This window comes from Artibeus jamaicensis, unplaced genomic scaffold, assembly GCF_021234435.1.
Source record: "Artibeus jamaicensis isolate MK-2021 breed Jamaican fruit bat unplaced genomic scaffold, CSHL_Jam_final contig_3276, whole genome shotgun sequence".
Classification (NCBI taxonomy): domain Eukaryota; kingdom Metazoa; phylum Chordata; class Mammalia; order Chiroptera; family Phyllostomidae; genus Artibeus; species Artibeus jamaicensis.
In genome coordinates, this window is record NW_026521774.1 from 36848 (window position 1) to 161814 (window position 124967).

Consider the following 124967-nt stretch of genomic DNA (forward strand, 5'->3'; position numbering starts at 1 on the left):
GGTTCCCCCTTTGGTCTCTACTAGGATATCCGGGCCATCCCCGTTCCCATGGACACGTCCACAGCTCTGAGGCGACTGCACAAGGAACTGACGGACATCAACAATGACCCCCCGCCCATGTGCTCTACGGGGCCAGTTGACGATTACATGTTCACATGGAAATGGACTATCAGGGGTCCCGCGGACAACCCCTACAAGGGAGGAGTGTTCTGCCTAAACATACAATTCCCACCTCACTACCCCTTCATGCCCCAGCAGATTTACTTCACCACTCCAATCTGCCACCCCAATATCAACCAGAGAGGCTACATCTGTCTCGATATTTTCAGGTCCCAGTGGTCTCCCATAATGACCGTATCCAAAGTCCTGTTGTCCATCAGCTCCATGCTCTGTGACCCCAACTCCAATGATGCCTTTGTTCCCTCCATTGCCAGGATGTACTTAAAGGACAAGGACACCTGTGTTAGCATGGCCCGATCTTGGACCAAGAAGTATGCCATGTGAGTGAGAGGTAAATGAAAACCCATTTCCTTAATAAAACACCTGCCTGTTAGAACAGGTGTCTTTTGACTGTTTTCTGGGAGGTGCCATTTTCCCATCTTTCTGGGCACACAGTGAACACCTGCAGCATCAGGATGTGTGGCGCAAGGGCAGAGGCATGGGTTGGGCCAAGGTCAGGGCATGGGGAGGCATAGAGTTCGGACACCTGCCACATGAGACTGTGTCTGGAGGCGGTGTGGGGGGCATTGGGTCCCCTTCCTTGTACATTGTAAACTCTCCAATTTCTTGCATGGAATTGTTTCAAGCTGAATTGACTGAGGCCATACCTCTTTTTTTTTTTTTTTTTTTGCTTACATGGGAGCATTTATTGCTCAAAGTATCAGTAATCACAGTATCAAGTAAAAGCCCTCCTTCTTTAAATTATGTTCAAATGCAATTCCATTCCTTTATGGGTTTTTTTGTTTGTTTATTTTTAAAGCTATACAGCTTGAAGCTGTGATTATTTGTAAAGAAGTACAATTTTTGATATTTTTAACTGCTATGATGTAGACAATCCAATCTGCTTCTACTTTTCTTAACATTTAAGTTCTGAGCTTAATAAACTATCACTTTCAATATTCCTACCATGTCACTTTAGAATGATATTCCTTCCTTCAGAGATGTGAGATCAAAGGGATATTATTACAATGGGAAATTACCTGATGGATATGGTATTTTCAAAGTAGAAACACAATGAAGAGAACAAGCCTCAAACTCCTACTTTAGTTTAAACTTGCATTTTCATGAATGTTTGTTATGTGTGGCATGAGCAATATGTAACCTAGTTTTGGTCAAACTTATAATTGTCATATCCTTCATTTTTGCTTCATCAACCTCATCAGTTATGCTCTATATAGAAAGTTGTGTACTAATTACAAATGGCCCTTAGCACTTGAAAACATTTTGATTAATCAGTCACAGTGAGCATACCAGGGTATTGGAATCACTGTGAAGCATGCAATTTAACTTTTAAGACTGATATTTTAAAACCAATCCATTAATATATGCATTAAAGGAAGCCCACAGTAATTCATGGTATGTCACAGGTAAATTGGATGTCCAGAAATATCTCTCCACAATGAAAGGATGGGTAAACAATAATATAAACTCTCCAAGAGAGGTAGGGTAGGTTTTTGGTTGTCCTTATGCACTTCATTAATTTGAAAGAAGTAATTGTGATTCATCCACAATGGAACAGATATAAAGACAATAGATTAAAATTTGTTGTAAAATTCACACAGAATTCATCAACCATTTCACATGAACACCAACACAAAGATCAGAACATGACATAAGTGACTATTGGAATGTAAGGAATGTAAGTTAACCATCACTCATCTTTAAAATGTAGCTAAAATCAAGTTAATGTAAAATGTGAACACCCTGTTATCAATAAATATGGTGCCCAAGTGGTGACAGAAAGGTGACAGGTTTAGTAATACTAACATCTTGCATTACTATAGTACTTTACAGTTAGAAAAACACATTCTTGCCCTGGCTGGTGTGGCTCAGTGGCTTACATGCCATGAGCTTAATAAAGTCCTGCAAATCAAAGGGTCATTGGTCTAATTCCCCACTCCGTGGCATATGGCTGGGCTGTGGGCCAAGTCCCCAGTGTGGGGTGCCCAAAAGGCAAACACACGTTGATGTTTCTGTCCCTCTCTTTCTCCCAACTTGCCCCATTCTCTAAAAATAAATTAAATCTTTAAAACAATAAAAGTTACATTCTCGTGTACCACCTCCCTGGCATTTGTTCTTCACATTCTTTTGGGCTTGTCAGCTGGCATTAACATTTTCATTTTATGCAAAGAATATAAAGCTCACAAGGGTTAAGTCCTTTGCTGAAGATCAAATAATGTGAGAAGTCTGTAAAGCAATATCAACATTTTGAAATTAAGAAGTACAAGTCCTTTTGAACCTGCGTGGTTTTGCCAACCAATGTCACCCCTATAAATTCGATTTTAAAATACTAATTAAACCAGATGAGATATGCTTAAAAAGAACTAAAGTTAAGGGCAAGAGATGATAGCCAAGAAGATGGAAGATGAGTCTACTCTCTCTTGGTCCCCAACTTGGATAATGGGCTGATCTTCTGAGAAATAAGCTGAGCATTCAACAAGATAATAGCTGATGTGAAATTTGGGAGCCAAGGGGTACAGAAGACATTTCAAAAGGGTGGTAAAGAGGTTTTACAGTTTAATAGGGAAGTACCTTGTATTGAAATGACATATGTGTGGAGCCCACAGCTGTGGAGAGCCTGGTCAGGTAAGGCTGTTCTGTGGCTCCCTTCTCTCCCATGGCAGGGAACCCCCAGAGCCAAGTGGCAAACACCAGCCAGGAGAGTGCCAGTGGGAGAGAGGGCCTGTACCTGCTCCTGGGTTAGGTGGAGAAAGGCTGCCACCACCAGCCTGACTGTGAGAGACTCTAGGCTTTTTGGAGAGCTGGTGTGTGGGGAAAGAGGGACAGTGACTCAGCACTGTTATGACAGTGCCCAGGGAGACTTTATCAAAGGGGAGCTGAGGGGTACTGGGCAGGGACCCTATGTGCAGCTGCCTGCCAGGAAGGGGAAAGAATTGATGGTGAAGTTTCCTCCTACTCGGTGCAGCGGAGCAGAGAGTTCAGAAAGGTGCACAGCCAGAGGATTTCTTGGCCCCAGCCAAGCACCGCTGGCTGGCTGTAGGATGGCTACACAGGGCAGAAAGTTAGGGACTCTTGTCTGCTGGAAAGTGGGGGCTGGGAACTGGAAGTCTGGGAGTTGAGTGCTTGAGATTATTTCCAGCCAGACAGAGATGCTTTTCCCAGGGGAGATCAAGCCTTGGGGAAGGAATGGTTGCACCCAGCCCCCACCTCCTGCAGGATTGCAAGCAGGGGAGGCTGGAGAACCCCCTACAGGCTGCATATTCATGAGAGAAAGAAAAAGAAATTCCAGAAGAGCCCATTTTTAACTTCTCTCAGGGAGACAAAATACATGGGTTCCTAGGGCCCTATTCCACTGAGGCCAGCAAGGCAGGGAGATCAGAAAGTGATGCAGCAGGGGAGAATCAGGACCCCACCTAGGCTCAGTTTGCAAACAGAGCTTCCATCAGCACCAAGCAGAAGAGAGTGGACCCTCTCACAACACAGACTGGCCGGTCCCTTGAAACAAAGAGCTAATTCATCAGGAACTATTTGTGATTGAAAATCAGCTGCAGCAGAACAAGACAGGTGATGCTGGGGATGCTGGGGTAGTGGGCGCGCGCGCGCACACACACACACACACACACACACACACACACACACACACACACACGAGTTTTCCCAGAAGACTGAACAGCACCTCCCAGAGAAGGCTCAGGGGTCCCACCTTCCTGGCCTCAATAGAGGCCCCCTGTAGAGGCAGGTGAAGGTAATATAGGCCTAGCTGCCCAAAGTCTGATTGCCCACCTGGGACCTTGACCAGATACAAACCAGAGGCAGATCTAGAAGGAGAAGTAGAAGGTGAGCACCAAACGCTGCTGAGAAGAATTTCAGCTCATTCCTCTTCAGAATTTAAGATATTTTTTTCTTTTACACAACCTTTTGAGAATTCTTTTGCCTCAACTGTATTCCAACTAATTCACTATTCTTTGTCTTTTATTTCTTATTCATTTATTTAGATTTGTATGCTATTTTAATTTAATTTAATTTAATTTTTATTTCAAAGCTCACATTGTACTCTTTCCTTGTTTCACTCCATTTTGCCTTCTTCATGCCATTTATTTTTTTGTGTTGTAAACCGTATTTTCCACCATGCTCTACTTTGTTTTTATTCCTTACTCTTACTATGTCTCCTGCCTCTATTTTCTCAAAGTGATTCTTCCTTCATTTAGTCAACTCTCATTCTTTGTCTCCTTCTTATAATATTCTTATTTTCTTTTCACCTTTATTAATTGTGGCCTCTTTGGCAGGGATATTACAGTTGTTGCTGTTCTTCTTTAACTGTATTCCTATGTGTTAACTTTTTTAATTTTCACATCTCATAGGTAACTCTCCCCCTGTCTTAGTCCATTTGGCCTTACGTCTGCCCTTGCTTATTTGATTTTGGAATTTTATTTTTCCCCTTCTTATTCTGGATTCTATTCCTTAATTTCATTATTTCTCCTCTGAAAATTATGTTTACTTACTGTAGACATCTCACATTCTTTCTTCTCTTTTGTATAACATTCTATTCTCTGTCCACTTTAGCTAATCTTTACTCAGCTGTCATTGTTATTCACCCTATTGTAGTTTTTCTGTGATTTTGTTCCATTTGGTTCTCTGATTTTTAAATTTTATTTCAAACCTCATATAATACTTTTTACTTTTCTCACTCCATTCTGCCATTGCCCTTCCTTTCTTTTGCTTACATTTTAACTTTTGTTTTCTCCCTGTCTTCACCTTGTTTCTATTCCCCCCTTAAAATAAGTTTTCTCTCCTTAAGTCTCATATTCCATTTTTCCTACATTATAATGTCTTTAATCTCTTTGCACATTTATTCATCTTTGCTGAACTGCTGTTGATGTTGCTCATGTGGTAAGGGGGAATGTTTGCTGGTGTGGGATTGGTTTTCTGGGGAGTACTGCTTTGTTATCAAGTACCTGTACAACAGCATACAAGATATGGCAGGGGTTGTGACTCTCAGTCAGCCATCCTGAGGGGAGAACATAACACAATTGATGGCTTACTGATGAATAAGCCATCAATAGCCAAAGCCCAAATACACCAAGAGAGCCCAGGTGAAGTGAATAAAGGGCAATCCTGGAGCATACAGATGAGGAGATGAAAGAAATTGCACGACTGAGTGCAATCCCACAGAACTCCTATCACAGAAGGCCACCCTGCAAAGACAGGCAGGTAAAGCAGAGCAACATGAGATGCAGAAACAACCCAGAAGAGTCACTTAAAAGGGGGAGACAAAGAAATAAGCCTGAATTGAAAGGAAAGGAGGAATACTAAGAAAAAGAGCTAGATGAAATTGAGGCAAGCAATCTAGCAGGGATAGAATTAAAGAAATGGTTGACGGGCCTGCGAACCAGACAATCATGGTTCGATTCCCAGTCAGGGCACATACTGGGGTTGCAGGCCGGTTCCCTGCAGGCCAATTACCAGCAGGGGACGCATGAAAGGCAACCATACATTGATGTTTCTCTCCCTCTCTCCTTCCCTTCCCCTCTAAAGATAAATAAATAAAATCTTTAAAAAAAAAAAAAGAAATGATTGTAAGGAAGCTCAAGAAACTCAGTGAGAACTACAAGGAATTTTATTGAACTGTAAGGAAGTTGGAGGGAACTACTGCAGCATGAAAAAAGGACTATAAATAAGAATCAGGAAGAAGTGATAAATTCAATATCTGGAATTAAAAATACACTAGAGAGAATTAAAAGCCAGCTAGTTGAAGCAGAGGACCAAAATCAGCAAGGTGGAAGACAAGGTAGAAAGAAATATGCAGTCAGAGAAACAAAATGAAAAAAGACTCAGAATAATGAGAGCAGTTTAAGAGAGTGCCAGGATAGCATGAAATGCAACATTTGCATCACAGGGATATCAAGAGAAGAAAAGGAGCAAAGGATAGCAAACCTGTTTAGAAACAGACAGTAACATACAAGGGAGCTCCAATAAGGCTAGCAGCTGACTTCTCAATGAAAACGCTCCAAGCCAGAAGGGAATGGCAAGAGATATTCCAAGTAATGAAACGCAAAGTCCTGCAACACAGACCACTCTACCCAGCAAGGCTCTCAATTAAAAGGGAAGGTAAAATAAGGAGTTTTCCAGACAAAATAAGGCTAAAAGAACACACCTCCACCAAACCAGCTCTTCAAGAGATGCTAGAGGTACTGCTACAAAAAGGAGAAGAAACACAGCAGGAAGGGGGGTGCAACACAGGTACCATAAAACATGTCAAAAAATAAGGACCCATTAATAATATCCTTAGCATACATGGATTAAATGCACCAATCAAAAGTCATAGAGTAGCTGAATGGATAAGAAAAAATGACTCACACATATACTGCCTACAAGAGACCCACCTCAGAACAAAAGACCTAAGCAGACTGAGAGTGAAGGGCTGTAAAAATAATATTCCAAGCAAATGGACACACACAAAAAAACTGGGGGAGCAATACTTACATCTGATTTAAAAAAAAAAAAGACTTCAGAACAAAAGCCATAAAAAGGGACAAAGAAGGTGACTTCATAATACTCAAGGGAGTAATCCACAGGATGATATAACTCTTGTAAACATATATGCACCCAACAGCAGAGCAACTAAATATACAAAAAAAAATCTTTGAAGTCTTCAAGGAAAATATTGACAGCAACAGAGTCATCACAGGGGATTTTGACACCCACTGTCAACAATGGGTAGATCTTTCAAGCAAAGAGTCAGCAAGGATACTGTGGCATTGAACAACACTAGAACAAAGGCACTTAATTGAATATGTAGAACTTTCACTCCAAAGAAACAAAATACACTTTATTTTCAGATATACATGGAACATGTTCAGAGAGAGACCACAAGGTGGAAAACAAAATAAGCCTCTACAAATTACAGAAAATTGAAATTATATCAAGCCTGTGTTCAGATCACAAAGGATTGAAACTAGAAACCACTCTCAAGGAAAAAACTACAAAACTTTCAATTACATGTAGACTGAATAGCATGTTACTAATTAATGAATGGATAAACAATGAGATCAAGGAAGACATCACAAATTATTTGGAAATAAACTCACAGGCAGTCCTGAGAGGGAAGTTCATAACCATACAGGACTACCTAAAAACATAGAAACATTTCAAACAACCTAACCCTACACCTACAAGAACTGGAGGAACAACAGCGGAAACAGCCACAAGCAAGGAGAAGGAAGGAAATAACCAAGATCACAGCAGAATTAAATGGCATAGAGACTAAAGAACAATTCAAAGAATCAACAAATCCAGAAGCTGGTTCTTTGAAAACATAAGCAAAACTGAGAAATCTTTAACCAGACTTATCAAGAAAAAAAAGAAAGGACCCAAGTAAATAAACTCAGAAATGAAATAGGAGAAATTACAACTGGTGCCACAGAATACAAAGGATCACAAGAAATGACTACAAACAACTAGAAGAAGTAGGAGAACTGCCCCAATCTTGCAAAGGAAATAGACTTCCAGGAAGTCCAGGAAGCTAAGGGTCTCAAAGTAGCTGGACCCAAGGAAGCACACCAAAAGGCACGTCATAATTGCATCACCCAAGATGAAAGATAAGGAGAGAAATCTTAAAAGCAGCAAGAGAAAAGGAGAGACTTACCTACAAAGGAGTGTCCATCAGACTATCAGCTGATTTCTCAAAAGAAACCTTACAGGCAAGAAGAGGCTCAAAAGAAGTACTCAAAGTTATGAAAGGCAAGGAGCCTGATCCTAGATGACTCCATCCAGCAAAGCTATCATTTAGAATGGAAGAGCAGATCAAGTGCTTCCCAGATAAGGTCAAGTTCAAGGAGTTCATCATCACCAAGCACTTACTATATGAAATGTTAAAGGGGCTCATCTAAAACAAAAAAGGTCAACAATACGAACAGTAAACTGACAAAAAAGTCACAACCATCAACAACCAAACCTAAAAAAACCAAAACAGAAACAGAAACACACTAAGCAAACAACTGCAACAGAAATAGAATCAGAAAAATGGAGGTTATCAGTGGGGAGGGGGGAGGGGGGTAATGGTGGAAAACTTGAGAAGGATAAGTAGCATGAATGGTACATAAAAAATAGACGGCTGAAGGTTAAAAATAGTATAAGAAATGCAGAAGCCGAAGAATTTATTGCACTACCCATGGGCATGACCTGAGGGGCAAGTGGGATGCAGGTGGGAGGGGGAGTGCAGAGCTGAGGGGAATAAAGTGGGAGAATGGGACAACTGTAATAGCATAATCAATAAAATGCAATTTATTTTATTTATTTTAAGGATCTTATTTATTTGTCTATAATAAATAAGGAAAGGGAAGTGGAGAGGAAGAGAATCATTAATGTGTGGTTGCCTCTCATGTGTCCCCTGCTGGGAACTTGCTTGCAACCCTGGCATGTGCCCTGACTGGGAACCGGAACAGCAGTCCTCTGGTTTGCAGGCCCATGCTCAATCCACTGAGGTATGCCAGCCAGGGCCAATACAATATATGTGGAAAAGAAGGAAACCAGAGGCCAGTATCTCTGATGACTATAGATTTTCAAATCCTCGGCAAAATATTGGCAATCCAGATTCAGGGATACATTAAAAAGATCATACACCATGATGAAGTGGGATTCCTCCCAGGGATGCAAGGATGGTACAATATTCACAAATCAAGAAGTGCCATACATCACATGAACAAAATGAGAGAAAACAAATCACACAATCATATGAAAAATGTGGAAAAAGCATTTGATATGGTACAGCACCCAATTATGAAAAAAACTTGCAGCAAAGTGGGAATAGAGGGAAGATACATCAACATAATAAAAGCCATAGACAAGAACCCTACAGCCAACATCATATTCAACAGGCAAAGACTGAAAGGTTTACCTTAAGATTAGAGACAAGACAAGGATCTCACCTCTTCTATTCAACTTGGTACTGGATGTCCTTGACACAGCAGTCAGACAAATAGAAAGAAATAGCAGGCATCCAAATTGGAAAGAGGGGAGTAAAACTAACACTATAAGCAGATGAAATATGTGTATTGAGGCCACACCTCTGTGCTTCCCTCTGGCCCATGTCTCTGGGCTCAGCCACAGCTCCTCCTGCCCACTCCCCACAGGAATGCCTGCCCAATCCCTCTGCTCCTCCTGGATGCAGAGAGGGCCAGGCACAACATGATTCATCCCCACCTGGAGCTCCCTGATGTAGGGCTCTGACCAGGGCTCATCTCAGCTTTTGTCCCTTCTTTCCACCCTGATTGGCTCCCACTTGCCCATCTTTAACCCTTTCTTTCAATCATTGGATCTCTAACATGTGCTTGTGTGTTCAGCAAACAATCCTTTGTTGAATAATAGTGGTTCAAATTGTTGTAGCTTCAAGGGGATCTCTCATGCTGTCATTCTCTGATGTCATGTCTGTATTTTTTCTTTCTTTTTTTTTAGTATTTATTCACTTTATTTAATAAACACTTTTGAGCCCACACTTCCTCACAGTTACTTTGCTGAATTTTAAAGCAATAAATACCCTTAACATTTGTATTAAATCGTTCTTCTTGTCAACATAGAAACCCAAACAGCAAACTCAAGTTACTCCGTGTCTATGGAATTGTAAACCAATAGAAAGTGGGTAACTGTGCCAGCATTTGTTTTGGGGAAATGAGTTAACATTATATATTCAATGTGATTTTCATGGCAAGGTAATTATAATGTGATGAGTTTATCTAGAAATAATCAACTACTTTTGTCCAACCATCTAATATTCTGATTGTATTGATAGTTATTTGTATTTTTTCTTTCACTTATCGTTTTCTTCCCCTCTTCCTCATCTATTGAAATCATTAGCCTATTACAGAGCAAATGCCACTGATTTCCAGTGGGATTTTTAAATTTATGAAATACAGCTTTTCTTCTTTTGCTTGTCTAATGCTTGCATTGCAGGCAAAAGAGGTTTTTGTGGTAACCCCATAAACAATAGCAGGTTTTTAAACTATGCTAGAAATATGCAAGATTAATTGGAGGACCTAAGCTGATTTGTCATAATTCTGGTGGTTTGCTATTAAGTAAACACTAAGTGAATAAAGTCGTATCACCCATAGTAATTACTTTCATTTGTCTTCTGCACTAAATAAATACAAGCACACTAAAGTCTTTAATTTTTGAAGAGGGTTTTGAGTTAAATGAGTTTTATTCTAGCACTTAATCTGCTTCTAAAAATTATGATGAATAAATATGGAACACGTAATCCTGTGGTAAGTGTTTGATTAATTTGTACAAATTAAATGCTTTCTTTAAATAGGGCTGTAAGGACTATACCAGTTCAATCTACAGCTACTCTTACATTTAGCTGAATTTGGCACTGTTAATAAATTTTAGTGCAAATAAATAAACAAGATATTTTCAAATTCATTTTTGTCCAAAGCCAACACTGTTGCTGTTTATTCATATGTCATGTAAATATAAAATGATGTGTCCAGAAATTGGGTGACGTGAAGATCAGGTGTTTTCGGGTGAAGCACAGCATAGACCATATATCCAATAATACAGGTGGGTGCTAGAAATATTGGAAGAATTGCTTTGTAAAGTGTAAGGTTGTCTACCGACTATGCTGTACACATGAAACTAAAACAAAACAATACTGAATCTAAAATGTAATTTAAAAATAAAATTTTGAAAAGATCAGGTAATTTTTTCTTACATTTTGCATTCTCTTTTTCAAGCATTTTTATTGATTGTGCGATTACTCTTTTGCCAATTTTCCCCCTTTATCCTCTCTTTAACTCACCAGTTTTCTCCACTTAGTTCATGTCCCTGGGCTATCCATGGTCTATAAATAAAAGTTCTTTGAGCTCTCTGTTTCCCTTACCATTTTTATCTCTCCCTGTCTATTTTATGCCTACTAATTGATTTTGCTTCTTCTTCCTTGTACCTTTTCCCCGCTATTTCTCCCTTGCCCTCCCCACTGAAATCCCTCCATGGGATCTACATTTCTGTGATTCTGTTCCTGTTCTAGTTGTTTGCTTAGTTTTTTTTTTCATTGTTTTTCTTTTAGGTTCATTTATTGATAATTGTAAGTTTGTTGTCATTTAACTGTTCATATTTTTGATCTTCTCTTTTTTAGATAAGTCCCTTTAGTATTTCATATAATAAGGGCTTGAGGATGATGAACTCCTTAAATTTGACTTTACCTGAGAAGCACTTGATCTGCTCTTCCATTCTAAATGATAGCTTTGCTGGGTAGAGTCATCTTAGATGTAGGTCCTTGCCTTTCATGACTTGGAATACTTCTATCCAGGCCCCTTCTTGCCCATAAGGCTTCTTTCGAGAAATCAGCTGATAGTCGTATGGGCACTTCTTTGTGGGTAATGTTAGGGCTGGAATTAGATAAAAGTAGCCAAAACGAACCCGAGGCAGGCTCCAGACTGTCTCAGCAAGGAAGATAGAAAGTACAAAGAGTGCTGAACAAGATAAACAGCCTTGTGCATGACCTTGTCCTTGCAGAAAAGTATCCATTGTTGCAAGCAGAGAACATAGCCATGTGTGTTCTCTCGAGATAGCCAATTGCTAACAGCTACGTCTGCTTCTGTATTTGCTTGCTTGCTCACCCCAATAAAAACCCCAGGCTGTAAGCGCCAGGGGCGACCCTCATCTGCAGCCATTTTGGCACCGTGTCTCTGGACACCCAGAGAGTTCGCCCCTGTGCAGGTAAAACTCTGAAACTTTGGCCAATAAAGTTCCATCTTAAACTCCTGAAATCTTCTGACATTTTTGCTCACATTGGGGTATGTTACAGTAACTCTCTCCTTTTCTCTTGCTGCTTTTAAGATTCTCTGTTTGTCTGTAGTCTTGGGTAACTTAATGATGATGTGCCTTAGTGAGTTCCTCTTTGGGTTCAATTTCTATGGGACCCTCTGAGCTTCCTGGATATCCTGGAAGTCCATTTTCTTCACCAGATTGGGGAAGTTTTCCTTGATTATTTGTTCAAATAAGTTTTTTATTTGTTGCTGTAGTTCTTCTCCTTGACACCCTTATAATTCAGGCGTTGGAATATTTCAGGGTGCCCCAGAGGTTTGTAAGAATCTCCTCACTTTCTTGAATTCTCATGTTCTTCATTTGGTTCCCGTTGGATGATTATTTTTTCCTTTTCTTCCAGATCATTGTGTTGGGTCCTGGGTTTCTTCCTGTCACTGTCGGCTCCCTCATAATTCTGCTTTATTTCATTTTGGGTATCTTTCATTTGCTTTTTCATTTTCCACCAAGCTCAATCAGATCAGTGACCATTTGGAATGCCAGGGCTTTAAATTCTCCATCAGATAGGTTGGCTATGTCCTCATCTCTTAGCTCTCTTTCTGAGGTTTAGCTCTGTTCTTTAATTTGGGCCATTTTCCTTTGTCTTGCCAAACCAGAGAAGTTGTAAGGGGGTGGAGCCTTAGGTATTCACCAGGGCAGGGCAACCCTCTTTGCTGCACTGTGGCGCTGCCCGTTGGGGAGGGGCCAGAGAGGGAATAGTGCAGCTCACCCGCCCCGCCGGTCCCTTGCACACTTTCCAGTGTACTCTACTGTGAGACTGGGAGTTTCTCTCACCCGTGGCAACTGCCCTAGTCCACTGTCAACTCTGAGTCTCAGTTTCCCCTTAAGTCAGCCTTGCCCACCCTGTCAGCTGCCTCTTCCTGGCTTTTCTTAGCCAGTCATCTCATGCAGTTCACCACCTTGCCTTACCAGTCTGGTTGTCCTGATTGATATTTTCTTTAATTCCTTGGTAGTCAGAGTTCCATGCAGTGTGATTTTATGGCGCTTCTGATCATTTATTGATTTCAGATTGGTTGTTTTCCTCCTTTCAGTTGTGTGAGTAAGCAGTGGGTTTCTACCTACACCTCCTCTAGACCAGAACTCTGAGATTAGGTAATTTCTGTAAAATAAATAAGTACCTGTTATTTTTTATTTTGGTATGTATTCAGAAAGACATTCATTTTTTCCTACAGTATATTTTAAGCTAAATAAAGCTATACATTTATATGTAAATAACCTACCTTTGGTTAATAAAATTGAGGTAACTTACATGCATTCATTTGCCGTAGCTCTCGTTACGCCCAGGATAAAGTTGACGTAAGGTATTTTGTTTTTATATTCCCTAAATTTAGTCACCATATCTAAAAGCCTCTGCACTGGGCTGGTGGAAAATCTAATGATTCAAACAGTGTGAAACCCTTTCATGCTCTTTCCCCCCAAACTTTAGATGTAGTGAATCACTGTAGAGCTGGCACTGATTTATTCCACAGGACAAAATGGTATGCACACCTGCAGCACATTGCTTAGTGTGCAGCAACTGCATTGTAAGATTCTATGACGTACATATGAGTCCTAGAGTGATATTCTCCTCCCTTTGTCTTCTAAGGCCCAGATGCACTTAACTCAATTTTACAGCTATCCTCTTAAAAGAATATTAAAGCAAAGGAATCCTTAAATAGAACGAGAGAGTGATGCAGTTCACAAATAGAGTCAACCCTCTTAGTTGTCAATAATGTTTCCTCATGAATGAATTTCTGAGTTGCAGCCAAATTTAGAACCAAAACAATGTTGGCCCACGTGACCTACCTGAGAAGCCTCATTTCTTTAAGAAGAATAAACATAATGTTGATGATTCCTATGTGCTAAAATGATGCCTTTAGTTGACATAACAACCTGAGGCAGATCTTTAGTGAACTTTGTCAGCTCATATTCATTTATTTAAAACAATTCACTGAATTGAATTGAAATAGCCTTTTGAAGCAGCTGAGCTGAAGATTTCTGCAGGGTTACTGCACTATCATCCTTGCAGGGTGGCTGGGATTCCTGTTTCTGATGAAAATTCATGCTTATTTAAGTAGCATAAAATATACTCCTTCAGACCCTTTGGCCTTGGTCAGGAATGTATAACCACAGAAAAATTATCAGACAGGAGACTGATAACTAGGCACAGGTTGAAAAGCCAATCAAACTCAGTCCACTTCAGCTCCTGGGAAGAGCCTGCTGATTGCCTTTGCAGTGAGGAGATCACAGACGTGGCTTCCACAGACCTCACAGACTCGCATTATAATCCCACAGCCAAAATAATTAGCCAAGAGAGCCCCTGGATTTAATTTGAGCAATCTTTTGAGCAGGAAAGATATTCTCAAGTAAGTACTGAGGAGAGTAGTTGAGTGGTAAAGTTAGCAGTCTGAATTCTATTCTGATCAGTACAATACATCACTTAGAGTTGTAGAATTTTCTCTAATACTAAATGGTATTTCTAAAAACTTTTATTTATCAGGGGGAGAGAGACAGACAGAGATCAATTTCTTGTTCCACTTTTCATACATTCTTTGGTTGCTTCTTGTGTGTGCCCTGACCAGGGATTGAGCCTGTAACCTTGTTGTACTGGGACTGAGCTACCCAGGCAGGCCCTAATGGTGGGTTTGTTTCTTTTTCTTCTCTTTCTTTTCTTGGTCTTTTTTTGTCTTCTACTCTTTTTTTCCCAGGGCAATCCATAATAGAGTGAACTGTATTGCATACATGTTAGTAACCATTCTTTTTTTTTTTTTTTTGAAGATTTTTATTCATTTATTTTTAGAGAGGGGAAGGGAGGGAGAGAGACAGAGAAACATCAGTGTGTGCTTGCCTCTCATGTGGCCCCCAATGGGGTAAGGGCCTACAACCCAGGCATGTGCCTTGACTGGGAATTGAACCTGCAACCCTTTGGTTCGCAGCCTGTGCTCAATCCACTGAGCTATTCCAGCCAGGGAAGCCATTCTTTCACATTTTGTAACAAACCGTGTATATTTTTACTGGGGAAACACCTTAATAAAACCTTTGGGGAAACTCATTAAAAATTTACTGAGCTCTAAATTAAATGACATTGGTTGGCATTTCTTGACGCATATTAATTAAAAGTTCAGTATATTACATTTGTACTTAGAATATTTTTTTTACATCAGTGTGTGGTTACTCCTCACATGTTTCCTACTGGGGACCTGGCCAGGAACCCAGGCATGTGCTCTGACTCGGAATCAAACCAGAAACCCATCGGTTCATAGTCCGGTGCTCAGTCCACTGAGCCACACCAGCCAGTGCTGTCCTTGAAATATTATAAGACATTAGACATCATTACAGCTTATAAACTTTACAGGTTAATTCTTTAAAAATACCAGTGTTTGTATAATCAGATATAAAGTAAATATCAAAGTGCTACAGAATTATCTCTGCATAATTTGTACAAATTACTGTTATACGAACTTGATCATCTTTACCTAATGTTTGAGACTTATCTGATTCATCAGATATTTTCTGAACACTTTGTCAAAGCAATGTAAATATAAAAATCACTATCACAAAGTAGAATGAGTACGCTAAACTCCACACAAACAGTACACAGGCACGTACTATTAAGATACAGAAAATAAATAAATCATACCCAGTTAGGGGGAAAATTTTGTGGTAGAAGTTTTACTTTTGGTGAAATTTTCAAGAGGCATTGGTAATGGACATGTAGAAATAGAGAGGGGCATTTCATACAAAGGAGAACGTCTGCCAGACTAAAATCACCATGAATGCTCAGCAACATAATGGACTCAAGGCTTGTATGGACTTAAGAGATTTAATCAAGATAATTATATAATCCCTATTGTTTAAAGTGCATCAGAACTACTTAGTGCTACATTTCAAATGCCAGAATTTGACGTTTATTTTGATTGGGAAAAACATGGGAAGCCCTTAAACTGTTCACATTGTTTATGAAAGTAGAGAGATATTTCCAAAGTGTATTTGAAACAATTAACATACAAGTAATGAGTAAAGTCGATTACGAAAGAGGGATTCCAAATGAGGAGCTAGGAGGCAAGTTGAAGAAGCAATAGTGCGCTCAAGAGGTATAGAGACATTTAAAGGTTGTACAAACTATAGGGTCTGACAACTGATTTTCTGTAGTACATGACTTTTAAAAGAGAGAAATAAAATTGTTTTGAGGTTTTACATTAAAATGACTAAGAAATTGATGGTTCCATGAAAAAAAAAAAAAGGAAGAAATAAGAAGTATAAAAAGAAAGGGCCCTTCCTGGTGTGGCTCAGTGGCTTGAGCTTTGGTCTGCAAACCCAAGGTTCATGGGTTCAATTTCCAGTCAGGGCACATGCCTGGGTCGTAGGCCAGGTCCCCAGTAGGACCACACACTAAAGACAACCACACACTGATGTTCCTCTCCCCCTCTTTCTTTCTTCCCCTCTCTCTAAAAATAAATAAAACCCTTAAAAAAGAAAGGAAGCTAGAGGTGACACTTTGAGGAGGAACATTCAAGAGTCATTTCTGCTTTCAACAAGTACTGTGCTCACATATATACTGTAGATCTGGTAGCAAAATTATTCTAAACAACTAATCATCCCAAGACAGCACATTTAAGGAAGGGAGCAAAAAATAAAAAGGAAGAAGAAGAAGAGAAAAAAATTACAGTTAAATATTTCTGTAGTTGAATAATGTATCAAAAACCGCCAGTAGGTTTTTCTGAAAGTCATGGCTGAGAAAATGCATTTGTTTAGGAAGTTCAAGTTCTCCACTGAAGCTCTATGCTGATTTCCAGGAAATGCATGGTACCTTTTGACAGAGTTGATTTTCATGCAAGGCCTAGAGAGATTTCTACTTTAACAGTATAGAATGAAATTGCTCAAGCCTTTATTACCTGAAAAAAACTGTGATCCATGTTGGCAAGTCACTAAGAGTTAGAAGGCACAGAATTAGAAAGGAGGTCAACAACCATTTAATGTTGTTTCAATTTATAGTAAGAGGACATACTGATTATATCGTGAGCTACTTTCAGTGCCAAGTGGTTTGTAGGGCAAACTTCTGCATTTATATGTCTCTCACTCTGTGCCATTTATAATACCTGACCTTAGGCAATTTTTAAAAAAATATTCAATTTATTTATTTATTTTTAGAGAGAGGAGAAGGGAAGGAGAAAGAGGGAGAGAAACGTCAATGTGTAGTTGCTTCTCATGTACTCCCTACTGGGAACCTGGCCCACAACCCAGGCATGTGCCCTGACTGGGAATTTAAACAGTGACCCCTTTGTTCACAGACTGGCCCTCAATCCACTGAGCCACACCAGCCAGGGCAGGCAATTTTTAATTACCTTCCTTAAACCTCAGTTTCTTCACCCGCAGAATGAGAATAATAGTGGTAATGATCTTCTAGGCAGAATTTTGGCAATTTAATGAGACAATATATGTAAAGCAAGCATAGTAATGCTCCAGGCACGTTTGCATCCAGCTGCGAATACAGGTTTTAGTGTTTATCTTCTGTCCTGAGAAAGAATGAGTCAATTTGCTTCAATTTCACACGACGCAGAAAAACCCATCAGGTGACACTCCCGTAACAGTTTGTGCTCTCACTCATGCTGAAGTGGTTCTTTGTTCTACATAAATCAGTGAAAACCAGCAACATTTATTGAACACTCACGGCATGCCATGAACTGCTTTAAGAATTATACTATTTCTTACCCTGGCTGGTGTGGCTCAGTGGATTGAGCACTGGCCTGTGAACCAAGGGGTCACTGGTTCAATTACCAGTCAGAGCACATGCTGGGTTGTGGGCCAGGTCTCCAGTAGGGGGTGCTCGAGAGGCAACTTCACATTGATCTTTTTCTCCCTCTCTTTCTCCTTCCCTTCCCCTTTCTCTAAGAAACTTTTTTTAAAAATCATTTCACAACCTCTCTCCTTGGCCAGTGTGGTTCACTGGGTTGGGCATCCAATTCCGGTCAGGGTGTGTGTCTGGTTTGTGAGTTTGTTCCCCAGTTGGTCGTGTGCAACAGATTGATGTTTCTCTCTCACATGGATATTTCTCCCTCTCTATTTCCTCTCCTCTTCTCCCCCTTCTCTTTCTAAAAAAAAAGAATTTTACCATTTTTTTTAGCAACCATGTGAGGAAATGTTGGTATATGAAATAAACAGAAGTACCAAGGAGTTAAATAATTTCTCTGCAGTTGCACAGTAAGAAATAGACCCAGAATTTGAATCCTCGCAGTGTGGTTTGCTCCAGAGTCCTTTTATTTTCATTTTTCCTTTACAATTTTTCTGTTTATTAATTTTAGAGAGAAGGGGAGTAGGGAGAAAGAGAGGGGGAGGGAGGGAGAAGGAGAGGGGGAGGGACTTTGATGTGAACAAGAAACATCAATGGGCTGTTTTCTGTAGGGGCCCTGACCAAGGACCAAACAAACCCTCAGTGCAGGTACATGCCATGACCTGGAATCAAACTGTTGACCCTTTGCTTTGTGGGACAAAGCCCAATCAACAGAGCCACACTGGCCAGGGCTAAATAATATACCTTGGTTGTTAACTGTGTTCAAAAGGAAGTACAGTATTTGAAAGTTGTAGTTACTTGAGTCCCCAAGAGCAACTTGCTACAAATCAATTTGAACACTGGGTGGCAGTCCTCAATAACAACACAAATAAGGGCTCCGATCACATGGGAAGGACTGATTCAAAACAATGCACGAAGCATTCCAGGTATTGTCAATTTTAACAGCTAAAAAGTCAGCAAAAAAGAACTCTGCACAATGACTGTGACAAAATCAGAATAATAGCTTGCTTGTTATCATCAGGAGCATGTGAAACTTATGCTTCTGTTAATAGGACATACTGTGCACCCATATCGGTTTTAGAAGTTTCGAAGCTATAGCTAGCATGATGATTGTTTGAGCAGCATTTGCCCCAGGAGAAATTTTAAATTTGCTTGATTTCATCTCCTGAGAGCATCCCCAGAGATTTCTTAATGGTCTTCTAACTTCTACAACCAAGGTCCCTCAAATGGAAAAAAAATACATTAGTATATTTGATCTTTGTGTCTGGAAGGAATGCTTCCATTGGATCTTCTCAGATATTTCTGTACTTGTTCATTGTAGAGTGCTAGAGCATGGAATAAAATTGATCTGAATTTGGATCACTAACAAGCTGGGAAAACATAACCAAGTTACCTAATCCCTCTGGTCCTCTTGAAACGAGACTCTTGCGTAGACTTGATACCAGTTGGAAATGAAATTATGCATGCATCATTATTCAGATGCTATTGGTCTGCACACCATTTGCAGACCATGAGCATTAGTGTTATTATCAATATTACCATTGACAGGTTAACAAATATTAGGTATTCCTCTCTGTGGAATATTATGTTAAAGGATCTTTTAAATAAACAGCTTGCCAAAGGTATTTAGTATTGGCATGCATTCTTAATTAACTTATATTAGAACAAATGGAAGTATCCATTAACTTTAGAGATAATAACTACAAAAACAAGACATTGGTAATAAGAAAGAAATCACATATATTTCTGTCTACCACCATATATTGCTAATTGAACTTCCCGAATCTCCTCTCTGCTGTGGCCTGATGAAATACTGTGGTATTTCTGAAGAGTGCACTCTTTTCTTAGATGACCTTGGTTTCAACTAGTTTTGTTACAATTTGTGTTATTTGGGAAGGCAGTTAGTTGATATGCATGTCCTGTATTGCTTATCAGTGGGGTCTTCTGGCTTGCAGAAGGGAAATGTGATCATTTCTTACCTGGGCTCACACACAGCCCAATTCTTCAACCAGGCTGGAGACTATTGGGGTCAGGGCTTGTCCAGGCCAAACACTCAACTCTCCCCAGCTTGTGTCCACAGACTCTGTGGGTACTCACAGCCCCTGTGTGTTTGCCACTTCATCCTTATTCCCTTCTCTGCAACTTCAAGCAACCAGATCTCTCTCTCTCTCTCTCTCTCTCTCTCTCTCTCTCTCTCTCTCTCTCTCTCTCTCTTTCTCTCTTTTGGGCCTGTTCAATCTTTGTTTGGCAGATGAAGAAACAGTTGACTTGGCTCTCTCCCAGGAACCCTGCTTCACACCCCAGGTTTTTCTCCCCTGTGTAGGGGTAGGTGGAATCCACTCCCTCCTACCTCGCTGCCATCTTCTCTTCTCTAGATTTCTAAATTAGAGAATTTGCTTATGGCCCATCAATTTTACTCTTGAGTATATATCCAAAGTCATTGTAAACAAGCATTCAAGCAAAGATCTATACTGACATGTTTATAATAGCATTATTTGTTAAAGTTAAAAGGTGAAAACAATCGACATGTCCATCAACTTTTCATGGAATGTCATTTTCCAGTACAAAACAATGAAGTAATGATACATGCTGCCCCCTGGATGAATCTTGAAACATTATGCAGGTGCAGAGTGAAAGAAGCTGCACAGAAAAAAAAGCCAAATGTTGTATTGGTAGGATGTGTAGAAAATATGTTCACAAGGCAAATTCGTAGGGACAGAATGTAGATTAGAGATATTGCCACAGTACGTTTCCAAGCCCACACAGGTTGTTGCTGTATGTCATTTCCTCGAAGCTGTAGAAGCTTCTCCTTGGCTCTTGGCTTGAAGCCACTCTCAGGTCCCAGGGTCTATTCCATGTAAGCCTCTTAAAATGGTCATTTTTTCAAACTCAATATCGGAGATAAACTCTACAATAATTCTATTGCAAAAGCAGAATATTATGTCACTTAAGTCATCACAAAAGTGCCAGGTCATCTCCCTGCCTGGTATGTTTCAGTTGGTTGGAGTGTCATCCTGAACCCCCTAAGGGTTGCAGGTTCAATTCCCAGTCAGGGCACACACCTCTTCCCCCATTGCATTCCCAGTAGTCTGGTGTGTGTGCAAGGCACCCAGTGGATGTGTTTCTTGCACATTGATCTATTTTTTCTTCCCTTCCTCTCTCCCTCCCCTCCTCTCTAAAAAGCAATGACAAAAATGCCCTCTGGTGAGCATAAAAAATAGTGATGCTCCCCCACCTCCTTTTGCCATATTCTGAAGGCTGAGATCAGTAACAGGTCCTGACCACATGCAGAAGCAGAGGATGGTGCACAGGTGTCTCTGCTAAGAGACAGGAATAATGGAGCCGTTTTCTAGGCTGTTCACCTAAAAATGGTGACTGTCTTTAAGTAATTTTCGTGATGAATTTTGAAGCTCTGAGACCAATGTCTTCTATTTCTTCCAAAAAATAAAATGTGTGTGTGTGTGTCCTTCATCATCTCCAAGCCCTTCTTATATGAAATGTTAAAGGAACTTATCTAAGAAAAAGGAGTTAAAAATATGAACAGTGACAGGACAGTAAACTCACAGTTATTAGCAACCACCCTTAAAACAAAAGCAAACTAAGTGGACAGCTAGATCAGGAGCAGAACCACATACATGGAGATCACAGGGAAGGTTAGCAACAAGGGAGTGGGAGGAGGTACAGAGAATAAGTAACATAGACAGTGGGGAGAAAATAGATGGGGGGGGCAAGAGTAGTGTGGAAAATGTAGAATCTAAAGAACTTATGACACATGGGCATGAACTAAAGGAGGATAATGTGGGGAGAGGGAGTGTGCAGAGTGGAGGAGAATCAAGTGGGGGATGAGACAACTGTAATGGCATAATAAAAATATATTTAAAAAAGAGAAAGTACTGACATAGCAACACAATTGAACTCCTTAAAGACTGAATGTTTTAAAGTGAAGCCACAGCAATCAGACAGGAAGTAAATATAAAAGACATTGTGAAAGAGGAAGTAAAACTGTCATGATTTTCAGAGGACTTGAAATTGTGTATAGAGAATGCTGAAGATTCCACAAAAACATTACTAGAACTGAAAAATGAATGCAGTCAAGTAGCGGGATACAGAATAAATATCTAAAGATCATTTGCACTTTTATACACCAATGATGGACTATTAGATAGGGAAACTAAGGAAACAATCCCATTTACAAGTGCATCAAAAATACCCAGGATGTAAAAGGCTTGCACTCAGAATAGTGTAAGGTGCTGAAGAAAGGAACTGGGGAAGATACAAATAAGTGGAAGCACACGCCGTATTCATGGAAGGAAAAAATTAACATCATTAAAATGTTCGCACTACCCAAGGCGAACATTTTAATGATGTATCCAGAATGTGGGTACACTCTTATTTCTCATTGCAATGTTAAGTTCTGCATGTGGTGCCTTAATAGTAAAGCATTACATCAGAACTTGCTTTGGGAACTCTGAACTTTGAAATATGATGTCAATATGTATGAAAAATATTTTTTCTATGCAAAAATACGTTTAAAAAGTAATAGTGGCTGTGGCTTGTGTGGCTCAGCGGATTGAGCACCGGACTGCAAAGGGAGCAAAGGGTCTCCAAGTTCCATTCCCAGCCAGTTCACATGCCTGGTTTGTGAGCCAGGTCCCCAGTAGGGGGCGCTCCAGAGGCGATCACACATTGATGTTTCTCTCCCTCTGTTCCTCCATCTCTTCCCCTCTCTAAAAATAAATAAATCTTAAAACAAAACAAAACAAAAAATACTCGTGTTTCCTATGCAAAAATACGTTTAAAAAGTAAGAGTGGTGGCAACAGGGCAGACAGGGGTAGGAATGAACTGTCCTGACCAGGGTGGCTCAGTGGGGCTGGGTGTCCTCCCACAAAGCGAAGTGTCACTGGTTCGATTCCTGGTCAGGGCACACGTGAGAGGCAACCACACACATTGATGTTTCTCTCTTCTCTTTCTCATCTCCTTCCCCTCTCCCCAATATTAAATAAGTAAAATCTTAAAAAAAACCTTATTCCTGACTCATTAAGATTAGAAATGGCTTTGATGGATGAATGCACTGCTTTTTCACATTTATTCTTGAGGAATAAAAACACTTGACTGTGTTTTTAATCATGCGTGACCTCGGTCATTGAAATGTGGTGAAAACTGCCAAGTTGAAAGTCATTCACCATCCCCAAATAAACTCTTCACTTGACCCGTGGAAATCACCCCGGGTGTCACTCAGCAGGAGATCCATATCGTATGGCTGCCATATGGACCATCTGTGCGAGACGCGTCGCTGTCCTGGGGTAATGAATGGTGAAGCCATCGCAGTGGGAGATTGGTTTTGTGTTTTCGTTCCCAGCCTGGTCTTCCTCTCTTCATTAATTAGCAACATTGAACATTCTGTGCACATCTGTGGCAACGCGAGTCGTTTTTCTCCTTGAACCACTCTGACTAGTTTAGAACATAGGAGCATGTCTCCTCTTAGGAATGGAATGTACTAGCTTTTCTACGCACGAAATAGGAAAAAGAAAATGCCATCTGTTTGTTTCTAAACGCTAGCGGCCTTGCTGCCATATTAGTAGCATGTGTACTAGTAAGGATTAAAGTTGTTATCAAAACCTTAATCTGAAAAAAAATTAAAGGTCGAGGTTTCTCAGTGAATTTGTGGTTGCTTAACACCATTTGCAGAGCTAGTTAGAACCGTCCATAAAAGAAAAGAAAAGACAAAGAACTGATAGGTGCAGACAACAGTGGGATGATGGGCAGACTCAGGGGAAAGGGGCGAGTGGAGGTAGAAGAGCATATGGGGGGGGGGTCATGAAAATATACAATACAAATAAATGACTCCCCCAAATTAAAAATGCCTAGAAATGAAAAAAAATGAGATATTGTTGTTTTCTATTTTCCACGTAACAATGCTATAATCTTTCCCCAAACTGTGGAAATCCTTTGCATGAAATAATTACTTTTATTGAGCACAAAATGTTTTAGTATTTTTTTTCTCAAAAGTCATCACTTGATTTTGGTTATGTAATATATTGCAGTTTAACCCTTTGTTCATCATCTGGCCGGCTGGTTGGTTTGGTTTCAGAAACTGTTACCATCTTTAGGGAAGATCATTGATTTTGCTGTCTCTGAACGATTTATGTTACATATAGAATCAATTGACGCAGGCCCTGGCTGATACTCTGCTGCTTAGAGAAACAAGAAACAAATGAATTTTTTTTTCTGTTTTAAAAGAGATCTGATTTTTAGCTCTTAAATCGGTGTCTTTTAAATTCCCCAAAATGATTAAAATTTTTGTCTTTTAAAAGTAGAATTGCCAATACCTGGACCCAACGTTTAAAGAACAGTGCATTCTTCAAAATGCATTGCTGGGTGTTAACTGTTACACAGTTCTGAACACTGTCAACAATATCAGGAGACTATTTCGAGAGATAAATGGAAAGTTCTGAATTTAACATGAGTGTACATTTTGATTTAGAAAAATAAAAGCAGATTTCCCAAAGTAAAACAAAACAAAACAAAACAAAACAAAACAAAACAAAAATCTATCGATGAATGACTAACTGGTTCAACAAATCAATCTCTCTCCCTCTCTCTTTCTCTAAAATTAATATACAGTCTTAAAACATAAATAAAATGATTTGATGCAGATAAAATAATAGCTAAAGTTATTACGGAAGAGTTTCTCATTTTTCTGTCTATGAACACATAGGTTCTATATCATAGTCTGTTTAACTACCCCAGAATTGGATACAACTAAACCATTTTCTAAGGCTAACTCTTACTGAGCACTGAAAAAAGAACTATTTATAAGCCAGTGTTCACATATTCACATCATTTCCCATTGGACCTCATTGGTGAGTGAGATCAAATGGCAACACCTCTTTGGGTCACATCATTTTTAAGTATTCTTTGCTCATAATAAGTATGTAAGCTGTGAGATGGGAACAAGTGATGGAGAGGTTAGGAAGGACTTTAGTAGCCTTGAAAGAAACAAATAGAACTTACCAGAATCAAATCATTTTTCATTTGGTGAAAAATGTTGCATTCAGAGGGATCAGACTTTTTTTCGTTATTATAATCCAAAGTCTATGACAGATAGAGCAAACAGACTTTGAATTTGGTTAGCAGTTCCCAACTACTGTTTCCTCACCCACATGCATGTTCGTGAGAGACATCGTGTACATCAGTGTGATGTGACAAAGTAATTCCACTGTGTTAAAATAATGCATTGCTTGATTCACAGCATAAATCAAAAGTTGACACTCTTGCCCTGGCTGGCGTAGCTCAGTGGATTGAGCGCAGGCTGCAAACCCAAGTGTCACTGATTCCATTCCCAGTGAGGGCCCATGTCTGGGTTGCAGACCAAGTCCCCACTTGGGGGCACATGAGAGGCAACCACACATTGATGTTTCTCTTCTTCCCTTCCTCTCTCTCTAAAATATAAATAAAAAATAGAAAATTTTAAAAAGTTAGTTGACATTTTATTTTATAATATGCTCACAGGTTGAACAAAAAAGATTGCTGTGGAATGAAGAACATTCAAATGAAATCAAAGAATGACTAGGGTCAAATAGGAAGAAATCCACTTTTTAAAAAGTAGTCCATATAAATGCTGCCATTTATTGTTCATTTTGTCAAAATGACGGATTGCAGTCATCATTTCTGAATTCAGATGGTAGCTCAGAAGTAAGTATAATCTTAACTGCATTTATCAAAGGTTAAACTTCTTTGTTGCTAAGAAAATATTCGATTCTATCACTTCAGAGTGTTACCTGAGTTGTTTCATAGTAGAGTCATTTAAAAAACAGATTTCATCAGTTCAATAATTAAAGTATGACATTTGTGCATGGTGTTTACTGTATTATGTATTAAATGCCATCTGAAAATGTACTCCTTTGAGTTGCACAGAGACCATGACATCAAAAGAAAATATCAAAAGAAAATGAAATCTTACCGCGTTATTTGCCTGTCTCATGAGTAATAGTTGTACAACTTGGATATCGCAAATGTTGTTTATTGTTTCCTGTTAGAAGCCAGCTTCAGACAGAGAATGAACTATTTAACTACACCTACAAAGTAGTATGCAAATGATGTCAGTACGAATATCAGTATTGACCGTGCAAAGTCAGTTAGTGTTGACAGGAATTGTGAGGTCAGACGTGGAAAAAAGTGATGGAGAGAAGATTAGGCAGGGCTTTAATATCCTTCCTTACATGTGGGGAGTCAGAAGTGTCTAACACTGAAAATAACGAGGGGTGAATATTTATTAAGAATCACAAAAGTAACTAATAGGAGAAACACAAATATCACAACTATTGAGAGATGATGAACAACAATGAAAAAAAAGAGAGATGAGGGTAGTGGTAACGATCTAAATCTCTATTTTTCATGGTGTGGAATCAAACAGATAGTGTCACAGAACAATGATGAGCACACATGTAGAATGTGGAGGCAACCCCCAAAAGAAATGAAAACAACACTGATTAAAAATGATTGCCTTTGTGGAGTGAGAATGGAGGCGTAAACTGACTTTCCACGCCAGCCATACTTGTGCTACATGTAATTCCACAATGTGCAGTTCTTACTTTCACAAAAATGAAAATAAAATGGATTGAGAATTAAAATAGAAATGATAATAATCATAGCTGACATTTGTTGTGCATGACCTATAAGACAGATGCTTATATATATATATATATATATATATATATATATATATATATTTATAATTTGATATTCTCATTAACTTATAAGTTTCTATCATTATTTGTATTGATGGGTTATAGAAATGAAGCTTAGAGAATATAGCTAAGAAGCACCACAGCCAGATCTCAAACCACTCAAGCTACTAACTGCTCCAAAATATGACTATCACCATGTGTTTTCCAGTACCAGATTTGCCCCATGTGGTAGAATTTTGCCCCCTGCCTTGATCTCTATCCCTTTATGTTACTCTCATAGTTATGATATATTTCATGCACAAGAGACTTTGAAGATGTTGTTGCAATCACTCATCAGTTGATCTTAAAAAAAAATAGAAAGTAGTCTTGGTTGCAAGCCTCTGGTTTTCATTACTTAGAATATTTCTTGCCTACACTTCTGGCTGGTAGTGTTGCCATTCAGAAGTCAGCTGCTGGTCTTATTGAGGTTCCCTAGTATGTTACTTTCTGTTTCTGCCTTGCTGCCTTGAAGATTCTTTCTCTTTGGTGTTGGCCATTTTAATTATTATGTATTCTGGGCTGGGCTCCTTATGGTTCGCCTTCATTGGGACCCTCTGTGTTTCCAGCAATGTGTTTTCTTTTCTTTTTTTTCTCTCTCATCAAATTATGGAAGTTTTCCAGCATGATTTTCGGAAAAAGATTTACTATCCCTTGCTCTACTCCTTCTCCTCCTGGTATCCCTATTATATAAACATTATTACATTCCATGCTGTCCTGTAATTCCCTTAACTCCTGTTCATTTTTCTGGGCCTCTATTCCATTTCTTGCTCTTTCTGGGTGTTTTCTGAACCTTGTCTGTAGCTCACTATGATTCAGTGCTTATCCAACTGGCTTCTGATTCCTTTTACTGTGTTCTTCAAACCAGAACCTGTATTCTTCATTTCCTCTTGGTCCTTGTTCATAGTTTGTATTTTTCTTTTCATGTTGATATTATGTGCAGTGAGTTCATTGTAGTTTCCCTGTAGTTTTAGGTAGTTTTCTGTGAGCTCATTGAGCTTCCTGATAATCACTGCTTTGCATTCAATAGGTGGGTGTTGACTTGCCACTGTTTGATGTAGCATTCTTTCTGAAGCTTCCTCCTTTCCTTATATTTTGGTATTGTTGCTTTGTCTTCCCATTGCTTGTGAGACTCTTCTTGTTAACCTCTGCTTCTTAAATTGATCTGTTCTCACTTCCCTGTGTTTGTGGTGTGAAATTCTGTAGTATAAAACCTGTAAGATTCAGTGGTGCAGACCTCTTGATCTCCTGAGCTCACTGGTGTTGGGCCATCATTTGGGTTGTCTCTCTGTATGTCTTTGGGTTTTGATTGTTGTTGGGTCTTTTTTTGGTGGATCCTTCCCTCCAGTTGGCTAACTGAGTGAGTGTCACTCCATCCACCGTTACTTAGAAATATTCTAAGTAATGAAAACCAGAGGCTTGCAGCCAAGACTACTTTCTATTTTTTTAAGATCAACTGATGAGTGAATGCAACAACATCTTCAAAGTCTCTTGTACATGAAATATATCATAACTATGAGAGTAACATTCTGATGTGCAGGTGTGGACAGGTTGCACTGAAGCTGATTCTTCTGTGTGTATGAGGTTTTGTGGCTTCCCTCTCACTCTTGTTCAGTTGTTTGTTCTGGGTACTTTGTCCACCATTTAATTGTATCTCCAGATCGATCCTGGGTGGAGGTTAGCGTGGCTTCCACTCCCTCCTTCCCCTTCTACCATTGGTATCTGTTGGTGGTTCCTTTGCTGCTGGGTTTCCTCTCTCAGCAGGTATACTGGTGCTCACAGCTCCCACCTGCTCTTTTTTGTGAACAGTTGGAAGGGGGAGGCAAAATGGTTTAAGAGAGCAGGAGTGTATTCTATGGTATTTAAAGTACCATCCTCTAGAGAAGAGATAGGAGGTCCTTTGTATATGTATAGTGTTAACCATGAAGTTTCAGCCAACTTGCCACTTTTTAGAAAGGGTGGAAAAAAGGTTAGACTCTTGTTAGGGGTGGGGAAGGATTGTGAGTTGGATCTAGAAAGCAGTGAGCTTGTGGGAGGTCAGATTATGAGGTAAAGTGAGAGCAAGGAGAGAGTATAGGTGTAGTTTGTGAGAGAATAGAGTTAACCACAACAGTAATAAAGTTCAGGAAACAGTGAGGCGTGCTAAGATCTGGGATGGTTGCTGTGTAGAATTTACAATTGTATGGAAGAGCAATTGTTAACAGTAGTAGTAGAGCACATATCATATGACAGAATCTCTGTGATCTGGGTAAGAATAGGGACTAAAGGAACTGGGCTAGTGTGCTATTGGAACACAAGTGAAATGGAAGACAGAAATTTAAAACTACTGTATGAAGGACAGAACAACTGAAACAAGTCCAAAAACACAATTTAAGAAGCCAAGTGAAGACTATACAGAACAAAAGATAACTACCAAAATACTAGTAAACTAAGAGATGTAAGAATAATGAAAAGAATAATGCAAATATACAATAACTTGCAAAGTGAAATTTGTCTCACTGTCTCAACTCTTAGGATGACTCCTCTATGGGTCCAACTGTGGTTTTTCACAGCTCCAGGTTTTATTGTCTTCCTTGTGGTAATTTACAAGGAAAAAAAGGAAGGAGGGAAGGAGGAATAAAAGGAAGGAAAGGAAGAAAGAATTAAAAAAAGAAAGAAAGGAAGGAGTTCAAAGAAAGGAGAAACAAAGTACTTAAAAAAATACAGGAGTCTCCTGCTGGCTTCAAACTGCCCAGACCAGTTCTGCTGGTTGTCCTGGCTGCAGCAGGCTGAGCTGCAATTGGTTTTGTTTTTTTCCCCCCTTCCTTAGCCACACTCTTCACTCTTCCAGTTTTCCCAGCCTCCAGCCCAGTTCCTCAGGTTGCTGCCAGGCACCCAGGGTCCTTGTGTGCCCAGCCTGCACCTTCAGTGCAGCAAGTGGTGCTGTCTTTGAGGTGCACCTGTTGTGGGCAATTCACACACCACCTTCTTGCTCTTTCTTGTTCTAGATGCTAGGGACTCTCAGAGTCCCCTCAGGCTAGTTCACTCCTCCTCAACAAACAGTGAAGTCTGTCTGGGGATTGCTGACTCCCTGAGCCCCACAGTTCTCTTCAGAGGGGATGCCTTCCCCTTTATCTCAGAAAACTAGTCAGCCCTGCGTGGCAGGGTGCCACCATGGCTGCTGCTGTGCATGCAGGTGAGTGCCTCTTCTGGGGCTTCACCCAGGGTGCAGGGATTGGGTTTCAGGTGCCTCTGGGTGGCAGGGTCAGGTGCAGTTTAAGCCACACCTGTGGGCATGAGCACTTGGCCCACAGTACTGGGGCAGGAGGGGCAGCCACTAGTTCTGCAGCTGCAGGTCCTCACCCTCACCTGGGCTTTGGGTGTGATCTCAGGACCTTCTGTGCCATGTGCAGGAGCACCACTTAGCTGGATGGGGTTAGGATCCAGGAATCTGGGGACAGCTGCTGCAGGAAAATCCCCCAAACAGCCCCCAAGTGCCTCTTGCCTCTTTTTTTTTTTTTTTTTTTTTTTGCTTTTGAAAAATTTCTCCTGATCAAGCCTGCCTCTCCAAACAAGTACCTGGCCTCTCTCCCAGCCCAGCTCTCCAACCAGGCCTGGATGTATTCTGGGAAGGGTCCCTCATGACCTAACACTTCCCAACAGACGTCCAAAGTCTCAGCAGGTGGGCACCACCTCTGAGTGCCTGCCACTTCATCCTCATTCCCTCCCTGCAAATTCAAGTAACCAGGGCCCAAGGAGGCTACTTGGGAAGGCAGGTGGGAAGGCCCACTGCTCCTCACACCTTGAATGGCAGGGGCGGGAGCCTTTGGCCTGGCTCTCTGGAGAAAATCGTGGCAGATCCAGCAGGCAACAAGTCTGAGACTGCAGCTGACCTGGTTCCCACACTTGTCCCAGAGACCTTATTGTCCTGGAGTACTATCATTACCTCCTGAGTTTTCACTGTCTTCTACAAATTTCTGTCTGCAATCTTCACATATACCATTGGCTGTTCACTCAGTTCTTCAGAAGATTGGTTAGGTGTGCCAACCATGCACAGAGGAAGGTGGATGTATTTGTTCATATATTTTTTTCCTTGCTTTTGTGTGTGTGTGTGTGTGCTGCAAACAGCCTGAGAACCCATCACCAAAGGAATGGATCCTGAAATTGTGGTACATTTACACAATGGACTATGGTATAGCAGACAGAAAGACAGAATCCTTTGTGACAGCATGCTTAGAAGTGGAAAGCATTATGCTGAAATAACCCAGGCAATAAAAGAGAAACAGCATGTGGCGTCATCTTTATGTGGAACCACTCTGTTACTCTTGACTTTTTGTCTGTGCCTCCACTGGGCACTCAAACAAATCACCAGCCTTCTCTCAGCCTGTTCAGCTAGAACACAGAATTCTGCTTACCTTTCGCAACAGCATGGATGGACTTGGACAGCCTTATCCTAAGTGAAATAAGCCAATCAGAGAAAGACAAGTAGCATATGATCTCAGCCATAGGTGGAGTGTAATGAACAAAACAGACAGAAGAGAACCAGATGCATGGATATAGAGAACAGACTGACAGCTGTCAGAGGGGACGGGATTTGGGGGCTGGGTGAAACAGGTGAAGGGACTGAAGCAAAAGCAAAAACAAAAAAAACAAAAAACTCACTAACAGACAGAGACAAGAGTAAGGTAACTGCCAGAGGAAAAGTGGGGTGTGGAAGAAAAAGAGGGTAAAGGGGGATAAACGGTGATGGAAGGAGAATTGACTTGGGGTGGAGAAGAGAAAATATAATATACAGATGATATTTTACAAGAACTGCACACCTCCAGGCTATGTAACTTTATTAACCAATGTCAGCACAATAAATTAGGTAGAAGTATATTTGAAAATAAAATTTAAAAGTCATAAAATTTATAGCATGTATATTCATATTTCTGTGTGCACATGTTTCTAACACTTTAAGGAGAGTTTTCAAATATCAAAAATAAAGAGCTTCTGGGTGTAATTCTTATAATTTTAGTAAGGTTAAAACGACGACAACAACAACAAAACCCTTATTCTTCCAGCTTTCTATATGTGGAGCTTTCTAGCTAAGTGACTTTTGCCAGACAAATTGAGGGTATGTTCCTCTACTCAGTGCTTATTCAAATTGTGCTTTAATTAACTGGGTCTTAAGATCAAAAAATGTAGCTGTTTACAAAAATTGTGTTTGAACTTGAGGGTTATGGAATTAAAGTCACTAAATGTAAAGAATACACAGAGGCTATTAAGTTAATCATTACACAGTTACTAAACCTTCACAGAAAGATAAAATAAAATTCATATTTAGTGAATAATCTGCAAAAGTGTCTTTGCACAACGAAGTAAGACTGCCTCATCAATTTAGTTATGTCTATGAAGGATGCGTGAGCTGTAAAAATAAGGCAGTGTAGGTAGTACTGCCTCCCTTTCTTTTTTGTTTTTTCTTTTGGTTATTTTCATTTACAGAGTAAAGAGGTAGTTATTTCTGAAAATGAACCCTAAGGAAATGAGCTGTGATGACAGGTGTAGTAAGACAGTGACCATGTCTTATGGTATTGACTATGTATGTCTTTAGTCACTAGTAACTAAGAAAATGTCTCATGAACCACATAATGTATCTCTGTGCCTCTGAATATGAAGTGGTCTGCTCTTTCACACCATATTGATTTCTCTACATTGGAACCCTCTGCCACTAGGAATTTTACAACTCCAGAACTTCCCACAAAATGGCACAAACGCTCACAATTTAATCGACTGTGGCATGTAAGCCTTTCCTGGGTGAGCTACAGTGTTTTAAAACAAGGGTTGCCAAAGGGTCAGATATCAAATATTTTAGATTTGTTCAAATACCCTTGTAAAACCAGCAGTAGCCAGTTGAAGTCCTGGTTTGCCAACTCCAGTTGAAGAATACAGTAGACACTTTGCATGCTCCAGGTCATTTAGAAGGGAATGCTTTTCATCAGGTCACCGCCTGACCCTGCCTTTCTCCACTTGGTAAGGAGGTAAAAAAAAGCTCCTCAAGCAAGCTAGATCCTTTAAATGTCTTATTTCACACAATATTATCTAGTACACTGAGGACAACCAAAAGAATAGATAGACCAAGTTCTGTCAACCATATTGCTCTCAATCCAAGATTTACCTCTCACATGAAACAAGTGACAAAGAAGTGTGATGGGGCACAGAACTCTCTTTGTAAACGGTTAAAAACGTTGCAGCAGCTGGGTCCTGGTACAATCTGATCACTAGGATCAATTCTAAGTCGAATTATAACTCTGACACATATCCTCACTTTTATGCAAAGAGCTGGGCCCCAAGTTTCATTTGATAGCTAAGGGAGGTACTCATAAAAGCTTGTGGTGGGGGTGGAAGTGGGATGTTTTGATCCTGCTAATGTTGGCACAGTATTTAGTCAGATATCACACACACTTCCTCTTCTGTCTGGACTGTTGATTATCGTAGAAGTTTATACTTTACTTACTTACAATCTTGGCTCTTTTCCCTAGTAGGTAATTTTGCATTTTTAAACAATTTTAGATTGTAAGTGTGAGAGGAACATTGAAATAAAAAATGTAGCTTTTAGGCACTAAAATAAGGAAGGAATGAAATCACCATGTTCGGAAATTTGCCCATTCTAAATGCAGAGCCCTGTTACAGATGTTTTTTTTTTTCCTTAGACATCTATCTACCATAAACTAAAGCAGTATGACATTTTGAGACATGTGAATATTGAGCCTATTTGTCCACTGACTTGCCTACAAACTCCAGTTTCTTCACAAGTGGCATCTTCATATACATAAGCTTCTCCTACTTTGACACTCGTCACTCATCTCAATCGTCAAGTGTTAAAAATATTATCAAAAAGGCAATAAGAATCAAACATACTATGCTTGTTTCGTATCCCAGACTGGTCTTAATTTTACATGGCATTAAAACAAACCAATAAACTAAACTAATCATTTTTATATGGCTTGTTCTTCTGTTAGTGGACTAGAGAGTTTGAATTAGTTTCGATTTTCACATAGGGAGCCAGTGTTAGAACAAATCTAAATTTAATTGTAATGAGGTGCAAGACCCACAGATAAGGCAATGAGCACACAATGTGATAACACTGAAGCCATAAGGGGAATGAGTAGACATATTGCAATGAAGGGGAAAATAAGGCAGATAGGCAATACAACTGTAGAAATGTATACATGAAAACGACACAAGACTGCTAAGCACTCTCGTGTATCACGCAGTTCAATAGTTCTAAGAAAATGCAGAAGTAGAAAATTTTCATCAGAAAGCCTATTCTAACTGCTATGGGAAAATTATATACAAAGAATGTCTCAATACATGAAGCACTCATCACTACGGCAGCTGAATCAATGCCCAGAAGAGATCATGTGGAAAGGGTCTTTGGAACTGCCTTTGGTTTCATTTCCTCCCTTGGTCTCATCCTGCGAGCAGATTCCTGGAGCTCCTTTGCAGGAAGGGTTCCAGTCTTTCTGAGAAGCAACAGTAGCACAGGGCTGTATCCCAGGTGTTGCTAAAGCTACATCTGCAGCTTTCACAGGGCCCTGCTCTTTCAAGGCTTCCACTTTCTGACTGAGATCATTTCTTTCCACTTGAAGTGCTCTAAACAGCTTCTCTAACCGTTCCAGCTTCATTTGGGAAGATTTGTACTCTTTATCACAAATAGTTTTCTTAAAAAAAAAAAAAAAGACAATGTTAGTAACCTCTGCATATGTAAATACAAATTAGATTACCATTTGCAAAATTAAGTAATCGGAGCAACCCTGGAAACTACTTATTTTCATCTTTTGGACCTTACTGAACACTGATATGTATAACTACTCTGAAAAAGTACAAACATTAGGTAACCCAAATATACTTCCTGACTGCATCAAGCAGTAAGAAAACCCAGCATCTTAACCTAAGATGCCAGAAACAAGAATAATTTTCCTTCTGTTCCACCATTCTAGAGCCTTCATGTTTTATTTCTGAAATGTTATGAACTAGCTCTACCAAGTTTATGGAAGTTTGAAATGTACTAATTGCACCTGGGACACATTTCAGCTTTATTTATAAGTCTGACAAAAACGTAGTTTGCTGTCTTTTGGAAAGAATAAATCAGGGCAAAAAAGCAACTGAGTCACAAAACTTGGTGTTCTCCCCACAGGAAATTTGAAAAAAGTTGTCTGTATTGAAGAGGAGAGACTCTAAAGTTGTGGCTTTTGAGCCAGCAACATAAGCTTTACACAAATACTTGTTAGAAATGCAAATTCTTTGGCCACACCCTAGATTTAATGAATCAAAAAATGTGGGGGGAGCAGCATACCAGGTGTCACAAACCTTTAGTAGGCATACATTCACTTACTATAGCAGAAAGCAAAACCTACATACTTTAGAGCTATGTGTAACACAAACCTGAGCTAATTAGTTGGCTACATACCACACTCAACACAACCTAACTCACTGCAGAAAACTAATCAAACTTTAATAATCACACCTGCAGTTACTTTAGGAAATACCCAGACGTTCCAGCCTGCCTTAAAACTGAAATAAATAAGCATTCACCATTAACGTAAAACCTTCTCACCTCTTCAGCCATTTGCAGAAGTACTTTATTATTACTTTCCCACTTGGTACGCCATATTATCATTTCTCTTTCCAGTTTCTTAATTTTCTTTGTCATCTGTGAATCAACACAATGCAAATTTAAATTCTAAGTAGAATTTCCTGACCTACAACAGACACATTTTATAATGTTCCTTTTTCCTCTCTCATCACTGCACTTGTCTCACCAGCTGATAATATGAATGTCTCTATAATTTTTTATCTTCTCAGTATTAGAGGAAGATGCAAAATGGTAACTTTAGATACTCTCAAGTCTCTGAGTTAAGGTCAGAATACAATTCGTTCCAACTTATGTAGCAAGATACAAGACCTCCTGCCTCCTAGGTTGTATGGGGGAAAGAAAGTCCACATTTTTGAATTTTCTCAAAACTCAAGATGTGATACAGCACATTAAACTAATTTATCAGATTCTTGGAACAACAGAGACTCTCAGGCCACAAAGGGATTAAGAGTCTAAAACCACAACAGTAGCAGAACTAGAAGTGGAAGAAGTTAGGTGACCCAGGAAGAGGGCATTAAAATGATTAAATCCTTAGGTTTCATCACCCTCACAAGTCACAAGATTTTTACTTGAGATTTTGCCAAAGATAAAGTGGGTCTAAACATTAGGGGAATGTTGTTAAGTCAATTGCTACAATATCCCCTTTTTCAGAAATTCCAAATAAGAATATGCTATGCCTACCAAACACCCATCATTCCAATATTCCTTTACTGTTGGTCTGCACATCAGCTCTGCTTCAAGTAGGCACACTAATTAAGCCACGCAGCATTAGAGGAAACAAGGATAAGACAGAGCCAGTGCCCTATGTCATGTGCTATTAACCACAAAACTGCACCACAAGGCAGTGTGACAGAGGCCATGGGAAAAGCATATAGAAGATCTGAGCTGCATGCTGACGTACAGGGATCTGTATAGCCAGTAGCGCGTGCAGGCGCGCGCGCGCGCACACACACACACAGACACACACACACACACACACACACACACACACGCACGCACGCACGCACGCACGCACAGTGTTCCAGGCCAGAGGATTCTCCACAATAGAGAAATGGCCGTCCCCTCTCTTGAAATGGTCTGTATCAAAAGCATGCATGTGCTACAGTCCAGCTAACACATTTGCTTCAACTGGAGCCTCAGCTGCAAAAACAGGAGGGCAAAACTAATTTTCTCAAGACTCACTGAATTCTCCACGTTAGTAGTTCTAAAAACATCTGAAGATGCTAACTGGAGCACTTAACATGGACAAGGTCTGTTTGAAATACTGCAGATACTTTCATTATTCTCGTTTTTAACAATGGAAGACCAGTGAGGTTAAACAACTTGTCAGTGATCTACAATAGATAACGCAAGGGTACTTGTTAACACGATAAACCTGACTACTGAAAACCACGTTTTGACTACCATTCAAGATGTGATAATAATGATGACTAATATCTACCGACTATTTATAAAATGCCAGACCCCATTGTTACCTACCCTGTACTGACCACCCTTTCTTAAAACCCAATTTTAAGGGGCAAATGCCAAAGTAAATAGCTTGCCCCAAGGAAGTCACACAGATGTTAGTTCCAGAGTCCATGCTCCACACGAAGGTGCTGCTCCCTATTTATTTCAGGACAGAGGCAGGTAACAGTAATCACTAGACTTGACCTTTACCCCATATTCTGAACTGGAATGACCCAAAAGAGATTTCTATGCCGAATTTTATTTTATGTTATTTTTAAGATTTTATTTATTTATTTTTAGAGAGGAGGAAGGGAAGGAGAAAGAGAGAGAGAGAAACATCACCGTGTGGTTGTCTCTCAGGCAGCCCCTACTGCGGACCTGGCCCACAACCCAGGCATGTGCCGAAGACCCAGAATCAAACCCATGACCCTTTGGTTCACAGGCTGGCACTCAATCTACTGAGCCACGCCAGCCAGGTCTCTATGATAAATTTTAATACCAATTTTTAAATTTTATAACGATGTTATAAAAATTAAACGTAGTAAGGTCAAATTGGCTCACTGGATTGAGTTTGGGCCTGAGAACCAAGGGTCACTGGTTTGATACCCAATCAGCACACGTGCCTGGTAGGGGGCACTTGGCAGACAAACACACATTGATGTTTTTCTCTCTCTCTTTCTCCTTCCCCTCCCCTCTCTCTGAAAGTATATAAATAAATTCTTAGAGAATAATAATATTTTAGACATTAGCTAATATCCTCAGAAATAACCTATTTGAACCAAAATATATTACTTTCCTTGGTCTGGATCTCTAAAAGTTCATTTACACAACACTTTTTGAGAAAAAACAAGGAGGGATTATCTGAAGTGAGTTTTAAAAAAGGACAAATACCATATGATCTGACCTTTAACAGGAAGCTAAACAACAAAACAAACAAGCAAGCAGAATAAAAACAAAGACACTGAAATAGACAACAGGGGGACAGTGACCGGAGGGGAGAGGGGAGAGAATTTCAGGGGAAAAGGGGAAGGATTTACAGGAACTAGTATAAAGCAGACACATGGACAACAACTAAGGGGGTGGAAATGGGAGGGAGGTGGGGAGGGCTGGGGGGGTGGGCTGGGATGGGAGTGAAAGACAGAAAACTAAATTAAATACTTTATTTATTGTTTAAATAAATACAATTTAAATATTGTTCAAATACTTGAACAATAATTAAATAATTTATTGAGCATTTTTTAAAATGCTCAATAAAAAAGTAGCTACTTCTCACAACATACTGCCCTTATTAGGAGAAGGAGAATTCTCTTTAATAATGACAGATTTTTGAGAGTATAGAGACTACTATCAACTTGGGGTAAATTCTGGACACAATGCCTGAATATGGCAATGGAGGATTAGAAAAAATAAAATTAAGATTATATCAGATCACTGTAAGCTCATCCAAACAGGAATTATGCTTAAGGCAATCACACACAACTTTAGAAGCAATATCCCACTATAGATATATAAAATACCTTTTCCATTTCCTGCCTGAAGTTTGTAAAGAGGTCATTGCTCTTTGCCATCGTAGTCTGGAATTCTTCAAACTTATCTATATAAATAGAAAGCTACAAAAGAAAGTATCAAGTATTCTGAGTCCCAGATAAGTGATTTGAAAGTCCCAAAGGCTACAGAAAGAACATAACATGGCTAAACATCAGTGAGTTGTTATGAGCGATGAAAGTAAGAACAAACACATACTAAATATTGGAACAACCACAGGATGGCTGAAGTTCTTATAAACCACTGAAGCACACTGAAAATTTATGACATTTTGTTGGTTTAATCTGTGCAAATCCTTAAACTGTAGAAATATTCACTAGCTCTGTTCAATCAATTACAATAAAAAGTGTTATAATGTACAGTAGTACTATGGCTATACATTTCATATAACCATAATGTTTTATGCACCAGTCCTCTCCTTACATTTGAAAAGCTGTTCCTGCAAAAGAGTCATTCTTTTAAGTGTACTATCTGAATAGTCCTTAGCTTAATGTGAAGGCTATTTCTTTCCTGCACATGGGAGGGAGGTAAAACAGAAGCCAAGAAATGGTTTGGCTGGAGAAGAAATAAGTTAGTGGGAGTTAGTGGGAGTACAGCTGAGACAAAGAAAAGCTAAGAAAGGTAGAAACGCCAATTTTTTAAACCCCTACTGTTATGAAATTTTTATGCCGGCTGGGAGAATAATGCTAACTGAGTGTAGAATGGAGTCATTTTTTTTGTTGGGGGGGGGACCTCAGTAGCTGCCAGAACAGAAAGCATGTGGGTGACCCTGAACTATGCCTACATTTTAGGCATAACATTTAGGCTTGGCTAACTTATTTTACTTAGATCAGGATGGAATGCTTTAGAGATAACCAAATATAATAATATCACAGTGAGGATGAGAAACCACAGGCCCAGAGAAGTACTGCACTTCATGAGGGACAGGCTCCAGGACCCCGAGCGGAGGCCTTGAAACCACAGGGAGTACTGGAAATATATATTACTATATTTTCTCCTGTATATGATATGTAAGATAAAGCTTAATTTATAAACTAGACACAGCAAGAGACTAAAAACAATAGCTAATATAATAATAAAACAGTTATAAGAATGCACGGTAACAAAAGTTATATGAATGTAGTCCATCTCTTTCTCCCCCTGGTAAATGAGTATCAAGTAGATAAACAGGTAGCATTATAGTGTGGAGACACAGAGCAAAGCGATGAGTCACGTCCCAGTCAGGACAGAACATCTGGTGCAAGATTTCATCATGCAATTCAGAATGGCATGCAATTTAAGATTTATATTACTTTTTATTTCTAGAATTGTTTGCTTAATGTGTCTGGTCTGTGGTAGCTGAAACCCATGATGGGAGCCCACAGCTAAGGGTGAGTGTTGCCAAGTGGTTTGCCAAAGATAAGTGGAAGAGAATAAAAGAGAATCAGCATCCAAGAAACAGCCCTTCCAGTTTGGCTTTTAATTGGTGCTGCATGAGAAATATCCAACAACTCATGAACAGGGTGGGGAGGAGGTAGAAGGTGATGAGAGAACAAACCCACCATTTATCAGGTGGGATGGGCCATATGGGGAGCACTGAGAAGCAAGCTCTGCTGTAGGTGGGAGGGAGAAGCTGACTGAAAGCAATGTTACCAGTGAGAAGCTAGATAAGGAAACTGGCAGACAGCCAAAACACATCCTCAGAAAGGTGCGGGCGAGGGTAAGAAGGAATGGAAACTTAGGGGCAAACTAAGACGAATGCAGAGGATTTGTGAGCGGCCTGTTGGAGGGGCACACACTGACCGTGCCCCTGAGGCAGCTGGCCTGAAGTGGGGAACAGCAGCGGTGCTCAGGCCCAGTGAGGGAGTTCTGGTGCTTGAGGGTCTGAGGGAGGTTGCAAGTTAGGACAGTTTGGGCATGGCCCGTTTTTACTGAAGATGGCACATCTAGGTAGACAGCCCCATCTGCGAGGTCAGGGCCGGCCCACACTGGGTAGTCAGTCAGTGGCGACTGCCATGAGTCCTGGGCTTATGTGGCTGGGTCACCAACAGTGGCTTCAGACACACCAAGATGACGAGACTGTCAACACATGGTAAAGAGCGCAGAATGAGAATGCCTCTTGGGAAGGACAGCCACATTTAGAGCGTGGGAAAAGGAAGAGGTAAAACAGCAAGTAAAACAAACTAATGATTACATAACACTTGGAGCGACAGGTCAGTGACTGACAACAGCACAACAGAAGCAGAGGTGGCCTCGTCAGCTTGCTAAAAAAGGATCTCCAGTGACTTACTACTGGAACAAGTATCAATCACTCCCTCCCATGTTAGAGAACAGCTTTCAAACCCATACACACACTTTTTACACCGTCCCCACATTTGATTCTCTTTTCCATGTTTATAAACAACTCAGTGTACAAAGCTAATTAAGTAAGGGGTTTAAATTTTATAGAAGCATAGTGACAAGATCACAACGTATGATGAAAAGTTCAGAAAACTTCTATTTGACTACTATTCAGTTTCCACAGTAAGTTACGCTAGTAGCTTTATAGAGTGCCACTACATTGTAAAACATTTGCAGAGACAAACAGCATGCAGAAGGTTTGCTCATGAATTTGTACACCAGTCTTAAAAGTATTAGTGTACGTTAGAACTAATTAACGGAGGGAGTTCTTACACTTACATTATATAGTAAACATTATATAGTAAACACATTATATAGTAAACATTATATTTTAAACAGGAGGTGCTTTTTAACAGGACACAATCTAATTAACCAAAAGGGAATAAAGTATACATATAGATACCTAACTGCTTCTTTCTATACAAACCAGGGAGGCATCAGTAATGTTTCACATATGAAAAACACACAATTTCCTCTATTTTTACTTAGCATTTGTACATCTGCTTCCTTTGTTTCAAATAAGACAGACTACAATGGGACAGAAGAGGACTCATTGACAAACAGGGAAAACCCCAATTCTTTTTAAAAAGTACTCACACATACAACATTAGCTGGTAGTGAACCTGTGTGAACTTGCAGTTTTTTAAACTACATGTAGAACAAAACGTGTATTTTTCTGCCTGCTTTCCTTTCCTTAAAGAACAAAATCAGAAAGATCCTGGAACAGTACCTAACATAGGAAGGCCACAGTGAAAGTAGGCTGAGCAGTTAACCTGATTATCCTTGGACTGAGGGGTTTCTTGGGGCATGGGATTTACAAGACTAAAATTGAGAAAAGCCCTACTCCGATGGACTCCCATAAGTTAGTCACCCTAAGTGAACAGAAAAATTCCAAGAGGGCAAGAAATCTATCTACCCTTCTGTTCTACCTGGCTCTTCCTGAGAGCAACAATATTCATAAATTGCCCTATTTCTGTGTTGTCAAGTTACCTGCTGCTTTAATTGTACTTCCTGGTGTTTCATTTCTTCATATTTGTACCTTGATTCTGTTGCTTCTTTTAACAACTAGAAAACAGAAACATTCTGGCAAAACGCTAATAGTAATGTCTAAAATGTCAAATGAACAGATAGTCAACATTAGTATTTACTGTCATTATTTTGGAAAGAATCACAGGTCAGTGGGTAAAACAGTCTATTACATCATTTTTCAATTATCTCTATGTTTGCTGTGTACCACTTTTAACACCTAGGAATGTAGGAATAATCTTTGAGCAGCTTAAGGGGAAGAGAATCCTGAAGGCCTAATGAGGTGCATAAAACTCAGGGTCGAATTGAGGTCTTTTAGGTGAAAATAATTAGACCAAATGGAAGCAAAAAACAGGACTAGGAATATTGACATTATCCGAAAGGCTCAGAAGGCTGTCTGCTCCATGAGAGGCAAGGTGAGGTAGAATAACTATAGGGCCAAGAAAGAGAGAAAGATGGAAGGAAGGAAGGAAGGAAGGGAGGGAGGGAGGGAGGGAGGGAGGGAGGGAGGAGGGAGGAGGGAGGGAAGGAAGGAACAGATATCAGATTTCTATTTTTTCAAATATGGGGGGGAGAAGGGTGTCACCCTCTAGTCAACAAAGGGTGTGGCAAAATCAGTTTACACATGTTTGTATGAAAAGGAGTGCAATAGTAGATAGCAATACAATCTTGTATTTTGTTCCATGTCCTCACAAGTGCTAATCTAGTTTTGCCCCATGCTATGTACATGGGTTTTAAAGAAAATTATACAGTGAAGTTGAATGGTAACAGTTACGAAATTCAGTCATTAAATTACTGGGGCAAAATGTTATACATAGTGCAATGAAGCCTTAAAAGGTCCCTAAACCAACCACAAAGTATACAAATGTAATACATGTATATATGTTCATTTATGTACACACAACACACACACACACACACAATTTATACTCCACAGTGGAAATGGCAATTGTTTCTACAGGTGTGCACTGGATGCTACTGTTGGCTTACACTAAAGGTTCATGCTGTGAAAATGCATCTCTCTAAACTACAGGCGTGCATTTAGTGTGAGTTGTTCACACTTAGGAACTGAGTATGTCACGCCATGCTTACCTCAGGGCCTAAACTGGTAGCGTGTCAGAGCCTTGAATGACACACTAAGTGGACCAGTCCATACTATTATAATCATTTAGCACTTCACTTAAGTTAAGCGTATATAGTTTAGTTTGCATATGTTAAATGTGGGATCTCACTATGTTCACAATTGATAAAGTTGGTGTGAAATAAAATTGCCTCTGGCTCCCAAGGCCCAACTTGCCAAATGACTGCAATTTTCAACTTAATGATCATTCCCTAAAAATCAAGAAAATAACACACACACACACACACACACACACACACACACTAAAACATGTGTAGGTCTTTCTACTAATTTGGTCTAAAAATTCCACTATGCATTTTTATATGAAAATATTATCAGAAATAACAGGCTGAATGTACTCTAAGGTTTTCAATCCAGCCAGTGAAAAAGCAAACTGCATGACTCAGGTGTATGTAAAATAATTAGTTTGAATGTTTTAAAAGGCTTTGGCTACAGTTTTGGCAATAACGTCCTTTAAGAGATTGAACTTACAAACTCTCTTTCTCTTTGATGTTTTTCATCAGCTTCTCTTATGAGCTGTGTTATTTGCTGAAGCTTGACATCCACAAGATGTTGTTGCAGTTCCTTGCGTTTGAACACTTTATCAATATGCTACAGGAAAGATAAAATTTCTTTCATCATTTAATGAAAAAATAACACACTGGTGAAGAGAAATAATACAAGTTACAATTACTTGCTTCTGTGTTCTTTCTGCTAAAAAAGATCACAGCTAATAACATCAAATCTTTGTGTCCCTATGCTTGCAGAAACATCTATGTACGGCATCTTGCAACCATCCTGCACCTGCGGGAATCATCCCTCCACTCTACTATCTGCAGCCAATGTTGTTGGAGGTGGTCTGTCCCCATCAACAGCTTTGCATTTCCCATTTCTGCTCCACATTAAAAGTTAGGCCCAAGCTATCAAGAAAAAGATGATGATCAAACTATTAATATTAAACTCACTCATCCTATACATACATTCCTGAGCATTTCCCCCCTAATTAATGCTCCCCAAATTTCTTTGTGTGGGCAGCAGCATGGTGTAATGGTGGAAATGAAATAGTCTAGGGTCAGATGCTCATTCAGTGATTATGGCCTTGGACAAACTCTGCACCTTAATGAAACTGTTTTCTTAGTAAATCTATAAAGGTTGATAGCCACATCAAACCTTACAGAGTTTTTGTAAAAATCAATGCAATGGTTAAAATATTTAAGGAGCTTGGAGCCCTAGCACATACTACATACATACCTGGTAAGAGGAGACATCATTATTATTTCCCAACTAAATTGCTAAGTGCTAGTCATGTACAATGAAGTCATCAGAACATCCTTCTCAGACGGAGAAATACTAACTTTTTCAGTTACAATATCCCATGTGATAGGAAGAAATGCTGGTTCATAACAGGTAACCTAATTAACTTTTGAGAACTGCAGTGGATGTGTCTTTGATCGAAAATAGTTGACTGGATTATAAAATGCCCCCTGCTAGGACCTGGCCTGAACCCCAGGCATGTGCCCTGACTGGGAATCAAACTGCTGACCTTTTGGTTCACAGGCCAGCACTCAATCCACTGACCTACACCAGCCAGGGCAGATTATCAAATTATATCTTGACCAAAAAACACAGAAAATGCTGTAACTCTTAAAATGTACAAGGCTTACAAGTGATACAACATGAAAGTATACCTTGCAAATTTCCTATGTTAATAGAGAAGTAGACTGTCATTCTTAAAAACAGTTTAAGATTTCATTTAACAAAATGAGAACTCCATGAATCTACTAGTAGGAAAATCATTCTATAAGCCTTTACATTACAAAGACTTGACATAATATCTAATAAAATGCATAAAACTTGTTTGGATCTGATTCCAACAATCTTAAAGGGGTGGATGGGGCAGAGAAATTTAAACAATGACATGGCATTTGATTAGGTGGTTATTATTAAATTAGTAGCTGTAACAATGTTACTGTGCTTCTGCTTCAAAAACAGTCTTGTCATTTCAGGATACACATTCAAATAGTGTTGAGTGATGTGTCAGACTTGTTTAAAACAGACAAAACAACAGCTGCTCGACACAAAAGTGAATAACTTTTGTCTTTTAACACCTTACTTATGTATGTTTAGACAGAGGGGAAGGGGGAGAGAACAAGAGGGAGAGAAACATCAATGTGTGGTTGCCTCTTGCACGCCCCCAACTGGGGACCGGGCCTGCAACCCAGGCATGTGCCCTGACTGGGAATGGAGCCAAGACCCTTTGCTTCGCAGGCTGGCGCTCAGTCCACACCTGCCAGGGCCAAAAGTGGGTAACTTTTGAAGCTATGTGGTTGGAAAATACTGACAAATCTTAAATATGTTTTCAAAGAGTGTGTAAAAGTATAAATTGAGACAATATTAAATTTGAATTGCAACTGGTACAGTTTTGCTGGTAGTAAAATACACAAAATTGGCCATTTTAACCCATGTTAATTGGTGACAATCTTTTTAAATTATTAATTTTAATCTGTTTATGTAAGGAGCTCAACATACATAAATAACAGAAACAACATTTTGCTACCTTAAAAGCGTAATAATGGCAGGAGAGGCATCCTTTCAAAAAGCCAAAGCCTCTTACCCTACATATTTGACCTCTAAAAGTGAGGAAACTAACATGAGCACTTCAGTCACCTATTTGCTTCTAACCTAGACCCTATCTAACTGTCAGAGTAGCTTGTAAAATAAAACACAATAATCAGGTTCTGCAAGCACAGATCATTCCTGTAACACTTTTTAACTTCACTGTATGTGTGTCTACTGGGGGGTGGGGGAGAGAGAGAGGGAGGGAGAGAGAGAGATCACTAAGAGGAGTGGGTAATACATTAACAGAAGGTCCGTTTTTTTTTTCTCCCAAATAATACAATGCTATGGTAGAATGCAATGCTATTTACACATGGAACAGATTGTATGGAGGTCTGAGATAGGTTATTTGGGGGCCTGATATTCATTGTTAGGCTGCATATGGGAAAAACAGTGTCTATGCTAAAGTCACCACCTTCTAGTACCACATGGCACACAAGTAGTACTTAAAATATCTCCTAGAAACAATTTCAGATATCCAAAGCCACTGATACCTGGGCTGTTGCCCAGTGATGATACGATTAGTCCTTGGGTTCACAGAGTGCCAATCCCTTCCTTAAAATGCCCAATTATACACATACAAAAGTTCTAAAACATTGTTCTGTGACAAAAGTTTTAAATTAGCAATGAATGGTAAAACATTTTGGTGACAACAAGATGCTGTCTAAATAAACAAAACATTTTTACCTTCTCCCTCAGTGTGTACTGTTCAATGAGCTTCTTCAGCTTCCCTCCCAGTTCAGTGTTTTCCTGGCGCAGTTTGGCATTTTGTATGTCATGCTGTTCCAGCTGTGCTTGGATTTCATTTAAAGTTAACTGGAAATGTGAAGTTGCTTTTTCACGACTTTCTTCTTCTTCTCGTGCCTGCTCCATATTTTCTTCCTTATTATCCAAAATAATTTCTGTTAATTGCATTAAACCTACAGATAAAATGCTCATACAAAACATGCTGCTGCTATGTGGGTTCAATAGTCATGCTGAAAATGCTGCTTGTGAGCTACAGTTTCTTCTCCTGATGTATGACCAGAAAGCTCTTACTTTTAGAAGCAGGCAGATCATCCTAATTAAGTTGTCAGAGATACAAGTTTCCATGATATAAAGTAAGTGTTATCTGATGGCCTGTCTATTCACAGAAGTAAAGTACAAGTAGGAGCTTCTCTACACAATCGGCTTTTTCCACATTACTTTCCCAGATGTCCTCCTCAGGGTTTAGGCAAGCCATCATCCTTGTTACATAAGGCTGAAGAGGTATTTCACACCTAGCAACTTAGTTTTTAATGACACAGCTCTTCAAAGGGCACAGGACAAATTAAATACTCATTTTAAAAAGCTTACTTTCATTTCTTCCTAAGATACAAGCATCGAACAGAATGCTACCTAAGCCATTACCAATCCAGTCAAAATGTTGACTTATATGTGCATAAGGAGGGGAGGGAAGAAAATCAACCATCTATTTGTATGATATCAAAATCCAAGGTTTCATAAGCAAGAAAAAATAAACCTCTTACACCAGTTGAATATTCATTTCAGAAATGGTCTCATACTCCAGGCCTTGGGAGTTTTCTGCGGCAGGGTAATCTGAGCTCTTGCTTAATTGAAATCATCCTCCAACTGTATCTCTTCCCCATTGATAAAAGCACATGTGCTCCCACCATAGGGATTCTTTGTATCCTCCATGCTCTTTATCCCTCTTTCCTCACTGATACAAATTTCGATGCCTGCTGCCTCTTCCTTTATAATTAGCCAAGGTATAAGTTAAAATTATTTAGCACCTGAATAGCTGAAAGAGGTCTGAGAGCAGTTATGGAAATTATTAGCCTATTAGCAGCCATGCCTCTCCTTCTCAAAGTAATTCTGACTCAAGTCTATTGCTACTAATTTCTTTGTTTCACCTAGGCATTTAATTCCTTACTCAAGAAGGATATGGTAATCAACTACATTAATGATTAGCAGGGCATCTGAAAACCCTGAGGTTCCTAAACTGGAGGACTCTGGACTTAAACATTTCCTGAGCAGGGGAGGAGATTTCCTGTAATCAAATGAGATACATTCAAAGGTTCTTCCTTGAACCACAAACCAAAAGCTGGATGAAAAAAGTGAGTCTTTGATTTACAATGACCTCACCACACAGCACTAGAACCAGCGAAATAGAAAAGGAAGGCAGTTTATTTTCGAGGACCGCCAGAAGTTCTCTACTCAGGAACCTCATGTACCAGAGCAAGCACACGAGAAATCAACCACGAGCCATAAAAATGGATATATATGGATACACACACACACACACACACACACACACACACACACATACATACATACATACATACATATATATATATATATATATATATATATATAGAGAGAGAGAGAGAGAGAGAGAGAGAGAGAGAGATGTAGATAGGTATAATATACATAGAGATATATGTGTATATATCCCACTACATCAACAGAAGCAAGGATTTACTTCAAATGGATAGTCAGTTGAGTATAAAATCAGCCTAGGTATATACACCTCCTGAAAGCAGAGCAATGAACCAATAACCTTTAATGTCTTGTTGTAACGCTGAAGTTCTCTGCAAAGAGATTCTAGTTTGCTTCTTGCCGAAACAGCCTTGCTATGTTCACTCTGCAAGTGAACTTTCTCTTTCACGATCTGAGCTTGCTTCTTCTGCAGAATCTTCATTTGCGTCTGAACATTCCAGCTCTCCTCCAGCTAAAATAACAAGCACACTTTATATTTACAAAGTACACTATGAACCTTTGAGTTACGAACGAAAAAATTACAGTTGTGGAATCTTTTGTACTTCAGTTGTGAAAAGAAAATATGCAAGTGATTGAGTGTACAAAGAAAAGCAGTATCAATCTACTCTATTTTTATTAAAAACCAATCTGGAAGCAACCTAAGTGCCTATCAGTAAATGAATGGATCTAAAAACTATGGTACATTTACACAATAGAATTCAATGCAGCAGAAAGAAAGAAGGAGCTCCCACCCTTTGTGACAGCATGGATGGAACTGGAGAGCATTATGATAAGTGATATAAGCCAGGCAGTGAAAGACAAATACCATATGATCTCACCTTTAAGTGGAACCTAGTCAACAACAACAACAACAAGAAAAAAGGACACAAGCAAGTAAAAGAGAACCAGGGATGGTGAAATGAACAACAATCCGACAATAACCAGAGGGGAGGAGGTGGGAGGGGACAATGGAGGGAAAAAGGGAGAAGGGTTTTTAGGAACACGTATAAAGGACACAGGGACAAAACCAAGGTGTGGGGGCGGTGGAATCAGGGGAGGGAGCTGGGGTTGATGAGGTGGGGGTGGGGGGTGTTGGGGGAACAAAAGGCACACAACTGTACTTGAACAACAATAAAATTAAGTTTAATTTAAAAATATGAACCTTTTAAATAGACTTCATATGAATCAACATTCTGGGGTGGTGCAGAGTAGGTCGTAGATGTGCCTCCATGCTCCTGGCCCCAAACCGAATTTACAACTACATTTTGGAGCAATAGACATGAACAATCAAGTGAGGGCTAGCTGCACAGAAATGCAGTCAAAACCATGTGGGGACTGGTAGGAAAGCTGAGAATGGGAGGTGGGTAGGAAAGGCTGACAGCCCCAGCCCCGACCCATATGTGCAGCTGAGAAGCCTGAGGGATATCAAGGCTGTGAAACAACCTTCCCTCTGGGGTCAGAAGCATGGGGTCTCAACCCCACACAGATATCACCAACCCAGTGCAACAGAGATGGGAATAGGAAATTGGCGTAGCATCTGGAGGTGAAAATCAGTGGGGTTCACTTCACCTGGGAAACTCAGACCACAAACTTCTAGGGATGAACTCCCCTCTTGCTATAGAAGCAGCCTCAGGGCAGCTCACGGGGTTCCAATACCCCATGTGAGCTCAGCCCAAGCTACCCTTGGAAAGGTACCTGCATCAGGTACGCCTACAGGCTCGTAGGCAAGAACCCCAGGGGAGGCTGTTTGGGTCAGCCCTCCAAGTCATGGATATGTCCACTGGTCTCAGTTCCCTGGGGGGAAGGAAGAGAGGCTCAGAGCAGACCCTCAAAAGCTACAGTGAGGCACCAGGATGAAGAACTTAGCCCCCTCCTGTGAGCTGGGTCAGCATCATCCCCAATGGGAGACTCTTTTGATCTATTATCCCTGAGTCCAGGGTGGCTGAGCTTTCTCCTGCAGAGTGACAGAAGGCTGCACCAAACCCGAACCTGCAGCAAGGTCATCCAGGGGAAACTAGAGTTGGAGACTCTGGCAAAGACTATGTGGTTTGGCTTTGAAGCAGGGGCCACCTTCCCCTCACTGAGTGCCTGGCTCTGTGCTCACAAACTAAGGGACCCACAAGCCCTGTTCCTGACCCCAGTTGCCCTGCACTACCGAGCTCATGAACCGTGCCACAACCAGTGGATTGTGGCCAGCATGGGCCCACCCCAGAGTCCTTTTTTTAGAAGACTGTGTAAAAAGACCAGGCAACCTTGGGAGGCAGGTGGAGTAGCACAGCAGTGGACACAGACCTCAGGGAGCCTCAGTCCTTTTATGGATCTGCCCTGACCTCTAAGTGGGAAGAAGCTGACTCTTTTACTCAGATTTGCCCCTCACATGCACACACAGGTCCCCTAGACACAGACACAAACAGTGAAAAGCATGGCAGCTATGGACAGGAAGCTGAAGGCCACTAACACATGTGTCACATTGCCCTGCAACTGAACGAACCTCAGCAAAGTAGACCCAGAATCAAAACAACCAGTGGTGGGCTCCACCCAACACCAAAGCTCGACCCAATTAGCCACACAAGTGGCACATCCAAAGAGGGAATTCCTGCTGGCACCAGACCCTGCTGGGAAACAACACTGCCTTCGGGGACAGCCTTTCTTTGCATGGTGACTCATACACGGTGATTCAGGTATATACCCTTGCAGCCACCCAGCCTGAGGATTACCTGCACCCAAGAAAGGGCCAAGAGCATTCAAGACTCAATTACAACAGGGCAGAGCACATAACCCATAAGAAGCATTCCTGGAGCCCCTAGCTCAGGTGATCTAGAAGACTGTGCTACTGAGTCCAACAAGACACCTTCAAAATAAAGCCAACATCACAATTCTGGGAGTCAAGGCAGATACATCTAATATACAGAGACAAAATGGGGAGCAAAGAAAAATGCCACAAACAAACAAACAAACAAAACAAACAGGAACCCTCAGGAAAAAATGAAATGAAATCAGAATAAACCGAAACATCAGCTGCAGAGTTTCAAAGAGTGGTTATAAGGATGCTCAGCGTCCTAAATGGCAGGTGCATGATCTTGGCCACTAAACAAATAGGTAGTAAACATTAAAAAGCACATAGAAACCATTAGAAAAAAATCCAGTCAGAAAAGGACACAATATCTGAAATGAAGAATATACTAGAAGGAATCAACAGCAGGTTACATGAAGCAGAGGGCTGGATTGGATAATTAGAGGATGAGATAGCAGCACTCAAGCAGAACATGAACAAAAGAAGAGAAGTAAGAGAAATGATGGAAGTCTAAGGGATCTCTGGGACAACATCAATTGTAACAACCTCTTCACCACAGGGCTGCCAGAAGGACAAGACAGTGAGCAAGGAATAGAGAACCTGTTGAAGAAATAATGGCAGGAAACTTCCCTAACCTGATGAAGGAAGAAGTCACACAAGTTCAGGAAGCACATATAGCCACAGTCAAGATGAACCCAAACAGACCCACAAGAAGGCACATCATAAATAAAACAGTAATAATTAAAGGCAGAGAGAATTTTAAAGGCAGCAAGAGAGACACAGTTAGTTACTTACAAGGGAGTCCTATTAAGACCATCAGCTGATTTCTCAGCAGGAACACTGCAGGCCAGAATGGATGGGCATGAAATATTCAAAGTGATAAAAAGTAAGGATCTATAACCAAGACTACCCTACCCATCAAGGCTATCATTTAAAATTAAAGAAAAAATAAAAAAGCTTCATTAACCACCGACGAGCATTGCAAGAAATGTTAAGGGGAAGGCACTTAGAAGAAGAAATAGAGAAAGAACAAAGTATAAAGAATTGGTAATAAATAAGTACATATCAATAATAAACTCCAATGTAAATGCATTAAATGCTCCAATAAAAAGACATAGGGCAGTTCAATGAATAGGAAAACATGACCCATATATATATGCTGTCTCCAAGAGACCCACCTCAGCACAACAAAAATTACAAAGGCTGAAACTGAAGAGAGGAGAAAATATAGTCTGCACAAATAAAATAAAAAAGCTGGGGTAGCAGTATTTATCAAAGGCCATAATAAGAGACACAGAAGGTCACAAAGTAGCAGTAAAGGGACTGATCCAACAAGAGGACATAACTCTTGTAAAGATACTTAAACCCAACATAGGAGCACCCAACTTTATAAAGAAAATTTTAGAGTTTAGGGAGAAATCGACATCAATACAGCCATGGTCAGGGATTTTCACACCTCACTGGCATCAGTGGATAGATCTTCCAGGCATAAAGTCCACAAGATAAACAACACACTAGATAGAATGCATTTAATTACTATTTGCCAATCATTTCATCCCAAAGCAGCACAATATACATTGTTTTCAAGTACAAGCAGAACACTCTCAATGCTGGACCACATGTTAGGGCACAAAATAGGTCTTTAAAGTCCAGAAGACTGAACTCATATCAAGCATTTTCTTGGATCCCAATCCAAGCATAAAAGTGGCTATCGACTACAATGAAAAAAAATTCAAATGCATACAGGGTTAATAGGGTGTTATTAAACAATGAAGGGCTTAGCAGTAAGATCAAGAAAGAGGTCAAATGATACCCTGAAATGAATGGAAATGAACACACAACAACCAGAAACCTATTGGAGATAGCAAGACCAGTGCTGGGAGGGAAGTTCACAGACATCAAGAAGACAGAAAAATCCCAAATGAACAATCTAACCCTATCCCAAAAGAATTAGAAAGAGGAAAACAAAGCACTGAGTAAATAGAAGGAAGGCTATAATAAAGGTAAGGATGGAAATGAACAAAACAAGAGTCTAAAATAACAATACGAAAGATTAATAAAACCAAGAGCTGGTTCTATGAAAAGATAAAATATATCGATGATTCTTTAAGCAGACTAATCGAGAGAGAGAGAGAACACAAGCTAGAGAAGACACAAATAAATAAAATAAAAAGTAAAATAGAAGTGACAATCAACATCACATAAATGGAAAAACTGTAAGCAAATATTCTGAAAAACTAAAAGCCAGCAACCTGGACCACCTGGGATAAATGGGTACACTGCTAGAAACATACACTCTTCTGAATGTGAATCAAGAAGAATCACACTTCCTGAATAGAGGAATAAAAACTAAGGGAACTGAAACAATAAAAAACAAACAAACAAACAAAAAACTCAGAGCAAACAAAAGTCCTGGGCCAAACTTCATCACCGGTGAATTTTACCAAACATTCGAAGAAGAATGAAACTTACCCATCAGGAAAGACTTCCAAGCTCTTTTTACAAGGCCCTCATTATCCTGTTTCCAAAAGCAGATAAACACACTAGAAAAAACCATGAGCCTTTACCCCTTATCAACATATACATGCTACATACCCATCAGTACATTAAATGATCATATACCATGATCAATGGACTGGGATTTACCTGGGGATGCAAGGTTGGTACAATATTCACAAGTCAATAAATGTGATACATCTCAAAAACAAGTTAGAAAATAAAAATCACAGCATACATATCAATAGAGGGGGAAAAAAAAGCATTTGATGAATTCCAGCACCCATTCATGAAGAAAACTCTCAGCAAAGTAAAAACAGAAAAATCTTACCTCAACATAATAAAGGCCATATATGACAAACCCTGAGGCTATATCATATTAACTCGGCAAAAGCCCCTAAGATGAGCAACAAGGCAGGGATGTCTGCTTTCACCTCTCTTATTCAACAAAACACTGGAAGTCGTCTTGAGATAAGAAGAAATAAAAGGCACCCAAATTGGAAAAGAGGAACTGAAACTGTCATTACCCCCAGATGACATGATATTGTACACAGAAAACCCTAAAGACCCCAACAAAAGCTACTAGATCTAATGAGTGAATTTGGCAAAGTTAAGAGATCACAAAATTAACATTCAGATATCAGCGACATTTTATACACCAGTAACGAATTATCAGAAAGAAAAACTAATAAAACAATCCCATTTAGAGCATTTCTCAAAATAATAAAAGCCACATATGAGAGACCTACAGCCAATATCATACTCAATGGGAAAAAACTAAAAGCTTTTCCACTAAGATCAGGAACAAGACAAGGATGTCCACTTTCACCACTTCCATTCAATATAGTATTGGAAGTTTTAGCCACAGCGATCAGGCAAGAAAAGGAAATAAAAGGCATCCAAATAGGAAAGGAGGAAGCAAAACTGTCACTGTTTGCAGATGACATGATAGTGTACATGGAAAATCCTATAGACTCTACCCAAAAACTGCTCAAACTAATTAATGAATTTGGCAAAACAGCCAGTTACAAAGTCAATATCCAGAAACCCAAGGCATTTTTGTATACCAACAATGAATCAGCAAAAGCAGAAATCAAGGAAAAAAAAATCCCATTCGATATAGCAAAAAAGAAAAATAAAATATCTGGGAATAAACCTAACCAAGGAGGTAAAAAAACCTGTATGCAGAAAACTACACAGCCCTGAAGAAAGAAATCAAGGAAGACACAAACAAATGGAAACATATACCTCGTTCATGGATTGGAAGAATTCACATCATCAAAATGTCCATACTACCCAAAGCAATATACACATTCAATGCAATACCTATTAAAGTACCAATGGCATATTTCACAGACACAGAACAAACACTGCAAAAATTTATATGGAACCATAAACGACCCCGAATAACAGCTGCACTTTTGAGAAAGAAGAATGAAGTAGGAGGGATCACAATACCTGATATCAAACTGTATTACAAGGCCACTGTAATCAAAACAGCCTGGTACTGACATAAAAACAGGCACACAGACCAATGGAACAGAACAGACAGCCCAGAAATCAACTCAACTCTCTACAGTCAATTAATATTCAACAAAGGGGGCAGTAACATGAAATGGTGTAAAGATAGCCTCTCCAACAAATGGTGCTAGAAGAACTGGACAGCTACGTGCAAAAAAGTGAAACTTGAGCACCAACTTACACCATACACCAAAAGAAATTCAAGACGGATAAAACACTTAAATATAAGCTGTGACACCATTAAAGTCCTAGAAGAGAACATCGGCAAGAAAATCTCAGATATTTCGCGCAGCAACTTTTTTACTGATATGTCCCCCAGAGCAAGGAATATAAAGGAAAGAATGAACAAATGGGATCTCATCAAAATTAAAAGCTTCTGCGTGGCTAAAGAAAACAGTATTAAATTAGCAAGACAACCAACTGTATGGGAAAACATATTTGCCAATGACACCTCAGACAAAGGTTTAATCTCCAAAATATACAAAGAACTTACACGACTCCACTCTGAGAAGACACCCAACCCAATTAAAAAATGGGAAAAGGACTTGAACAGACACTTCTCCAAGGAGGACATACAGAACATCCAGAGTCACATGAAGAGATGCTCAATATCATTAGCTATCAGAGAGATGCAAAGTAAAACCACAATGAGATACCACTTTACACCAGTCAGGATGGCTATCATAAACAAAGCAACAAACAACAAATGTTGGAGAGGGTGTGGGGAAAAGGGGTCCTTAGTTCACTGTTGGTGGGACTGCAGACTGGTACAACCATTATGGAAAACAGTATGGAATTTTCTCAGAAAAATAAAAATCAACCTGCCTTTTGACCCAGCAATTCCACTGCTAGGGTTATATCCCAAGAATCCTAAAACATCAATATCAAAGAACCTATGCACCACAATGTTCATAGCAGCACAATTTACAATAGCCAAGAGCTGGAAGCAACCTAGGTGCCCATCAGTAAATGAATGGATCAAAAAATTGTGGTACATATACACAATGGAATTCTATGCAGCAGAGAGAAAGAAGGAGCTACTACCTTTTGCAACAACATGGATGGAACTGGAAAGCATTATGGTGAGTGAAATGGGCCAGGTGCTGAAAGACAAATACCATATGATCTCACCTTTAACAGGAAGCTAAACAACAAAACAAACAAGCAAGCAGGAAAAAAAAAAAAAACCAAAGACACTGAAATAGAGAACAAGGGGACAGTGACCAGAGGGGAGAAGGAAGGGAAGTTAAGGGGGGAAAAGGGGGAGGGATTTGGAGGAACAAATAGGAAGGACACAGGGACAAGAACTAAGGGGGGGTGGAAATGGGAGGGAGGTGGGGAGCAAGGGGTGGGGGAGGCTGTGATGGGAGAATTAGACAAAAAAAACTGTACTTGAAAAATAACTCAATAAAATTAATTAAAAATTTTTTCTTGTAGTAAATACCCAAGTCTTAAAAATTGTTTCATATAGTTTTCCTCAGCCCAGGCTATTGGCAAAATGTAAAATACAACTTAATAAAAATGATAAATTTAAGAAAAAGAAACAATCCCATTTAAATTGGAAACAACCACAACAACAACAAACAAGGTATCTAGAAATAAATTTAACCTACAAGGTACAAGACCTGTACTCAGAAAACTACAGAACACTGAAGACAGAAATTAAGGAAGAGAAACAAGTAAGTGGAAGTGTAAATGTGGGTTGGAAGAATTAACATCATTGAAATGCCCATACTGTTCTGGCTGGCGTGGCTCAGTGGACTGAGTGCCGACCTGAGAATCAAAGGGTCACTTGTTCAATTCCTAGTCTAGGGCACATGCCTGGGTTGTGGGCCAGGTCCCCAGTAGGGGGTGTGTGAGAGGCAGCCACACATTGATGTTTCTCTCCTCTTTCTCCCTCCCTTCTGCTGTCTAAAAATAAATAAATCTTTAGAAATAAAATAAAATAATAGAATAGAATAGAATATCCATACTAACCAAAGCAATCTGTAGAGTCAGTGACATTCCTATGAAAACGCCAATGACATATTTCACACATCTAGAATAAATATTCCAAAATCTGATGTGGGGCAAAAACAAAACACACACACACGACCACACACACACATACAGATTAGCTTCAGGAATCTTCAGAAAGAAAAACAAAGTTGCAGAAATCACACTGTGCTTTAAGGCCACTGTATTCAAAAAAGTTTGGCACTGGTATAAGGACAAGCATGTAGATCAAGGGAACATGACAAAGATCCCAGAAATACACCCACCTTTATGGTTAATTTATTTCACAGAGGAGGCAAGAGTATATAATAAAATAAAGAAACTCTTTTCAAGAAGTGGTGTTGGGAAAAAAGCACAGATGCAAGCAATAAAGAGTAGAAGTACACCACCAACTTGCATCACACACAAGAATAAATTCAAAGTGCATGACAGACTCAAACATTAAGTCCCCAAATCATAAAAATCCTAGGAGTAAACAGAGTAAAATATGAGACATCTTGTACAGCAATTATTTCTTGTGAAGGTAATGTGTGTCTCCTAGCACAAGCGAGAAAAAGGGAAAAAGTAAACAAGTGGGACTACTTCAAAGTGACAAGCTTCTGCACAGCTAAAGAAACCATCATGGCAATGAATAGGGAGCCCACTGAATGGGAGAACATATTTGCCCGTGATACAGTGGATGACAGTTTCATCTCCAAAGTGTATAAAAGAACTGATACAACTCGACAACAGGAAGACAAATAATCCTAAACAGAGGACATACAGATGACCAACAGACATATGGAAAAGGCTCAACATCATTAGTTATCAGAGGAATGCAAATTAAAACAATGAGATATCACCAGGCATCTGTCAGAATGGCTGCCATCAACAAACAACATGTGCTGGTGAAGTTGTAGAAAATGGGGGAGGGACCCTGGTCGTGGAAATGCAGGATGGTGCAGCACCTGTGGAAAGGAGTGGTGGACTTTCCTGAAACAGCCAAAAATGGAACTGCCTTTTGACCCAGTGACCACACTCCTGGGAGTGTACGGAAAGAACCCTGAAACATCACTCTGAAAGCATACGATGGCTTATTTACAACAGTCAAGAGCTTGAGCCAGGGCTGGTGCCCTCTGCAGACAAGTGGGTAAGAACAGCTGTGGTACATCTGCACAATGAAATAGTACTCATCCATAAGAAAGGAAAGAATTCTTACCTTTGGTGGCAGCATAGGGGACCTGGAGAACATCATGCCAAGTGAAATAGGCCAGTTGGTGGGGGACAAATAACATTTGTTCTCACTTGCATGTGGAATGTGGAGAACCAAATGAACTGAGGAACAGCATGGGCGCCCACTGACATACCGACAGCTGTCAGAAAAGAGGGGACTGGGTGAAAGAAGGTGAAGGGAGTAGCCAGAGAACATGTATGCCTGACCCAGGGACACAGAGAGCAGTGTGGTACTGACAGAGGTAAGGGGGTGGGCAATGGGTTGGAAAATGGGGACATCTGTAATAGTGTGAACAGTCATGTTTAAAAAAAAATAAAGATACCAGAATACACCCAAAGGTGGCAGAAGAGTGAATGCAGGACATGCTAACCTCCTCCCAGGACCAATCTGGAATTACAACTAAATTCCGGAAAAATCACCTGGAACAAACAAATGAACAGCAGCAAGAGAGAAGCCTTATACTGAAGGACAGACAGAAGAACCAGCTTGAGCACGAGGTGGCTGGTAGGCAGTGCAGTGGCGACACAGGAAGGCTGCCTGGGAGCCCACAGGTAGCAGCACTGGAGGAACAGTTAAGCAGCTGGGTGGACCCCCCCCCCAGAAGCATGGGGTCTATATGATAAGCTGGAATCCCCAGCCTAGAGCACCTGAGCCCAAAGAGTACCAGCAGTGAAAAGAGGCAGGGTTGCTCTGTGCCAGAGACAGATGGCTGGAGCCATTTAAAGGGCCAACACACAAATTTTCATGTGCAGCCATTTACCTGGTGCTCCTCTGGCAAAGGGTTGGCGCAGAGTGGGATAGAGATGGCTGAGGAGAGACTAGGGATGTAAGTTCTGGGGAGAAAACTGAGAGAGTAAACTCTGGGACCCCAGTGCTAAGCCATTCCCCGTAGGGCAGCAGCCATCCTGCTCAGGCAGACCCCTCCCCTCTGAGTGGCAGCACCCTGCAGGGAAACTGTAGCCCCGATGCCAGGAGGGTCCAGGCCCTGGCTCTCTGGTGCTGAAGCCTGACCGCTGAGTGCAGAGTGACCACTCAAGGAGAGTGGAGACAGCCACAGACAGTAGATCCCTGGAAGTCTCGAACAGGGTGCCTAAAGTCAGACAGGGTCATCATCTGACATCAGCAGGGGTGAATCCAGAAAGGATAAACAGTGGTAAATACTAGATGCCATCAAGACGAAAGCTACTGTGGTCTTCTCCATGGCTTGTTATACTTTCTTTCCTGCATAGCTTTTTAACATTCATTTCTTGTCCAGCAAGGTTGTGTATGTTCAGTCACCAGATTTTATATTATAGTGCATTTCTAAATCACATACTCTGCCCTTCCTATCTCTTACTCCATTTTACCTTTCTCTTTCCTCACATTACTTTTGTTTTCTCTCTCACTGCAACTTGTTTCCATTTGCACTCTTACTATTTTGCCCCGTTCCGGTCTCTTGAAACCATTTTTTTTTTTTTTTTTGTCAATGGTCATCCCACATCCTTTCTCCCCGCTCTTAAAATACCCACGTTCTCTCTCCACCTTTTGCATGTGGGTTGGGGATAGGGTAGTTGTTTTTGCATTTTTTAAATCTGACCCCTAGATCTTCACTAATTTTGTGTTCCAAATATCAAATTTTACCAATCCCCTTTCCACTCTGTATTTCACCTCCAAATGCAGTTGTGCCCTGCCTTCACCTGTTCTTTTTCCTTTCTTTCCCATCTTATTTTTCTCTTTCATCCTGCCTATTTTTTTTCTTTTTGCTCCCTTTCTCTTTCTTTTTAAAATTTTTGTCTCAAATTTAATTTTTCCAGTCTTACCCTGGGTTTTTTGTTGTTTTTTTTTTTTTGCCTCTCGGTTAGTATTCCCTCTCCCTCTGTCATGCTAAAATCACTTCCCTTTCCTCTAGATATCCCTTAAGCTTTTCCTCCCTTCTTTTTTCACTCTTATTCTATCCCCCCAGTATTAATTTTAGCTCACTGGTAGTTGATAGTGCCATGGTGTATGACTCTCTCCAATTCTGCTCCTTTTTCTTTTTCATTTATTTACTTTCCCCTCCTTCCTTTTTTCTTTCTCTCTCACTTCATTTTATTTTATTTTAAATTCTGTTTAAACCTAATACTATACACTTCCCTTCTCATGCTCCCTTCCACACTCTCAGTTTCCTTTTATTTATTCCCCCCACGATGTAAATTTTACTTTCTCTCTTGGCATGGCTCTGACTCATAACTCTTGCTAGCCCTCCCCCCTCTACCCTCTGATGTTCATTTTCCTTTCGGTACATCATCTCATATTTGTTCTCCTTTCTTATCATAGTTTAACTCTTTATCCCTTATTAATACTGGCTGATATCCTGTTGATAGTGGGATTGTGGGGAGGGGGCATTACATTTGTGGGTGAGGGTTTGTTTCCTGGGTTATGCGGGTTTTTTCTGGCAGCACCTGGGCAACATCACACAAGACTGGTGGGCAGAGTGACCCTCAGTCAACCAGCTGGACAGTAGCATCCACATAAAAATGACCCAACACAAATCAAACCCAGTAACATCCAGAGAACCAACATGAATGGCATAAAGAGCATCCCAAGAGCATCTAGTGCAACTGATCAAAGAGAATGAACCACTGAACCTCACGGTCCTCCTATCATAGAAGTTCACACCACAAACTCAGGAAGTCAAAACACCTCGATTTGAGAAGCAGAGCCAAACAAGAAGAGTCCCACAAAAAATGGGAAGATGAAGAAACAACCCCCAGTTGAAATAGAAGGAGAAATCCTCAGAAAGAATGCTAAATGAAATAGAGGCAAGATAACTCTCGGATAGTGAGTTCAAAACAATGGTTATAGGGAAGCTCAATGAGCTCAGTGAAAATTACCAGAAACTACAGGGAAACTACAAGGAACATACGGTGAACCACATCACCACAAAAAAAGGACACAGACACTATTAACAAGAGCCAGGAGGGAATGAAGAATACAATTTCTGAATTGTAGAACACAGCAGAAGGAACCAGAAGCAGGGTAGATGAAGCAGAGGGTCGAATCAGCAAAGCGGAGGACAAGGTAGACAACACACCCCAAAAGAGCAAGGGAAGGAAAAAAGGCTCAAAAGGAAAAAGAGATGCTAAGGTAATTGCAAACAATATGCAAATGCAATAATATCTATAAAATAGGGACACCAGAAGGAGAAGAAGGGGAGGAAGGAATAGAAAACCTGTTTGAAAAAGTAATGATGGGAAACTTCCCTAAACTGATGAGAGAAAACATCACACAAGTCCAGGTAGCAAAGAGAGTCCAAACTGAGAGGAACCCAAAGATGCCCACTCCAAGACACATGAGAATTTAAAAGGCAAATATCTAAAGCCAAGAGAGAAAGGTAAAGGCAGTAAAACAGAAACAGCCGGTAACATACAAGGGAGCACCTATAAGGCTAGTAGCTGACTTTCTTTACAAGCCAGAAGGGAATGGCTAGAAATATTCCAGGTAACGAGGAACAAAGGGCTGCAACCAGGACTACTCTCTCCAGCAAGGCTCTCAGTTAAAATGGAAGGCCAAATAAGGAGTTTCCCAGACAAAGGGAACATCAAAGAACACACTTCCACCAAACCAGCAATGCAAGAGATTCTAAAGGGTCTGCATTAAAAAAAAAGGTTAAAAAGAAGTTGACAAAAAGAGAAACCCAAATACAAAGGATGAAAAATGTACATGACCCAATCAATGACAACCTTAAATGTAAATGGATGAAATGCTCCAATCAAAAGACATAGGGTCGCTGAATGTGTAAGAAATCATGATGTGCGCACATGCTGCCTACAAGAGACCCACCTCAGAACAAAAGACCTACACAGACTGAAAGTGAAGGGCTGGAAAATAACAGGAGGTGTGTGACCCATGATGGGGGCATAGGTAGAAATGCTTTGCTTCCTCACAACCAAAAGCAGGATAACAACCAATTTAATAGCAATAAACAGCCAGAACTGCCAGAAAATCAAACTGCAGGGAACTTTGACAATCAAGGAATAAAAGAAACATTCATCCAGACTGGTCAGAGGGGTGGAGACCAGCAGCTGTTCAGTGGAAAGGACCTGTGCAGCAAGGCAGCGGACTGTGTGCAAAAGGAGTGGCCTGCTGACAAGAACCAAACACTCAAAACCTGCAGCTGTAATATCCTGAGCGGAGGGGATTGCAAAAGCAAGGAGAAACTCCCAGTTTCACAGGAGAGTTCACTGGAAAGTGGTACTGGCACAAAGTGAGTGGGGCATTTATGCCTCTCTGACCCCTGCCTGCAAAGTGCCACAATGCTGCAAAGAGGGTTGCCCCAACCTGGCTGGCACTGAAGGCCCTGCCCCTTAGAACAAAAAAGGTGCACCGAGATAGAGGAATATGTCCCAAATGAAAGAACAGGACACAGCTTTAGAAAAAGCTAAGCAACATGAAGATAGACAGCCTATTAGATGCACAGTTCAAAACCCTGGTAAGCAGGATGCTTACAGAATTGATTGAGCTCAGTTACAAAATGAAGGAGGAAACGAAAGCTATACACAGTGAAATAAAGGAAAATATACAGGTGACCATCTGGGAAGAGAAGGAAACTGGGACTCAAATCAATGACATGGAGCAAAAGGAAGAGATAAACATCCAACACAAACAGAATGAAGAAACAAGAATTCAAAAAAATACAGGGAGGCTTAGGAACCTCTGGAACAGCTTTAAGCACTCCTACATCTGAATCACAGGGGTGCCAGAAGAAGGGGAGCAGCAAGAAATGGAAAACTTATTTGAGCAAATAATGAAGGAGAACTTGCGCAATCTGGAGAAGAAAACAGACTTCCGTGAATCCCAGAGAGTCCCAAAGAATTTGGGCTGAAGGAGGAAGACACCATGGTACATCACAATTAAGATACCCAAGATTAAAGGTAAGGAGAGAATCTTAAAAGCAGAAAGGGGAAAGAAGAGAGTTACCTACAAAGGAGCTCCTGTAAGATATTCTGCTGTTTTCTCAAAAGAAATCGTACAGGCAAGAAAGGGCTGTAAAGAAGTATTTGAAGTTGTGAAAGGCAAGGACCTACATCCAAGATTACTATACCCAGCAAAGTTATCATTTAGAATGGAAGGGCAGGTCAAGTGCTTCCCACATAAGGTCACATTAAAGGAGTTCAACATCACCGAGCTCTCATCATATGAAATGTTAGAGGGACTCACCTAAGAAACAGAAGAAGGTCAAAAACTATGAGCAATAAAATGACAACAAATTCATAACTACCAACAAGTAAACACCCCCCCCACCAAAAGAAAAGAAGAAGAAAAAAGAAACTAAGTAAGCAGCTAGAACATGAACAGAATCAAAGAAATGGAGATCACATGGAGGAGGGTTATCAGTGTGGAGGGGGAGGACGTGAATGGGTGTAGGGAAGGTACAGTGAAGAAGAAGCATAATTGCTGGGCATCAAATAGACAGGGAGAGGTTAAAAATATCATAGAAAATAGAGACACCAAAGAACTTACATGTATAAGCCATGGACATGAAGTAAAGAGGGTGGGATGCTGGTGGAAGAGGAGGTGCAGGGCAGAGGGGAGATGAGGGAGAGAAAAACATTGGGAAACTGTGATATCGTAATGAATAATGTACTTAAAAATATTACTAGCAAATGAACAGGAGGGGGGAAAAAGCCAGGGAGCAATACAGATACCAGACAAAACAGACTTCAAACCAAAGGCTATTAAAAGAGACACAGAGGATGTCTCACAATACTCAAGGGAGGAATCCATTAAGAAGACATAAATATTGTAAATATACACGTACCCAACACAGGAGCACCGAAGTATATGGAAATTCTTGGAGTACTTCAAGAAAGATGTAGACAGCAACACAGTTATAGTAGGGGATTTTAACACCTCACTGTCAACAATGCAAAGATCTTCCAAACAAAATAGCAAAAGGATACTGTGGAACTGAACGTCACATTAGATCAAGAGGACTAAACTGGTATGCATAGATCTCTTCATCCCAAAGAGGCAAAATACAAATTATTTTCAAGTGCACACTTGGAACATTTTCAAAGACAGATGGCATGAGAGGACACAAAACAAGCCTCAACAAATTTGAGAAAACTGAAAACGTACCAAGCATTTTCTCAGACCACATGGGCTTTAAACTACAAACCAACCTCAAGGGAAAAAGCTCAAAAGCATTCAAACTCATGGAGATTAAACAGCATCCTATTAAACAATAAATATGCTAAGAAGGAGATGAAGGAAGAAATCCAAAAGTTTCCAGAAACAAGTGACAGTGAAAATACAACAGTCCCAAGATTATGGGACACAGCCAATGTATGGCTGACAGGGAAGTTCATACTGACACGGGCCTACTCAAAACAACAGAAACATTTCAAATAAACGACCTCACCCTACACCTACAAGTATTGGAGGAACAACCACCAAAAGAAGCCCAGAGGAAGCAGAAGGAAGGAAATAATATCAGAGCAGAATTAAATGACATAGAGACTAAAAGAAGAATTCAAAGGATCAATAAATCCAGGAGCTGGTTCTTTGAAAAGATAAACAATATTGACAAGCCTTTAGCCAGACTCACTTATCAACAAAAAAAGAGAGAGGACTCAAATAAGTGAAATTAGAAATGAAAGGGAGGAAATTACAACTGATACCACAGAGATACAAAGGATTGTGAGAAATAATATGAACAAGAATATGCCAAGACACTCAACATGCTAGGTGAAATGAACAAATTACTAGAAATACATAACCTTCCAAAACTGAATCAGGAAGACACAGAAAGCCTGAACAGACCAGTAACAGCTGGTGAAATTGGAGCAGTGATCAAAAACCTCCCCACACAAAAATGCCCTGGACCAGGTGGTTTCACAGGAGGTTTCACAAAGCATTAAAGGAACAGCTAACCCCTACATTTCCCAAACCATTCAAAAAAGTCCAAGAAGAGGGGAGATTCCCAAACCCTTCTTATGAAATCAGCACCACCCTAATTTCAAAACCAGACAGAGACACGACAAAGAAAAAAAAAAAAACAAAACCATGAACAATATCACTGACAAACACAGATGCTAAAATACTCAACAAAATATTGGCAAATTGTACCCAGCGGTACATTAAACACATCATACACCGTGATCAAGTGGGATTCATGCCAGGGATGCCAAGGATGGGACAACATTCGCAAATCAATAAATGTAACTCATTACACATACAAAAGGAACGACCAAAATCACATGGTCATATCGACAGATGTGGAATAAGCATTTGATAAGGTACCCCACCCATCTATGATAAATACACTCAGCAAAGTGGGAGTAAAAGGGGCTCATCTCAACTTAAGAAAGGCCATATATGAGAAACCTACAGCCAACATCATACTCAATGGGAAAAAAAACAAAAATCTTTCCCACTAAGGACAGGAACGAGACAAGGATGTCCCTTTTCACCACTTCTATTCAACATAGTATTGGAGGCCCTAGCCACAGCAATCAGACAAGAAAAAGAAATCAAAGGCCTCCAAATTGGAAAGGAGAGAGCAAAACTGTCATTGTTTGCAGATGACATGATGGTGTACACAGAAAATCCTATAGACCTCACCAGAAAAAAAAGTACTGAACTGAATAAGTGAATTTGGCAAAGCAATGGGCAACAAAGTCCATATTCAGAAATCAAAGGCATTTTTGTTTACCAACGATGCCATATCAGAAAGAGGAACCAGAAAAATACTCAACTTAATATAGCAACGAGAAGGATAAAGACAGAGACACGGAATAAACCTAACCAAGGAGGAATAAACCTAACCAAGGAGGTAAGATACCTGTACTCAGGAAACTACACAACACTGAAGAAATAAATCAAGGAAGACACAAACAAATGGAAGCAGGTACCATGCTCATGGATTGGAAGAATTGGCAGCATTGAAATGGCCATTCCACCCAAAGCAACTTATAGATTCAACACAATCCCTATCGAAAAACCCATGACCTATTTCACAGATACGCAACAAACATATCAAAATGTATATGGAACCATAAACAACCCCAAATAGCTGCAGCAATTCTGAGAAAGAAGAACAAAGTAGGATGAATCACAATACCTGATATCAAACTGGATTACAAGGCCGTTCTAATCAAAACAGCCTGGTACTGGGATGAGAACAGACACATAGGCCAGTGGAACAGAACAGAGAGCCCAGGAATAAACCCAAGTCTCTATGGTCAATTAATAGCTGACAAAGGAGGCAGGAGTATAAAATGGAGTAATAATAGCCCCTTTAACAAATGGTGTGGGGAGATCGGGACAGCTACATGCAAAAAGACAAAACTCACCCACCAGCTTACACCCCCCCCCAAAAAAAAACAAAAACAAAAGCAAGCAAACAAACAAACAAAAAACAACACCAAAACAAAACAAAAAAAACCCAAAAACTCAGGATGGAAAAGACTTAAATATAAGTTGTGACACCATGAAAGTCGCAGAGGAGAACACAGGCAGGAAAATCTCGGACATTCCGCACGGCAGTATTTTCACCAATATGTCCCCTAGAGCAACAGGGAAAGAATAAACAAATGGGACCTCAACAAATTAAAAAGCTTCTGTGTGGCTAAAGAAAACATCAGCCAAATGAAAAGGGAACCAACTGTATGGGAAAACATATGTGCCAGTGACCTGCCAGACAAGGGTTTGCTCTTTGAAATGTATGAAGAACTCACCCGACTCCACACCAGGAAGACAAACAACCTGATTAAAAAGTGGGCAAAGGCCCTGAACAGACACTTCTCCCAGTAGGACATACAGAGGACACAGAGACATGTGAAAAGATGCTCAGCATCACTAGCCATCAGAGATGCAAATTAAAACCACAGTGAGATACCACCTCACACAGGTCAGAATGGCCATCATAAACAAAGCAACAAACAACAAGTGTTGGAAAGGGTGTGGAGAAAAGGGAACCCTAGTACACTGTTGGCGGGAATGCAGACTGGTGCAGCCACTGTGGAAAACAGTTATGGAATTTCCTCAGAAAACTACAAATGGAACTGTCTTTTGACCCAGCAATTCCACTGCTGGCATTATTCCCTAAGAATCCCAAAACAACCATTCAAAAGAATCTACGAACCCCAATGTTCATAGCAGCACAATTTTACAATAGCTAAGTGCTGGAAGCCACCTAGGTGCCCATCAGTAAATGAATGGATCAAAAACTCTGGGACATTTACACAATGAAACTCTACGCAGCAGAAAGAAAAAAGGAGCTCCTACCCTTCACAACAGCCGGGATGGAACTGGAGAGCATCATGCTAAGTGAAATAAGCCAGGAGATCCGGGACAAATACCATCTGATCTCGCCTGTAAGTGGAACCTAATCAACAACACAATCAAGCAGGCAAAGTAGAATCAGAGAGATGGAAATAAAGAACAAACTGACAGTGACCAGAGGGCAGGAGGGAGGGGCATAACAGGGGAAAGAAAGAGAAGGGTCAAGTCAAGCAACATGTGTAAAGGACTCACACACAAAGACAAGGGGGGATGCTGCATTTGGGAGGTGGGAATGGGTAGTGTTGGGGAGAGTAACTGGGAGAATAAGGAGACAACTATAATTGAACATCAATACAATTTTTTTTTCAATACAAAAAAGATGTATACGTTTATATTTGGACAGCCATTTTAGATAGTAAATGGTAGAGGTCAACAGTTGCATTGTGTTCAGAATGGTAATGAAAACCTTTGTAAGCACGAATCGTAAACAATTTATTAACTTAGTGCCAAATAGACCTTTCCACATAATACCTAGGTAAGAGCTAAGTTAAGACATTTAATACCTCATAGAAGAATACCTGACTAATAAAAAACTACAGCTGAAAACAGGTTTTTTTCCCTCCATAAGTTATGTGTGTGATTCTTAAGATCTCTTTGTAACCTTTCGTAAAGTTATTTATCACTAATTATGGATTTAGCACTGTATCCATGTACTCTAGCAAAAGGAGGAAAAAGTGTCTGTGAGACTAAAGAAGTAACAGCACTTTATTATTATTTTCTCTTTGATATTACAGCACTATTTAAAGTTCCATAGATGCCTTCCACTCAGTTTATTTTTGCAGTCTATATTCCCTTTTCTGGTTGTATCACAATATGGTAGAGAGAGAAACATAGCAAAGGGTGTTAACAATAGAACTGCAGTCCTATCTATTTCGCTGTTAACAGTGAAATCCTATTCTACTATAATCATAAAATAGTCCACACTTGCCTGGAGGTAGTATTATTTTCGTCTTATAAAAAACTACTCTAATATTATTATGCTCCTAATAATAGGAGTAAATTTTCATGTGCTGGCATGCTTACCAGTTAATAGTGTTACAGATGTTCAGCACCCACTGAGGGAATTATGGGGGTATTGCATTCCATATGCCATCTATCTGCTGAAAGAATATGATGTTCAGCAAAACTACCTGCTGAGTAACATACAATTTCTGTTCAAGCTACAGATCTATAATTACTGTGTGTTTTTTTTATTTTTCTATAATTTCCTAAGAGGCATTATCAGGAATTCCCATTATCAGATGGGAAGAAGCCTGTTTATTAAAATATCTAGTACCAGACTGAAAATTACAGTCTGGTGGTAGGGAAAAAAGATACAATCTAGTTTTACTTTTTTACAATAACACACAAAAAAACACAAAAACAAATAAGCAGCACTCAAAAATCTTTATGAGTGAGGAAGCCAATTTTGTAGTTAGAGCAAATGATTTTACTTTACACTAACAGATGAAATAGTAGTCTTGCTGAGAATTCCGTGAGGCTTTCATGAAGAACAAATGCTGACATGTCAAAACTGTTCAAGAGCAACAGTGAAATATCTGGGAAACCTACCAAGCAACAACATATTTACAGCTATTACAAACACCTCCAACTGAAGAAAACTAAACCTTTGGTGGTAAGCATGCAAATACAGTCTACAGATATTCAATCATAGTGTTGTACAACTGAAATTTACATTATGATATTAATCAACATTACCTCGATACATTTAGCTAAGTAATAATAATTTTGCTTTTTTATCTTATCATGGACTATGATCACAACACACTGAAAGTGGGTATAGACTTTGCACACACTCAACCTCTTTATTTTCCCCCTCCAAAGATTCTCTAACAACAGAAAATGAGTCAAAATACTGTCATACCTATTGTAACTATACTCTTTAATAGTAACAGTAGTAACAACCTACTGACGTTGCAGCTGAGAAGCACTAAAGGTGTGATATATCACACTTAACTGACTAGGCACTAGACATTGAGCTAATAAACACTAATGATATGAAAGTAAATGAAAGACCCCAGAAGATGGACACACAAAAAATTAAGTTATAGATTTAATTAGATACGTTGGTGGTCTGATGGCTTCTCTTTCCTCTAAAAAATAAAAGGCATAGTCATCTGCTTAGAAAGAGAGAGGATGATCTACTGCTACGATTATATGCTAAGAACCTTGAAACACCTATCCAAAAGTACTTATGTACCCCAATGATCATAGCAGCACAATATACAATGGCCAAGTGCTGGAAGCAACTTAAGTGCCCATCGTTAATGAGTGGGTAAAAAAACTATAGTACATTTACAGAATGGAATTCTACACAGCAGACAGAAAGGAGCTCCTACCCTTTGCAGCAGCATGGATGGCGAGCATTATGCAAAGTGAAGTAAGCTAGGCAATGAGGGACAAATACCATATGATCTCACCTTTAACTGGAACCTACTATCAACAAAAGAAAAAAGAAAGCAAGACATATCCAAAGGCGCTAAAATTAAGAACAGGCTGACAGTGAACAGAAGGGAGAGGGGAGGGAATAAGGGGGAGGGAGAAGGTGAAGGGTTTGCAGGAACAAGTATAAAGGACACATGGACAATAACAAGGGGGGTGGAAACAGGGGGGAGAAGTGGGGAAGGCTGCAGTGCTGGAGAGTGGGGGAGGGAGGAAAGGCAGAAAACTGTACTTGAACCACAATAAATGTGTGTGTGTGTGTGTGTGTGTTTATGAATCTTTAAAAAAAACATCTACAACAAACAAAAAAGTGACTTCAAAAGAAAGAGACAGATGTGGAGAAGTTGAGTGTTTATAGTCAATAAAATGTAGCTAATAATATGCAGCTTTGATAATACTGTAATGACTGAGGAGAAGGAGGTATTACAACATAATGATCACACAGCCATGCACCCCTTCTTGCATTTTCATCTGCCTGGTTGTGTTTTCAGACACCCAGAGTTAGAGTCCTTCCAGGCAAGTGGAATGCATGAGTAAAGGAAAAAAAAAAACAGTATTTCCAAAGACAGTGGTGGTTATGATGTATGAAATCTAAGGGGAAAACACACATTAAGATAGAAGGTGGAAAGTGATGGTAAACAGGGTTAGAGAGAACAAATGCAGTAGGAATCCTTCAGGAAATTATGCTGGACTGATGGTGGCTAGTTTGCATGGGGTATGTATACTTGTAACTGTGAAGGTCCCATGGTACACAAGGTGACCAGAGCACAGAATGGCCAGGAGGACGGAGTCAAGGAATAAGAAGCTAAAGTAACATAATGGAAGATGACAAAGTAGACAGAGCCAGGAATCTGTCTCCATATCTAGCCAACAACTGTAGTTGCAGAGACTGTCTGAGATAACCATTTTGGAACTCAGATTTTGTTGTTGTTGTTGTTGTTGCTGTTGTTGTTTTTGAAAGGCATGCACCTTCCAGGGAAATGCTTGGCTAATAAATAGTGGTAAATTTTGGCCGATTTTAGGCCAACAGTGCTGTAGCACCTCCTCATTTCTCCACTCCACAACCCCATGGCAGGTGGTCATACTAGCATTCCTGAACTGGCTTAGAAGAGTTAGGGCAGGCAATAAGGAGACAAACTCTGGAATATCAGGGAATCTGTACTCTGAATGCTAATGAGTACATCTGATCATGAAGGTGAAGGCACAGATATGGGACTCCATAGTTGTGGCCTCCATGTGAAGCAGCATGCAGAGGATTCGGCAAACAGAGTCAAGTTCACTATTATTTTCCCACTTCATTTATCCCTCTTTCCATCTCAGCAAGCCAGATACTTTTTCCCTGGGATGTTCAGAAACAATCATATATTTGGCGAAATTTAGGAAGTCAGCATACAAAGCCCAGGAATGAAGAAAACCTGAGGAGACTTTAAGTTTGTATCTGGGCTAATATCCAACACACAGACACTCCACAAAACTCACAGAAAAACAAAAACAAAAACTTGTTTACAGTAGAGAATCTAATATCCAGAATCCCTACAGGATAGAAGTTAAATGGCCAGTTTTCAGTAACAAAAAAGTTGTAAGGCATACAATGATAAAGACAAATATCCCTCTCTCAAAGGAAAAAAAAAATGTAAAATCAACAGAAACTGTCCCAGAGGAAAACCGGATGACAGAATTACCAAAGACTTGCAGACACAGTCAGGAAACAATGCATGAATAAAATGAGAATATCAATAGAGAGAAAAGAACCGAAAAAGGACCCTGCTCCACTGACTGCCCACCAAAATCTGGAGTTGAAAAGTAAAATAGTTGGAACGAGAAATTCGCTAGATGGATTCAGAATCACATGCAAGCAGGTAAAAGAAAAGAAAAGAAAAAAAAAAAAAACCCAGCGAATGTCAAGATAGTACAATGGAAATTATCAACGCCAGGATACAGAAAGACTGGGAAATAATCTAAAAGCCTAATGGACTTGAGAGACAGAATGAAGTGGACCAATATATGCACTGTGGTAGTCCAAGAAGAGAAGTAAAGTGGGACAGAGATATTCTTTGAGAAAATAAAGGCCAAATTTCCCAGAATTGATGCATAATATCAACCCACAAATCCAAGAAGCAAATTAAACTTTAGGAAGGATGAACTCAGATGCCTACACTGAGAAACACTGTGATAAAACTGTGCAGTAACCAAAGACACAGAGATCTTGAAAGCGGCGACAACCCTCAATATAATTATCAGCTCGTTGTTTAGCAAAGAGACTAGAAGCCAGTGCCTTCAAGCTGCTGGGAGACAAATAAAAAGCCTTCACCTGAGAATCCTGTAGCTGACAAAACTCTCCTTCAAAACAGAGGGCCAATAAAAAGTTTCCCAGAGAAATAGAAGCCAAGGAAGGTTGAGATTACTAAAGCTATCCTGGAAGAAATGCTCAGGAGAACCTCTGTTGCTTGCAGTGTCTCCCTGATATGCCCAGGTAATGGGTTTTGATCCCTGGTCTGGGCACATGCATGAGTCAACCAAAGAATGCATAAATAAGTGGAACCACAAATCAATGTTTTTCTCTTCTCCTCTCCCTCTCCCCTTCTCTTCTCTCTTCTTTCTCTCTCCCCTCTCTTCTCTCTCCCTACCTTCCTCCACTCTCTCAAATCAATTAATAAGAGGTTTTTTTTTTTTTAAAGAAACCCTCAAGGGAGTGATTCACATCAAAGTAAAAGAAAGTTAGACAGAACTCACAATAGTATAGAAGCTCCTATTATTGTAATTGTGTTTCACACTCCAGTTGTGTGTCTTCATAAATTAAAGGGCGAATACACTTGAAAAACCATGTTACTGATATGGACACAGAATGAATAAAATAGGTAGTTTTGTGACACTAATAACTAAAAGTGAGTGGGGACAGAGCTGTATAAACAGCTTTTGTATGCTTCTGAATTTAAGCTGTTGTATATGCTGAACAGTGTTAACAACATCAGGTTGTTAAATGCAATCTCCATAATAAATACAAAAAAACGCTACTGGATATACAAAGAATGAAGCAAGGAAATTAGAACATTTTACTACCAAAAAAATTAACAGAAAGTGAACAGGAACGAAGAACACAAGGAGTACAATGGTAAAAATCCGTTCTTCCTATCAATAATCACTTTAAATGTAAATGGAGTAAGTTCTCTAATCACAAGCAGGGAGTGGAAGAATGGGTTGGAAAACATAATCCACGTGCTTCCAAAAGTGAGAAGACCTGTTCAGGTCAAAAGTGTGCTGGTTGGCAACAGTGCCTTTTACTCTGTGTCAGGATTCCAGGTCAAGATGGTGATGTTGGAGACTTCTGGTGTTACTTTATCCCACGATCTCACCAAACCTACAATTACACATGGAACCCCATGTTGGCTATCCCACATTTTAAACCTCCACTTGAGAGACAAGTCCCCCAAATATCTAAATTTGACAGTCAGCATGTCTTGTGTCCAAGAGACACACAGGAGATAATGGAACTGAGAAACATGTCTTAAGGGGCTCATGTATGCGGTAACCAACCAACCGACCCCTGGTCCCAGCACAGAGGAAGCTGACTGAAATCTCAGTCTTTCTGTGAAAAAGGCCTATTAGCCTATATCCATAGCTGTGGCCTGAGGGCAAATAACCTAAGTAAACACCCATCTAAGGGCCAGTGTAATCCTGTCCAGGGGTGTCAGAGGTGGGTGCTACCTTCACTCTCTTTCTTTGGTCCCTCTGCTATTACCTGCATGTGCACACATCTGCCTCGTGCCTGAGTTTTTACCTGTGGTGCCCTGGTTTTTGTGACTGTCCCTCTGAAGAAACTCCTTGATTGCTTTGATTCTGGTGGCCAGTGGGGGCTTGTGTTCATGGGTCCCAAGGGACTATAACAAGACTCTAAGTAGCTGAATGGATGAACAAAGGGAAAACCAGAGAAACAGCTCTTGGCAAGCTATCACACAGGGGGCTACAACAGACAGCAGACTGAAATAAACCCCTGACTCTTTCTGCACAAGGGGCCTATTTCCTTAGAGCCTGTGGGGCGGGTTTCTGGTTTGGCACACAAGTAGATGCCTACAAAGATGTTTTTAGGGAATAGAGGCCAGTGAATGCCAACTTTGCACTCAGTATCAGGTCACCCCTATGTCTCAGAGAGCAACTTAGGCACTTATCCGGCACCTTGACTGCTGTGGCTGCCACACATATAAGGCCCTTGATTGCCTGGCTCTGAAGGCCAGTTGAGCTCGCACTCAAAGATCAAATGGAGAAATAGTTCCTGCCATCTACACATGTCCCTCCCCTTGGCACTGGGAAGACACAGCAGACTGAAATGCAACCCCAGTCTTTCCATGAATGAGTACTATTAGCATTATCTTCACAGCTGTAGCTTGAGGGCCAGGTGTTTAATTAAACACCTATCTAGGAGTCAACCATTTTTCTCTCCAGAGACCGGTGGATGGCAGAAGGCACTACCTTCACACTCTCCCCCTGGTCATCAGTATCTCCAAAAAAAAGAGCCACTGGATTTGTGTCTGTGGCCCAGAGGACACATCCTTCAACAGTCTGGCTCTGGTGGCCTGCAGGGCCATGTTCAATGGGATGGCAGCAAAGAAAGAGGCTGTTCTTCATGGCAGAGCTAAAGAGAGAGAAAGAGTTGGACATGTCCTTCTCCCAGCAGTCCCCTGAAACACTGTATCTGCATATTGTGAAAGCTACTGCCTCAGGGTGTGGCTTCCAATGAGCCTGAAACTAGATGCTGACTGAGGACCCTCCTTGTGCACACAGACAGGTCTTGGCATACCCTCAACTACTGGTACACCCTGAAAACAGAGGTGTACAACCACTAAGAATAGACTGTTTGGGCTAACAATAATTTAGGAGATGGGCAACAGGTATGTAACACAAGGTTGGACGGGGTTCATATCCTACTCAAGGCCCCTCTATGATCGGGAGAGGGGGCCATAAAATCTAATGCTTAAGAACAAACAAATAATGACTAAGAAAATGGAGAAACAAAGAAGTAATGTCCTCTCCACAATGAGTGGGATAAAACCTCATATAAAAAATAATGAAATAAAGATGACCGAATCACTTGAAATCCAGTTTAAAACAACAAACATAAAGAGACACAACAAGCTCAGGAGAGAAAAAAATGAACAAATCGAGATTTTCACCCAAAAAACATAAATATATAATGAAGTATTAGTAGAAGTACTAGAGCTGAATGATACAATATTAAACTGAAAAATAAAACAGAGGTTTCAACATCAGACTAGATGAGGCAGAAAAAGAATGAGTAAACTCAAACACAGAAAAGTGGAACGCACACAATTCAGAGCTGACACAAACAAACAAAAATGATGACAATGAAAGTACTCTAAGGGCGTTATGGCACATCAAGCAAACCAACACTTCCATTATAGAGGTCTGAGAAGGAGAAGACAGAGAGACAAAGGCGGGAGATACAGAAGTTATTTGTAGAAACATGGCTGCAAACTTTTCAAACCTGGGGAGAGAAACAGACATCCAAATCTACAAAGCCTGGAGAGTAACAGTAATGTAAATCCAAAGAGACCCACACCAAAATACATTATAACTAAACTGTCAAAAGTTAAAGACAAGGAGAGATTCTAAGAGCACCAAGAGAAGAACACCTGCTTGTGTATAAGAGACACCCTCACAAAATTACCAGCACGTTTTCAGCAGAAGCAATGCAGACCAGAAGAGAAGAACATGACGTATCAAAAAACATGAAAAATGGAGGGAAAAATGCCACTAAGAATACCAGCAAATTCGTCCCTGGGTCAACAGAGTGATAAAGGAATTCGTCACCAAAAGAATGGCCTCAATAGGAATGTGAAAGGGATTTCTTTAAGCTGAAATGCAAGGACACTAAATAGTAATAGAAAAACATGCAGAATTATAAATCTCACTGGTAAAGCTAAGCATACAGTAAAATTCAGAACAGCATACTGTAAGATTTCAAATTGTACCAGTAAAGCTAAGCATATAGTAACATCGAGCACAGTCTAAGGCGAAATTGGTGAACAAGGAACTTATAAAGCACTATAGCATAAGGGCCAAAAGATTAAAGTACTATAAATAACTATAACTACCATAACTTATTTATGAAAACTGTATGATACTGTCATTAAACCAGACATGTAACAAAGAGCCCATTTGAAAGAACAGTTCTTATACCATACAGGAAAACTGGCTAGAAGTGGACCAAAGACTTGAATGTAAGGCCTGAAACTATAGAATTCCTAGAAGAAAACATAGGTTGTAAGCTCCTTATTTCAGTGAACAAGGGGGACTACAGCAAACAAACAAAATGTCCTACACAGCAAATGTTAACATTCAACAAAGCAAAAAGAAACCTGTGGGAATAAGACAAAATATTTTTCCAGTTCTATCTCTAACCTTAGTATTCAAAACATACATTAACTTCCTACAACTCAATAGCAAAGAACAGAAACAAAACAAACAGACAAGCAATCTCATTAAAAAATGGTTGAAGATCCAAATAGACCTTTCCTAAAAAAAACAAAAAAAACAAACACACACACACACACACACACCCACACCCACAAACACAGACATGGCCAACAGGTACATGAAAAGATACTCGGCACCAATAGTTATCACAGACATGAAAATCAAAACCAAAATGAGAGACCATTCACACCCATTTGAATGGCTACTGTGAAGAGGACAAAGAAAAAAATTGCAAGTGTTGTCAAGAATGTGAATAAAAGGGATTCCCTGTACACTGCTGGTTGGAATGTATATTAGTAAAACCACCATGGAGAACGATGTTTCAAAAGTTAAACATAAAAGTGCAACATGACCCAGCAATTGAGTATATTTTGTGAAGGAGGTGGGAGATAATAACTTGCAATAATATCTCTGTTACAGTATAATTCACAATAACTAAGCCATGGAAACAGCCTAAGTGTCTATCAATAGATGAATGATTTAAAAAAATGTCATATACTTTGTAAACTATAGTTGTCTGACCACTCCCTGTACACCTAGATTAATATGAAATTAAATGTATTTGAATAATAAAAATTTTAAATGTTATACACATATGCACACACATACTTACACACATACTTACACACAACGGCATATTATTCAGCTATAAGAATGGAAGGAAATTCTGTCGTTTGTAACAACATACGGGACTTGAGGTCATTATGCTAGAGTGAATATGTCAGACATAAAAGAATGAATAGCGTGTAAGCACACTTATACGTGGAATATAAAACAAAAGCCAAGTCACAGATACATAGAACAGAACGCAATTTGCCAGAGATGAGGGGTATGACAGGGAAAAAGGCCGATAATGGGTGAAGGTGGGTCAGAAGATACAAAGTTCCAGTTAAAAGACGAATATGTTTCTGGGGATATAATGTACAACATGATGACTATAGTCAGTAATATTGTATTGTGTACTGGATAGAGGCGAAGGCAGCAGATCTTAGAAGTTTTCATCACAAGGAAAAATTGTGTAACTATTAGTGTTGACAGACACTAACCAGACCTATGGTGAATCATTTCACATTACATACATGTGCCCAACTGTACCATTGTACACCTGAACTAACCCAATGTTATATGATATATCACAATGAAAATTTCAATGAATGAACACATGATGCAACTGCTAGTGTCCACAACAGATTCACTTTAGATCCAAAGCACAAATAGGCTGAGTGTAGAGTAACTATTCTATAAGTATAAAAAGTATCCATTCTACACCAAAATATTCTACAAACACAGAACCAAAAGATAGGTGGACTAGCTATACTAGTATCAGAATACTATTAAAATGGCTAAACTACCCAAAGTGATCCACAGATTCAATGCAATCCATACATAAATACCAATGATAATTTTTGTGAAAGTAGAAAAATCCGTCATGAAAGCATATGGAATCTGAAGGGATACAGAATAGCCAAGTAATATTGAGAAGCACAAAGCTGAAAGTGTCACACTTGCTGATTTTAAAATCTACTACCAGGCTACAGTAATCAAAATAAACTGGCACAAAGACTAACACCACACACACACCAATGTAAAAGAATAAAGACCACAGGAAAATATTCTCAAATACTTGTTCAAATGATGTTTAACAGGAGTGCCGAAAACCATTCAATGGAGAAAGGACTGACTGTCTCTTCAACCGAGCATGTTGGGAAAACTGAGGATGTGCATACAAAAACAAACAAACAAGCAAACAAATGAAGGAACAGTTTTGGACACTCTCCTAACACTATACACAATAACTGACACAAAACAGATCAAAGAGTTACATGTAACAACACAATAAAACTTAGAAAAATTAGGGAAAATCTGTCATGTCACTGCAGTTGGCAATGACTGTCAGATATGACACCAATGCATGGGCAACATAAAGAAACCCGCAAATTTGACTTCATCAAAATATAAAAAGTGTCATACATCAAAAAACACTATCAAGTGGGTGAAGGACAACACACAGAACAGGAGAAAATATTTGGAAGTCACATATGTGGTAAGGTATTATTAGTCACAACACAAACGGCTCCTAAAACTAGAGAGAGGAAAAATAAAAAAACCCACCAAGCACTGTGCAAAGTACTGAAGAGACATTTCTCCAACGAAGAGACATACATGGCCAATGAATATATGTAAGATGCTCCACATTACTAATGACTTTGAAAATGAAAACAGAATCATCATAAAATACCACTTCACACCCATTGGCTTGGCTATTATCAGAAAAAAAAAAAAACAAACAGAAAGCAAGTGTTTACATTATGTGGCAAAATTAGAATCCTTGCACATCGCTGGTGGAGTACAGCCACTATGGTTAACATAACATTACTGTATAATGCAGCAATTTGTTATGCTGAAGCAGCAGGAGTCGCTCCATTAACCAAGATGGTGGCACTGAAGGGCTCTCACACTGAGCAAGCAAAAAACTGGAAATATTAGTGATAGGCACCTGAGGGCCCCAAATGCTAGAAAGGTGAATGAATGGACAGAGCTCTCAGTGTGCTGTAAACTAGAAAGACTAATGGATGAGGCCCAAGTGCACCAAAAGCAAGAAAGATGAATAGATAAGGCCAGTGGAGATCCAAGAGGGCTGGCAGGGCGCCCACAGGTGGCAGCACCAGATGGGATAATTAAGCAGCAGGTTGAACCCATCCCCTCCCCCTAAGAAGAATAGAGTCTCATGCCTAAGCTGGGATCCCCAGCCTAGAGTACCAGAGCCCACAAGGTGCATGGATAACAACCGAACCTGAAAAGTGACTGGGTTGGCTCTGCCAGGGATCAATGGCTGCAGAGGCAAAGAGCCATTTAAACAGCTGATGTGCAAATTTTCATTTGCTGTCACTTACTCGAGGCTCCAGAAAAGGCAGGGGCAGAGACATGCCTGAGGGGAGACTGGGGACAAAAGCTTTTGGGAGAGAGCTGACAGAGTAGCCACAGGAAACTCTGTGCTGAGTCATCCCCTAGATCGCAGCAGCCTGACAGGAAACAGCAGCCCCTGCTCTGTGGTGCTTAAGACTGACTGCTGAGTGCAGGGTGACCAGATTAATAGCCTAAAGACACAGACACAGGCAGAGGTCCCTGGCAAAGCGGGACAGAATGAACTACAGATGTCTGAGGAGATACTTCCGATGGAGGCTTAGGGCAGAGAACTGAGCAGCAGCAACCGGGATCCTGGTGCTGAGTCATCCCCCATAGGGCGGCAGCCATCCTGCTCAGGCAGACCACTCCCCTCCAGGCAGGAGCAGCCTGAGGGGAAACAGTAGCCCTGACCCCATGAGGAATTCTGCCCTGCCCTTAGGGAGCTAAACCCTGCCTGCTGGGTGCAAAGCAACTAGATTAACAACTGAAGGAGACAGCCATAGACAGCAGATCTCTAGCAGTCTCAGAGCAAGCAGGCTGCCTAAGGTCAGACAGGGTCAACATCTGACATCGCTAGAGGCAGATCCAAAAAGAAAAAACAGTGGTAAATACTAGAGGCTACCAGGATGAAATCCACTGTGGTCTTCTCTAGGATTAGCGATCATTTTCTTTCCTGCATAGCTTTTTAACATTCATTTTTTTGTCCAGCAAGTATGTGAATATTAAGTCACTAGAATTTATACTATAGTTTATAGCTCTTCTTTCTTGTAACAGTATTAATCTCTTTACACCCATATTAAAACTGGTTCACTTGCGGCTGATAGTGAGAATGCAGCAGTGGGGGAGACATTTTTGCAGATGTGGGTTTGTTCCCTGGGCTTTGTGGTTTTCTTCTGCCAGCATCCGTACAACAGCATACAAGGTGTGGTGGGCAAAATTACCCTCACCCAACCAGCTGGAGGGAAGGACCCACCAAAGAACCACCCAACAAGAATCAAAACCCAATGACATCCAGAGAGCCAACATCAACAGCAGCCCAAGAGCAGCAAGTTCAGGAGATCAAGGAGGCTGCACAACTGAATCTCACAGGTCTCCTACCATAAAAGTTCACACCATAAACCCAGGGAGTCAGAACAGATCCATTTAAGAAGCTGAGGCTAACAAAAGAGACCCACAAACAATGGGAAGACAAAGAAACAAAAGGAAAGGAAAGGAAAGGAAAGGAAAGGAAAGGAAAGGAAAGGAAAGGAAAGGAAAGGTGGAAGCCTCAGAAAGAGTGCTACATCGAACAGAGGCAAGTCAATGATCAGATACTGAGTTCAAAACAATGGTTATAAGGAAGCTCAATGAGCTTATTGAGAATTACCAAAAACTACAGGGAAACTCCGAGGAACTCACTGAAAACTGTAACAACATGAAAAAGGAAACACAAACTATCAACAAGAGCCAAGGGGAAGTGAAGAATACAACCTCCGAATTGGAGAAGACAGTAGAAGGAAACAAAACCAAGCCACATGAAGCAGAAGATTGGATCAGCAAGCTACAGGACAAGGTAGAAAAGACCTCCCAGAAAGACCAAGAAATGGAAAAAAGCCTCAAAAAGAATGAAGAGGGGTTAATGGAAATGCAGGACAATACAAAACATAATAATACCCATATAATAGGGATATGAGAAGGAGGCAAAGAAGAGCAATGGATAGAAAACCTGTTTGAAAAAGTAATGACAGAAAACTTCCCTAATTTGATGAGAGGAAAAAAAGTCACACAGATAGAGGAAACACAGAGAGTCCCAATCAAGAGGAACTCAAAGAGGCCTAGGCCAAGACACATCACCATAAAAATGGCAAAATTCCAAGACAAAGAGAGAATCTTAAAGGCAGCCAGGGAGAAACAGGAAGTGACATATGAGGGAGCCCCGGTAAGACGAGCAGCTGACTTCTCAAAGGAACCGCTCCAGGCCAGAAGAGAATGGCAAGGAATATTCCAAGCAATGAAGACCAAAGGCCTGCAACCAAGACTACTCTACCTAGCAAGGCTCTCAATCAAAACGGGAGGCCAAACAAAAAGCTTCCAGGTCAAGGAAGGCTGAAACAATACACCTCAACCAAACCAGCTCTGCAAGAGATGCTAAAGGGTCTGCATTAAGATAAGGGGGGGGGGGGAAAGAGTGCAAGAGAGATGAACACAGCTACAAAAAAAAAAAAAAAAAAAAAAGGTAAAATGGCAAAGAACAAATACCTATCAGTAATAACCTTAAACCTACATGGACTCAATGCTCCCATCAAGAGACATGGAATAGCTGAATGGATAAGAAATCAGGCCCTCCACATGTGCTGCCTGTAAGAGACCCACCTCAGAACAAAAGACCTACACAGACTGAAAGTGTAGAGCTGGACACAAATATTCCAAGCAAATGGACAGGGTCAAAAATACTCATAACAGACGAAATAGACTTCAAAACAAGGGCCATAGAAAGAGACCCACAAGGATGCTTCATAATACTCAAGGGAAAAATCCATCAAGAAGACATAAACATTATAAACATACATGCACCCAATGTAGGAGCACCCAAATACATAAGGAAAATCTTGGAGGACATTAAGAAAGACACTAACAGTGACACATTTATACTAGGGCATTTTAACACCCTGCTGTCAAAAATGGACAGATCCTCCAAACAAAATATCTAGGAAGATATTATGACACTGAACAATGTCCTAGGTCAAATGGACTTAACAGATAAATATACAGAACCTTTCATTCCTACAAAGCAAAGTACATGTTCTTTTCTAATAAACACTTTCAAAGCTAGACCACATGAGAGGGAAAAAAAAATCCTCAGCAAGTTCAAGAAAACTGAAATCACATCAAGCACTTTCTCTGACCACAAGGGACTGAAACTAAAAACCTATCTCAAGGGGAAAAATAAACCCTCAAAAGCCCTCAAAATTCATGGAGATTGAATAACACCCAATTAAAGAATGAATGGGTCAAGAATGCGATCGAGGAAGAAATCAAAAAGTTTCTGGAAACAAATTAAAATGAACACACAACAATCCAAAACTTATGGGACAGAGCAAAGGCAGTCCTGGGAGAGAAGTGTATGGCCATATCTAAAGAAGACAGAATCATTACAAATAAACAACCTAACCCTACAGGTACAAGAACGGGAAGAGCAACAACAAAGATAGCCTAGAACTATTAGAGGGAAAGAAATAACTGAGATCCAAGCAGAATTAAAGAACACACAGACTAAAAACACAATTCTAAGGATCAATAAATCCAGGACCTGGTGCTTTGAAAAGATAAACAAAATCAGCAAGCCTCAAAGCAGACTTATCAAGTAAAAAAGAGAGAGGACCCAAATAAACATAATCAGAAATGAAAGAGGAGAGATTCCAACTTATACCACAGAGATACAAAGGACTGTAAGAAATTACTATGAACAACCATTTGCCAAGGAACCTGAAAATCTAGGTGACATGGACAAGATTCTAGAAAAATACCATCTCCCAAAACTGAATGAAGCAGCAACAGAAAGCCTGAACAGACCAATTACAGCTGACTGAAACCAAGCAGTAATCAGAAAACTCCTGACATGCAAAATCCCTGGACTGGATGGATTCGCAGGAGAATTTTACAAAAACATTTAAGAAAGATCTTACCCCTATCCTTCACAGACTATTCCAAAAAATCCAAGAAGACGCAACACTCCCAAACTGTTTTTCTGAGGCCAGCATCATCCTAATCCCCAAACCAGGGAAACACATCATGAAGAAGGAAAACTACACCACAATATCACTGATGAACATGGCTGCCAAAATCCTCAACAACACAGTGGTGAAATGCATCCAGCAATGCATTGAAAAGATCATACATCATGATCAAGCAGGATTGATCCCAGGGATACAAGGATGGTACAATACTCGCCAATCAATAAACGTAACACATCACATATAAAAAAGCAAAGACAAAAATCACATGATTATATCAACAGATGCGGAAAAAGCATTTCATAAAGGACAGCACCCACTTGCGATAAAAACACTCAGAAAAGTGGAAATAGAGGGAGCATATCTCAACACAATAAAGGCCATATACTAGAGACCTACAGCCCACATCATACTCAATGGGAAAAAACTAAAAACTTTCCCCCTATGATCAGGAACAACATAAGGATGGCTGCTTTCCACTTCTGTTCAGCATAGTACTGGAACACCTAGCCACAGCAATAGGCAAGAAAAAGGAATTTGATGAGGAGAGTCTTAGGAACCTCGAGGACATCTTTAAATGCTCCAACATATGAATTATAGGGGTACCAGAAGGGGGAAAGGAATAGCCACCAGTGGAAAACTTATTTGAACAAATAATTAAGAAGAATTTCCCCAATCTGGCAAAGGAAATAGACTTCCAGGAAATCCAGGAAGCTCAGAGAGTCCCAAGAAGTTGGACCCAAGAAGAAACACACCAAGGCACATCATCATTACATTAGCCAAGATGAAAATGAAGGAGAGAATGCTAGAGCAGCAAGAGATAAGGGGACAGTCACCTACAAAGAAGTTCCCATCAGACTGTCAGCAGATTTCTCAAAAGAGACCTTACAGGCAAGAAGGGGCTGGAAAGAGGTATTCCAAGTCATGAAATCCAAAGACCTACAACCAAGATTGCTCTATCCAGCAAAACTTTCATTTAGAATGGAAGGGCAGATAAAGTGCTTCTCAGATAAGATCAAACTCAAGGAGTTCATCATCACCAAGCCCTTATTATATGAAATGTTAAAGGGACTTACCTAAGATAAAGAAGTTAAAAAAACATGAACAGTGAAAGGTCAGCAAACTCACAGTTATTAACAACCACACCAAAAAAAAAAAAAAAAAAAAAGCAAATTAAAAGGACAGCTAGATCAGGAGTGGAAACATAGAAATGAAGATCTCAAGGAGGGTTAGCAACAGGGGAGTGGGAGGAAGAGAAGGGGGGAGAAGGTACAGAAAATAAGTAGCATAGACAGTAGATAGAAAATATATGGGGGGGCAAGAATAGTATGGGAAATATAGAATCTAAAGAACTTGAGACACATGGTCATGAATTAAGGGGGAGGTAATAGTGGGGATGGGGGGGTAGGGTGGAGGGGAATGAAGGGGGGAATAGAACAACTGTAATGGCATAGTCAATAAAAAAATAAATTAAAATTAAAAAAAAAAAAAGAAAAAGGAATTTGAGTCCTCCAAACAGGAAAGGAAGAAGAGAAACTGTCATGGTTTGCAGGTGACACCATAGTGTGCATAGAAAATTCTATAGACTCCCCCCCCACCACCACCCATGAAACTACTCGACCTAGTAAGTGAATTTGGCAATACAGCAGAATATAGAGTCAATATTCAGAAATCGAAGGTATTTTTGCACACCAACAATTAAATTCCAGAAAGAGAAATCAGGGAAAATATCCCATTTGATATTGCAACAAGAAAAATAAAGAACCTAGGAATAAACCTAACCGGGAGGTAACAGACCTATACTCAAACAACCACACAACACTGAAGAAAGAAATGAAGGAAGGCACAAACAAATGGAAACATGTGGACTCAAACAAATTGAATCCATGCTCATGGATTGGAAGAATTAACATCATCAAAATGTCCATACTACCCAAAGCCATTTACAGTTTCATCACAATCCCTACTAAAGTACCCATGGCACATTTCACAGACATAGAACAAACATTTCGGAAATTTATACGGAACCACAGACAACCCCAGTTAGCCACAGAAATTTTGAGAAAGAACAACAAGGTAGGAGGGACCACAATACCCGATATCAAACTCTACCACAAAGCCACTGTAATCAAAACAGCATGGCATAAGACCAGGCGCACAGACCAATGGAACAGAATAGAGAGCCCAGAAATAAATCCAAATCTCTATGGTCAATTAATATTTGACATGGGGGGCAGAGGCATGGAGTAAAATGGAGTAAAAATAGCCTCTTCAAAAATGGTGTTGGGAGATCTGGACAGCTACATGCAAAAAAATTAAAAAAAAAAAAAAAAAAAAAAAAAAAAAAAAAAAAAAAAAAAAAAAAGAAAGAAAGAAAGAAAGAAAGAAAGAAAGAAAGAAAGAAAGAAAGAAAGAAAGAAAGAAAGAAAGAAAGAAAGAAACTTGACTACTAAATTACACCACACAAAAAAAGTAAACTGAAGGTGGATAAGAGACGTACATAATAGTGGTGAAACCACAAAAGTGCTGGAGGAGAACATAGACAGGAAAATCTCAAAAATTCCACACAGCAATATTTTCACCACTAAGTCCCCTAGAGCAAGGAACATAAAGGAGAGAATAAACAAATGGGGTCTCATCAAAATAAAAGGCTACTGCATGGCTAGAGAGAAGCAACTGATCATAACCAAGTGCTGGAAGCAACCAAAGTTCCCATCAGTGAATTAACAGATCAAAAAACTGTGGTCCATTTACATGATGGAATACTACACAGCAGAAAGAAAGAAGGTGCTCCTATCTCTTGCAACAGCATGGATGGATCTGGAGAGCATACTGCTAAGTGAAATAAGCCAGGTGGTGAGGGACACACACCATTGGATCTCAGCTGTACGTGTAAGCTAATCAATGAAACAAACAAGCAAGCAAAATAGAACCAGACACACTGGAAATAAGAACAAAACTGACAGTAACCAGAGGGAAGATGGGAGGGGAAATTGGTGGAGAGAAGGGGAAGGGTTTTCAGGAGCAGGTATAAGAGACACGTGGACAAAACCAAAGCAGAGCAGGATCAAGGATGGGCAGTTGGGATGGCTGGGGTCATGGGGAGTGGTGCGGGGGGGGAAAAGGGAGACAACTGTACTTGAACAATAAAAAGAAAAAGTGGGAAAAAAAGAATTATAAAGATAATCCTCATCAATCCATCGGTGCTTATGAGTTTAGACTGTGCAACAGTCTTTTTGTTCTTGACAGTGTGACTATAGTTATTCTTTCATCACTGTTCAGCTCAGTCATGGTAGTCCTAATTCTTAACTGCCATTTGTATTATTTCATTTTCTTTTTTTTCCCCCCAGTTCCATTGGATTATTAGTGTCTTTGTAACTGGTTTCTTAAGGGCCCATTTGTGACTAAAATGTTAACCATATCTCATGTATTGCAAATGAAGTACCTTGTTTTTGTTATTTTCCTGTGCTGTTTTATTGTTTGGTTATAAAGAAGCCATGTATTGGAACATAATCATTTTTTTTAAAGTGAATTATAAAAAATACTAAATTGCATACACAAAAATATTCCCTACATGTAAACAATAGACATGCCCAAATATACAAGACAAAAGGCTTACAAAAAATTTAAGCATACTTTCCCTCCAGGTAATGGTTATATGGTTAATTTTTCTTCATATTTTAGGCTTCAGATACACAGAATTGAATTAATCACCATTTTCTAGTTACAACACAGTTGTTGATATTTGCGAGGCCTGTTGACTTATTTTCTCCCAAACACAATACATTAACAACTGCTTACCCTTATTATCCCTTTGTGTTCCCTGATTCGAGGTAATTATAACCCTGAATGCTATGTTCACCCTTCCTTTACTTTCCTTTTTATGTTACTTGATACTATTTTCATTTAATATTCCATTTGCTTTGGTTTTATTTACTTCAGGATTTTTTAGTGACCCTAGATTATGTTGTTAATATTCATCCATATTGTTGCATATGCAAATATAGATCATCTGGATCACTGTACAATATCCCACTTTTCAAAAACAGTCACCATGTTCACTGTCTGGTTATTGGTATTTATATTGTTCCTAGGCTTCTTTACTATCACAAGTATATTAACCTTGTATATGCATGCTGGTAAAAACAGATGAGAATTTCTCTGGTGTGTAAACCTAGCATCACTGCTGTAATTTCTAACACGTTCAACTTTACATGGTAACATCGTGCAGGTTTCTCTAGAAGGGCTGACAGATTAACATCCCCAGCAGCAATTTATAGATTCACACAATGCGCAACACTTAGTATTATCAAAGTTCTTGTTTTTTCTTTTTTTTTTTAGGTTTTATTTATCTTCAGAGGGGAAGGAGAGAGGGGGAAAATATCAATGTATGGTTGCCTCTAGTGCATCCCCTGCTGGGAACTGGCCTGCAGGGAACTGGCCTGCAACCCAGGCATGTGCGCCGACTGGGAATCAAACCACGATCGTGTGGTTCACAGGCCCGCACTCAATCCACTGAGCTACACCAGCCAGGGCTAAAAGTTCTTAACTGCTAAAAGGGCTAAAAGTTCTTAAAATCGAGATAAAATGGCATCTCCTGTTTTTCATTTTATTCAATTTGTTGGGAACACCTGGCATGGGTAATTCAGGCATGGGTGCCATTGGTTATCAGATTACACAGTTTTTAAGTCTACCTTTCTACAATAGATCATTTGTGTGTTGCACTGTTGTGCCCACTACTCAAAGTTAAATCGTCTTCCATCATCATTTATCCATTCCCCCTTTGCCTTTGACTACCCCCACACCCTTCCCTCTGGTATAACCACTATACTGGGTCTTCTTAATTTGCATGCCTTGATTACTAACAGAATCAAACATTTTTTTTCTTTTCAATGGAATGTCTCCTTAAACTCGTCTGTCCTTTTTTCTACTTACTGTTTGCCCTTTCCTTAATAGTCCATAGGTGTTTTTCATATCTTCTTACTACTAATTCTTTGTTGGTTACATGTTTTCTGCATATCCTGTTTGAATGGCCATTTGATCTTCTCTCAGGTGTATCTCGATGAGCAGGGTTTAATTTGAAAAGCGTGAAATCTGGCACTTTCTTTTTTCTCATAAGTACACTTAGTGTTTTAAGAACTTTGGTGTCTTAATGAATTCCAAGGGTCAAAGCTGAAAAGTACTCATCTGCATACTAATACCCAAACATCTTGAAGCTTAATTTGCTATTTTTATTTTTACTTTTATTTTTATTGAGGTGTACTTGACATAATGTATAGTGATTTTAGGAGTTTGGCATAATGATTCAATTTAGTGGTATACTGGCAAAAGAATCATCACAGTAGTCTAGTTAACATAGTCATCATAGTCACAAAAGATATTCTTCTTTTGATGCAGGTTTCTAAGATCTACTCACTCTCTTACCAACTTTAACATATGTAAACAGTATTATCAGCCATAGCCACTGTGGTATATAATTACATTGCCATGAGTTGCTGTAACTGAAAGTTGGTACATTATGACCCCCTTCATGCATTTCATGCTCCTCCCACCCCATTCCTCCACAAACCACCAGTTAGTTCTCTGTGCCTGTAAGCTTATTTTTGTATTGCTTTAATTCCATTGTAAGTGAGATTACAGAGTACAGGCTTTCTCTATACAGAGAAACAGGTCTGTATACAGAGTACAGGTCTGTCTGACCTATTTCACTTAGCATTAATGCCCTCAAGGCCCACCCAGTTGTCACAAAGACTTTTAATTTTTTTTAAGTAACTAAATAGTGGTCTAGTGGGTATACACAATTACATACGCGCACACACATTCCTTAGCATTCATGCATTGGTGAACATATCAAGCCATACCACATAGCACAGCAAGCTCCCCTGCAAGTTCAGCCCATGTGACAGGAAGTAGAGGAAGTGTGTGTACCACCCTCCCCCACCCCCAGAGACAGCCACAAGTTTGTGAGTCTTCTGAATTACCCATACTAAGTGTCGGTTACCCTTCTGGGCATAGTTCTGTGGAGGAAGAGACAGCAGCTTCGAGGATGACATTCAAAGGGTGGCACTTGAGGCAGACCTGACCCCTCTGGGCTCAGCATGCCCCACCTGCTGGTGCACTGGAAGCTCTGCACTGAAAATCTTGCCAAGGCCACGGTAGGGAGAGCATCTGACACTGGCTTGCAACAGAGCACTGCTGGACAAGGAGCAAGGGCCTGGGTGTGGAGGAGATCAGCACAGCAAGCGGATAGATTCAGGAAAACATTCCAAGCAGGGTGGGAGAGGCTCCACCATGTACTCAGAGACTGATCACGCAGGCCACAACAAAATGCTGAGGACAGCTACAAGTTTTTCTTTTTTAATCTTTTCAATCCCCTTACTATTTCATTGTTGTCCTTATCTTCTCTTTCCACTCTCATGCTGCTTTCCAATTCTTACACCATCTTCTTCTCTCATTTCTGTTTTTTATCCTTTTCGACATTTTTCCTTTCCCATTCTTTTTCTCTAGCTTTATTATTTTTAAATTATTATTTGTCTTCCTTTTTTCCTTTCAAACCCTTTTTCCACTTCCTTTTTTCCTTTTGCTAATTATTTTTGTTTCCTGTCTTTTATAATTCTTCCTTTTTATTTATCTGTTAATACTTTAGTGGAATTTTTCCTTGATTTTTTTCCTTTCTGATTCTTTTTGTTGTTGCTGTTGGTGTTGGGATTTTTTTGTTTGTTTGTTTGTTTTTTGGTTGTCAGTGAAGAGTTCTTCTCATTTTTGTTTTGCTCTCTCTTTGGTTCAGACAGCACCTGTAAAGCCCTGTGCACAGCATGGTCAAGGCTGAGTTTCACAGTCCACCGCCTGAGCTCACCCACAGATAGGACAGAGGAAATCCAAAGCAGTTATAACAGCAGGACCTACATAACCCATGCAAGGCTCATTCCTAGAGCACCAAGTTCAACAATGAAACAGGACCCTTACACAACGTACTAGGTCAGAGGGATGTAATTCATATTTATAGGACATTTTGTCTCAAAATGGCAGAATATAACATTCTCTTCATGTGCACACAGATTATTTGCAAAGACAGACCACATATTAGGACACAAGAGAAGTCTTAATTGAAATCATATCAAGTATCTTCTCAGATCACAATTGCAATAATTAGAAATCAACGACAATTAATAAAAACCCTCAAAAACATTGAAGCACACACAGGATAAACAGCATGTTATCAAACAATGAACGAGTTCCTGGTGAGATCAAAAAGGAACCACAAAAAACCCAAAACCTGGAAACAGGCATAAGAACAGTGTCAGAATGTAAAAGAAGGCTCCCAAGTAGGTGGAGGCTGAGGCCACTTGCTTTTGTCACCAGGTCAGACGGGTCTCAACTGATCGTCCAGCGAGCGCCCTGAACAATCAGTGGAATCAGAGCAGATGCGAACTTTTGAAGCCAGGGCGTGCAGAAGAGGAACACCTTTGCACTGTCCAGTAAGAGGTTTTAAATTTGAGAGGGAAATACCCTGTGCAAGATTCCTGAAGCAAAGGTGAGAGCAGAGGACAGAAAGAGCAGCTCGGTGGCTCCCACCTTTCCTGTAGTGGGCTGTGGGAACAGGGAATCCCCAGGCCTAATTGGGAGAGACTTGGGAAGATACACAAAGTCTGGGAGACTTGGGCAGCACACACAAAGTGAGTGGCATGCCCATGGTTGTAGCAACAAGTGGAAAAGTCCAGGAGGGAAATTGTGGCTCCTGAGACTGTCAGAGGAGGCACTGGAAGGCTGTGGCCTTTTAGAGCTGGAGAGTGGTTCGCAGCTGCAGTGTGGGTGCCACAAAGGGACCTTTGCAAAAGAGGGGAGTGGAGGTGTGGATGAGTGGGGAACACAAAGGCAAGCAGCTGCCCTGCCAAACAAAGAGACCAGATTCAAAATGCGGCTTGTGCCCACTGAAGGTAGCTGGCTGCACTATGAAGGGACTGCAGGTCCCCACCCAGTGTGGCTTGCCAGCCACAGTGAGGGGGGGAGGGGCAGTGGAGCGACTGCATGTAGAATGGAGGGTTTGGTTCTGAGCCTCCTGCAAAAGCAGTGATCCAGGAACTAGATGGGCTAGAGCTAAGCCACTGAGAGTCTTTGCAGCCAGGCAGGGCCATCCATATGGTAGAATACAGACCTCTGAGAATGGGAAGGCATGCCCACCCTGCACCTGCAGGATGCAATTTCCTCAGTACAGTAAGGCCAGGCTTAAGAACCCCTGCCCCATATCCACAGGGGAAAGAGAAGCTCCAAAGGAGCCCTTTGTGAGCTTTTATCAGACACTATGCTGGCTTCTCCTCAGGCCCTATTCAACAGAAACAGCAGAGCAGAGACATTAGAAATTGGCACAGCAAGGGGTTTTCTGGGCCCACTCCAGAGTCTGTTCTCACACAGAGCTGTCATCAGTGCCAAGCAGGAAAAGGCTGATGCTTTTACACAGACTGGGCCTACACATGGACACACAGCTAGTTCATCAGAAAATATACATTCTCAGAAATAACCCAGGACAGACCAAGACGTGGTTTACTGTTCACCTTCCTTCTGCCCAGCCTTATTTCCATTTTAAATTCTATTTTCTCCCTATCTTAGGCTCGTGTCTTAATGCATATACTATGTCTTCTCCCTCTACCCTATCAAATTTAATTTTCTTTCCTTTAGACAACTCACTATCCTTTTTTTCTTTCCTTCCATTTCTCTTTCGTATAATACTATTATTCTCTTTGCACCTTTACCAATAATAATCTTTGGTCCTCTGTTGTGGATATCCTTGAGGTTGCGGTTTGACTGCAGCATGGTTCCTATTTTTTCACTGTCTTTTCTTTCTCCAAACCTCATATCATACTATTCCCTTGTCTCATTCCAGCCCTCCCCCCCATTCCCTCGCTATTTTATTTAAGCAGTAAATTTTATTTTCTCCTTTTCTTCTATTCCCTACTCTTATTAATTCACCTCTCCCTACACTCTGACAATCATTTTTCTTCATGTTAGTCACCTCATGTTCTTTTTTTTTCCTTTTGTATAATATTATTCTCTTTCCACCTTTATGAATCTTAGCTCATTTGTTGTTGACATCCTGGTAGTGATTCTCGGGGTAGTTTTGCTGGTGTGGGTTTCATTTGCTGGGTTGTTATTTTGTTTTGTTCTGGCGGCTCCCATACATTAGCACGCAGGATCTGGTGGGGGTTGTGACTGTCAGTCCGCTAGGTAGAGGGTAAACACCCACCAAGAAACAGGCTGAAAAACACCAAAACCCAACTACAATAAGAGAGCCCACAACAACAAAACAGGCATCCCTACCTATTCAGTTCTTCCTGAACTCCTGAGCTGGATGCTGTAGCAGTGGACTCTCAGGACTGTACCAGTGAGACCCACAGGTCTCCTACCACAGAAGGACAACCCACGGAGACAGGGAATCAAAGCAGATCAATCTAACATGCAGAAACATTAAAAAAAAAACCTAACCACCTAAAATGGGAAGACAGAAACAAACACCAAACAAACAAACTGCCAACTGAGAGGAAAAGGGGAATCCCCAGAAAAGGAGCTAAATGAAATGGAAGCAAGTAAACTATGAGACAGAGAGTTCAAAGTCATGATTATAAGGACACTAAAGGAACTCAGTGAGAACTGCAAGGAAGTTAGTGGGAACTGCACCAGCAGGAAAAAGGACACAAAGGCCATAAATCAGACCCAGCAGGAAACGAAGAATACAACATCTGAAAAGAAGAACACACTAGAAGGAATTAAAAACAGGCTAGGCGAAGCAGAGGGTCAAATCAGCAAGATGGAGGACCAGGTAGAACAAAATGCCCAGTTAGTGCAACAAAACGAAAAGGACACTAAAAAAGAATGAAGATAGTTCAAGGAAGCTGCAGGACAACATGTAACGTAACAATATTCACATTATAGGGATTCCAGAAGGAGGAGGAGAAGAGCAAGGGATAGAAAACCTGTTTGAAAAAGTAGTGATGCAAAACTTCATGTCTAATTTGATGAGACAAACACTCACACAAATCCAGGAAATGAAGAGGGCCCCAATCAACAGGAACCATAAGAAGCCCACTCCAAAATACATAATAAGTAAAATGGCAAATACCCAAGACAAAGAGAGAACCTTAAAAGCAGCAAGAGAGAAACAGGAAGTAACATACAAGGGAGCCCCAATAAGACTGGCAGCTGATGCACTTTTGAGAAAGAAGAACAGAGTACGAGGGATCAAAATACCTGCTATCAAACTGTATTACAAGGCCACTGTAATCAAAACAGCCTGGTACTGACATAAAAACAGGCACACAGACCAATGGAACAGAACAGACAGCCCAGAAATCAACTCAACTCTCTACAGTCAATTAATATTCAACAAAGGGGGCAGTAACATGAAATGGTGTAAAGATAGCCTCTCCAACAAATGGTGCTAGGAGAACTGGACAGCTACGTGCAAAAAAGTGAAACTTGAGCACCAACTTACACCATACACCAAAAGAAATTCAAGACGGATAAAACACTTAAATATAAGCTGTGACACCATTAAAGTCCTAGAGGAGAACATCGGCAAGAAAATCTCAGATATTTCGCGCAGCAACTTTTTTACTGATATGTCCCCCAGAGCAAGGAATATAAAGGAAAGAATGAACAAATGGGATCTCATCAAAATTAAAAGCTTCTGCGTGGCTAAAGAAAACAGTATTAAATTAGCAAGACAACCAACTGTATGGGAAAACATATTTGCCAATGACACCTCAGACAAAGGTTTAATCTCCAAAATATACAAAGAACTTACACGACTCCACTCTGAGAAGACACCCAACCCAATTAAAAAATGGGAAAAGGACTTGAACAGACACTTCTCCAAGGAGGACATACAGAACATCCAGAGTCACATGAAGAGATGCTCAATATCATTAGCTATCAGAGAGATGCAAAGTAAAACCACAATGAGATACCACTTTACACCAGTCAGGATGGCTATCATAAACAAAGCAACAAACAACAAATGTTGGAGAGGGTGTGGGGAAAAGGGGTCCTTAGTTCACTGTTGGTGGGACTGCAGACTGGTACAACCATTATGGAAAACAGTATGGAATTTTCTCAGAAAAATAAAAATCGACCTGCCTTTTGACCCAGCAATTCCACTGCTAGGGTTATATCCTAAGAATCCTAAAATATCAATTTCAAAGAACCTATGCACCACAATGTTCATAGCAGCACAATTTACGATAGCCAAGAGTTGGAAGCAACCTAGGTGCCCATCAGTAAATGAATGGATCCAAAAATTGTGGTACATATACACAATGGAATTCTATGCAGCAGAGAGAAAGAAGGAGCTACTACCCTTTGCAACAACATGGATGGAACTGGAAAGCATTATGCTGAGTGAAATGGGCCAGGAGTTGAAAGACAAATACCGTATGATCTCACCTTTAACAGGAAGCTAAACAACAAAACAAACAAGCAAGCAGAATAAAAACAAAGACACTGAAACAGAGAACAAGGGGACAGTGACCAGAGGGGAGAGGGGAGGGAATTTAAGGGGGAAAAAGGAGAGGGACTTGGAGGAACAAATATGAAGGACACAGGCACGAGAACTAAGGGGGGCAGGTGGAAATGGGAGGGAGGTGGGGAGCATGGGGCAGGGGGGGGGCTTGGATGGGAGAAATAGACAAAAAAACTGTACTTGAAAAATAACTAAATAAAATTTTTAAAAAAACTAAAGAGGGGAACAACCACCTGAAAATAAATAAATAAATAAATAAATAAATAAATAAATAAATAAATAAATAAATAAAAAAGACTGGCAGCTGACTTCTCAATGGAAATGCTCCAAGCCAGAAGAGACTGGCAAGAAATATTCCAGGTAATGAAGCACAAAGGCCGGCAACCAAGGCTACTCTAATCCAGCAAGGCGCTCAATTAAAATGGAAGGCCAAATAAGGGACTTCCCGGACAAGAGAAGTCTAAAGGAGTACATCTCCACATCTCCACCAAACCAGCACTGCAGGAGACACTAAAGGGACTGCTTTAAAGGGATCCTGGTAGGATCCAGGGTGAAAGGCAGGGATGGGTGGGGCAGGGGGCGTGAGCATGGAGATATAGAGATATCTCCAGGGAAATGGAGATAACTGTGCTTGAATAACAACAATAAAAAAAAGGAAGAGGACAAAAAAGGGAGACAGACAACAACACAGGCACAAACAAAATTACTGGCAAGGAAAAAATACCTACCAATAAAAACATTAAATGTAAATGGATTAAATGTGCCAAGCATGAGACACCAAAGAGCTGAATGGATAAGGAAACGTGACTTGCATAGGGGCTGTACACAAGTGACCCATCTCAGAACAAAAAGATCTACATGGGCTGACACTGAAGGGATGGAAAAGGAAATTCCATGCAAATGGACATTAAAAAAAAAAGCTGCGGTAGCAATACTTATATCAGACAAAACAGACTCCAGAACAACGGTCATAACAGATTAACAAATGCGATTAACCAAACATTCTTAGTGTACTTTTGGAAAACAAAAAGAATTTCTCTTGTCAGGGTACATTTGCGGGAGGGGTGGCAGGACCAAGCAGAAAGGAAAAAGAACTCACGGACATGAACAACAGAGTGGTGACTGCAGGGGAAAGGGCACTGGTGGGGAGGTAGAGGAGGGCTTAAGGAGGATAAATGATAATGGAGAAAACATACAATAAAACATGGACTATTAAATAACATACCTGGAAACAAGTGAAAATGAACACACAATGACTCAAAATCTGTGGGACACAGAGAAAGCAGTGCTGAGAGGGAAGTTCACAGCATTACAGGCCTAAATCAAAAAGCAAGAAATATCTCAAATAAACACTCTAACTCTACACCTAAAAGAATCAGGAAAAAAAAAACAACAACAAAAAGCAGAGCGAGTATAGGAAAAAATAATAAAAATCAGAGTGGAAATAAAATACATAGACTAAAAACAAAAACAAAAAAGCAAAGGATCATTGAAACCAAGCTGTTTGTTTGAAAAGATAAACAACGTTGGTGGACCAATAGCCAGAATTCCTCAAAACAACAACAAGAACCCAAACAAAGAAATTAAAAAGTGAAAGAGGCAAAGAAACAACGAACATCACAGAAGTAGAAAGGATTGTGAGAAAATGCTAAAACTACTATGAACAACTATGTGCCAACAAACTGGGCAGCACTGGAGAAACAGACAAATTCCTACAAACATACCATCTTCCAGAACTTGATCAGGAAGAATGAGAAATCTTGAACACAGTGGTAGCACATAATAAAATTGAAGAAGTAATAAAAAAACTCCCAGCAAAATGTCCTGGACCGGATAGCTTCATAGGAGAATTTTTCCAAACATTCAAAGAAGAACTAACTCCAATTCTCTTCAAACTATTACAAAAATTTCAAGAGGAAGCATGACTTCCATGTTCTCTTTTATGAGGCCAGCAGTATCCTGTATCCAAAAACAGATAAAGACGCAATGAAATAAATTACAGGGCAATATCCCTGATGAACACAGATGCTACTATCTTCAATAAAAAAATTAGGAAACTGAACCCAACAATACACTAAACATGACCAAGGGGTACTTATTCTGGGGATGCAAGCTCCATGCAATATTCACACATGAATAATGTGACACTTCACATGAACAAATCAAAGGATAAAAATCACATGATCATTATCAACAGATGCGGAAAAAGCATTTGGTAAAATCCATCACTCATTTATGATAAACACCCCTCAGCAAAGTGGGAACTGAGGGAGCATATCGCAACATAATAAAGACCATATATATAAAAAACCTGCTGCCAAAATCATACTCAATGGGCAAAAACCAAAATGTTTCCCTTAAGATCAAGACCAAGACAGGTTGTCTGCTTTCAGCACTCTTATTCAACACAGAACAAAAAGTCCTACTAGCCACAGTGATCAGACAAGATGAAATAAAAGGCATCCAATTTGGAAAGGAGGGAGTAAAATATGTCATTATTCACAGATGATATGATATTGTATATAGAAGATCCTAAAGACTCCACCAAAAAACTATTAGATATATGAGTGAATTCATCGAAGTAGCAGAATACAAAACTAATATCCAGACATTGGTAGCACTTTCATACACCAACAAGGAACTCTCAGAGAGAAACTAAAATAAATAAATGAATGAATGAATAAATAAATAAATAAATAAATAAATAAATAAATAAATAAATAAAATGTCATTTATCACTGCAACACTGGGGGGCAGGGGGGGAGCATGGGAATAAGCTTAGCTAAGAAGGTAAAAGACCTGTCCTCGGAAAACTGTAGTACATCAGACAAAGGCACAGAAGAGGACACATAAAAAAAGTGAAAGCGTATGTACTGTGTTGCTGAACAGGAAGAATTAACATCATTAAAACGCCCACACTACCCAAAGTAATCCACAGATTCGATGCATCGTCTCTTAGGTACCAATGGCATATTCCAAGGTCTAGAACAAACAATCCCCAAACCAAAATCACCCTGAATGGCCTCAGCAACCTTGAGAAAGAACAAAGTGGGAGGGATTACAATACCTGATATCAAACTATACTACAAGGCCACTGTACTCAAAACAGCCTGGTAGTGGCACAAAAAACAAACATAGATCAATGGAACAGAATAGAGGGCCCAGAAATAAACCCATGTCTCTATGGTCAATTAATATTTGACAAAGGAGGCAAGAGCATCAGTGGAGTAAAAACAGCATCTTCAATAAATGGTCCTGCAAAATTGGGCTGGTATTAACAAATGCAAAAAAAGAAAAAAGTAAAAATAGACCACCAACTCACAACACACACAAGAATAAACTCAGAATAGGTAGAGATTTCAATGTAAGTCATGAAGCCACTGAAATCATACAAGAAAATATACGCAGTAAAATCTCAAACATGTTGCGTAGCAGTTATTTTTGCCAATGTTGCCTAGGGCAAATGAAAAAAAAAAAAGGAAAATATACTCAGGTGGGACTGCATCACACTGAAAAGAATATGCACAGCAAAAGACACCATAAACAAAAAGAAAAGGGAACCAACTAAATGGGAGAACACACTTGCCAAAGATAACATCTGATAAAGGGTTGATTTCCAAAACATATAGAAAAACTTATACAACTCAACACCAGGAAGACAAAAAAAACACAATTAGAAAATGGCCAATGGATCTTAACAGACACTCCTCCAAAGAGGACATAGAGATGGCCCATTGACATATGAAAAGATGCTCAATGTCACTAATCATCAGAAAAATGCAAATTACAGCGGCAGTGAGGTATCACCTCCCACCTCTAAGAATGGCCATCATCAATAAATCAACAAACGACAAATGCTGGTGAGTATGTGGAGAAAAGGGAACCCTCGTGCACTGTTGGCGGGAGTGTAGACTGGAGTGGCCACTGTGTAAACCAGTAGGAAGTTACCTCAAAAACCTAAAACTGGAACTGCCATTTGAGCCAGCAATTGCACTTCTGGGGATATATTCTAAGAATCCAGAAATACCATCAGAAAGAATGTGTGCCCTCCTATGTTCATAGCAGCATTATTGGTAATAGTCAAGATCTGGAAGCAACCCAAGTGCCCATCAGTAGATGAGTTAATTAAAAACAAACAAACAAAAAAAAAAAAAAACAAAAAACCAAACCTGGTACATTTACACAATGGAATACCAGGCAGCTATGAAAAAGAAGGAACTCTTGCCCTTTCTGACCACATGGATGGACTTGGAGGACCTTATGCTAAGTGAAATGAGCCAGTCAGTGAAAGAAAAACACCATATGATGTCATGGATATGTGGAAGCTAATCAACAAACTAAACTGACGAATGAAACCAGAGGTGTGGAGGCATGCAACAGACTGACAGATCCCAAAGGGCAGGGGGCTGGAGCTGCCTGGAAGAGATCAGGCAAAGAACATGTATGCACAGCCCATGGACACAAACAACAAAGTGGTGAATGGTGTGGCTGGCTCTTTTATATATCTGCTATAGGTCTTTGCTTTGGGGTTATCACACACACACACACATATATACACATCTACACATCTACACACACACACACACACACACACACACACACACACACACACACACACAGCTCCCATGTTTATAGCAGTCTATTTTAAGTTGATAGCTTTCAATGCATTCTTAAGCTGTTCATTTTTATTCTCCCCACCACACATTTTATTGCGATGTTAGTTTTACAACTTTTATTTAGTGTATCTCTTAACTAATTATTGTTTTTGTAGTTATTTGTACTACTTTTGCCTTTTAAGTTTCACACTATATCCATAAGTAATTAATCCACTGCCTTTCGTAAATATTTACCTTTACCAGTGAGCTCCACATTTTCATTACCTTGGCAACTAATTAGCACTGTTTCTTTTCAGTCTCTTTACTATTTCTTGTAAGGATGGTTTGATGGTGATGAAATTTTTTTACTGTTTGGAAAAAATAATGTGTACCTCTCCAACTCTGAGAGGAAATGTTGCCAGTAGCGTATTTGTGATTGGATGTTTCTCTTTTGATACTCTGATTATATCACACCAGTGCTCTTTTGGACTGCAAGGTTTCAGCTAAAAATCCTGCTGATAGTCTAATAGGATTCCTTTGTACACAACGACTTGTTTTTCTCTTTACAGCTTTGTATTCCCTCTTTTGCCTGTAATTTTTATGTTTTAACTATGGTATGCGTCACTGTGGTTTTCTGTCCCTTTTTGGAAAACTCTACACTTCCTCGATCTGGGTGTTAGTTCCCTTCCATTTTGTGTTGCCCCTTATTTTTCTTAAACTTTCTTCAGCTTTTTTTAAAGTACATCTTATGTATGTATTTATGTATTTATTTATTTGCTGCTATGACAGAGTAAGCTAGACCACACTGTCTTCTTAATGTTTCACTGACCACTTTTTTTCCAGTTCATCTGTTATTGAATTCTTCTACTGTATTTTTTTTTTCAGTGTGATTATTTGTAGTCTTGACTTCTATAACTTCAATAGGTACTTTCTTATAATTGTCATCTGTGTTGGGAGTTCTGTGTTCAACCACTCCTCTTGCACGTTCAGGGGGTTTCTTTATGACCATTACTTTCAACACTTTATTAGGGAAAATGCTTATGTCATGTCAATTTCATTAAGGCTTATTTTGGGGGGGGGGGCATGGTGAGGATTTATCCTGTTCTTTCCTTTGGAATATAGTGGAACCTTGGTTCTCAAACTTAATTTATTCCAGAAACCTGTTTGAAAAGGAAGTTATTCAAAAATCAAATCATATTTTCCCATTAGAAATAACGCAGATTGAATTTTTCATTGTTGTTCATTTATAATTGCCCCCAGTATCCCCCTATTATCCTCCTCTGCCCTATACCCCGCCCCCCACCTTCCACTTTCAATCCTCCCACAGCCGTGCTGTCTTTGTCCATGGGTCCTTTATACATGTTCCTTGACTTGACCCTTCCCCTTCTTTCCCCCACTCCTCTGGTCATGAAAAGGAGGGAGAGAGGGAGGGAGGGAGGGAGGGAGGGAGGGAGGGAGGGAGGGAGGGAGGGAGGGAGAAAAGGAGAGAGAAAGAAAAAGAAAGGAAGAAAGAAAGAAATTGAATTAATCCACTCCCGAGACACAAATGATTCCTCGTTTTAACCTTTCTCATATATAGCCCATGTGTAATGTAGTGTTGAATCCATAAACAGACATCTTAAAAACAAAAGGAACACAATGTAAATAATATTTTAACTAAAATAAGATAAAATGCACAGTAAAAAGTAAAAATTCATGTGCACACTAGAACTTACTTTTAATGCTGAGAATGAGTGATGACTGAATATGGAGAAGAGGGATGGAGGGATGTTATTGTTTGGAAAGAGGTCCCCTTCTGTGAAAGAACAGGTAGCTGTTCTTCTGAGGTTGTTTCTCTCTTTTGTCTCTTTGTTCCACTAGCACTTACTTCAGATGCACTGGGCCTCTGTCTCACTAAAAATCTATCCAATGATGTTTGTTTTTGCCTGCACTTTCACACTTGTGTGACGTGAGACAGTGTGTTGCCATTAAACAAGTTTATAGCATGCTTTGCTACTTCTTTGTCAGGGTGATGATTCTCAATAAAACTTTGAACTTTTCCCACTTCCCAAGTGTTTTTTTGATTACTGAAGTAGGAATATCCTCTCTCCCCTTTGCCTCTGAAGAGGATCCTTCAGCTGTCGTCTCCTGCTGGTTACTCTGGTGGTTTTGAAGTTCCTTGGGGGTCAGTTCAGTACTGTGGGCTTCCACCAAATCCTCCCCATCATCATCATCCACCTTCAAGCCTGTGGACTTGTCCAGAGACACGATATTGTCCACAACACACAAGGCCCACAACATGTCTTCCAGCAACAGACTCAGGCTGCAGTTCTCCCAGGCTCATTGCATGGTCCTGGAAGCCACTTCACCCCTTGCTTTGACAATAAGCCTCAAGCAAGTGAGGATATTAAACTGTTCCTTCTGTAACTCCCTGAAGGTTACAGTAGTCTCAGAGGTCACCTCAAAACCCCTCAGAAAGTGCCTTGTGTAGGATTTCTAGTTAGAGGTGACCTGACAGTCCATGGCTGGCTGACAGGAGTTGTGTAAGGTGGTGGCAAGAACCTAGCAGTGATGAAGCTCTACTCCTTCACCAATTTGGCCTCCAAGCCTAGAGACGGGCAGGAGCACTGTGCATTACAAGAAGTGCTCTGAGTGGCAACTGCTTTTCCCAGATGCATTACTTCGTATGTGGGAAAAATGCTTCATGAATCCACTCAATAAAAATCTGCTGGGTTAACTAAGCCGTGCTATTAGCCCCCCATGTCACATTCAACCTGCTTTTCATGAAGTTATTTTTCTTGAAAACTTGCAGCTTTCAGAATACTAGGTGAGCAGGGGCTCCAATTTCAAGGCCCCACTCACATTCCCACTCAATGACATCAGCCTGTCCTTCCTAACTTGTGTTCTGGCAATGACTTCTCCTCCTGTGTGCTGTAGCTAGTCTGATGTGACATTTTCTTCCACAAGAGTCCTGTCTGATCACAGTCAAACACTTGTTGGGTAACAGATCTATCAGCCTGCATGTATTCTTGAAATTATATGATGAAATTATCAGCAGCTACTTTGCTAGAAATGGTACCCACCCTTCCCATGCCTCGCTACACTTAGAATGCAGTTCTTTTCTTAAATTTCTCAAATCACCCCCAAGTAGACTCAAACAAAGCACTTCAGCACTCGTCCCAGGGGTGTCTTTCATGAGGCCAGCAGGCAGCATCTTCACTTTTTCACGTATTGTAGACATTGAAATGCTATCACTAGCTTCTTTTCATTTATCCAAATCAACAACAATTTTCCCACCTCTTCAACTGTCTGTGATCATTGTTTCGTGAGCATTCTCCCACCCTTAGCAACATTAGCACTGCTGATGGCCTCTTGATGTTTGAAAATTGTGCTAATTGTTGATTTTGCCTTGCCAAACTCAGTGGGCAGACCAAACACACGAGTACCTCTACCATATTTTGCAATTACTTTTTAAGTTCTATGCTGCTCCCCCTCACAAGTCCCCCTTTCACTTTTCTGCTATCCCTAAGCTGCTTAGAACCTACGGTGACTTACTGTAAGTGTTTTAACAATAAGCAGTAACAAAGGCAAAAAAACCACAAATATTTACAACACAATCTGCTGAGATGTTAACAACACAAGGCATAGTGGTAAACCAACTCATACTCACACACTGTCTCCTTTGATTGTTGCCTGAGTGGCATGTGACTACTCATACAGGCATCAGCATGAAAGGGTAGGTGTGTCAAGGAGTGTCAAGGAGTTAAACAAAACTTGGTCACAAACTAACTTGGATGAGAAGGGAGACATTTGAGAACTGAGGTCTGACCATATATGCTTCCCCTACACCATTTGGCTGACTCTATTTTTTTCTATGTAAGATTAAAGTGCCCTCTTTCAGGCTTGAAGGAGTGGCTTCATGTAGAGGAACCATTGTCCTACCTTGCTGTAGCCCTTGCTGGTCTCTCGAAACTTTGTCCAAGCAGCCTATTTTATTTTCAATAGCTCCCAGTTACTGCAGCTGAGCCGAGACCTCAGTGGCCCAAAGAGTAGAGAGGGAGAATCTCAGCCAGCAGCTAGAAGATGCCAGAAACTCAGCAACTTTTAAAGTATGCAAGTACATACACAGCCCTGTGGGAATGCAGGTGTAATCATGCACTGAGATTACCCCAAGACCAGGTGATCTGAAGGTGTTCCCTGGGTGACAGTCACTAAAATCAGGACTCCAGACAAGAAGTGTGAGTATAAGCTCCTTTCTAGGAGATACTGGGAGCTGTAGAGAGGCAGTACGAGAGTGCGAAGACTGCATGCACAGCCTTCACTCCCTGGGAGAACACAGCTCTATGAGCGTGCCTTACCAGAAGCCTACCCCTCAGACCAAAGCTCCTACACAAGGAAGTAGGCACCTTTCTCAGAAAGACAGGGTTGTATTACACTCCGATGTCTGTGCAGTATCCTGGGCATCACATTCTGCCAAGAGCTGTGTCCATGGTTGAGTCTCATGGGAACAAGAAATGCAAGTGAGCCAGGGATCAGGACATATCCCCAGGGCAGCAGCTACAAAAACCAGAGCACCAGACATGCTTAAAAGTTCACCTCCCAGAGATACTAGCACATTGGAGCATGACACGGGTAGAGAACAAAGATGGCCCCTGCTGAGGAAAAATAAATAAATAAAGAGATGTCTCCCACTGGCTTTAGCAAGACACAGGGAAAAGCACAACCACCAGCTGAAGGATAGAAATGAAAACAGCAAAAGAAAAAATGAATAAACAGACTCTAGAGTTAAAAAAAAATAAAAGCAACAGACAACTGTAGCAAGGTAGGAAAGTGTGAAAATGGTACTCACCAATACCTGCATTCATGAAGAGTATCCCAACAGGTCCCTGACCCTCAGGCCCATGATCTTTAGATTAGCAAATGAATCTCTTCCATATAACAGTGTGAACACTTTTGAAATGGTTGCTTCTCCCTGGGGCTAGAGAGTCTGGGCATGAACCCTGCAAGAAGTGTTTCTCAGTTCACTACAGCCTTTTGGATCTACCGGGTTCTCACCATATTGGTTTTTCAAAGTCAGATGATTTGGGCACTTTTGGATATATAAGATGCTCTCTAATGGAAGAGCCAAGTGATGAAAATCAAATGAGCAGTGGTACAAAGAGAAGACTTAAACAAAAGAAAAGGAAAATATAAATGGAGAAAGGAGTATGAATTAGGTAGAAACAGTAGCGGAACAGAAGGTGACGTAGTTGACTTGGTGATGGGATCGATGCAGCCAGCCATGAAAGGTGTTTATGTTAAAAAGCTGCCGTGCCTAATGCAGGGTACAAACACTTTGCCTCTAAAGGAGAAGCTCTAAGTTTGTGAATTCTCTCTCAAAGTGGGTCACTGCTCTGGGGTGTGGTGTACACACCAGTCTCTCTCACCTCCACGTAGCCCTCTTCTTGTTTCTTTGACTGGTATACTTCCAGGTGGTCTCACTGTTACAAACCCTAACTCTATTTTTTAGGGACTGCATTTAAAAACATGTTTTAAAACCAAAATATGTGTAGCTTTTATTATTCACAAGAACAGCTGCCCTCCACAGGGATTAAACTAAATCAAAGAGAGGGTACTACATTAGGCAAGTATCTAATGCAGCACTTCCTGAAACAAATGCTTACCATATTCTCCTTCCTCCCCTGCCGCCCCCACCAAATTTTAAATAAATAAATAATACACCACTTGATTCCTGGACATCACCTTGGCACTTGTTACAATGTAGTAGCTTAGCCCACTTCATATCTAATGTACAGTGTTTTTCACACATACTGAATCAGAACCACAACTTGACAAGATGCCCAAGTGACCTGCATAAGTCTGACACTACCCTAGACTACTGTGCAAGTCAATATAGTCTTTCTTTTCTAGTCCTTTCACGGCTGGCTGCATCTGTCCCATCACCAAGTCAACTACTTCACCTTCTATTCTGCTACTGTTTTCTACCTAATTTATGGTTCTTTGTCCACCCATCTTTCTCTTTTATTTTTGTGTTTCAGTCTTCTTTTTATTCCACTGTTCATTTGATTTTCACGATGTGTCTATTCCACTAGAGCAGTAATTTCCAACCTATTTCAGCTCATGGCACAAATAAACTAATTATTAAACTTCTACACCAAAGAATGTACTATATTTATACCTATCTGACCAAAAAACGAGTACCATTTTTACTCATTCCCACCAGATGACTATTGTTGTTGTGTTGACTATTGTCATGTATTTTATTTCACAATCTAAGGGAAAAAGTGATTACTGCCCCTGACTAAATAGTCGAGTGTTGCCTGTTTTTAAAATTCTTGCAGTATACTGGTTGAAATAATTTTTCTAACTAATGCCACCCCAATAAATTTAATAAGAAATGAAAAATACCTCTGTACAGGACTATTTCACAGAACATACAATCTCAATCAACATGGTTACAGCTCCTGCCCCTAGTTATTCTTTCATGTCTAGAATTTCTGAATTTAAACACAGAAATCACTCACTCCCAAAAGAGAGGTACGTAAACATACAAATGAACATGATGACCTAGAAATGCTGAGGCTAAGTGTTAGGATATCTACTCCACACCTCAGAAAGCATAATAATGTTCGGCACATCGTAAAACAAGGCCATACAACCAACCTAACTTCCAAGAAACTAGATTATTCCCTTCAATTATGAAGTAAATATAATTTACATATAAAGCTCTCTTAAAATGATATATGAAAAGTTTATCAAAGCACACACACACACACACACACACACACTATTTTATATGGGTCCTGCTCTCTTAATACTCACGAGATCAGCGTATTTCTTACAGAGAGCTGCCAGCTTCTCCTCTGGTGTTGAAAGAGTATTTAAGGCTTGCATCAATAATAATACTTCTTTCCCTAATGATTAGTCATATAAAAGAAGAAAAGAACCAGGAGATAAAATTATTTCAATCTGTTAGATATAGAGATTCATCAGCTAAATTAGAGAAACCAATTTCAAATTAGGATTTATTAGCTTCCCACACCCAAACTTCTTCATGTACCAACTAACACTGGTAGATATTGGCCAACTGGCACTTGAACTGTAAAAACACTGACTGAAAGCTTAAAAATACTTGCCTAATCAATGATTCCAAGTTAAGATGTTTTACAAAGGGTGGGAATGTTTTTAAGAACTTCCTCCTATCAGAGACAACTACACAAGGAAATTCAGAAAGCTATTCAGAAAGCTACACAGTCTGCCTGTATCTCAAATGCACATAGTCTCATGTGAAACAAAAATTTTCCTGTGACCAATTTGAGTTCTAATTCTTTTCTGATGATTTCCTGGGCATAATCTGGATATTAACCGACTATAGCACCAAAAGGGGGAAGACGATGAGCCGTTCCATCGTGGGAAGAGTTTTAAAAAGAGCACGTCAAAAGCTGTGGTGGGGAGGAGATGGCTGAAATACATGGGAAAAAATAATGATTCGAGGTAAATAATAAAATTTTATTTCTTGCCCTGGAGGGTAGGTACATACTTATTTGCTAAAATGCTCACTCTTGTATGTGAATATATGAATATATATTCACATATATTCATATGTGAATATATATTCTCCTTCTTCTTTTTTTAATCTGAAGAAAACTTTAACATTTTGTACACCTGACAGTCTGCTGGGTAGGGGAAGGGAGGAATAGGCTGACTTCCAATTGAACACTTTCCTATGCACGGAAAATTTTCGTACTAAAACATTTTATTAAATCCAATGCCAAATAAAAAGAGGAATATAACTACTTACTGCATAAGAAATGAAGGTAAATTGCAATTTTCTTAACGTTATAAACTCTAGCCACTTTAAACAATTTTTAACCTGAAAGTATATTTTATACACAGTGTTGGGATAGTATTTCTGAAGATATCTGTCTTGCTTAGAAGAGGTTATAAACACTTTCCATCTTCTTACAAGCTTTAAAGTGCGTAAGGGTAACAGATTAAGGAAAGAAGGTCATAGTTATAGTCATATGCAGAAATCAGCCAAATCAGACAAGGTAACTGTTACACAAAATTGAAATAAAATACTGAAGGGCAACCGGTGAGTCAAAAGTACGAGGGAGGAAAACTATAACTTGAAATCCACTCTTATTAGCTCGCTTTGCAAACAGGGGACCGCATATGTGATTTCTAAATTTTAGTGAATATCGTTTAAGGAAATGGAGCAAATATACAGTGTTAACTGTAAGTATTGGTTAGACTACTTTAAAAGATCAAACAACAAGGCAAATAGAATACCACCTCTGCAAAACTGGCCACACATGTTTTCAGAAAAAAACAATTCTTGATAATTTAGAGAGAAATAACTAAGCTTTACTAAGCTTCCTACTCTGCGTTTTCACCTCGCGCATAGACAGGCACTTGCAGCAGACAGGCACACTGACCTGACCAACAAGAAAGTAAGTGTAGTAGCTGAACTACATCTACTTCAAGCCCGGCCACATCCCATAATCACATGTGCTGCCAAAAACATAAGTATGTGAGCTGTGTGTGAAAATATCCAGCCACTGAGCAGATATAATTACCTAAGGTTTTTCCTTTGTTCCTGTTGCACTCTGAATCCTGTGGACTATCAGAGTGATCTGTCCCAGCGTCTAGCCGAGGAGGTTTCTCTCTTGACTCCTGTGTGCAAAACAGTGGGTTCATCAAATTACTGTTTTTTATTATAAAGTCACTGCCTTCATCCTTGTCCAGTGAATATTTGTTACTTGTGCCACCACAATTTGAGTCTTGATGCTGACGAATACTGTTTGATTGGCAGTTATGTAACATAACTGCTTTTACTCCTTGTCTGCAAATTCTAGATTCTTCCATTGTGCCAGTTACAACCTAGAGGAAAAAACAGGAAGAAAGGGGTTAAATCAAATGTAATCAAGGGAGGAAAACTATGCAGTAGATAAAAATACAGTTTTCTGCATTACTTCCTTCATAGTTAAATGTAGTTTTTACTTTTTGTACATGGTACAATCAACAGACATATATCATCATTTGGCAAGGTTTCACAGTTTTTTTAAAAAATAGAAGAACAATGCTTCTTTGAATCACTCAAGGAAAACGCAGAGGAGGCACTACCATAATGGTGGATTAGAAACTCCAAGGCACCATAGCTTCAACAACAAAGTGCTGGCAGGATCTATCAGAATCAACTTCTGAAAACTCTGAAATCTTCCAAACACTTATAGCACAAAATAACAGCCCAATACAAGTGAATAAAATAGCAGTTGCTTTGCAGTAGGAGAGCACCATGCAATTTCCAGCCTCCCACTTATAATTCCACACCCCAGGCCAAGAGCACCCTAGGGACCGCTACCTACAGTATTTATCAGTGCAGGCTAACGGCACCAGAAGGAACAACAGAGACAATATTTTGAAAAGCTTCTGGTCCCATGCAACCTTTCTGAGAGGTCCCTGAGAAACCTGTACATGGGTGTGCCTTTTCTTGCCCCTGGGGGAACTGTCCCAGGAAGCTTTTAGATAAAAACATTAAAGACACAATTAGTGATTTCAGCAACCTAGAGTGAAGGGCAGCAATCGAGAAAAAAGAGAAAAAAAAAAAACCACATACAGTAGAGAGAAAAACCTGAGAAGAGAGACACTGGGAAAGAAGATGAGCACAGGAATTTTAAAAGTTACCTAAGCTCTGGCTAGTGTGGTTCTGTGGATTGAGTGACAGCCTGTGAACCAAAGGGTCTCCAATTTGATTCCCAGTCAGGGCACACGCCTGGGTTGCAGGCCAGGTCCCCAGCACGGGGGTGCAGGAGACGCAACAACACACTGATGTTTTTCTCCCTCTCTTTCTCCTTCTCTTCCCCTCTCTCTAAAAAAAATAAATTAAGTAAATCTTTAAAAGAAGAAGTATTAAAAAAATAAAGTTACCACATAAGACTAATCAGTCTTGCCTTCAAGGTGAAATGAAGGCTAAGCCATAGGCACAAAGAGCCTGGCTAAGCTTTCAAAACTACTCAAAAGCAAAAGAGAAAAGTAACCATGTCTTGCTTATTAACATTTGGACCAACTCTCCCTGTCTTCGGGTCCACTAATTTCTCCCTGGGTACCCTGTGTATACTCTGACTTTAGGTTCCCTTAAGGAGAAAGATGTTAGGCTTCGGCCAAGGTTTATCATGCCACAAAGGAACCAAAGGCCAAAACACCCATCCTATATGCTCTAGGAGAAGAGAAAATCCAACCTTGTATGGTTCTATTGGAAACAGGTACCCAAGTAACTGTGCCATTTGGTTGTGAGGGCAAGAAATTACTGAATTCAACTGATGGGCTTTGGGCAGGGTTCACAGTAAACTAATGAAGCTAGACCTATCTGCTCATGGCTGAATAAATGAACTTTTATTGCTATTCTTATACTTGAATATATAGTACAAATTACTACACATACACATAGAAACACTGCATATGTAGTGTAGTGCATTCACTTAAGTGCCAGTGGGAGTTCTTCCCTTCTAAAAAGCCATAAATAGAGTCCCTTTGGGGCCCATAAGCCCTGATGAGTCCATTTTGTTCCAAGTCTCTGTGGTAAAGAGAAGCAGCCTTCCACACATACCAGGTATATCCCTTTTGTATCAGCTTGCCCCTGCACTCTTGCTAACACCGAACACTTAAATCCATAAAGCCTTCCTGACTCTCAAGGCTCATATTCTTTTATTGGAGTGGATTGACTCAGTCCGTAAAATTAATCACACAGAAAAGGCCCAACAAGCTTCATTGGTCATATCAAAATGGCATGGTCAAGAATTTACCTATGTAGACCAAAGAGCATCTCAACTTTATACAAAAAAAAAAAAAATGTGTCCATTACTTCAGCCTGTGTTGAATATATGTTGCCTGTGAAGTCTCTGGCCCAGTGAGACTAACAGAGGCTCTTCAAATGGCTGGGTCTGGCTCACTACTGATTCAGTTAAGCTGAAACCCAGTAGGATCCTGTTGGCTCCTGTTTTGCCTCAGCACCACTTATGAAGAACCTCGGATGGGCATGGGTGTATAGAACACATTAACTCTCAATGCTCTTGCTACCTCTGCATGTAGACTTGTGACATACATGAAAAGGTGACCCAGTTGTCTCCGCATTGGGAAGGAAGCAGCACACAGGACACTGACTCCACCTTATCCTAAAGGCCTGAGCAACTACAAACTTTAAAACCCGCTCAAGGCTATTACTCATCAGGAGTACCCGCTTGCTGACCCAGGTTATAGAGTTGCTTCTCTACTCCAATCAGCTGACTCTGGCCACACCATTGTAGACTTTGAACCAATCTGTCTTGCGATCACTTTCCTAGATCATCTGCAGTCTGAAAATGACACTTTTTTTTTTTCTCTTCACAAAAACCTCTAAAAATGAAGTGACAGTCAACGTACTCAGGGATTGCCCACACTTCCTATCATTCACAGGCATCTAGTGTTATTACACATTAAGGGTGCCAAAAAAAAATGGAGATGAAAAGATTCCTAATATTATTTCCTTCCCTCAGCTTCTTATCCACACAGCCTGGGAAGGGAAGCTGGGCTGTGGATTGCAGCTGTTTACCAAAGGAGATCATTCCCCTCCCCCGCATAATGATCAGGACGTGTTACGAAGCCGATTTCAGAAAAAAGAAGTCCAAGAAACGTAATCACTTTGAGGCCGCTGACCCTTTCTTTATCCCAACAGCAAAACCAAGACAGCCTAGGGGGTATACTCTCCCAACTACAAAACGTGCCCTGAAACATTCCAACTCTGGTTGTCTCTCAGGAGAGTGACATGGTCCTAGATCCCTGGAGGGTCCATGCCCTGGCCCTCTGGTGCTGAAGCCTGACCACTGAGTGCAGAATGACCACATGAAAAACTCAAGGAGACAGCCACAGACAATAGATCCCTGGAAGTCTCAAACAGGATGTCTAAAGTCACACAGAGTCACCATCTGACATCACAAGAGATGGATCCAGAAAGGAAAAAAAATGGTGGTAAATACTACAGGCTACAGAGACAAAGGCCACCGTGCTCATCTCCGTGACTTGTGATAGTTTCTTTTCCACTTTATTGATTATGCCATTACAGTTGTTCTATTCCCCCCTTCATTCCCCTCCACCCTGCACCTTCCCATCCCCACGATTACCCCCTTTTAGTTTATGACCACGTGTCTCAAGTTCTTTAGATTCTGTATTTCCCATACTATTCTTGCCCCCTATCTATTTTCTACCTACCGTCTATGCTACTTATTTTCTGTACCTTCTCCCCCCTTCTCCTCCCACTCCCCTATTGCTAACCCTCCATGAGATCTTTATTTCTATGTTTCCGCTCCTGATTTAGCTGTCCTCTTAGTTTGCTTTTGGTTTAGGTATGCTTGTTAATAACTGTGAGTTTGCTGTCCTTTCACTGTTCATATTTTTTATCTTCCTTTTCTTAGACAAGTCCCTTTAACGTTTCATATAATAAGGGCTTGGTGATGATGAACTCCTTGAATTTGATCTTATCTGAGAAGCACTTTTATCTGTCCTTCCATTCTAAATGAAAGTTTTGCCGGATAGAGCAATCTTGGTTTAAGTCTTTGGATTTCATGACTTGGAATACCTCTTTTCAGCCCCTTCTTGCCTGTAGGGTCTCTTTTGAGAAATCTGCTGACAGTCTGATGGGAACTCCTTTGTAGGTGACTGTCCCCTTATCTCTTGCTGCTTCTAGGATTCTCTCCTTCATTGTAATCCTGGCTAATGTAATTATGATGTGCCTTGGTGTGTTTCTTCTTGGGTCCAACTTCTTTGGGACTCTCTGAGCTTCCTGGATTTCCTGGAAATCTATTTTCTTTGCCAGATTGGGAATATTCTCCTTTATTATTTGTTCAAATAAGTTTTCCACTGGTGGCTGTGCCTTTCCCCCTTCTGGTACCCCTATAATTTGGATGTTGGAGCATTTAAAGATGTCCTGGAGGTTCCTAAGTCTCTTCTCATTTTTTTCTGAATTCTTGCTTCTTCATATTTTCCTGTTTGGCCATTATTTTCTTCCTTCTGGTTCACTCCCTTGATTTGAGTCCGTTTCCTTTCCATCACTATTGGTTTCCTGTGCATTTCCCTTCATTTCAATTAGTTTAGCCTTCATATGTTCCTCTAATTTGTGACTAAAATCAGCTAGTTCTGTGAGCATCCTGATCACCAGTGTTTTGAACTGTGCATCTGAAAGTTTGGCTATTTCTTCATTGCTTAGACTTATGGGCTTTGGGGCTTTGAGATCTTCTTGAGCCATTTTTGGTCTGTTTGAGCTCGTTAATTATGAGGAGCAGAGCCTTAGGTGTTTACCAGGGTGGGGCTGCCGCCCAGGTTGCTGGGTTGTGATGCTGTATGTGGGGGTGGGGTCAGAGCGGGGAAATAGCAGCCCCCTCTGCTGCCTCTCACCGCTGGGGCCCACTCCCTCGCTGGTCTATCTGCGCAGGAATGCGCAACCCCAGTCAACCTGCCGCCCTGCACCCTCGCTGGGTATGCTGGTCGCTCACTGGGTCGGCCCTTTGCAACCCCACGCCTGGGTTTCGCACACCTGAGTCCGTCTGACCGAGTTTTCCTGTGCAACTCCACTCCGCCAGCTGCTGGCTTCGCCCCTCTTACCGGTCAGGCTGAAGAATTTGTTGTTATCAGACTTCTGAAAAGTTCAATTTTCTGTGTTCTGGCTGTGTTTTGTGTTGCTAATATTTTGTTGTCTCTAAACTTGGTTGTGGGAGAAAGCACGGTGTCTCCACCTATGCCTCCATCTTGGTAGAAGTCCTCCCACATAGTGTTTTTTAACTTCATTTCTTGTCCAGCAAGTCTGTAGGCATTAAGTCACTGGACTGTGTATACTACAGTGTATTTCAATTCACGTATTTTGCCCCTCCCAACTCTTACCCCATTTTACCTTCCTCTTTTCCCTGCATTATTTTCATTTCAAGTTTTGTCTTCTCTCTTGCTACACCTTGTCTCCATGCCTCACTCTTACTATTTCTTTTCCACCCAGACACACAAAATCAATTTTCTTGTCAGTGGTCATCCCGCATCCCCTCTCCCCACTCTTAAAATGCCCACATTCTCTCTCCACCTTTAGCAATCTTTGCTAGTTGGTTGTGGGTAGGATAGTTGTCATTGCATTGTTTTGGTTTTTTTTTCAATTTCTATCTCTAGAGCTGCCCTAATGCTCTACTTCAGACACCAAATTTTGTTGGTCCCCTCTCCTCCTCTTTTTTTCATCTCAATTTTTTCTTTTTAATTAATTTTATTTAGTTATTTTTCAAGTACAGTTTTTTTTGTCTATTTTTCCCAGCCTCCCCCTGCAAATTTTTTAATTGTGCTGTCTTAGCCTGCTTTTTATCTTTCTTCTATTTCTCTTTCACCCTGCCAATTTATCTTTCTTTATTCTCCTTTCCCCTTCTTTTTTCTCTTTCCTTACATCCCAAATTTTAATGTTTCCCTGTCTTAGCCTGGTTTTTGTCCCTCACTTACCATTTCCTTCCTCCCATCATTTCAGATTCACTTTCCATGCCGCTAAACATCTCTTAGACTTTTCTTTGTTTCTTTTTCCCCTCTTATTCCCATGCCACCTATATCAATTTTAGCTCGTTTGCTGTTGATAGTACTGTGGTGTGTAACATACCCCAATGCGAGCAAAATGTCAGAAGCCTTCAGGAGTTTAAGATGGAACTTTATTGGCCAAAGTTTCAGAGTTTTACCTGCACAGGGGCGAACTCTCGGGGTGTCCGAGGACACAGTGCCAAAATGGCTGCAGATGAGAGTCACGCCTGGCGCTTACAGCCTGGGGTTTTTATTGGGGTGAGCAAGCAAGCAAATACAGAAGCAGACGTAGCTGTTAGCAATTGGCTATCTCGAGAGAACACACATGGCTATGTTCTCTGCTTGCAACAATGGATACTTCTCTGCAAGGACAAGGTCATGCACAAGGCAGTTTATCTTGTTCAGCACTCTTTGTACTTTCTATCTTCCTTGCTGAGACAGTCTGGAGCCTGCCTCGGGTTCCTTTTGGCTACTTTTATCTAATTCCAGCCCTAACATGGTGGATCTTTTTTCTCCAATTTGGCTCCTATATTTTTATTAGTTATTTAGTGTTTTCCTTCCTTTTTCTTTCTCTCTCTTACTTTTATTTTATATTATTTTAATTGGTGTTTAAACCTAAACCTATAAGCTTACCTTCTCAGACTCCACTCCACATTCTTCATTCCCTTTTTTATTCATGACATAAATTTTACTTTCTCTCTTCACACTGCTCCAACTGCCAACTCTGATCAGTACTCCTTCCTCTCCTCTCTCAAAACCATTTTTCTTTCATTAGGTCATCTCATATCTGTTCTTCTTTCTTATAATGGTCTTAATCTCTGTATACCCTTATTAATACTGGTTCAATTACTGATGGTAGTAGGACTGTGAGGGCAGGGGGTGGAGAGAAGTTGTTTATGCCAGTGCATGTTCATTTCCTGGGCTTTGTGGTTTTGTTCTGGAAGCACCTGCACAATATCACACAAGACTGGTGGACGGAGTGATCCTCAGCCAAACAGCTGGAGGGAAGGACCCACCAAAGAAAGACCCAACAACAGCCAAAACCCGGTTACATCCAGACAACTGACATAAACGGCATCTCAAGAGCAGCAAGTTCAGGAGACCGAGGAGAGTGCACCACTGAATCTCACAGGTCTCCTACCATAGAGGTTAACACCATGATGCCAGGAAGTCAACACACATCAATTTAAGAAACAGAGGCAAAGAAGAAGAGTCTCACAAACAATGGGAAGACAAATGGAAAAGAAAGGAGTGATCCTCAGAAAGAGTGCTAAATGCAATAGAGGCAAGTTAAGTGTCAGATTTTGAGTTCAAAACAATGGTTATAACAAAGGTCAGTGAGTTCAGTGAAAATTACGGAAAACTATAGGGAAACTATGAGGAACTCACTGAAAACTATATCAGCACCAGAAAGGACACAGGAACAATACACAAGGGCCAGAGGAAATGAGGGATATAACTTTTGAACTGAAGAACACAGTAGAAGGAATGAAAAGCAGGCCAGATGAATCAGAGGATCAAATCAGCAAGCTGGAGGACCAGGTAGTAAGAGCAAGAAAAGGGAAAAAAGACTCAAAAAGAATGAAGAGGAGTTAGGGGAACTGCAGGACAACATGAACCATAATAATATCCATATAACAGGGATACGAGAAGGAGGAGAAGAAGAGAAATGGATAGAAACCCTGTTTGAAAAGGTAATGATGGAAAACGTCCCTAATTTAATGAGAGAAAAAGCCATACAAGTCCAAGAAGCACAGGGAGTCCCAATCAAGAGGAACCCAAGGAGGCCCATGCCAAGACACATCATAATTAAAATGCCAAGTTTTAAAGACAAAGAGAGGATCTTAAAAGCAGCAACAGAGAGACAAGAAGTAACATACAAAGGGGCTCTGATAAGCCTAGCAGCTGATTTCTCAACAGAAACACTCCCATTCAGGAAAGAATGACAACAGATGTACCAAGTAATGAAAAGCAAAGGCCTGCAACCAACACTACTCTACCCAGCAAGGCTCTCAATTAAAATGGATGGTAAAAAAAAGAGTACCCCAGACAAAAGAAGGCTGAAAGAATACATGTTCTCCACCAAACCAGCATTGCAAGAGATGCTAAAGGGATTACTTTAAGAAGAGGAAGGAGAAGAGGGAAAGAAAGAGGAACACGGTACAAAGGGGGAAAATGAATAAAATACCCATCATTAGAAAACTTGAATGTGAATGGACGAAATGCTCCAATCAAAAGACACAGAGGAGCTGAATGAATAAGAAAGCATGACGTGCACATATGCTGCCAGAAGAGACTCATCTTAGAACGAAAGACCTACACAGACTGAAAGGGAAGTGTTGGGGGGGAAAAAAAAAAAAACACTCCAAGCAAATGGACAAAAAAAAAAAAAAAAGTCAGGGCGGGGAGGGATTTTGAAGAACAAGTATGAAAGACACAGGGATGAGGACTGTGGCGGGGGGGATGGGAGGGAGGTGGGGAGATGGGTGGAGGGGGGGCTGGGATGGGAGAAATTGACAAAAAAAAAACTGTACTTGAAAAATAACTAAATAAATTTTTTTAAAAGTCAGGGCAATGATACTTATATCAGATAAAAAAAAAAGACTTCAACATAAGGGCCATAAAAAGAGACATGGAAGGACATTTCATAACATCAAAGGGAAGAATCCATCAAGAACACATAGACATTGTAAACATATATGCACCCAACATAGGAGCCCCCCAAATACAATCTTAGAAGAAAAATCTCCCAAGATTTCCAGTACATAAGAAAAAACTTCAGGAAGGATGTAGATAGCAACACACTTACAGTAAGAGATTTTAACACCCCACAGTCAAGAATGAACAGATCTTCCAATTAAAATATCAACAAGGATATTGCAGCATTGAACAATGTCCTTGATCAAATGGAGTTAACAGACATACATAGAACTTTTCATCCCAAAAAAGCAAAGTACACATTCTTTTCAAATAAATATGGAACATTTTTGAAGCTAAACCACATAATAGGACACAAAACCAGCCTCAACAAATTCAAGAAAATTGAAATCATATCAAGCATTTTCTCAGACCACAAGGGACTGAAACTAGAAACCAGCCTCAAGGAAAAAACTCAAAAACAGTCACATTCACTCAAATTCATGGAGACCAAATAGCATGCTATAAAACAATGAATGGGTGAACAATGAGAACCAGGAAGAAATCAAAAAGTTTCTGGAAGCAAATGACAACGAACACACAACAGTCCCAAACATACGGGATACAGCGAACACGGCAGTCCTGGAAGGGAGGTTCATAGTGATATATGCTTACCTAAAACAGATAGAAACATTTGAAACAAACAACCTAACCCTGCATATACAAGGACCGGAGGAACAAGAACAACAACAAAAAGCCCAAAGTGAGTAGAAGGAAGGAAATAGTCAAGACCATAGCAGAATTAAATGACACAGAGATGAAAACAACAATCCAAAGGTTCAGTACATCCAGGCCCTGGTTCTTTGAAAAGATGAACAAAATTGACAAGCCCTAACTAAACAGACACATCAAGGAAAAAAGGGAGAGGACCCACACAAACAAAATCAGAAGTGAAAGAGGAGAGATTACAAGTGATACCACAGAGATACAAAGCATTGTAAGATTTTACTATACACGAGTAGGAAATTTGAAAACCTGGGTGAAATGGACAAATTTTCAGAAACATATGAGCTTCCAAAACTGAATCGAGAAGAAGCAAAAAGCCTGAACAGGCCAATAACATCTGGTGCAATTGAAAGCAGTGATCAAAAAACACCCGTCACACTCGAGCCCTCGACCAGATGGTTTCACAGGAGAATTTTACAAAACATCGCAGGAATGGCTAACTGCTATTGTTCTCAGACTATTCCAAAAAAACCCAGAAGAGGGAAGCCTCTCAAACTCTTTTTACAAAGCCAGCATCGCCCAAATTCCAAAACCAGATAAAGATACAAAAAAGAAAGAAAACTATTGGTCAATATTGCTGATGAACCCAAACGCTAAATCTTCCACAAAATATTGTCAAAACTGCACCCAGCAATACATCACAGACCACGATCACAGACCATGATCCAGTGGGATTCATCCCATGGATGCAAGGATGGTACCATATTTGCAAATTAATAAATGCTATACATCACATAAACAAAAGGAAAGGCAAAAATCACATGATATTTTCAATAGATGCAGAAAAAGCATTTGATAAAGGCACAGCACCCATTCATGATAAAAACACTTAGCAAAGTAGGAGTAGAGGGAGCATCCCTCAACATAATAAAGTCCGTATACAAGAGACCTACAGCCAACATCATACTCAACAACAACAACAACAACAACAACAAAACCCAAAACTAAAAGCTTTCCCACTAAGATCAGGAGCAAGACAAGGATGCCTGCTTTCACCACTACTATTCAAAATAGTATTGAAAGTCCTAGACAAGAAGAAGGAATAAAAGGCATCCAAATTGGAAAGGAGGAAGTAATTAAAACTGTCCATTGCTTGCAGGTGACATGATAGTGTACATAGAAAACCCTACAGACTCCACAAAAAAACTATTTGACCTGATAAGTGAACCTGGCAAAGAGGTGTGATAAAGAGTCAATATTCAGAAATCAAAGGCATTTTTGAACACCAACAATGAAACATGAGAAACAGAAATCAGGAAAAAAAATCCCATTTGATATCTCAACAAGAAAAATAAAGAACCTAGGAATAAACCTAACCAAGGAGGTGAAAGACCTGTACTCAGAAAACTACACAATACCGATGAAAGAAATTAAGGAAGACACAAACAAACGGAGGAAGCACATAACCATGTTCACGGATCAGAAGAATTAACATCTTGAAAATGTCCATACCATTTACAGATTCAATGCAATCCCTATTAAAGTACCAATGACATATTTCACAGATGTAGAACAAACATTTCAAAAATTTATATGGAACCATACATGACCCCAAAGAGCCGCAGCAATTTGAGAAAGAAGAACAAAGTAGGAGGGATCACCATACCTGACATCATACTGACATTACAAGGCCATGGTAATCAAAACAGCCTGGTACTGGCATTAGAACAGACACACAGACCAATGGAACAGAATAGGGAGCCCAAAGTCTCTACGGTCGATGAATATTCGAGAAAGGATGCAGGCACATAAAATGGAGTAAAAACAGTCTCTTCAACAAATGGTGTTGGGAGATCTGGACACCTACATGCAAAAAAATAAAACTTGACCACATACCCAAATAAACTCATGATGGACTAAAGACTTAAAATAAGTCGTGACACCATGAAAGTCCTGGAGGAGAACATAGGCAGGAAAATCTCAAGATATTCCACACAGCAATACTGTCACTGACACGTGCCCTAGAGCAAGGGGCATAAAGGAAAGAGTAAACAAATGGGATCTCATCAAAATAAAAAGTTTCTGCATGGCTATGGAAAATATCTGCGAAATGACAAGGGAACCAACTGCATCAGAAAATATATTGGCCAATGATACCTCAGACAAGGGTTTGCCCTCCGAAATGTATAAAGAAGTCACACAACTCCACTCCAGGTAGACAAGCAACACAATAAAAAAATGGGCAAAGTACCTGAACACACATTTCTCCACAGAGGACATACGGAAGGCCCAGAGACACATGGAAGGATGCTCAGCATCACTAGCCATCAGAGAGATGCCAAGTAAAACCATAATGAGATACCAGCTCACACCGGTAAGAATGGCCACCCTAAACAAATCAACAAACAACAAGGGCTGGTGGGGTTGTGGAGAAAGGGGAACTCTAGTGCACTGTGGGTGGGAATGCAGACTGGTGCAGCCACTGTGGAAAGCAGCCTGGAATTTTCTCAGAAAACTAAAGATGGAACTGCCTTTTGACCCAGCAATTCCACTGCTGGGACTACACCCTGAGAACGCTGAAACACCAATGCACAAGAACCTATGCTCCCCAACACTCCCAGGAGCACAACTTACAGTTGCCAAGCGGTGGAAGCAACCTAGGTACCCATCAGTAAATGAGTGGATCCAAACACTATGGTACATTTACACAATAGAATGCCATGCAACAGAAAGAGAGAAGGAGCTCCTTCCCTTTGGGACAGCATGGGTAGAACAGGAGAGCATTATGCTAAGTGAAACAAGCCAGGCAGTGAAAGACAAATACCTTAGGATCTCACCTATCAGTGGAACATAATCAACGAAACAAACAAGCAAGCAAAACAGAACCAGAGACATTGAAATTAAGAACGGACCGCCCTGGCTGGTATATCTCAATGGATTGAGCATGGCTGTGAACCCAAGGGTCGCTGGTTCGGTTCCCAGTCAGGGCACATGCCTGGGTTGCAGGGCAGGCCCCACTGGCCCCCAGTGGGGACCACGTGAGAGGCAACCACACACTGATGTTTCTCTCCCTCTCTTTCTCCCTCTGTCCCCATCTCTCTAAAACCTTGGAAAAAACCCCAAACTGACAGTAACCAGAGGGGAGGTGGGCAGGGATAATGGAGGAGGGGAGGGAGAAAAGGGGAAGGACTGTCATGAACATGTATAAAGGACACATGGACAAAGACAAAGGGGCATAGGATTGAGGGTGGGGCAGGGGGAAGTGCTGGTGGGAAAATGAAGACAACTGTATTTGAGGAAGAACAAGAAAAATTAGGTGGAGACAAGATAACACCCCAGGAGCGACTGCAAATACTACCTCTGCATGGTCCAAACAACTAGAGTGACTGGTGCAGTAAATTATAGTACATGAAGATGTACTATAGGTATGTAAGATGAGTAACCAATGCTAAACTTCAGGGACGGGAGAATCTAATTTCTTCCACCACTGCAGAAGCCAGGAATGAGCAAAATAGTTTGGAAAACAGCAAGTTATGAAGCAGTCGTGTTTAGTTTCGTAACATCCACACTAGTAGTGCAGATACTACTAGGTTGTATGCGTATTAGTGGGTTCTAAAGTGGTAGCACATTACATTATGTAAAACGTTTTTTCTTTTAAAACAAACACAACCTGAGGCCATCTTATCTATAAAAATAAAAGGGGCTGAAAAAAAATCACATGTAGCTCTAACTGTAATTCAATGATTATTTCCAACATGAGTCTGAACACTGATCTTGGCAGCAAAATGATCAGGAAACCCAAGCATTTCAATTGTCCAATGAAAGATACAGAGTGGTGGAGGTTAGGTCACACAATTAGCATCTTTAAGCTGCATCCTCCTAAATGTAAAAACGGTCCTCTACTTTCACAGGTTGGGTAAGTGGAACACCTCTGTCCCAGTTATGCAAAGCCCTCTTCCTTGGCTCCATTTGAACAATAATGATGGACCTTTGAAACATCAAGTCTTCTCTTTTTACCTGTCCTACATATCCAGAAGACTTTAACATCTGTTAATGCTATGTGGTATGGGCTTTATTTAACAAAATTAAAATGGGCCTCTCTACTTGACACTTTAAATAACTGACAGCACAATTCCAAAGCAGTCTTATAATTTTCCAAGTTACACTGGAGAAATTTACGAGTTAGAATGGATGACTTTTCAGGGAGTTACAGTGCAGCACACTTCCTAAATAATGTGCCTTAAAGCCCACTTAATGCCACATAGTGAAATAGTAAGTGTAAAGCCTGGATGGATATGTATCTACTCCTCTGGTCCCTAGGTTACGACAAATTTCTGATACCTCTTAATCACAGATTCCTGCCCTTAATAATTTATTTTCTTTTAGTAAAAATTATTACTCATTTACCTACCACCAACTTTTGCTCATATTCAACAAGGAAGCTGTTTTTTGCCCTTTACTGTCCTCAATAATTGTGTTCAGATCTCTGTGTTCAGAGACCATGAGATAGACAAACTGGACAACACCTTTGGAACCGTAAGGGTCAGTCTTTGAATATACCCCTTACCACCTCTTCTTATAGGGCCTTTGGGAGAGGTCAACCTCTTAAGTTTCCTTACCTGCAATCTGGGATGTACATACAGTACCTACTTTACAGAGTACCAAGATTAGATACATCGTAAATGTAAACTGCTGGCCCACAGTCTAATACTTTGTGAATGAGGACATTTTACAGAATGCATGCTGTACTAGTTTCTTATTACTGCTGCCACAAATTACCACAAACTTAATGAATTAAAATTCACACTTATTATTTCACAGTTCTGGAGGTCAGAAGTCCAAAATGAGTCAGCAGGCCTATATTCCTGCTGAAGGCTCTTGAGGAGAGTCTGTTTCCTTATCTTTTCCAGGTTGTAGAAGCCACCTGCTTTCCTTGATTTATTACCCCTATCTCCTTCTTCAACACCTGCAGCATAGCGTCTTCAGACAACTTTCCAACGTCTACTTTCATCATGACATCTCCTCCTTGAACTGTGACCACCCCCCTCCTTGCTATCCTATTGTAAGAATCCTCCTGATTATACTGAAACCACTCAGACAAATCCAGGACAATCTCCCCATCTCAAGGTCCTACAAAATTATAGTTCAGAGGTCCCTTTTGCTATGCAGGGTAATGTAATACATTCACAGGCTCCAGAGATTAGGACACAGACATCTTTTGGGGGGACACTATCTGCCTACCACACAATCACATTAATGTGACCTACACTTCAATTCTTCAAGAAAAAATTACCTTTTAAACTACCAGAACAACATCTAGAACTATTTGCCACCAAACTATTCCACATTGTAGAAACAGAAAAACACGGTGTCTTCTTTGCAGATTAAAGGGTAGAGAAGTGGGGAGAACAAATGCCATTCTTGTGACACTTTTTGAAAAAATGGCCATTATGTGGGATTTAAAGCAACATCTCCAAAATACACATCAATAAAAATTATGCTTGTAGCACAGGAAGACTGCATCAGTCTCTTCCCATCAAGTAAAAAAGGATTTATATAGGCGAAAGTGCCAACATAAATTAAGTAGGAAATTTACTGAAAAACAAAAATATAATCTCACAGTCTATGCCTTTCCTCTTCTGAAAATATTAAAATTGTCAATGCTCAATGCTGTTGAACACCCCATTAAATTTTAACAAGTTAGCTATTTCAAATACAGTCATAGCCATTTTTCCCCCTTAAAGTTATTCACAGTCACACTAGAACCAAAGAAAATGAAGTGCAAGAAGGAAGATCCTATAGGCAAAGGAGTTTACTCTGAACATTTCTTTAGAAGTTAATATAAGATATAAGCAACCACTTTTCAAGGAGTCTGGTTTTTTGCACTATCAATTACACTATCATATAGTTAACTATAAACTTCACTGACGAGGAGCTCTGTCACATAAAAAAGGTTTTCATTTTCAATCAAATTTGTTAACCACATGCCCCTTTACAAAGTTAAGTTTATAGTGGAGAGACGTCTGTGAAAATTGTGAAGGAGACAGTTCCAAATACATATCCTATACTAAAGCAATGATTAAGCTGGCAAAAACTGTCAAAGTCCACTTTTTTTTTTTTTTTGACATTCTAGAGTCTCATCAGAACTTACAACCACCAAAGAATTGCCTAGTGAAATAGGAAGCTGCTATATTTTAGTAAAAGAAAGTTGTAACTTTTAAAGGTACCTACCAATCCTTCCCTAATCCCCAGCATGGAGGTAGATTGCAGCATTTCTGCTGTGGCTTGCTGGTGCCTCACTCGGTAACAGAGACCTTGCTCTTAGGAAAACTGATGGTGGGTTTTGACCTATATGGCAGCTCTCCCCAAGGAGCAGCCACAAGATAGGTCTTGTTTTGCCAGCCTCAGCATTTTCTAAGGGCTATACAGTCTTCTAGTGTCAAATGTTAGAGAAACAGACACAGCCAGCAGGGTCATGGAATAACAAATAGACAACAGAGGCAGCATACAGAAAGAGTCGAGTGTGAGGAAGGAAGCTGGAAAAGAAGATATGTGAAGAACAGGTCTTCGAAAAGGCCCCAGGTGTTCACAGGGAATCTACCAGATCACATACATCCACAGCAGGCTGCGTGCTCAGGAAAGGCCTCCAAAGACTCTACACTCTATGCTGTATATCTGCTTGTACACAAAGAGAAAATGTATATGTATGCTAAGGCAAGTTTTAAATGGCTCAGCTAAAGGTTAAAGGAGTTCCCCAAACAAAGCCATTTTTACAAACCCTGGAGAGTTTATGTTTTGTCTGTTGTTGATTGTTGTTGTTGTTTTGGTTGCTCCAGGTATTCAAGGAACTTTTTCAATCACTGGATGTTCTCTAAGCTAACATGAGAGGCTTCAAAGACCACAGAGGCCAAAGTATACAGTAACATTATAAAGTAACAACCCCCCCCCCTTGGCCATGGCAGCATAGCTCAGTTGATGAGAGCGTCATCCCCAATATGCCAAGGTGGTGGGTTGGATCCCGGTCAGGGCACATATAGGAAGCAAACAATGAGTGCATAAAAGAGGTGGATCAATAAATCTGTGTTTCATTCTCTCTTTCTCCCTCTTCCTCTCTCTCGCTAAATCCAATTTTAACAAAAGAAAGAAATAACTGAATCTACAGTTTCACTTTCTGCAATTTCAATGACCAGCAGTCAACCTGGTGTAAAAACATTAAACAGAAAATTCTAGATATAAACAATTCATATGTTTACAAAGTTAAATTTTGCACCATTCTGAGAAGCATGATAAAACTCAGGCTATCCTGCTCAGTCCACACCAGTGTCTGGTATGAATCATGCCTTTCCCCAGCGTCTCTGCATACACTTCCCACTCATTAGTCACTTGGTAGCCTTCACTTGGTAGCCTTGGTAGTTCATCACAGAGACTGCCATGCAAATATGGCGCTATTGGTCAAATGGCCTGTTTTCTCCTTAATAATGTCCCCAAAACACAAGAGTAATGGTGTCAACTCAAATAGGCCAAAGAGGAGCCAGAGAGTGAACGCTTTCAACTTACCGAGGGAAAAAAAAAAATCATCTAATGAGGCTCCTAAGACCTATGATGAGAACAAATCTTTTATCTGTGAAATTGAGAAGAGAGCAAAATTTGTGCTAGTTTTGAATGTCACACCTCAAACTGCAAAAGTTACAACCACAGTGTGTGATAAGTGCTTAGCTAGGATGAAACAGACATTAAACTTGGGGGTGGAAGATAGCGACAGAAAATGTGTTCTGTTCCACAGCACCACGTTGTGCCAAAAAGCACTGAGTCTATGAAAAGACTTTAGCAAGGGATTCCCTGAAAAGAGTGACACCAAGCCATTAACTGAAAGTAGAAGTGATTACACAGATTCAGAAGTATGTTTGGACTAAAAAATAGACAAATTATGAGAGACAGACAGAAAGAGAAATACCACATTCATGTAACTTTTACTATAGTATATTATAATAACTAGTCTCTTTTTTTAGTATTCTTACTGGTCTCTGAGCCTCATTTAAATTAAACTTTATCATAAGAACGTTCCTGTAGGAATAAACATATTATATAGACAGTGTTTGGTACTGTTCATGCTTTCAGGCATCCACAGATGGCCTTGAAAGGTCTCCCCTTCTCAACCCCACAGAAAAGGAGGGGACTACTGTACGATCTTTATAAAAACAGTTCACTCTACAAACCAGAAAAAAGCCAGTGAACAAAGAACTACAACCAATGACAAGCAGCACCAACACACCCCAGGGAGGGGTGAGTCCAATTTCCAGAATTCGGTGTTCATTAACTGCCCGTTTCTTACTTAAGTATTGCTTTTCCTTGACCAAACCTTACTCAAGCTACTTTTCTTCCCACAGGCCCCTGAGGTCTGGGTTTACTCATGATCAAGCATATATTCCGTGTTTTAACATGGAATATGCCTCTGTCAACAGCTAATTGCAACAACCACCTGCTGCTCAGTCACCTTCGTTTGCTCAATTTGCCCTGAAAAAAATTCCTACTAATCCTGCCTACTCTCCCCAATAGGGAAAAATAAAAAATCATTCTCTGCTTA

At 40.2% G+C, this 124967-nt stretch overlaps 2 protein-coding genes across 6 annotated transcripts; one reads left to right on the forward strand and one right to left on the reverse strand.

Moving 5' to 3' along the window:
• The first annotated feature begins 48 nt into the window (after positions 1–48).
• Positions 49–504, forward strand: LOC128627165 (ubiquitin-conjugating enzyme E2 D2-like). Its single transcript, XM_053663753.1, has one exon. The coding sequence runs from the start codon at positions 49–51 to the stop codon at positions 502–504; it is 456 nt and encodes a 151-aa protein (XP_053519728.1).
• Positions 505–30976: 30472 nt separating this feature from the next.
• On the reverse strand, positions 30977–108284 carry LOC128627164 (gamma-taxilin-like). 5 transcript variants are annotated; one of them, XM_053663748.1, is made up of 10 exons: positions 108137–108283; positions 107029–107332; positions 105272–105363; positions 47786–47956; positions 45934–46128; positions 43123–43242; positions 41475–41549; positions 38078–38170; positions 35073–35168; positions 30977–34176 (listed from the first exon to the last, which is right to left on the reverse strand). In XM_053663748.1, exons 2-10 carry the CDS (start codon positions 107315–107317, stop codon positions 33856–33858), a joined length of 1452 nt encoding a protein of 483 aa, XP_053519723.1. In that variant the 5' UTR covers positions 107318–107332; positions 108137–108283; the 3' UTR covers positions 30977–33855. The 5 variants fall into 5 exon arrangements, with proteins under 5 accessions (XP_053519723.1, XP_053519724.1, XP_053519725.1 ...); XM_053663749.1 differs by lacking the exon at positions 41475–41549 and having other exon boundaries at positions 108137–108284; XM_053663750.1 differs by lacking the exon at positions 38078–38170 and having other exon boundaries at positions 108137–108284.
• Positions 108285–124967: the final 16683 nt, after the last annotated feature.

What these genes read in the sequence shown, in the direction of transcription:
- LOC128627165 (XM_053663753.1), top strand. Translation starts at nt 49, where the DNA reads ATGGACACGTCCACAGCTCTGAGGCGACTGCACAAGGAACTGACGGAC.
- LOC128627164 (XM_053663748.1), bottom strand. Translation starts at nt 107,317, where the DNA reads ATGGAAGAATCTAGAATTTGCAGACAAGGAGTAAAAGCAGTTATGTTA. An exon ending in GAACAAAGGAAAAACCTTAG is followed by an intron (nt 105,364 to 107,028) that starts GTAATTATATCT and finishes ACTAATCATTAG; the next exon opens with GGAAAGAAGTATTATTATTG. An exon ending in GTAAGAAATACGCTGATCTC is followed by an intron (nt 47,957 to 105,271) that starts GTGAGTATTAAG and finishes TTGTTATTTTAG; the next exon opens with CTGGAGGAGAGCTGGAATGT.